This window comes from Neopelma chrysocephalum, unplaced genomic scaffold (assembly GCF_003984885.1).
Source record: "Neopelma chrysocephalum unplaced genomic scaffold, ASM398488v2 Primary Assembly neopelma1_117, whole genome shotgun sequence".
In the NCBI taxonomy this organism is placed as follows: domain Eukaryota; kingdom Metazoa; phylum Chordata; class Aves; order Passeriformes; family Pipridae; genus Neopelma; species Neopelma chrysocephalum.
In genome coordinates this window covers 482,501-620,526 of record NW_020897779.1, presented here as the reverse complement: position 1 = coordinate 620,526, position 138,026 = coordinate 482,501, and the positions used below count along the sequence as shown (strand labels likewise).

The window sequence follows — 138,026 nt, the reverse complement described above, 5'->3', positions numbered from 1 at the left end:
TTTGCTGTTGGAATCACAGTGGGGTGATAGCGTTTTTCTGCTGTGTTTGCTCCGTGGGGTAGGTGTCTAAAAGCTTGGGGTGAACTGAAGGCTAGCATTTCTGTTTATAAGCAGGGTTGACACACATGTCCAGCCAGGAAAATATTAAGAAATTAAGCTATACAGAAATTAACAAAATGGTAATTAGCATGTTCAGAACCCTGGACTTTGGGCTCTTACTTAGCTTTCATTTTCCGTGATTCCCGCCGCTTTTCTTGCTGCAGCTGCTCAATTTTCTGTTGCATTTCCTCCTGCTTGGCACTGATTTCTTCAATCATTGACTTGGCATCGCTGAGCTCCTCCTGAGAAACAGGCAAAAGCACAGCATTCCCAGGGTGCCCATCAGCCTTATGCTTTGAATGCTGGCTGGTGTGCACTGAAGACGCTTCAGGGTGCTGGGAAAGTGGCTGTGTGATTAGACACTCTTCCTTTGCAAGTCCAGTGTATGTCACACATGCCATGTACAACATGGCAGTCCTTAATTCTACAGGCAACTCACCTAAGCCAGCGTGATGTCACATGATTAGGGCACTGGGGGGAGATGGACACTTAGGACTTCATCCACCGCCAGCTGAAAGCACTGGGAGGACTCCCGCCTTTTACTGGCATTTGGAGGTGGACCTTAGGAAGCACACTTCCCTCTGCAGTTTTCCAGCATGGGTATTCACATGTTGCACTTGGTTCAGATCCCAGTGTGAGCACTCACATATATAAGCTTTTGCCAGTCAGGCCTTGGATCTGCATTTTTAGCCTGGTTTCCTAAGGAAATGAGGCTCTTTGTAACCTCCCTGTCAGCACGTCCTCCCTCAGGCAGTTTCAACCAAGCCTTACTTAGAGGTAGAGCTCTGATGCATGAAGTTCCTACAAGTTTCATGAATGTGAGCAGTAGGATGGAGGAGAGAGACTCAAGAGTTTCTTGTAAACCGAAGTATTTTCCCCAAGCAAGGAGATGGCTTCACTGGGAGCTCAGCATTTTAAGTCAATATGGGCATGAGGCAGAGGGAGAGTAGCCTTTGCCCCTCCTGTTTCTTGTGTAATTCCTTGTATCTGGATTTTAAATCCCCTTTTCCCCTATAATAATATCCTGGATAGCCCTGCCTCTGGTTGCTCTGAGACCTCTCCCATGTGTCCTTACACTTCTTGTTATCTCCCTTTCTCATCTGGCACCAAGGGTTCCTTTTCCCTGGTGCCATCTGTCTCCCTAGTCACAGGGTCAGTAATGGGCTTTTCCAGTAAGCAGCCCTCTTTAACTTCACAAAGTATTATTGACTCGGCAAAACCCCGTGGGGAAAATTTGCAGTTAAAATAATAAAAGAGTTCCTCTGCCTGCCTCCTCACACGCAATCATCCAGTCTCTGCATGGAGATGCTGGCTGGTTTAAAGTGTACATTAAGCCTTCTTGCTAGCCTTTCTCTCCAGTCCTTTGTCTTTATCCTTTTGGGCCAGATCAAACTAGGCAGCACTTCCTCCCAGCCATGTGGGAATGCAACTTCAAAAGGCTTTAGGGTTTTGTGTTAATTCGCTGCTCCCCATGGCATTGGTTCCTGCAGGAAATGCAGACCTGCCCCAGGGAGAGGTACGGGGCAGCCTGTGGACAGGCCATATGCCCATTGCATGTGCAGCCCAGAGCAAGGGTTGCTCGTGCCCAGGTAACTCACAGCACTGCCTTATGGACAATGAAGAAGGCTAAACAAGCCAGAGTATGGGCTACTTTTAGGTTGGAGCTGTCAGGGGAGACCCAAAGCCAAAGGAAGTACCCCAGCTATATCCAAAACAATTGCCTGCTCATTTTCTTTGCAAGCAGGAAGTATTGATGGAGGCAGGGGAATGCTTCCCTGTGCCACACAAGCTAATGTGACACGTGTGCAGCCTCCCCACAGGTCACACTCCTACCTTGAATGTGTTGAGGGAATTCTTCATCTCAGCCACTTTCTCCTCCATGGCACAGCGGCAGCTCTTGACCTTCTCTTCCAGGGCATACTCGCCATGCTGGATTCGTGACAGCTCCTGCATTGCTTCTGTGAAACCCGCCTTCAACTCAGAGGCCAATGCCTGCAACTAGAGCAACCACAAACACGGTGGGTTCAGTCCCTCCTCCCAGGTGCAGGTGGTCGTGTCCCCAAGGGTCACCTGTGGCTCAGAGTGGCACGAAGGCTGGGTGTAACCCATCCTGTAAGGTGCTGTCCTCTTTCTCCTCCTCCTGTCATGGCTGGGAAACATGGGGGGAGGTTTGGCCCCTGCTGCAGCCTCAGTACAGCGTAGGAGGTGTTTGTATTGGGCAGTCAATGTGCCTGGTTTAGGCTACGAGTTTTTTCAGGGTTCCTGGTGGTTTGCAGCCTGTCATCCTATAGAAGGAGAGGACAGCCTGAAACATGCCAAGAAGGTTTGCAATAACAGCAGCCAGATTATTAGTCTCCAAAGCAGCTGAGAAATCAAGAATGTGTCTGGTTTTGAGCAAGTCCTCCTCCCCCACATGCTCGTGGGGCTGGTACTCTCCCCAGACAGGTCTAACCCCTTGGTCTCCATGGGCTGTGGAGAAGCTCTGTCCTTTGTCAGCAGGCCCTTTCCATGGAAGGAGGCAGCTCTAACTCATGCCGGGGAGGGAATGGGAGGTTTTCCCCTGGCATACAGTGACGCTGTGCCCACTCTCCCTGTTTTCTGTCCCTAGAGGTCCTAGCACTGCTGAAAGAGCTCACCACCTAAGCTGGAGGCAGCCAGTTGATAGCTGGGTGAAGCAGATGGAGCAGGGCAAGCCAGGCTGGCATAGCAAGCAGACAAGGCAGGTGTGGAGGTGGGCAGTGAGGGGAGGAAGGCAGCTTGCAGAGGGCTAAGCGGGGACACCCTCTGTGGGAGCAGCTCGGGCTGGTGACCCTGAACTCTGCCCCCACTGCTGTGAGAGAGGTGCTCGCTCTGCCTGCACAAAGCCCACAGCGAGATCACAGCCCAAGGCGCTTCGGTGCCAGTAGTTTTTACCTTTACAACAGAAACTCGGCCTAACATCTGGTTATAAACTGAGTCCAAAACTGGAGCACTGGTGGTAAGCGGACAGCCACCCCGGGGAACTCAGGCGCTTGAGTCCTGTAAATGGAGCAGAGATGGCTTCCGATACCTCGGGGCAATGGCATGCACCATCCTCCTCTGATCAAGACTGGCAGTGTCTTTACAGAGGATGTCTACCTGACATCCCCATTTCTACCCCGTCGCTTACCCCACAGTTCCCAGTCTGATCTGGCTGGACACATGTTTCCAGAGCTGCCTGGGTGGAAGGAGCGGGACTGAGAGTAACTGGAACAGGGGAGAGGGGACCAGGAGGCTGAGGAAATCTTCCCTCCTCAGGCTGACAACCCTGACTCCCAAAGCCAGCTGGAGCTCTAGACCACTTGGTTCAACCCCTTCCCCCACCCCTCCTGGCCACAGTGACACCCTATGACCTCTGAGTGTAGCCTGAAGCCCCCCTGCTTGGGGCCATGGCTGCTAGGGCAGGCAGTGACCGTACCGCTTCTAATGTCTCAGTCCAGATGGTCATGGCATCGTCAGACATCCTAACATACATGCCTGGAAAAGCAGGGAGGGGGATGTAAAGTACTGCAGCTGTGCAAAATGTTAATATTCCCATCCCCTGCTCACAGGTGCTTGATACACTTCCACCCTGAGCTGACATGGCCAAGGCACAGTCTGTCTGCCTCGCCTGCATTAGGGCTGGGCATCTCATGCTGTGCTCCAAGTGAAAAGGGCTGATTCGTCAGATCTATCCTTTCCAACTGAAATATGCTATTCCATTCTATCCTATGCTATCCATTTTAGAGATCTCCTTCAGGATGGAGATGTCACAGCCTCAAGTCTTGCTAGCAGTGGACCAGTCCTGGAGCTGGCCCTGGAGATAACAATGTCTGGGGAGAATAAGCCCAAAATGAAATGTTTTTGCCGACAAGCCTTGCCATCTCCTCCTCAGATGCTTCCAGAAAGGGGGTAGACTAGACAGATCCTTTGTGAAGGGTATGGTGATGGCATTCATTGCTGATCTAGAGGTTTCAGAGTAAAAAACTGCAAGGCATCAGCAAAAGTCAGCAAAATTGGACCACTGCAGAGACTTTGGTGTCCATGTGCACAGAAATGCTCTATGAAAGCAGAGTTCACCCAACAGGATGAAAGATTTGGACTAGAGGCTGGACAAAATATCCTCTGCTCCTAAGACAGCTGTTAGTTTGGGATTCACTGTTGGACAATCTCTGCTTTTGCAGTCACAGTGCTAGCTTAGTTTCTTTGTGTATCCTTCTCAGTGCTCCAGACCCCAGCCTGGGTCTGTCCTGCCCGATATATCCTTTCTCAGCCCTATGCAGCTTGCAGTGGCTATTTCAGACACTGAAATGCATTCCTTTTGTTGCCACTTGATGAATGAATGCAGCCAACAAAACCAATCAGCCACAGGCCTTGTATGACTGAACATGAAGTGCTGAAACCCTGAGAACTCCCTGCTCAGAGCACAGAAAGGAAACACAAACAGTCTTGTGGCATTGGATGCAGGGTTGATCCAAAATGAAGTGGAGTGGTATATGAACAGCATGTTATCTTTGAACTCTTGCCAAGCGCAGTGTAGCTGTGGATTTTAGTTTGAGTTCATTTCTGAAAACAAACTGTAGAAAGCCATCCTTTAAATCCCATAAGCTGCTACAACAGATGGAAGCCACTGAAGTATCAGCTCATGCTTATGTCTTGCCCAAGTGATAATGCCTACAGGACCTGGGAGATATTTCACAGGTTTGTGACCCTCTGGAAAGTCAAGACAATTCTGTGTTTCTAAAGTTTCTAAGTGCAACACATTGCAAAAAAGACAGATTTTGTAATACAGCAACAATTTAACTGTACTGTGTTGCCCTGGCTCACCTATTCATGGCAATAAATACCCACCTTAACACTTAAGTTGTGGAATTTACGGAACACACCTTAACAACTTATGTTGAACTAACTAATGCCTAGAGGATGAATGAATCTGCATAGGGATTGCTTAGAAACCATCCAAGAACTGTTCAAAAAAAGCATTTAGGCATCTAGATAATTTAGTATCAGATACACATTTCAGCTTCCATCTGCCTTTGGAGTGCAGCCCTCAAACCTCACAAAGCAATGCAGTGAGACATTATAAAATTTATATCTATAAAATGGCTGTGAAATCTCCTTTGCTGAGCCTCAGCCTTTGTCTCATGTGCTGTACTGTGCACAAAGGGTGGACAGAACTGATGCTGCTTCCAGGACCAAAGGCAGCAAAGATGCAGAGCCTGCCCCTTCTCTCTTGGTGAGTGCCAGCAATTTGAGACATTTGCAAAAGGTAGTGACCATCCTTGCAGCCTAAAACTGTGTTCAGTCTTTGAGGCAGCCCAGGGAAGATGGTTGTGGCCAGGAGATGGGGATGGCTTATGGAAGGAAGGACTGCAATGGAAAGAAGGCAGCAGAGCCTTGGTGAGCTGGGTTCACTGCCCTGGCTGCCACTGAGAAGATGAGAGGGAACCCTTGCTTCCATGAGTAGCTGTGTCCCCACAGATCTCCCCCAGCACTAACCAGGCTGTCCAGGACTCTGTCCCCAAAGGGGTGGCTATTTGCATCTGCCAACCTTGGCAGCTGCCTGAGGTCCTTAGACTAGAAAAAGGGCCTGCTGTCAGGGACCTTGAGCTGAAGCCTGTCAAAACCAGTAGAAAACAGACTCGTGATAAAGAAATACTGTACAGGGATAATTCTGCTATTATAAATATATCCTTGAAAAGAGCAAAGCCTTCTGTGGTCATGAAGGAGTACTCTCTGTTACTTCCCCCAGCTTATCTACTGCCCATCCCTTCGCACATCTGCTGAGGCTGATCTGAAGGAGTAAATACACATTGTGTCACTCAAAAGAGTGACTGCCTGAGGACACTGCTTGAAACCAGTCTGGCACAAAATCCAACGTTTCCCACAAACCCTGGATCTGATTTTTCTGAGTTGTATGATGCATTCTTTTACCAGGGAACAACCAATTTCTAGAACAGCTACTAACTCCTGTGTTTAAGGGCAGCACTTCTACAGCCAAGCATCAGGAAGGCTTGCAATGCCTCATCGCAGGAAAGCAGTGATTTACAGTGGTAAAGAACCAGCCTTAGGAGTATATCTAGTATTTATATTCCTAGGCAAGGATGTTAGGAATATAGGCAGAGCAGCAAGGTAAGGACAGAAGAGAACGATGAAGGTGCTTAAAGGGAGCTGCAAGCACTTATCAGCTCTTGTTCCGCATCTGCCCATTGTCCATAGGGCCTTTGCTGAATCAGAAGGGAAGAATTAGCTGGTAACTTTCATTTCAGGATTCATCAGGGTATCCACATGTCAGCTGGAAACCAACATGTGTGCGTGATGTTTCCAGCACACTGTTCCACATGCATTGGATCCACTGTGCTGGGCCCTTCAGCAACCCAGTCACAGCTCCTGCTTGGAGCTGCCTGGATGGGAAAAGAGGAAGGAGATGAGAGAAGCACTGGTTCATGGAAAGCAGTTTCTTCTCCACTTGCCATACTGCACTTACAAGCAGTTACAGGCATTAGTGTTGCAGTGGTGACAAGGGAGGTCTCAAATAGCCTGGATTTCCAGTTCAGGGATGTGTTTCCTCTTTCATATTTCAGTTCCATATTGAACCAGACCAGGGATTTAAAGTGCTTAAAACTCTGTTGCATTTCCTGCAGACTGGAAATGCATAGGAAACATTTCATGTGGAAACGCTGAAACTGTGTCTTACAGGAAGGACACTCCCTGGGCTGTGGTGCACACAACCTTGTTGCATCCGTGGTGTCTCATTGCAGCAAGAATGTCAACACAAAGAGCGGCCACAGAGCTTTGGAGGACCTGATCACCCTGAGCCAATGTTGACTCCAAGACAGGGTTTCCAAGCTCCTGGCTGGGAAGCCGGACAAAGACATGCAGAAAGACTCAACACTCTGGCTGATCTGGATTATCAGGCAAGAGCACCCCATGGTCTGAGACACTGTGAGGCTGCCGGGATAACCCAAAGCCCCATAGAAGACTTGGGCCCCTTCTGCAGAAGACACCCCTGCCCCATGTCAATCAACAGATCCTTGTTCCTAGGACAGTTCATCAGGTTTGCTGAAAGCTAAAAGCTCAGCCATGAAATCTCCCTCCAGCCCAGTGAATTGATATTCTCTAATTGATGCTAATGATGCCAGCTGGTTAATTATCTGAGCTCACAAATCACCTGTCTAAACACAACTGGTTATGAGCAGAGAAATTTCACTGAAGGGTCTTTCAAGATGTGGCCCAAGATGTGATATGTATGATATTTACTCATGCAGTGTGCACATTTGAGTTGCCATGTTCCTCATAAGTGCCTATATTTTTTCCTTCCACTTAATTTAGCTTTTTAACTACTGTTTATATATTAGTAACTCTTTAAACTCATGGAGTTATTTAGGGCATTTTGCTCAACTTTACCTGGGAAATCTGTGTTGCAGGGGTAGTCACAGGCACACTTTCAGTCCCCCCTGTGGGAATAAAGAACTTTAGTCAATTAAAATGACTTATAATGGTTGCTATAAATAACCGGAAAAGAGGGTTTGAAGTCCCTCTTGAGGAACAAATCAGTTTTAAAGGACTCAAGTCTCACTTTAGGAGATCTGAACACCATATCATTTGTAAAATAAACTGCAATTATAAACCAGGAATAACTCACCTAAATCAGACATTAAATTCACCTTATTTGCTGTCCTGTCTGGCCAAAGCTGATCCATGCAAAGAAGCGAGAAAGCCTGTATGTGCGATCAGGACTAAAGTGCTCCCTGTGAAGTTTAGTTCTGTGGACCAACCTTAAGTAACATGTTTTTTGTCCTCAACCATTACTGATACGTTTCTCTTCTGAAATAGTAAATTTTATCCTCTACTATATTTTTACGTATTTCTATTATCTCCACAAAAGGCTGACCTGATCTGTATCTTTTAAGCCCTAAGTTATATTTTGTCACAATGCATTCCGAGCAGTAATCATGTCTCTTCTAACACCAAAAAATTACACCTTTTCATCAGCTTCGTCATTCCTGGGGTTTTGTGGCATTGTGATCTCACCTGATCTTGTACTATGGACATAGACTTAACATTTCTGAAACAGACTTAGCTCATGGAGGAGATTATATCTATTTTGCTGAAGTATTTTGGAGACTGCAGAGACATTATCTCTAGGCATTAAAGATAGAATCATAGAATCGTTTGAGTTGAAAGGGTCCTTTTAAAGGTCATCCAGTCCAACCATCTTGATTGAAACCAAAATGTCTGTTTATTGTTTCCTCTTCTAATATTGTCTCTTCTGTGAAGAAACCTTTGGTTGTCCAACAGAAATTACTGCTGGTTGTGCTGCCACTGCACTTTGAGGGAAATGCAGTCCAATGGCCATCAGTTCCCATGTTATTCCCTACATCAGGGTCCCGGGCTGGCCCTCACTCCCAGAAAATACCATGCCACTTAGTTCCTGGTCTAGATCACCTCTCTTTGGCAATGCCACTTCATGAGGTGGGTTTTCTCTTGCTTCCAAGAATTTGCTTCACCTGTCTCAGCTGTCAGTCACAGACATGACCATTAACCCCATGCCCAATCTAGGGGAAGCCAAGCTCCCTCTTTCCATGCTGGCTGCAGGTGCTCGGTGTCTGACCCACCTGGGCCTTTAAGACCACAGAAATTCAGTCCTGCAGAGGCTGGAAAAGTGTGCAGGGAAGACTCTATGCAGTCAGCCAGAGGAGAGCTGGAGCCTGGAAGTCAGAGCTATACAAGGCATAACTACATTCTGATTTCTTTACCCCTGAGGTAGAATATGGGTTACCACCAAGGGCACCTATGAATTGGCCCTGTTCTGGTCTCTAGAATTTGTCCTGATTCAGAGGAACTTGAGCAAATTCCCCAGTGACTTGCAGAAGGGAGAGGAAGAGAGGCCATGTGCTCCTCTCTGTCCATGTGCCACTTCCTGCCTGTGCAAGGGGCTCTCTTGGCTGTGGGGTTGGGTAGCTGGGTCAGACACTGACCCTCTGGGGAATATCCTCCCATGTTTCCTCCTGGGAAACAAGGGGCAGGGGGCTGACTGGCAAAAGTAACTATGATTCCAGACTGCCAACTGTTTGGGGTCAGAACTCATCAGCCAGCCTGCACCAAGTCCCACATTTCAAGTTTTAAATGACAGGTTGTTTTCATTTTCAGCTTTGGCCCTTCTGGGTCTTTTTTTACAGATTTTCTCTGCAACCCTGTGAACTAGAAACCAACTTTTGGCCTGAAGCTTTCTCATGATGCCTGGAACTGAGGCTTGAGAAGGCAGCAGTGTGTACAGTGATCCTCCTCAATCATGAAAACTGGGGCCCATGCCTGTTCTGATGTATATGTTACTGCTGGACTCTTACTGTGGAATGGTAAGGACTGACCCAAAAAGAGCAAGAGGACATGTCTCTGAATTAATAGTACAATACAAACCAGATGCTGGGAGGACAGGGAGATGCTGCTTTTACAAAATGGTGGGTGTATTGAATGCTGAACTTTGTGAAGGGCTAGAGGTGTCAGGTAGAAGCATAACACAGCAAGAAAGAGCCTTGGTCTCTCCTCACATTTTCTTTGGGCATCTTTCAATCTGACATATAACACAGAGGGTCAGACCCCTGCAGAAGTCTATAGGGATCTTTCATTTGGGTTTGGTTACGGATGAGTCTGTAATGTTCTTGGATATACTCAAAGCAAGGAACCGCTCCTGAGCAAGACCAGAAATGGGAAAAAGGTCACTCCTGCGGTGACTTTACCTCCCACCTTTGCCATGAGCACTCTCTGCATGTACCCAGTCAAACCCCAGATCATCTCTATAAAGTCACAGCTAAGAGCTGGAGCAGAGGAGGCTCCTCACAGTTGCACTGTGGGAAGCAAGGGGCTTTGGGGTTATCTCCCAATTTCTGCAGTAAACATCTGCCGCCCGTGAGGGCACACCAATTAATTGGAAAAAATCCCTGAGTTAATTTCCTTTTCAGCCTGCTGTAGTGTAGGGGCCTAGGTACACAGACCTAATTTAATCCAATTAGAACAATAATAATAGAGAAATTAACTTTTCCGTTACCCATGCCATGAATATTGGCACCACCAAGCATCTTTGAAGAGGGAAAGAGATGGTCCAGTCTCTCTCCTGAGCTGACACTTGTGGGCACTCCTAAAGCTGCTTCCACTGCTCATAGTTTCAAGAGTTCCTCAGCATATGGACACAGTACCTCTGAGGTGGCAAGGCAGAGCACAGTGCAAAGATTTTGGGGTGGAAAGCAAATACCATCAGCCCCACATTCTTCTGAAAGAAGTTGATAACCACTAAAACCCTGGATTTGAAACCCCTGAGCTTTGCAGACTTTCTAGAAGTGCTGCTGACTGTAGCAAGGACTGGTTGCATGAAAGCAATGTGGCCTGGATACATCTTGGTGCTTGCAAGACTGGGACTGGTGCAGATGTCTGGGTTATGGCACTAACACAAACAAGAACACCTTGCTACAAAGCATGTGGGGAAGAGAAGCAGATCCTCATCACAATGCCCTCATGTATGACACAGCTTTGTACATCCTAAGGCAGAGTTGGGGTCCAAGGCAAGAAAAGGAATGACTTCCCACGTTGGACATTACATATGCCACAGGATTATTTTCCAGAGGGAGGAGGGAGGTGGTTCTAAAATAAGAGATAAAAACTTAAACCCCCAAGTATTTCTATGAAACTAAAAGTACTGAACATTTGCGCACAGCTGCCATGGTTAAGAGGTGCTCTCAGGGGGCTGGATGGGGGCCAACAGACAGGTCATATGAGAGCACATTTCTTCCTCACAGTCTTTCATACTATCAATAAGTGAAATAAGAGGGTGCTTTACCTTCGTGTTTGTTTGTGTCCATGGCTGCTATAGGGTGTGCGTCCTCGCAGGGACTCCTGTCCTCACTCTGGAGGGCTCTGGCTGGTCACTGGGAACATCCCATGGCTTAGAGCTGCCCACATATGAGCCCTGCAGTGGGTCAGCTGATCTGAACCCTGAGTGCAGAAAGATGCAAAAAGGGTTTATTGAGCAAAGATGCTCGAAGTTCAGAAAACAGAGGAAGGAGGAGGGATTTGAGAGGGAATGGAGCATCCTAAAGGTCTGTTTGGGTTCACAGTGCCTCCACAGACATAGTGGGCGCTGGTACAAACACTTCCCTCCCAGCCCAGGGCCACTTGTGCTTACATGCACAGGTGACTAAGAGGTACTATGTAATCCCACAGAGACTATTTGCTCAGCAAGGTACTTTTTGTATGAACACTCAATCAAAATACGATGTAGTTTGAACAGCACATGAACAACTTGCATGAGTGCTCTGCATCAAAGAACCAACCTTTTCCTATGCAACTAATCACCCAAAATGTCTTTCAAGCCTGTGTTTGGGTCACAGAGAATATTGCCTTCAGAATGCTTCTACACAATTCTGCCAGCACTTTCGGAGGCACTTATACTGCCATGCCTGCTTTCTCTGTTTGTCTCTCTGACTTGGAGACGTATATAGGAGTGCTGCAAGGCACCTCGAAGTGTAATGTAGCCTCTCCAGGAACCAGGGACAACAGAGCATGATGCCATGCCCAAGCCAGTCCCTTGGCAAAGCACCTTATCAGTCTGGTATTGGGGTTAGGACGTTGAGAACAGTCTTAAGATAATGCCTGATTAATGACATGGGCAGAGACACAGAAAAATGGATTGCACCAGCTCTTATCAGCATGGGCCCTGCCCCACATCCACACTTCCCCTCCCCAGGATTTAATTCAAGTCTACTTCTGTCCAGCCTTACTAGTAAACTAGATTCAGGACTCTAGAATAACCTCCTACCTCCATTCCTGTTGGACATGGATATGCTGGAGGCTGATGTGAGTCATCATTAGCTTTGCTAATGGGACTGGAGTGGCCAGTGTAATTATGGCAGAGATCTCTGCTGACTCAGCTCTGCCAAGAGGACTGTGGTGATTCAGAGAAGTCTGGGGTGATGTTTTCAGGGAAGTAGGCACAGAGAAAGGCACATAGCATTAAATAGATGGGAGACGTACAAAATATGCAAGAACCCTAGGTGGCTACAGGAAATCAGGGCAGAAGCAGTTGCTTCTGTAGCAGTCAGCAGTGTAGCTTGGGGGTCCCACACTTTCAACCTGAGAGCTTTTGAGTGTGGAATTCCCAGGGGAGGAACATGGTGACAGTGCCCATCCGACCTCTTGCTGAGGGTATGATGTGGACTGAAAGGCTTCCAGCCCAGTGCTGGAGGGAATTGGGGTTGAGCATCTTCTTAAGATTGAGGGTTAATGAAAGGATAAATTTATTTGTAAGAGAGCTGCTTATGAGATCACTTGCTAAGAAAATCCACTGACATATCAGGACAGAGGATCTTTTGGTGAGGCAGGTGGAAAAACTGAGCAAAGGTGGAGGGACCTTTGATGTGGGCTAACCCCAAAGCTAGACCAGGTTGCTCAGGGCCACATCTAGTCAAGATCCGAGTATGTCCCAGGCTAGAGGATTCTCAGTCTTTCTGGGCCTTTCCTAGGGCTGCACTGCTCCCATGAGGAAGACTTTTTTCCTTATGGCCAATCAAGCTTTCTCTTGTTGGAGCTTGTGCCCCTGGCCATTTATCCTTTCTTTCATTGTGTCAGTGAGAAGAGCCTGACTGACTGGACTAACACCCCTGTTAAGTAGTTGCAGGTGGCTGTAGAACTCCCTCAGCCTTCCCTTCCCAAAGCTGGACAAACACAACTCGCTCAGCCTCCCTATGCTCCTGTGCTCCAGCCCTCTTCAGCAGAAAAAGAAAAAGTTATTTCTTTTTCTGATAGGTATTGCAGAGAATGGCAAGAATGTTATTTGCTTCCAAAACACATTAAAATGGAGTTGTTTTTGAAGTAGTTAAACCTCCTCTCTCGTAGTTCTGTTAAGTTTGTGTCTCTCAGTGAAACAGACCTTTAAATTCAACTTCAGAAGCAGCTTGTTGAGTAGCAAAGTCGCTAAAACTTTGCTCCCAATTTAAACTAGTCAGTGCCATGAGGCTGAGGCTCTTGTTATTGGGCTGTTGAACTGGGACTAGTGTGTTTAACAGAGAACTAGTTTCAAAATTCAGAATTGTTTTTGCAATGTTGAGAGAAAAGGAACAAATAGGAAAGACAAAACAGATATGAGAAAAACATGAACTTGCTCTGTTTTCACTGAAAACAATGAAAACAGCTTTTTGCTGGAAATTCATTAATTTTTTTCTCTTCAGAACATTTTTACCCATTCTGCTATTAATAGTTTACCATGCCAGTTATAGCAATATAGCAGTATATAATTGTTAACTATTCATAATTAATAATAACAATAATAATAAGCAAACATCAATTAGTATGAAATTAGTTGTATTAATATACCATGAAATACACTAACTGCACAGCCTGTCTTAAAGATTTTATAATTTTATTACCCACTTGCCGAATTATTATGAATTATCACTAAGTCTCCAGTGACAATGTGACATTTATACCTCTGGCCCTCGCAAGTCAGGATGACCATACCCTGCCAGACCCAAGAACACTGATTGTGGGGGCATGCAAAAATGAGAGCATCTCACCTGTACTGCTGCACATTCTTAAATGGGGGAGTCAAGAGGCTGTAACGCATGAGCAAACAACGTATGGACAGGTTGCAATGGCAGGCATCCAGAATTAAAGGCATCCAAAAGCCAGAATTAAAGCATAATTCCGTTCCACCAAGTGCTCTCCACTTCCACTCTTAGGCCAGCTCCCTTAAGATACGTGTCTCTGTCCCACTGTGGCCCAGCACATCACCAGGCCTATGGCCACCTGTGAAAGGTGGTGATTGAGAGTGAAGGATGCATCTGTGGCACCCTCCCTAACACATGGACACCTGCAGTTGTCATGGAAGGTGATGCACCTGAGAGGAGAAGCTCACGGGAGGGCATTCACCTCTCTTCACAAAGGAAGAGGTTTGTCTGATGAAAAAACCTACATGAGATTTAAATAAGAGAGAAGTAATACTTGTAGAAGAATCTTCATATGAGTATGTGTCATTGCCCAGTTACTTATGTTCTGTTCTCATACACTTTCAACTCAGGGCCACACAGGGCTGGTGTAGCCCTTTGGCATTGATCTTGTCTCTCGGGTTGTTAAAACTCTGTGGGTTCCTGGTATCAGAAGTAAGTTTTTCCTTATAGAGGGAACTCAATACCTGTACAGCATGAAGGTTTAACTCAGGAGCTTCCCCATTACACTTGTACAGACAAGGACAATGTTTAAGCACAGTCTGCGTCCTCTGTGGAGCTCAGGAGTGAGGCTTTGAAACTGGGACACCGGGGATGCCACCATCCCCTCCTGCTCCAGGCATACCAGGAGCTCTGCTATGACTGCACTGCAAAGTAGGTTGACCTTGGTTAAGTGGGTCCAGAAAATCTTACCTGTTTTACCAGAGTAACTATCTTTGTGTGTCCTCTACCTGCAGCCTGCAATTTCCAGAATCACCCCTTAGTTCTTTGTTACATTAAATAATGGCATTACATTGTCTATTTTCCAGCATTTAGGACTCTCTGAATATGTATATATTGCCTCCTTCTGCCTGGTTCTTCTGAACTGCTTAATATAAGACCAAAACCAATCAGTCCTTCCTCATCACTAACACAAACAGGACATGAACCTCTCCATGGTTTGAAGTGAATGCTTGTCCTCTGTTCCCTCTGACTGCTGGGTGGGGAAGCTGTTAACACTGTCCTCACCACTGACCAGGGTTTTGGTCAGCCTGAGCTGGCTGAACAGTGTCTGGCTTGTGCCTAAAGGGTGCAATAAGGGGTTGGAAAATAGGGTTGACATTTGGCCCTAAGACCCTGGATGTGGGCTGCTTGGTCAAATCCTGCCTCTGCTGGCACTGGATAAGTCCTAAGCTCGCAGCAGAGTCCAGGTGAGCCTTGCATGGCTCTAGTTCAACTTCCTGCTCGAATCAAGACTAATGTCAAACTAGATCAGGTTCCTCAGGACTCTGTCCAGCTGGATATTTCTTCAGCTGGAGTCTTCACAGTCACCCTAGGCCTTCCAGTACCGAGGAAGAATACTTTTCTTTACATCCAGTTGGGGTTTCCCTTAGCTGTAGCTTGTGCCCATTGCCTTTCACTGTGCACCTTTGGGAGGATTCTGGACTCCGTCTGCTTTACAGCCCCCTTGAGGCAGTTAAAAGCTGGAGAGGATTTGCCCCTCCATCTTTTTGTCTCAGTACTAAGCAAGTCGCACACCATTAATCCCTTCCTGTATGCACATACATGAACGCATGTGCACATCAGCAGCAAGTACAAGCCCTCCATGAAGCTGCTTTCCTAAACCACTACCAGACCTCCACTCATGGCAAATCCAAAGTTTGCCTGATATGCCAGCCCACCACAAGGGTAGTTCCCACATCAACAAGGAGATGTTATCGTTCCTCTGCAAGCTCCCCACTGGACAGGCTCAATACCCAGTCACATGGAGCCATCAGCAGACTGTCTTGGCCTGCCATTAAAGCCCATGGTCCCCTGCTTTAGGGACAAGAAATGGCAAAGACGTGCTTGTTTCTTCAGAGTTGAGTATTAAAACTCATTTACACTCTTGCAGCTTCTATCAAGCCAGAATAACATCTTCGGAGCAAAGCCCGGAGAATAATTTCAAGATGTTAAAGCCACCACATTCCTCCATCATGGCAAAAGGATGTTTTTTCCCCTTTTGTTTTTATCTTCCCTCCAGCAGCCAAATCTGCTGAGCCTAAGAACCAAAGCTGAGTGCCACCTCTGCTGTTGGTGATTGCCATGCTGGCCACTGGTGACCAGCAAAGAACCCTGCCCTGGTGCCTTGCACGGGCAGCTGGTGCTGCACCCCCTCCCGCCAAGCAGAGCAGGCAACCAGCGAGCACTAACTGAGCCTGAGCCAGCACCCACTTCCCATGAGATCCCCCAGGGAGAAGGTGTGGATGGAGGGATGGGGAGGTCCCAGTGAGTTGCCTTCTTTAGCTATCCCCCAGGCACGGGGTTGAAGGCTGGAGCGATGCGCTGCTGAGGCAACACAGGGGTGGGTTTTTTTTGCACAAAGCTGTGTGTGTTGGAGAGAGGGGAGCCAGGTCCTGCAGCCTGCACTGCATTTATGTGACCATGCTCACCCTTCCAGTGCTCCCCCCACATGGAAACAATCAGCTGTGCAGAGGATCACATATTGAAAAGACAGACAGACAACACCAAGCATCAGCATGCAAACAGGCAAAGTTCAGTAAAGCATTTACAGCCTAGCCTTGGTGGACAACAGCTACTATTTGACTTTCTGAGCCATTCTGCTTCTTATGAAATCGTGACATGGGCAACAGTGCAGGGAAATCCATATGCACTTTTGCTACTTCAGTTGTTAAGCATTCACTGTTTCCCTAAATAAATGTTTGGGATCTTCCTGGTGACTGTCTCAGTCCTGCTGGCTGAAATTGCTGCTGTTTTAAATATCCCACTTGGAAAGCAACCCCCTGTCCTCTAAAGAGAACAAAAAAATCTGTTATTTCCTTTCATCACTCTTACATTTTGTCTCCAACTAACTCTAATGTGGTTGTCATTCAAATACTTCAATTCAGCACGATACTTCAATTTAGCTCTTAGCTGGTGAGAGCAAAGAAAAAGGTCTTTTTAACTGACATTTTAGAGACCTCACTATAAATGCAGCCTCACAAAATTTTTCTGCACACTAAGGAGCTCCATCTCCACACAGAATTTTAGAAGAAATCAGCTGAAAATAACTGTAGGCATTGAAAATGCAAAGTACTTTAAATACTTTAAGTCCTTTATGTGCTGCACACACGATATCAAATTGTTACAACTCTCGCTTTTTCCAGTAATATGAAAAATTGTATAATTAATCTCACTCTTCATCCCATTCCGAGTACATTTTAAACTTACCCCAGGCTAGTTGAAGATCCTTCGGCACCGGCGGTTGCTAGAGTTGGGAATTAGCACTGTGCAAGACAGGAGAGAGAGAGTAGAGCAATGGTGGCTCCCAGGATGGGACTGTCACATGCTAATCACTGATTTGAAACGCTAGCATAACAAATGCCTTCTAATTATATAATCTTCAGGTCACATCCTCGCATGCCCATGCAAAAATCAGGACTGTGCACTTGGAAGAAGATGATACAGACTTTCTTCCTTTTTAATTAGAATTGCACACTGCTGCGGAGGGAGGGTGAGAAGCCCTGTGAAGTGACGGCAGAGGGGGCCATGTGGTGAGAGCCAGGTGCTGATGTGGTCTGTGCTACTTTGCCAAGCTCAGAGGATCTTAAGTACCTCCTGTGGCACCCAAACAAGACAACTTCCAGTTGACGGGGACAGGGAAATGGGATCAGCTCCTCCCTACTTTCTCTGACACCATCTCTTACCAGGCATGGCCTCGCTGGGGATGCCAGGGCCAAGAGGGCTCAGGAGCCAAGAGCAAGACTGCCAAAGTAGCCAGGGCAGGGGAGCAGGAATCACCAGCACTTGAGTATTTTCTGTTTCTTGTTAGATCATGACAAATTTTCTTTGAGTAAAAATAAATAAGGTCTTGGAGGGTGGGGAGCAACAGCCCTCCACACCTGCTCCATTTCTTCACTTAGGAGGATCAGCCCTTTACTGGAGGGCTTTTTGCTCCAAAGGGCATCAGGAAAGCATGTGGATAATGCAAGTAATCCAAGGCCAGGTGACAGGAAAATGTGTCAAGGAAATGTTTGAGCCATTCCAGTGAGCTGCTCTGAAGGGTAAGAACATGGAGACATAAAGGAGGAGGCACAGTAACAAAGGGCAAAGTAATTTCTCCCTGAAAGACAAAGATCTACTTCAAATATACCCTTCAGGCAGAAAACCTGAAATGTAAAACTGCACAGACTAAATCAGTATAATTGCTGCGCAGCACAGATAAATGTGGAGCCTTAGCAAATGAGCTGAAAGGACAAGCTCCTAAATTAACAGAAGCTCTGTGGAAGATGCTGCTACCTCTGAAGTCAAGGACTAGGGACAGAGGACACAGTATTTCTTTTTTTGGAGCTGGCTATTTCAGAAGCAAAACACAACAAAATTGAACAAAATAAAATTATAATTCTGAAGGAGTTTGCCGGAAAGTGCATTTTTTGTTGGGTCAAAGATACCCATGAATTCAACAAACAGTTCAAGCTAGGAAGGGTTTGTTTCTTAATAAATAAGACCATTTAGACAAATCTATGAACAAAACATTTCAAATATGGATTTTCCTACAGGCAATTTAAGAAGAAAGGCTGTAAGGCATTATATTGCCAAGTGATCCATGAGCTGCTTTGTTTCAGATGGCCCAGTATGTCTATTTGTTGATAATGTGCTGGTTTTTCATTTTGCTAATAAACCACAAAGACTCAACACATTTTTTTCCTGACAGCACTGGTATGTTGTGTTTTGGTTTGTTTTGTTTTTTTAACTAGAAAGCAGCTTTTCTCTTTTATAAAGCAAAATACTTAGATTCATAGTGTAGAGACATTGATGACCAAATGCAAACAAAAACACAAATAGATTTTTCTACTTAGATTGCTTAAGACTTTCCAATAGGAAATTCTAGTCAGCAACTGCTGCACTTATGAATTCACCCTACCCAACTTCATTTCTTTAAAGACTTAAGAGACTTCAGTTGATCGGTCTGAAAAGAAAATAATTTTATCTGCTATTAACGTGCATGCTCAGAGGTCATTTTTAATTAAGACACAAAGAAATCAATGCCTGTTGAAAACTGGTCACAGCTGTTGAGCCCAGAGACTTGCCTTTAACCCATGGTGCTGTCTGTACCAAACAGCTGCATTTTCAACTTCTGCTTCAGTCCCACTGCTGCCGAGCCATGAAATGTGCCACTCCACTCCATTTTCATCTTAAAATTCTCCTTCACCTTCCATACTGTATTGACAGAAATCCAGCCTGTTGAGGATGCAGTCAGCTCTGGCAGCTGATGTGGCCAGGAATCAGAAGCTTCCCAGTGTAGTGTAAGTACCTGCCTTAACTTTCTCCAACATTGTAGCCTGTAAAAGTTTTGGCCTACGAAGCATGCTGGTTATTCATCCAAGGAACATATTCCCTTCTTTGCAAAACTGGATGTATACTAACGTCTTCTCAGCATGCATCCTCTGCAGGAAAAAAACAGTCATGATTTGAAGGGTTAAGTCCTATTAAGTTTATCCTGACTTTGATGTATGGCTGATGTATGCAGCCAGTTACTGTATGATCTTCCTGTAAAAATCCATCCTCTCATTCTTTTCCCATCCTGCTATGCACTGTTTTGGTAAGGTGCAAGGATTTACAGCCTCCTGTGGGGAAAAAGGTAACTGCCATGTGATGTCAGTCCTCACAAACCACATATTTCTGCTGATCTTTGGAAGCTGCGATCAAGCTCATCATTATACCTGGAAAACTGGTATAAAGCAGAATTGTCTATACATCAGCATCCCTTGCAAATGAGGGGAAAATAACTTTTAAAATCAATTACCGGAGACTTGTTTGCCTTAAAAAATGAAGGCATCTGGCAGTCGCAACAAGTTGCTGTGGTTCTCTCATGAAAGCCACAGTGAACTGGTGAACTGGCACCTATCTCGTGTAAGTGGAAACTAGCAATCCTGAAACTTGGCAAAATAGTTTGCATTAGGCTGTCAGGGACTCGTGTTTGTGACACCTATTAACAGTCACAAACCAGTGTCAAAAGGAGAAGTTTTCATTCCCTGGTGAAAACAGAAGGGGCTGGCAAAGATTGGATCTCTGTTGCCAAGGGTGTGCCTACATCAGCATCTTAGTTACTTGAAATCAGAAGTTCAAATCAGAACCAGATGGTTTTCTCTACAGATCAGCTACTAGTGACAAGCACTGTGCTGGCCTCTCACAGGAGAGTACTGGTATCACCCTAAGATTTTTGAGAGAAAATGCCTGTGAAGCTCCATGTGTGATCTACTGCTGAAGTGATGAGAACTTACAGATTTAACTTCGCACAGAATCCATGTCTGTCATTTCATACATAAGGAAAAGACAGACACTCTGAGCAGGTTTTAACATGCCATTTTAATAGAGGTATAAATTAACTCAATATGTTCTAAAGTATTGAAATAAATTTTTTCCCCAAACATTGGAGTTTGCCATACAAGTTTCTATTTTGTATCCAGGTACATTCTATAACACATATTTCATTTAGAGTTTGACAACTTAAAAATAGAATTGGTCATCATGATATTACTATTGTGACTATTATTTTTGGTCAGGAGGGTAAGACAGAGCTTTGTTGGGGTTTTTTTTGAGGAAAGGCCAAATATTAACAAATACACATTTTAGATTTATTTCAGATACTAGATTGGGGGAAGTACTTAAAGAAAAATTGAACTTAAACCTAGCAAATTTGACAGGCAGATAATGCAAACAGCTTGAAACAACAGCTCTGAAAGAGGTCTGAACTGTTCTATTTCTTTGAACTCTGCCTGAGCCCAGAGACCTGGTAACAAAAAGTGGGTGGGTGAAATAGCCAACTTGAAAACTTGTGACTGGGAATGAAATACATACTTTGGACTGATCTCATGAAATGGACACAACTGGGATAAGCAATCTCAGGTACTCAGTGCAAGTTTCACTGGTAGCAAAAGAAACCTACTCCCACATGGGGTGAATTTTATTTGGACATTACAACTTATAAAATCAAAACTAGTAGAAAAGTTTACACAACTCTTCCATTTCAAACATACTTGTTTTCATTGAACAATCCAAGGTACTTTGCTCCACTTGGAAATGTGCAGGTTCCAGCCCTGTGAAATGTCTGAATTCCCCTTTGTAAACTGCTCCAGAAGGATGTTCTAGCCTTTCAGCACCATTAATCTGCATTTGAGAGATGAAGAAAATGGTTAATATTTATGCTTACATTATTTTTTCCTTTCATTACAATTTCTCTTCTCACTGCTGCCTTGGAGTCTGCAGTCACACTCAGATATGATAAAGCAGGGGAAAGTGACTTTGACAGATATACCTGTTTCTGCTTTTACAAGGAATTTAGGTAAGAGGTAAGAGTTTAGAAGTTTTGGGCTGGCCATAGTGTCCAATAAACCCCTCCTCTGCTGGTAGTCTCATGGGATCTTAACAATCTATGCAGCATGGAACTGCATATAACTCCTTTAACCTGACAGCCTGAGGGGTTAATTAAATTTTTCAGAATTTCTTTCTGTGGATCAAGGCAGAGCAAACCTTTCATTTGTCAGCCTAGGCCACTAAGACATGCCTGGGGATTTGAATCTGTGCTGCGAAGCACTTCTATGCCATAATTTTAATTCTCACCATTGCACCAATATTTTCGTAAGAGACTGAAAAAAAGGCCAGACTACATCCAATAAAGTCACAGACCACTATTTGTATCGTTTCAAGGACTGTTTCCTCTACAGTGTCAACAAAATAAGCAATTTTCCTGTTCTTCCTCAGTAATTCCTGGGGAACTCAGTAACCAAGGGCAGCCACACAAGAGTGTAGCTGTTGATGACCAGAGCTCCCATTTCCTTGTGGGATATGTGTGTGGTGTTCATACACACCCAGGAGAGCCCACTCTGTGTGCACAGCCCACACAGGCAGGGCTTTCACAGTAGGTGTATGTGTTGGGCACCACCACCACCACAATGCCCAGGTGTTTCATTGGGACCTGCCTCCCAGCAATGACTGGTGTGTTTGCAGGAGCCTCGGGAGGCTGGAGGACACCTGAAGACTCCAGATGTGTCAAGTCTTCAGACTGGGCTGTGACAAGATGCCCGGGTGGAAAAAGAGCCTGCAGCATTCATCTGATCCTTTTTGGGTTATGACTTTCATTTCTGTGCCTTTTTAAGGGTGGATACACTGATATTCCAAACACAGAGGAACTTTAAAATGAAGGAATACTTAAAACTACCTTGTCATTTTTCCAGCTGCTGATATACATAGTTGCATTTGAGGCCCCCTTGTGAGGCGTCGAGCGCACACTCAGGTGTCCTTTCGCAGTTCCCCTCTAGAAAACGAGAGTGGTGGAAGACAAGTATTTTCACTTCAAGACAGAGAGCATCTGAGAGGCAAAAACCCAGGAGATCATGCAATGCATTTCTTCTGTTGCACAGAGCTGTTTCTCAGATCTGACTCTCCATCTCCTGTGGACAGGATGTTCCCAGAGATGGGCCCATGGAACAGGCACCTTTGGGTGGCACAGAGTGTGAACCAGCAGCAGTTTTATGAACCATTTTTCCACCGCTGAGCCCCGTTGTGGAGGTGGTGGGGAGCTGGCCTAGGGCAGAGCAGATCCCAGTGGACCCTCAGGGCAGTGGCTGTGGCCATCTGTAGGTGGACCCTGAGGAAACAACCTCAGGGCAGCTGCTGTGTGTCTGGGTTGCGAGGTGTGGTGGTTCTTATACAGCCAAACCAGTGCAGAATTTTTCTTTCCTGGTAGGATTTTTTACTTTAGACTCCAACTTGGTACAGGTTGCCTGGAGTAGTTGTGGATTCTCCTTCCATGGAGTTATTACTCAAGACCCGACGGGATGTGCTGCAGAGCAGCTATCATGGGTTACCCTGTGTGTGTAGGGGATCTGCAGAGGGGCCTCCCGGCCTCAGCAACACAGCTTTGGAGTCTCTTGTCACTTACATCACCCTCACTCTGAAACTGGTGTAGCCTTCCTCCCTTTTGATCCCACACACTCAGTTTTGGAGTTAAGGTTGGAGAAGACCACCAAGATCACTGAGTCCAGCCATTAACTCAACACTGCCAGGCCCACCACTAACCCATGTCCTGAAAGTGCCACATCTACATGGTTTTTGAACACCTCCAGAGATGGTGATTCCACCACTTCCCTGGGTAGCCTGTTCCAAAGCCTGACCACCCTTTCCGTGAAGAAATGTTTTCTAATACCCAATCTAAGCCTTCCCTGTCACAACTTCAGGCCATTTCCTCTGGTCCTGTCACTTGTTACCTGGGGAAATAGACCAACCTCCACCTGGCTACAACCTCCTTTCAAGGGAGTCTTAGAGATTGATGAGGTCTCCCCTGAGCCTCCTTTTCTCCAGGCTGAACATCCCCAGCTCCCTCAGCCGCTCCTCGTAGGACTTGTGGGTTGGTGCAATGAGCACCTGCCAAGATTGTTATATTTCAATATTTGTCTTTATTGGAAATATGAAAGATACTTTAAAAAGCCACTACAGTCTGTTGAGAAACAAACAGCCAGTGTCACTGTTACAGCTGCTGGCCGAAATTCAAACATACATATACATACATACATATATGTATACATATATATACATATACAAACTGATGCCTCAGAGCTTTTTGGATTTTTTAACTTTTGTAGATTTTAGAAGTAGTAAATGTAGATTTTAATGTAGCTGTATTACATCCCTTACCCTGTAGCATAATATTTAAACATACCCAACCCTGTTACCCCATTTCATATCAATCCCTCTAAATTCCGTTAGCGTGTTTAGTCTTCTTTTCAAGCTAGAATTGTAGAAAAGCCTGGATCAGAAGGTATCACACAGACACAGCGACCTTCAAGCCCAGAACTTTGGAGGAACTCCAAGGACTGTGCACGCTGCGAAGATGAAGATGAGGAAGAAGGGATCCCACACACCCACAGACCCAATTCCCGGAGGGGCGTGTCGGCGGGCAGAACGGGGCAGTGGATAAATCTGGGATTGGATGGACCTTATTATAAAGTCACAGAACCATTGTCTGGGCGGGTGCGCATCATGTGTATTCCCTGGGCCTCAGGCCTGAGATTAAAGGGCCTACTCTCTTTATCTTATCTCATACACTAAACTGGCCTGGAGTTTTTTTCTCCGCGCTCTCTTAAGGCAACAAAACGCACAGCAGCCTAAAGTCGCACATACTCTCAGTGTTGCGCTTGAGTGCTCGTTCTTTCCTAGGGAGCCCTCGGCCCTGCCCACGGGGAGGAGCGGGGCGGCGGCGGCCGCGGCCTGGAAGGGAAACGCGGCGGATCCGGGTCAGGGATCGCTGCGGGTGCCGGTGCCGGGCGGGGAGGTGAGAACGGGGCGGGGAAGGGGGCGGTGGAGCCCCCGGAGGGAGTCACGGCTCCGCGGGGAGCGGGGGAGGAGAGGAAGGGGGTGCGCGGCGGGTCTGCGAGAGAGGCTGAGGGGAGGCGGGTGCGTGGGTGAGTGGGCAGGGGATGGGTCCTGGGGAGAGGGAAGCAGACCCCGTGTGACGGCGGCCCCGGGAGCGCCTGCCGTGCTCGCCCTCTTCGCCTCCCTCACTTACTGCGGGCTGCTCCCAGCGGGGTCGGCTTGTCTGTGAGCTCCTGTCCGGCCCCGGCGGAGCTGCAGTGAGGAGAGCGGCCACAAAAAGGGGAGTTTGCTGCTTTCGAAGCCCAAACCGCTGCCGCTGCTCCAAGCCCTCGTTTGGGCTGTTACCTGGGCATGGCCGTTCTTGTCCTGACTCTGGAGGTGCCCGTGCAAAGATCCAGCTGATAAGCTCCTGACAGCCTGCCCGCGGCTGCTCACCTGCCCTGCAATGGCTTTCCATTAGCAGGAATGTGCAGTTGGAGCATAATGTTGGGCCATTCTGTCCATGACAGCTGCTCAGTGCTAATGGGCTTGTGTGAGCGCTGGAAAGGTCCTGCTGTGAGAAGAGGAGGGGTTCTGTTTTCCAAGACAAGTGCCTAATCACTCCCCTGACCAGGCTTCACAGAGCGCTCAGCGGTCTGGGCTGCTCTCTGCAGGAGGAGATGGGTCAGGAGTTTGATGTGAGTTAACATGAAAAAACATTGTATCTTCGGCGTTAGCTCCCCTTCCCCCTTTTGCTCTCAACCCTGCAAACTCCTGAGTTGAAAACTGACAGCGCAAAGGCTGCTTTCTTCCCTGAAAATTCCCCTTAAGGTTTTTCCTGTGGGCTTCAGTGTCCATGAAAACTCCATCAGAGTGGTAGAACTGGAGCCCCCAGGCTAGGCAGCACTGCTGGTAGGCTAATCCAGGGGGTCTGAGGCCAGGCAGTTTTGTCAAACCTGCAGGCTTTGGCTGAATAGCTGTGAGGAATATTACTTTTGTTTTCTAAAGCCACAGAACTTACTAAACAATGTTCTAGAGTAGTGTTCCTTGCTCCAGGTGCATACAGACACACCCACATTAACTGTGGGTTAATGAGAGGGTGTCTTCTCTTGTCACATAGACAAACAAATAATATATGCTTGGACATATGCAATGTGCTAAATCGTCCTCATAACTTAGAGCTATTTTTCCCCTTCTTCAGCAAGAGAACATGAGTTCAGCAGTGAGGAAGAGAGGAAAGCCCAACAGAGGAGGAGGAAGAGGGAGAGGAGGAGGAGGGAGAGGAGGCAGTGGAAGAGGAGGAGGCGGTGGAAGAGGAGGAGGCAGCAGTGGCCGTTCAAACAAGCCTCAGCTCGGTGGAAATAGGAAATGTTCAGCCAAAATTTGGGACGATGGAGATGATTTTTGTCTCTTCGAGGAACCAAGGCTGGAATCCAGGTATTTCTTTTAATTTGGGGGGGGGATTGGCATAGAGATGTCTAGGATACTTCAGGATGGTTTGGGATACTTTGGGACATTTCGGATACTTTTTTGGATGGTGGGACACATAGACATTTGGGGGTGGTTTTTGGACATCTTTGAATATAGAGAAGAGTGAAAGGGTGATGAAGTTGTTTCAGTATGAAGCACTTTTTACATGTCTTTTTTTGATTAACACCTTATAAATCTTATAGCTAGGAAACTGTTTTACTTTTTAAAGATGAGAACCTCTGATTTTCTTCTTAGGTCATAATTTCAGAACACTTTTCCTCAGAAAACACTAATAAACACAGGATATTCATTGTCGTGTATACAAAGCAGAAGCTGGGCCATAGAAAATAAGCAGTTTGGAATTAGTTTAGTATCCTGTATGTGTTCTGACCAATCTGTCTTAGAAACATGTCAGAAATATGTTGTATTGTAGTCTGAGAACAGCTTTACCTAGCAAAGTATTTAGTAAATCACTTTGGATTTGACATAGGTTACAATATGTCTGTGTCTGTGCAGATACAGACACATAAATCCTGGTCGTGTAAGAGTCAACCTGGCTGAATAATCCTTAGGTGATGGACTTGCCTTATTTTGGTTTTCCTGTTTTGAATCACAGGGTTGGGCCCTAACACATCCCAATTCAGTCAGAATCATTTGAGCCAGGCAAATAACTCATGGTTGTGTCCTATTTTAATTTTTAGATCAAGTGCCCCTGCCAGAAGAGGAGGGCAAATGAAACAGAGACCTGAAGCAAGAATGCCTCTGCAGACCATACACATGACATCAGAGAATCAGAGAAGAGTGAAAGAACTTCTTCAAGAGCTTCAAGGGCAGGAGCTGGCTCCTGAATCAGAGTTAGTTTAAATGGAAGCACTACTTCCAGCTCTTGTAGATGAACATGCTTTAACAGGCATACTGTTAGAAACAAAGAGTATTTTTTACCTTAGCTTTTAATTTTATCTCAAATCCTACAGTTTTGAGTCTGCTTTGTTTTTCTACAATATTAACTCTGGGGAAGGGGTAGCCAAATCTTCCATTTAAATGAAGGATTTAAAACTGCAGAGGCAGAGTTTTGTGCCTATTTAACAGTATAATTTTGTTTCATTTTAATTTGATAACTCTTTTTATCAGTGTAGCTGGTGAAGATGATGATGAACCTGATTACCTCGATGATGAGCAGTGCTGGTCAACAGAACAGGAACTTTCTGAAGTAATACCAAGGTTGTCTGCTGAGCCATCTGAGCACAGAATTGTAGAAAATGAAGTGTCTTCATTTGCTGTGCACAAACTCTCCAGGTGATGCTTTTTAGTGAGTAATTTGTATCCCAAAGAGTTAAATCACTAGTCTCAATACTGTAAACCCTCAGTCTTGGGCTTCCTCTTGACTCTGGGGAGGTCTATGTGCAGAACTGGTGAGTTTGTATCTCCTGCGAATCTAACCCTCAACTAGGTGAATTTAACATAATGATTTTATGCAAATAATCATTCCAGCCTTTTTCAGTGATGTTTTCAATTCTTTCTCCGAGGCAATGAAACAGATATTAGGAAAGCTCAGAGAGCATTGCTTTTATATGTATGTTTCTCCCAGGTAGGGGGAAACCTTGTGAGTGTTCTTCATCCATTTCGCTCAGACATGAGTATTTATTTTTGCTTTGTTTGAGAGTATTTATGCGTGGCAGCTTTTTCTGAAGGGTTTAATTTATATAGTTCAATGGGGAAATCTAATCCTGTAACTATTATGTGCTACATTCTGAGGTGTGAGATAGTTGCCACATAAACTAATTTGTCATCTTACAAACCACAGACTGGCATTCACAGACACCAAATTGCTGCCTACCACTGTCATTTAAAAGAGCATAAATATTTTGGTGTGTTTTTTCCCCTAATGGTAGTAATAGTATCTCATGCCATACATGCTTCCTTACTTTCAGCCTGATCAAGCAGATGTGTAGTTATTTTGCTTCATGAGAGTTTCTCACTTGTTGCCATGTTGTCTCTGTTTTGGTGCAGGTATGGTTTTGACTGCGAGCGTTGTAGGACGGTGCTGAGATCCTGCAATGGTAATATTGGGGCATCGTTGGAGTATTTGCTATTGCAGTGCTTTACCGAAAGATATGGAGAGAAGATGCAGGTTTCTGCAGCAGCTGCTGAAGCCAGTCAAGAAGAATGTTTGGAACAGAGACAAGAAGAAGCTTTTGCCCTCCGGTCAATCTATGGAGAAAAATTTGTAGAAAGAATTAAAAATCATGTTTGGACTTTTAGTTTGGAATTGGAGTACCTAGCAAACAGACTCAGCAAATCTAAACAAAAGGGTGGTTGTAGTAGGGACACAGCAAAACCGACTTCAAAGGAAATATGTAAATTTTATCTCCAAGGAGGCTGCAGGTTTGGTTCAAAATGCAGATTTGCACATGAATTCCCTCCAAACCATCCACTAAACCCATCCAAGAACTCTGTAGATGATGCTCATCTCAGACATCATGATGGTCCCATATATGAACTTGAAGTAAGATTTCCTGAAGAAAACAAATATCCACTTCAAGCACCTCTTGTGGCATTTTATTCCACTGATGAGAATCTGCCTCTTGCTTGTCGTTTACACATTGCTGAATTCCTCTTTGGAAAGGCCTTGGTAGCTGCAGAGTCTCATGAACCAGTGGTATATACCTTAGTGACTTGCTTAGAAGATGAACATGAAATAAGTGAGTTACTTGGCAATACTCAGCACAAGTACAGTGTTCCTCTTGTGTCCCTGCTGGCAACACCTCCTGTAAAACTACAGACAGAGAGTACACCTGGTTCAGATCAACTGTCTGAAGGTACACCAAATCTCCTTCTGTGGTTTCTGGGCTAAGAACAGTCAGAAAGATTTAAAAGGAAAAAAAAAAAGAGAGAGACAGGGCAGAGCCCCCAATTTATCCATCTGTTCCAAATCTACTTCTGAAGATTAAAGTCATTTGGTGAGCCAGATCCATGATCTTTCTGTGCCTCAGGAAGTCCCTTCCATAATCAAGCTGCAGCAAAGGGGTTTTGTGCTGTCCAGAACTGAGTTAAAGGAGCACAGAGCTAATGAGTTTGGTTTGGCAGAGTGCGTGATGTCCATTCCCACACAATCCATGAAATGGCATGGAGAGATACGGTGTGAGCTCACCAAAATGGGCCAGAGACTTGAAAGGGAAGGGGGAAGGTTGTTTGCAAAACTTTGGTGCATTTGCTACTCATCAATTCAGAAACTTTTTTTTTTAAATTACTTAAAATTGCCTCCTCAAAATTAACTTTATAAAGGTGGATTTAAGGCTAAGTGAATGTTGAAAGTGGTTCTAGAATGTCGCACAAGGCATCGACCCTTTTTATGTATGCAAGAGCAACTATGTTGATTTCACAGGGGGAGAGCTGAGGCTGTCACTTGTGGCAGGGTGACTTTCAAGCTCTCAATTCCAAAACTGTTTTATCTAAGCCAAGCTTTCTTCAACAGAGTTTTCTAGAACAACTGCATCACATTTTAGAACACTTAAGTAGTGAAAGCTTATGTTTTTGTTACAGTAAAACAAATTATTCCGTTTCTTTAACAGCTCTGCAGAACGACAGCTGTGTTCCAGAAACTGAAATCAGGGATTCCAAATAATTTTGTTAGTTACAAAATCTTCCTTATGCTATAAAATAACTTGTTTAAATAAATGTAGCCTTAAAATTTTAAGGGCTGGCTGACAGTCTGAGCAAATTCCACTTCGGTTCATAGGCACTGGGCACCAAAGTGCCTAGTTCAGTTTCAGCTTTGGTTTAGAAGTACTTGGCAGTGATTTTTACGCTGGTGCTGCCATCAAAGTCTTGTGCTCCATAGGAGTGGTTGTGGGGTGAATTGAAGAGGTGAGCTGAGACACATGAAAAACGTTCAGGAAGGCAAACCATTGTGGTTCACTGTGTGGCCATCCAGACCATGGTGTTGACAGCACAGCTGATGCAGAGGTAGTGACAAGTGGGATGGGGCTGGAGAAGTTGTGGTTTGATGAGGTGAGGGGAGGTTTGCTGGTAGCGTTGAACTAAGTGCTTGTCAAAAACAGTCCTGCAGGCCCTCAGGTCCAGTCTACCAAGGTTCTTTGTTGAGAATGCTGATGGAACATGTGTCTCTTCTCTGCATTGCTGATGAGGTCCTGTTTCTTAGTAATAAGAATACTTAACTGTACACTCTCTGTCTCAAGCCTCAACAATGCCAGAGCCTCAAGAAGAAGAGACAGTGGCGGAGGAGGAGGAGGAGGAGGAAGAAGAGCCTGAACAAGTTGTTGTGGAGAATGAGAGTTATGTGAACCTCAAGAAAAAGCTTTCCAAAAAGTATGATGTGCAGACGAAGTCTCTGTATAATGAAAATGTTAAACTCTGCGCACAGTTTCGGCAGAGAAAGGTATAACGTGCAGAACATAAGGTCTTTTTTTTCTTGCTTACTTTAGAGAAATGAATATTTAAGGCATAAGCTGCTATTTCAAATGCTTCTATTCCACTCCAGTGGTGTTCTTACTGCTGTGCTGTCTGTTTCTGTGCATCAGTCTTCTAGGCACTTCCAGTCCATGCTGTATGAAAGACAGAAGCTCCCTGCATGGCAAGAGAGAGAAAACATTCTGGATTTGCTGAAGAACCACCAAGTTCTTGTTGTGAGTGGCATGACAGGGTAAGAGTGTGATGGCACATACAGATTTTATGTATCAAAACACAAACAGAAGAATGTGAAATACATATCTATGTCCTGGAAAGGTTAGAGTGGTGGTCCATCTGTGATCAGCGACAGCAGTCCTAGGTGAACTTCATGTGAAGGATCACACTAGTGAAGCAAAGCAAATATCAAGTGGAACGCAGTCGCCTTAATTTACATGGATAAAGGTGTTGGATTTGTGAGGTTTTTAATTCCTGATTTTGTCGTGCAGATGTGGTAAAACCACTCAGATTCCTCAGTTTATTTTGGATGCTTCGTTGCAAGGATCTCCAAGCAGAGTTGCAAACATCATCTGCACTCAGCCTCGCAGGATCTCTGCTATTTCTGTGGCTGAACGTGTAGCCAAAGAAAGAACAGAAAGGATTGGACTCACTGTTGGATATCAGATCCGTCTAGAAAGTGTAAAGGTATGTATGCATTGCTTGTTGCTTTTCATTTAGTTCTATTAAAATGTACTCTAGTGTCCAGAATCTCTGCCCTATACCTGCCACGTACTGAGATAAGCAAGTTTGTATCATCTACATTTTACACTATATTATGAACCACATTCTATATTTATTTCATCTCAAGTTGCACAGTTCACTTTGCAGAATGAGAGTGCAGTCCTATGTCTTCTGGTTTTACTTTCTGTTGAGAGAGGTGATGGGGTTTGACAGTATGAGTAATACTGCTGTCCTTAGGAAGGCTACTGGCTTCTGCCTGTTGTCGTTTCCATTTGTCTCCCGAGGGTACAGCTACAGTCAGCCAGAAGGGGTGCTTGAATTCAAACTTTTGTCTTGGAAGAAGTTTTGTCTGCATTGCAGCTGATTCTTTTTCCAAGAAGTATGCTAAAAAAGAGATTCACTGGATATTTCTAGGACCAGAGATCTGATTGTTTATCAGAAAACAAAATCCACAGGAAAAACGGTTCAGATTTTTTGGTAGTTAGCAATGCCCCTTGGTAAGAAGCAGGTGTTCTCAGTTTCAGTCAAGAACCTAAAATCCATCAGCCCATTTCCAGCAGGGATTGCTTGTTCCCTTTCTGTCAAACCTGGCACTCAGCTGAAACCAAATGCTTTACAGCAACACACATTCTTTTTGCACTATGTTGATTTGCCTGGAGTCAACTGAATGCTTTGTCTTACCCTTCAAGTCCTCAGCTACCAGACTCTTGTACTGCACTACTGGTGTGCTGTTGAGAAGGCTGGAAGGAGATCTGACTTTGCAGGGAGTCACACATGTTATTGTTGATGAAGTTCACGAAAGAACAGAAGAAAGGTAAATAATCTCTTATCCTGTAAGCAAAACAAAGAAAGGAAGGATAAAGGTGACTAAGGTGCAAGTAGCTGATCCTGTGGCAGTAATGTGGGATGGTGGAAGGAGTCTGGTTTTAGGTTCCTGTGCTTGGGCAGTAGGAAATTATGTTGCACAGCTTGCAAGAAAGCATATCTCTCTCAAATTGCTATGCCTTCAATGTGCTGCTACATTGCAATGGTGTTGAAAAGACATTTTGGATGGGCCTGGAGGGTTAAGTGACTTTTTAACCAGAGCTGTCTGTTTCTTATACTTCCCTTGTTTTGGCTTTTGTCAAATACCATAATTCTTCACATGCCCTGCGGGGAATTTTTTGTCCTGATGTAGGCTTCAGCAGAGCACCTGCAAGCAACAAGTGCTCACATTTTCTTCCAGTCTATGGGTTTTACTGGTTCTAGATAGTCTCTTCCTATCCTGCTCTAGGCTCCTGCAGTTTTACCCTGCTTACCTGCTGGTGGCAGGCAAAAGATAACGTCTGTCAGTATCTCTGTAAATTAAGTGGCAAGGATCCTTTTCTTTGACATTTTCCTTGAGAAACATTGCAGTGCAGTGGGTTTCCAGGAGGCTTTGTCTGTGACTTGTTACTCTACAGCTCAGATGATATTGTAGCCTCATAAAAAACCTTGTGTCTCTCAAGAATTCTTTCCTTGTCATCTAAAATCACTATAAGCCAGTCTTCCAGGAATGCCACAAAAGCTATAAATGTATAGGGAAGAATACAGTGAGTAGGGAAGAGTGGGTAAGTTTGAATAACTCTTCCAGTGAAGAAGAGGAGCAAAAAGGACTCATCTGTTCTTATCTAATGTTCCTGCACTGTCGTTAATGTAAGTAATTTATAAGGCTTTTTGTTGCTTAAATGAATTTGCTAAGTAATCCTGACACTCTAGGAAGGGACAACCAAAAAGAGTCAGATTGAGATTGCCTTCCCTTCTGAGAAGCTTATGCTTCTGTGATGGTATTGCTGTGCTATTGAAAACACCAGGAAGGTGGACAAAATGGGGAGAAAAATAGAGACTCTGAAAGTTAGCACTGAAGAAATTTATATGTATTTTTGCTTGTTTTCTGCAGTGACTTCTTGCTGCTGGTTTTGAAGGATATAATGGTTCAGAGGCCAGACCTGCGCATTATACTCATGAGTGCCACCCTGAATGCAGAGCTTTTTTCTCAGTACTTTCACTCCTGTCCAATTATTAACATACCAGGTGAAAACCATTCATTTTTATTATCTTATCACATTCATTGTTTTAGAAATTTGTTTTCAGTGTTTCTCAGCTCAAATGCAAGGGGCTAGTTTGCAAAGTGGCAAGATGAGGATGTACACAAGAAATATGATTCCAAGGGCTTAGGAGGAAAGACTGATGATATTTAGGAGAGAAAGGATTTGGAAATGGAGATATTTTTGTGTTGTCTGTATACCAGCGGAATTTCCCTCCCCAAAAGACAAGAACCATGGTTCCCTGGGCTAGTTTCACCACAGCTGAAGACTCTTCTGTATCCTTGTGAAAATAGGATCAGTGAGAGGATCCAGCTGGATGTATACACATTTAGCCAAATATGCCTTTTAAATTGCTAAGTTACTACGTGGACCAAGACAGGAACCTGTAGCCTCATGGATGTATTCCCATAAGTGTATCAGCCCTTCTGTCTGTGTAAGTGCATTATGCATGTTGCCATAGAAACCTGGAGTGGTTTGGGATGGAAGGGACTTGGAAGGTTTCACCCTCCTGCCATGGGCAGGGACACCCTTTCACTAGACCAGGTTGCTTCAAACCCCATCCAACCTGGCCTTGAACAATTCCAGGGATGGGACACTCAGGGCTACTCTGGGCAAACTCTTGTGTCTCACCAACCTCACAAGAAAGAGTTTCATCCTAATATCCAATCTAAAGCTTCTTTCTTACAGTTTAAAGCCATTACGTCTTGTTCTATCACTACATGCCCTTGTCAAAAGTCCCTCTCCAGTTCTCTTGTGGGCCCCCTTTAGGTACTGAAAGGCCACCCTGGAGACTTCTTTTCGCCAGGATGAACAATCCCTATTCTCTCAGCCTTTCCTCACAGAAGAGGTGTTGCATCCCTCTAGTCCCCTTCATGGCCTCCTCTGGACCTATTCCAACAGGTCAATGTTGTTCCTGTGATGGGGAACCCCAGAGCTGAGTGCAGCACTCCAGGTGGGGTCTCACAAGGGCAGAGCAGAGGGACAGAATCACCTCCCTCATCCTGCTGGCCACGCTGCTTTTGATGTCCATAAGAACTCCAAACCATGCTTGGAAGACACCCACTGTTTGTCCTGATCAGAAATTGTGTTGAAGGGTGCAGTGTAGGTGAGAGCTGTGAAGCCAGTGTATGTCATAATAACCTGTATAAAATGATATAATAATCTTTGGTCTTTTTCCTCTTTTCTGTATATTGTGTGGTGTGTAGATAGATTTATTCTCATGTTTCCTTTCAGGTCGAACGTTTCCTGTGGATCAGTTTTTTCTGGAAGATGTGATTGCAATGACAAGGTATGAAATTCGTACATTCTCAGGTGTATTTGGCCTTTGAGGTTGCACTATTGACCTTGAGACTGAGTAGTTCTGTGCATATATTTAAAAAGCAAATCCTCTCAAGTCTCCCCCATCACCTGCAGTCTTAGAGTTCTACTAAAGCACTGACTTTAAGCCATACCTTTTGTACTGCAGTGGGGTCTAGGATCTCATGCAAAAACAAGCCTTTCTGCGTTAGATACCGCATTAGTACTCAAGAAAACGTGAGCTTTGCTAAGAATACTTTGTTGGTGCTTGTGCTCTACTTGTTTCAGTGGTGATTAGATATTGACAAGCAAAAGAAATTTGAATGTAGATTTAAGCACTGAAGGTGAAAAATGTAGGATACCAAACAATTACCTTTTGTAAGCCCTACCTTGCAACTCAGGTTGCAGATGCCTTTTACCATTTATAGTTTCTGGAGAGTCACAGCAGTTCAGATATTCCAGATAAATTGATCAGCTGTTCTGTTGCTCTGAGCAACACTAAGCCCACCTAGCTGTCACGATCAAGTTTGTAGCCCTGGTCTTTCACATCACAGCTTTTAATAGACTAACATTGCCATATAAAAGGACACCTTGACCTTCATATTATCTATGGTTTTGCAACCTGCTTATACAAAGTTCCTCTCAGACTTATAAATAAATATTTTTGATACCCTATCTCTGTAGTTAATTATTAGAATGAGACTGTTAGGCTTCTTTCCACACCACCAAATGTTCTCCTGCTGTCCAGGTATGTTTTAGAGGACTGTAGTCCCTACAGGCGGAAGGCAAAGCAAGAAAGCAAACAGAATGGGAGACACAAAAGGACGGCATTTGAAGAAGTAGAGGAGGACCTGAGACGTGCTGGCCTTCTGGAAGGCACAGACACCATTGTCAGAGATTCAGACCCAGACCAAAAATTAACTCTGAAGCAGCTCCTTACACGATATAAAGGTGAGCTGCTTCTTATATTTAATGAATTGGCACAATAACGTTTGCTAGACAACGTGGTATGCTAGCATATAACACTGTAAGTTGAATGCTTATATATAATTCAGAGTTTTGTACTTGTGAAGTTCTAGATGAGAAACTTCCTGCCACTTTAAAAAAATAAAAGAGAACTCATTGTTCTCTTAAACTAGAGCAAGCATCTTGACTAAAACCAGTTCTTAGCATCTGAAAATGGACAATTTTCAGATGCTGTCTCTTTCCATCCCTTTTCAGATTCCTTGTTAATTCCACTTTCTCCTCTGTATCTGTTCTTGCTGAAGCAGTTTTACTTAGAGCACGGCATGTATCTGCCCACTTCAAGGAGGTCACTTCATCATGGCAAGCCTTCTTTGAGAAATTCAGTCACCCTGTGAATGACTTAATCAGACAGGCAGATATTTCCATGAACTGTGTACTCTGCCATCATCAAAATCCTCCTCATGCTTAGTCCTGAAGAGTTCATCCCTGCACACCCTTATGGTGAGCTCCACAGTGGTACTGAGGGAGAACCATTACTTAAAAGCTTCAGCTTCCTGCCAGGCAGTTACCATCTCAGAAGAGTAAGGGCATTTGGGTGTTGTTTTGAGTGGGTGTAAGAAACATTGGAAGGGAGAAGAGAGAGCTGGAGAAGGTAGTCCTGGAGGTATCTTGTCTGTAAGCAGACATATGAAGTGCTTTGGCTCCTCTTACCCCTGGTACGTGTGTATGTCATTCTGGTGGTAGATGAATCCTGGTCTAGGCTGTGCCCAGGACAGATCTGAGCCCCAGTAAGCATGAGGAAAGAAATAAGGGCTGAAACAGAGGAAAGCATGGAAAGGAAAACGTGACACAATGAGTCACTGTGGAGCTACCTCTGTCTGGTCTAAGCCAGGTGCTGTTTAAACTGAGTTGTGCCTGGTTGTGCAGCCACACTGGTTCAATGCATCTTGTTTTTTACAAGAGATAGATTTACTGGGTGTTTTATTTCTTTTTCCCCAGGGGTTAACAAGGCAGTGTTGAAAACAATGTCTCTCATGGACTTGGACAAAGTTAATCTGGAGTTAATTGAAGCCTTGCTGGAATGGATAGTTGCCGGCAGACATTCATACCCACCAGGTAATTTCATTGTCCCTGGGAGATAAACAAAAGGAGATTCTTGGAAACTGTGCACTTACAGACAGCCCAAAGCTAATGATTTGCACACAGAGTTTCTGTAGCTACTGATTATTTTTGAAAAAAAAATAAATTTCTAGTTGAGTAACAAAGGTCCTGCTATACATGGGATGGGGAAAGTGAGAGAATTGTCTACTTTGGAAAGTCTTTTGTGAGGGACTGTTACGGCCTGTGTGCTTTTTTTGGTACAATAATTGCAAAACAGAGCTGGAGTTTTTACTTGGGCCTTCTGCACATTAATAAAATATCATGCTGTCCTTTCTGTTTAGTGATTTTTTTTTTTTAATCTACATATACAGGTGCTGTTTTGATATTTTTGCCTGGTCTAGCAGAAATCAAGATGCTTTATGAGCAGCTTCAGACAAATGCTCTTTTTAATAACAGGCACAGCAAGAGGTAAGGCAGAAAAGCTCCAAAACTATCAGTTTTTACCCGTAAATAAAGAGTCATTTCCTGCACAAAGCCTGCCTTTATCCAGGGATAAATAAAGGTTATTAAATGTGTGTCAGTTGAGTCCAGTCAGGGTAATTCCTTTTCTACTATCTTATTGGCTTGCTTCTTTTGTTTTTCGTCCTCAGCTCAGGAAGGTTAGTTGTTGAAATACTTGGAGACTCTAGTGATGAGTGTCTTCCATTTTGTGCTCTGCCTGATCCAGTGGGCTGTTGAAACTTCATCTCAGCCCTTGTTCTGTTTCAGAATGTTTACTGGGATACATTCAGTTGTGGTTTTATTTGGCCTCAGATTGTTACATGGAGAAGTAATTATATATCCTTGACTAAATGGTTTCTACACAGGTGTCCATGGCCAGGTTAGCTGGACTGACTTCTTCCAGTCTGGCATTAAAAATGGCAGATTTTAGACTCTTCAAAAGAGACAGAATATTTGCTCAACTCTACAGAAGTGACAGGTCTCAGAATAAACTCCACATTCTCTTAGAAAATGTGTCACCAATAGCGTGGCCAGCAGGACCAGGGCAGTGATCAGCACTAGTGAGGCCTCACCTCAAATCCTGGCTTCAGTTTTGGGCCCCTCACTACAAGAACAACATTGAGGTCCTGGAGCATGTCCAGAGAACAGCAACAGAACTGGTGAAGGGTTTGGAGCATAACTCTGATGAGGAGCAGCTGAGGGGGTGTTTAGCCTGGAGAAAAGGAGGCTCAGGGGAGACCTTAATCACTCTCTACAACTACCTGAAGGGAGGTTGTAGCCAGGTGGGGGTTGGCTTCTTCTCTCAGGTAACAAGTGACAGGACCAGAGGAAATGGCTTCAAGTTGTGCCGGGGAAGGTTTAGATTGGAACATTTGTTCATGGAAAGGATGGTCAGGCCTTGGAACAAACAGCCCAGGGATTCACCATCCCTAGATATATTTAAAAGCTATGTAGATGTGGCACTGAGGGACATGGTTTAGTGGTGGACTTGGCAGTGTTGCATTAATGATTGGATGATTTTAAGCGTCTTTTCCAACCTCAGTGATTCTATGATTCTGTGTTTTAAAGGTGCTATGGCAGAGAGGTTTGTGAATTTATATTGCTTTGAATGGCTGTGGGCAGTGTCTAGTGAGGCAATAGTGTGTGCAGGCAAATTGTTCCCAAGAGGGAAAAGGCTGGAGACAAAGGCACTGACCATGTTGTCATATTGTCCTTCCAGGTGTGTTGTTTATCCGCTTCACTCTTCACTGTCTAGTGAAGAACAGCAATCTGTGTTCCTCAGGCCTCCTGCGGGGGTCACCAAAATCATCATCTCTACAAACATTGCAGAAACATCTGTCACCATTGATGACGTGGTCTATGTGATTGATTCTGGAAAAATGAAAGAGAAAAGGTACTGGAATCCATTCCTCAGTGTTTTGTGAGCTGGGAAACTGTTACATGCCTTGAGCTGTATACTTTAGTTTTCCAAAGAGCTGGGAAAAACTTAAAGGAAACTTGGTCTGCAGAAAGCTGCTACAAAGTGGAGAAAACCAGTCTAAACTCAGATCCAAGTGCAGGGGTGGAAATTTTATCCGTAGAGAAGTTGGCAGCATCTGCCTGCTTAACCTCCAGCCTGTTCACTCTGCACTCATGAATACTCACTTTTTACAAGGGCAGGTTGTGATAGGACAAGGGGTAATGACTTCAAATTGAAAGAGGGCAGGTTTAGATTGGATATTAGGAAGAAATTCTTTACTGTAGTGAGGCGCAGGAACAAGTTTCCCAGAGAAGTTGTGGCTGCCCCATTTCTGGAAGTGTTCAAGGCCAGGTTGGACAGGGCTCTGAGCAACCTGATCTGGTGGAAAGTGTCTCTGCACAGGGCAGGTGGGGTTGGAATTGGATAATCTTTAAGGTCCCTTCAAACCCAAACCATTCTATGGTTCTATGAATATAAATCTGTTTCTTGCTGTCCTGCAGATATGACCCAGGCAAAGGAATGGAAAGTCTGGAAGATACATTTGTGTCCAAGGCCAATGCCCTGCAGAGGAAAGGGCGAGCAGGCCGTGTAGCCTCAGGCGTCTGCTTTCATCTTTTCAGTAGCCACCACTACAACCATCAGCTTGTAAAACAACAGCTACCAGAAATACAAAGAGTGCCCTTGGAGCAGCTCTGTCTAAGGTGAGCTGTTGTCCCTGTATTTCTTGAAAAAGCCAGTGTGAAAAATGTCCTTACTTTACTGCAGGGAGCACTTGGAATGACATTATCGAGGTGTTTTGACTCCTCAGTGTTTTCTCACATCACAAAACCCAGAAACGTGCTCTGTAGATCTGAGTCCCTGTTGAGTGGTTGCTTTGATCCTACTGTCACACTGCCTCTGCATCCAGAGCCCCGCTCTAATTGCACCCTCCACCAATTGTCCCCATTCTCCAAGTCCCCTATCTCTCACCTTATCCTAGGAAAAAATAACATCTCTTCGATCTCTCATCACAGAGAAGACAGTTGCATTCCTGTACCCCAGACCTACCACAGATGTTTCTGCCTTTCTGCTGTGAACTCTTGCAGTGTTTCTGTGCAGCACAGTGCAGTAAAGCTACAACCTGCATCAAGCACCATCATCATGCAGATATTAAATGAAGAGGCCTCCCTATCCCCTTAGTACTAAAAGGAAACAAAACAGCACAAATTATATTTTAACAGTAAAATTTTATTTTAAACCTTAGTATGCTACATAGAAATCTCTTCTTATGTACTCATATTCCACATCGCTCCCTGACTTCAAATATGTGTTACAGGCCCTCTTCTAGGGAGCATGTGCTTCAAAGCACGTTTTTTGGGTTTTTTTTTTTGTTTTGTTTTTACAAAAGCTTGCTTTTTTATCCTGTATATGGAACTAAGCTGCTTTTTTTGTTTTTTCTTTTCAATTCCCCCCCTCCTTAAGAATTAAGATCCTGGAGATGTTTTCTGCACAGAGTCTTCACTCTGTCTTATCACGACTAATCGAGCCCCCTAGAACCGAGTCTCTGCAAGCATCAAAGGTGCGACTGCAAGACTTGGGAGCGTTAACTCCAGATGAAAAGCTCACCCCTCTGGGATATCACTTAGCTTCGCTGCCTGTTGATGTCAGGATTGGGAAGCTGATGCTGTTTGGCACCATCTTCCGCTGCCTGGATCCCGCACTAACGATCGCTGCCAGCCTGGCCTTTAAGTCCCCTTTTGTAAGTATTCTTAACCAAAGTGCTGTGGTTTTGTGCAGCAGCAAAATGCAGTTGTAACTTGCAGCATACTACACTGCAGTGAGTATTTTAGTTCTTCTTTTTAGCCTGCATTGTCTGTGTGCTAATATAGTGCTTGTTAAAACGGTCCAGAAGAAGTTCAAAACCATGCGGTAGCACCAAGAATGGTATTTATGCTGTGAGTGTACAGTAGAAACAGAGTGAATATTAGTTTTCATTTTTAACTTAGAAGTGCAGACATTTTGTCAAAATTTGGTGTAAACATTGAAAATTAGTGGTAATATAAGTTAGGAAACAGTGATGATAATGATGGAGCTGACATGTCTGAGCTGTGAATGCAGAGTTCAGTTTGGATCTCAGTTCCTGTGCTCACTGTCACTTTGGCTTTTTGAATGCCTCATATTTCCTGTTTTCCATGGAGGAAAATTTGCATTCTGACCCTTGAGCTGCTGTGAAAATACCAAAGATAATGTGCCATGTAGCTCTAGAGTGGTGTGTCTAAGTGATGAGGGGAAGAACACACACAGTTTGTTACTGCCTGTCTAGGTGTCACCATGGGATAAAAGGGAAGAAGCAAACAAAAAGAAGTTGGAGTTTGCAGTAGGAAACAGCGACTACCTGGCTCTTCTCCAGGCCTATAAGGTGAGATAAAATTCTGTAGCCTCTCTTGGGGGTTTGATATGTTTGAAATTCGAGTGGAAATATTTTATTAACGGTTTCCTCTCATCCTCTCAATTAGGGATGGCGTTTAAGTATCAAAGAGGGCTCTCAAGCAAGCTACAACTACTGCAGGGAGAACTTTTTGTCAGGAAGAGTTCTTCAGGTAAGGCCTTTCACAGGGACTGGCTGAGACTGGCAGAGTTCTAGTGACAGAAGTGATAGGGCAGACTCTCCCTGCTCGGTGTGGCAGCCACCACACATCAGCCCTTTGTCTGTTTGTAGGAAATTGCCAGTCTGAAGCGGCAGTTTGCAGAGCTGCTTTCTGACATTGGGTTTGTGAAGGAGGGATTAAGAGCCAGGGACATTGAGAAGAAGTGGTCCCAAGGAGGTGATGGTGTGTTGGATGCCACAGGAGAAGAGGTAATTCACAGCATTTCAGTGCAGTTTTTCATGTGGACAGTCTTCAGAAAGTGCTACCTCTGGGGCCAGAGATGTCCTGGGGGTACATGATGATCAGGGTGATATGGGTTTGGTAGCTGTAGAATATCACTGTGCATTGGGACAACCTGTGCTTGCTTTCTCTTGGCTGCAAGCTGCTTTGTAGCCAGATGGCAGAGAGCAGTTCGGTTCAGCACTAACTGCATCAGGTTAGTGGTGGCCAGTTTGCTCCATTGATAGTGGGGGGAACACAGCCCAGGTAAAAGTCAACCAGGTTTCAGGAATTCAGTCATTCCTGGAGCAGGGTTTTATCTTTATACATTGAACTGAAGAATACCTACTGCCTGCATTGATTTCACAGGCAAATTCAAATGCAGAGAACTTCAAGCTGATCTCAGCTATGTTGTGTGCTGCTCTGTATCCCAACGTTGTCCAGGTAAGAGAATGCTTTTTCATTTTTCCTTCTGCTCTCATATCCACATGGCCTGCTTTCAATCTAGACTCATTGTGGTAGTTTTGAGCCTGGCTTAGGTTGCCAAAGCTTGCTGCTTGTAGTGTTAGAGACAGGCAGCAGAGCCCCAGTTTGTATTGTTTGAGACCTGCTGTTCCCACAGGCTGATTGTAGTGTCTCACAGAAGCCAGCAGCAAATGTTAAGAAGATATGTTAAATTACAGCTTTTTAGAAGGCTGAGGTCACAAACAAACAGTCAGGGTTAGACAGCACCTGGAGTGTAGTGACTTGGCATGTTACTACTACAGAATTTCTATTTTTGAAAAATGTAAAACATAAGCTTAAAAGGCTTTCTGCTGCAGCAGATTTTTATAACTTTTTTTCTTACCATACAGGTGAAAAAGCCAGAGGGTAAATACCAGAAGACCAGTACAGGAGCAGTCAAAATGCAACCAAAAGCAGAAGAGCTGAAGTTTGTTACCAAAAATGATGGTTATGTTCACATTCATCCTTCATCTGTGAATTATCAGGTCAGGATTCTTTTTTTCTGCAAAGCATACTCTTTTTCTTAATAAAAGGAATCATCTTTGCTTGAGTATTTAAGATTGCATTGAGGATCCCTATTGATGTTTAAAATAAAAGATCTTAATGATTGAACAGTCCTGTGTTAGGATTGCAAATAATGTTGTGCTCCTGAGTTAAGAGTGTCTTCTTGGGCACAAAGTTAAACTCCAGCCTCTGGAGTGGAACTAGGGATGCAGCAGACCCCCGTTCAGCTTTTCTAAAGCTGCATCTGCAGAGCTGAATGCAAAAAAGTTTCAGCTGCAATGCTGCCCTGGCTTCTCCTCAGTAGTGATTATCTATTGTTAAATAATTCAGGGACATACTCTGGTTTCTTTCTTTGAGTCCTCAAGTTCTGAAGTTAATTTAATTTCCAGCTTAATAGCTAATACTTAGATAAAAGCTCTCTTTGCCGTGACGTGGTAATATTTGTCTCTTGGAGTCTGTCTCCATGTTTGATGATTCATTGCTTTTCCAGGATATAAGTTACTTGCCTTAAAAAAAGTGGGGTTTCAGTCATTATTGGGTTATAAAGGCTTTGAACTGTTTGTCACTTTTGCTGTGAAAGAGCATAACAGATGCACACATGAGAATTTCCTTAGAATGAAGTGGAGAACTTGGGGCTTTGAGGCAACACTGGTGAATTAGCTGATTTCTCATGTGCTCGCTGCAAGGAGCATGGGGTAACTGCTGAAGTTATTGGCAGCTCTTACGGGACAGAGAGTCATGCAGGTGCATTTTAGGCACATTTGTTGCTCTTTGCAGCTGTAGGAGAGGCAGGACCTGAGCAGGCAGGAAGAGATGCATCCCTTTAATGAGGCTGTGGGGTGTGTGTGTTCCAGACCAGGCACTTTGAGAGCCCCTACCTGGTGTACCACGAGAAGATCAAGACGAGCCGCGTGTTCATCCGGGACTGCAGCATGGTGTCCGTGTACCCGCTGGTGCTGCTCGGGGGCGGGCAGGTGCACATGCAGCTGCAGAAGGGGGAGTTTGTCATTTCCCTCGATGACGGGTGGATACGGTTTGTGGCTGCCTCTCACCAGGTAAGGAAAAGAGAGGATAATCCTGGGAGTGCTGCAGAGCTGTGCTGGTGTTTGGAATGTCCTGAGTCTTACAGTTCCCTCTGTGTTTTACTGTGTCAGGTGGCTGAGCTGGTGAAAGAGCTGCGCTGTGAACTAGACCAGCTGCTGCAGGATAAAATCAAGAATCCCAGCATGGATTTGTGCATGTGCCCCCGTGGATCTCGGATCATCGGGATGATTGTAAAGCTTGTGACCACACAGTGACATCAGAACAGCTTTCTCTAAAGACTGTTACAGGCCAAGTAACATCCGTGTCCTGATATATTTATTGGTCCAAAACATGGCAATCATCTCTGGAAAAACAGGATGGCAACTGTACTGTTGACAGTTTTTTCAGTTCCTTTTTTTTTCCCCTTTGCTCGCTTGTTGGAAGTAAGGTGGCTTACAGTACACTCTGGGAAATGGGAAAACAGCAAATCTCCCAGGAGTAGAAACCTCCAAGTAAGAAAATGTTTTCTCCTGGGACTATACCCTGGCAGTAGTGTTTTCTGGTCACAAAAATACCTGCTATCCAGCTGTTTCTTTTAATGGCAGGAGGCAGCATGTGACATAATAAGCTACTCCCAAATTGGTTTAAACTCACTCCTACATTTTAACCATGACTTTACTGTCAGTTTGGGCTGACCAGGGTTCATTTGCTTATGGTTCAACCCAAAGCCATCATACAAATGAGCACCTTTTGATTTGTGTCAAGAGGTTCTGAAATTTAGACGGTGTCCTCTGATGAGAGACTGCAGTGGATCAGTTGGAGTGCAGTGCTGGATCAGTGCAGGCTGTTCTGGTGACAAGGTAAAACTGCAGGAGAGTGTGGACATTTTCCCTGAAAGGCTGTTCCAGCCCCTCCTCCACTGGGAAGAACTAAAACAGCTGAGAAGGGACTGCTGTACTGCATTAAAAATGAATTCTTGGATGGATGACACTGCTAATTTGTTAACCTGCTCTGGTATGTGGTGGTCCTTCTGCCACCCTACACAGCTGGAATAAAGTCCCACTTTTGGAAACTTTTATCCAAACTCACACTCTGGGGAATGGAATGCTAGTGTGGCAAAATGCTGCAGTAATAATGCACTATTATTTCTTCCCCTTAGCATTGCTGCAGCCAAGCTGCTCAGTGTATAGCGACTGCAAATAATAGCAAGTGCCTTAAGTGCCAGGACTTGGCTGTCATCTCTAATAGTAAAACCAGAGTGAGCATTATCTACCACCAGCCCTACCCAGCAGTAACCCTCAGGCCGAGGAATGAGCTGAGGGAAGCACATTGTTTGGGGAATAGGTGGATGTTTTGAAAAAACAAACTTGAATGTTTGTAGAAGCAGTTTCACACCAACACACCCTCACATGAGGAAGATGACAGGAGTGCCAAGACCAACATCCCTGTTCAGCAGAAGGGCCTCTGCAGCTGAACTGCTGCTGCAGTTTAGCCTCAGCCAGCTAAGCACCAGAGGGCCACTCCCTCCCCCGCATCCCATCTCCATGACCTGGCAGTGGGAAAGGGGAGTGAAGCAGATGGGAGAAGATTCATGGGCTGAGATACAGTTTAATAGGTAAAGCAAAAGCTGCACACACAAGCAAAGCAAAACAAGGAATTCATTCACTACCTCCTATGGGCAGGCAGGTGTTTCACAAGCTCCTGGAGCACAGTGTAATCGTGCCCAACAGTGACTTGGGAAGACAAGCATTGTCCCTCTGGCCATCTCCTTCCCCCAGCTGTATATGGTGAACATTCCATATGGTCTGGAACATCCCCTTGGGCAGTTGGGGTCAGCTGTCCCAGCTGTGTCCCCTCCCATTACAGGAGGGGATTATTAGAGGAGTTTTAGTCTACAGGCTTGGTGTGGACTCAGCTTTGCTTCAGCAGTCCAGAGAGGAAAAATAGAAAAAAAGCTACTACCTCCTTGTAAAGCACTGTTACATGGGGCAATTTCACCATTGATGCTGCACCCTGCAGCAGGGCAGGGACCCCAATAAATGCTGTACCCCAGCTGTGTTTAACAAGGGCTTTAAGGGCACCCTTCTTTAATGCTGTTGCTTCCAGCTCCCTCTGCTGCAGCTTATAATGGAGTATGGTTACAGCAAAGCAGTAACTGCAGCATCATCAGGCAGGGAAGTCACCCTCCCCTAAGCCCCAGGGCACTGAAATGTACAAACATGGGGGAGAGGAGGGGTAAGACAGAGAGGAAAAGTATTTATAAAGTCATATGTATAGGGACTCATTATCATTCTTTTAATTCCTGGACATCTTATAAAGCAACAATGATTAAAGTTTATCCAAAGCCCTGGGGGGGTGTCCATGCACAGCTGCAGTGCTCCACTGCACAGCAGGGTATCCACCCACAGCTGCCCATACAGAAGCCCCGGAAGATTGACTGTTCCGCCCACACTGGTAAGACACAGCAGTAGGGCAGAACACAGTAAAAGAAAGACTTTTAAGTTAAAATTATCTGGCACTCAGATTTCCTCACTACTCTGTTAATAGCCATTACCAGCTGCAAAGATAAATCAAATTGGAAAATATCTTGCACTTGTTTACCAGACTTCTATAAAATCTCTTAGTAACCTATCCCTGGCCAGATGGGGACCATCCCTATACAGGCAGCTATAGTCTGGCTTCCCAAAGCTACCTCTGATCAGGACAGCATCAAGGCCCTTGGATACACTTCACTGCCAAAAACGTAACCAGACAGATCAGGTCAGACAGGTGTTCTCGGTTCCCCACATATACTGCTACTGAAACATTACTTGCAGGTTCTGCTTATGACATGTCAACTATAAGAGAAACCTTAAATTTCCTAAAAATAGTATCTAAATGTATTATCTTCTGCATCAGAACTGCCACTTTATCTTAAGTATCACAAAGAAGCAGTATTATTTGGATGACCAGGACAAAGAAAAAAAAGATTTCTAAAAATATTTACTTCAACAGTTTACATTCCAGAACTACTTCAAATACCTTCAGGTAAGAACATGACTGGTCCTTTAATCATCAGGACAGACCAACCAGCATTCACACATTCCTTGTTTTTTCCAATCTGTTAATGTCCTTCCTAGACGTTTTTTAAAGTCAAATTACTGAGCACATGAACACCCCCACAACAGGTTTTCCGCTTCACCGAGCTCTGAAGTGGTGCAAGGAATACCACGAGGATCCAGCCCAACCAGCAGGAATAACAGTTGGTACTGGTAACTTTCCACTCTAACTGGTGCCGGGCAGGGATGAAGGCACACACCTGCAGCACAGCCACTGCACTACACCCCGCTCACACAAGTGACTGTCACTTCTACTTTTCACCTCACAGGCACACGACCTGCTTCCCCATGCCACACATTAACAGAAACAGTAGGGTTACCACAGTCTATTTCTTAGTTAGAAATGCACAGTTTATTTTAATGCAACAATTAAAAAAAAAAAAAGGCCCAACATTTCCAGATCACAGAACATGAACATAACAAGAGTTTTGTATTAGTCTGCTAGTAAGACTTTTAAAAGATATAGTATTCATGCCAATTGCTAGTCAACAGAAACAGCCTTCTAGGACTAAGCCCTTACATCACAAAATCCCTTACAATGTAAACAAAATAAATTTTTTCTTAAACTTCTGAAATTTGAATTTGTTCTTTCAGGACTTTCATTCCTTCAAGGGCTTCCTGATGGTGAGTGACTGAAAGAGAAAGAAAAGATTAAAAACCACTCCTATAGCAAAACCGACAGAAACCTTCCATGCTACCTCAGGCTTCCACTGCTCTGTCCCAGCCCCATTTTCATATACAGTTCACAAATAATGAGGGAAGTGTTATATTTTACATTTTTGTATAAAAAACTGCTTTAAGCTTAAGAGATCAGCTGCAGGTGAGACATGAATACTGCTCAGAAATCTCAACTGCAGCACATACTTCTCTGGTTACATAGAAAAACTTCTTACTTCATGGTGCATAGCACAACTTGGCAGCTGTGCAGCTGAGCCAGCAGGAGTCACCAGCAGGAATTTAATCCTACAGCATATTTCATGGTTTCCTCCACACCTTGCATTACTCACTTCTTCCCCAGATTCTAAATTCCTCAAGAACTTAGGGATACTTGATTCTCATTTGTCCACACTTTGTTGTCCTTTAACATTTCATTGAAGTAGATTCCCTTAGAACTATTATCATGACATCCTGACTACCAGCAGCAGGAAGTACCCATAACAATTCATCTTTTTATAGTTCACATATTTGGACTAGTAAAAAAACTAAGCTTTTATCCTTGCCCAAGTTAAATTCCACAGGAACCACTCCAACTTTAGTGCTATTTAACCATATGGCACAGTCTAGTTTTAAAGATATTCCTACCTTCTCTTTGGAGATGGAGATCTGGACTTTGAGCGACTGTCAAAAAAAACAAACAAACAAACAAAACAATCAACACTGTACACTTGGATAGTCTCAGTAACCACTTCTGACCATTTAAACCCAGAACAGTTTGGTGTTGTTTAAATGCATTAAAAGACATCATGGTTAAGACTGCCAATAGCAAGTGTACTGATTACTTTAAGCAAGAAGCTGCAGGTGAGAAGGAAAAATGCTGAAAGCTGGAGCCCTTGGAAAAGAGCAACACAACTTCAAACCAGCTACAAAGTCATGATGGTAACCCTGCAAAGCAGGAGCACTGAATTGAGGAGTTAGGAAGAGGGAGAACTATAGTCAGTTGAGAACAAAGGCAGGAAAAGGGATGCCCCAAATCCTGTCACAAATACCTTCTTTGTCACAATGTTGAGTGAAACAAAAACCTGTATGCACAATTGTTCTGAATTGCCTACTGTCCCACAAAAATCAGCTATTAAAAAAATACATTAAAATAATGTATGGAAAATGTTTTTGAAATCAGCTATTAAAAGAACAACAACAAAAAAACCACAACACAACAAAAACCCTCTTCCACATGCAACTGAAATATTGCTCCAAACAGATTTTGAATAATGAGGAAAAAAACCCCATAAAACAAAACAAAAAACCACAAAAAACCACCAGCCGAAACAAAAACCAACTGAGTGCTACTTGTATTTAAACGCTCACCTTTTAGCAGGTAAGCCAGACTTAGATCTACCATGAGACTCAGACCTACAACAGGAGAAAAATAAAGCTCAGCAAAGCAGCCAGTAGCATGCATATACAATGAAAGTTAGCTACAGCAACAGCAAATTCTTATTACATAGCATCAAAAACCAGAGAGAAAGAAGGCTCTGGTGCTCCAGGCTTTCCTTGTGACTTTTCAGGAGAATCCTTTAGCTCTTATTGCAGAGACCTTGTTTATCAGAAGACAGGAGTGCAAGCACATGAAGCTCCTCAGCAAAGCTTCAGCTACCACTTTCACAAAACAGAAGACCAGACTGACAGACTTTCTTCCTACCTGTAAGTATCCCTTCCATAAAGGGAATAACAATTTCAAGTTTCATCTTAGAAAATATAACAGCACATTAAGAGTGTGGAATCTGCCACAAGTGAAAGTGTGCTGAAAAACTGATCATTCTTCAGGTCAAGTTCCAATGCCTATTTTATTCAAATTATTATAATACAGATTTTTCATCAGTTTTGCCAATGAAAACATTTCAGTTTTCTCTTCAGTACCTGGCTACTGATGTGTAAACTATTCCCAGTTCATCTTGTGAATTAAAATCTACTCAAACAGCAACAACTTCCTCCCACATTTATCATGTTACTTATCAACTCAAATATTTGCTGTTACTTAGAAAATATTTGTCTTCCTAGACTGTCAGAATTCAGGCACATGCTATTACTCAACATCAAAATGCCCAGTTCGATAGACTTGGCCAATTTTTATTCTATTTCCGCTAAGAACTGTTTTTAAAGGGCAATCAAGATTCACCTTTACCTGGTCTATTAACTTACAGAAATACTGTATGGACACTCTTGGTGTAAGTTAAACAAAACATTACATGCCAAAGAGCTTTGAAACCTTCCTGGTCACTGTGCTGAGCCACCATCCTTTCCAATTCCTACCATTATAACCAGCAGCCTTTTCACTGGATCACAATTAAGAGAATGGGGTTACTCACAACCACCCAGAACTGGTACTTTGTAACACAAGTATGACTTCTGTTGGTAAATAAGGCAGAACACACCACCATCATCATGTTACTACATCCGTAAGCATTAACTAGTGCTCAAAAATTCTCTCCACAGATCTCAAATCCCACATATGCTTTCTTATGGCCATGTATACACAGATTATATATAGTAGCCACAAACCAAAACAAACTCATGTTTATTAAAAGAAATCTGATCACTACTTCAGTCTGTGAAAAGGCACAAATTAAGTGTTGCTATGCTACACAGCCTTCTAACTCCTGCCAGCCAAATTTCCCTAGGAAGAAAAACAAGCAACAAAACACAACCACAGTGAAACAACACGCCAGAACTATTATGAGTTTGAACTAAAGCAAGTATCTCACCTGCTTCGAGGCCACACAACAGACCGGGACCGTGAGCGTGACCTGGACCGAGATCTAGGAAAAAAAGCAGTGGAAGCTCTAATACTGCAGGACTCATACAGCTAGGATAGGGATCAGTTATTGTAAAAGACACACAATGCTTTGCTGGACTGTTGGCTTTGCAGGAGTAACTTTTACTATTACAAAGCTGTAGTACATTTGGTCAGTACTGCCATCCACGTAAAAAATATCCCACTGTCCTAGGTGACTAAGCAATGACACCCTGTATCCTTGAAGCTGAACAAGAAAACCTTTATCATAGATCAAACCTGTAACTTTGGTACAATATTAACAAAAAAAGCTTGGAAACACGAGTTCCAAAATCATATGTTTAGACTTTTAACATAAAGAAAGCATTCAGACTAGTTCTGAGAGATGCTACACCATAAAGGTTCCTAGAAAGATACAGATTGCAAAAGAGAAACTTAATGTTTATATTAAATATGTCTTATATATAAATACTTAAGGTTCCAACTTCAAGTTATGCTCCCTTTGACAATGTTGTGGGTTTAAAAAAAAAAAACACATACCTTGACCTTCTTAGAGAGCCAGACCGGGATCTGCGAGGTGAAAATGATCTATATCTACGAGGAGAGATTGACCTGGACCTGCGGTAGGAAGCTGACCTTGATCTACAAAATAAAGTGAAAAAACAACCAAATCACTGCAAGGTACTTTTCAAAAGAGAAGGAAAAGAAGGGGCAAGGGGAGGAGTAAGAAAAAGAAGGAAAACACAACAGCCAGACCCCTACCTCCTACCACGGCTCCGACTGCGTGACCGAGAATATCTCCTTCCTCGGGACCTTGAGCGCGATCTAGACCGGGACCTGGGTTTAGGTTAGAGAAAACAGGTATCAGCAAACAGCTGCAGCAAACAGTGCATGTGAGGCCCTGCTGAAGTCAAAACTTATTTCAGACAACTAAAAAAGAGAGCAATAAAAAAAAAAAAACAAAACACAAATGAAACAAAACAAAACAACAAAAACACACCACTAGCATCTGTCATTTGGAAAAACTCTCTGGGCCTACTCGTCTTGAGCATTTTTACTACCTAGAAAAATGTTAAAAGCTGAATTACATTTGCAGAATTACATTAGAATAGAAAACACTGTAATGCGTATTTAAAATAAACCTTGCAAGTTTGCAGGTCGACCCTCTTTGGCCCAAGGTCTAGCAGATCTAGACGATCTAGAAGTATCTATAGCCGATCGCTGCATCTAGGTGTTCTCTTCAATCTAACGACGATCAAACTGACAGCCCAATGAGCCAGGGTGAGGCTTGATTGACGCAAGAAGATTTTTCTAGGTGGGAATGTGGTCAATCTGGTGTTCCTCTTTCTAAACCGGAGGGGGGCCCCAATTGAAAGCCAAATTTACTGTTACGGCGGTCACCGTCTCAAATTTTCTGCCCTTAAAGAATAAGGTGAAGCTACGTGTAGATGGCTCGAGGGGATCTGGCCTCTTATGCTGATCACCTCAAGGTCTAGGAGGATCTTAAGTGTCGGATTTGCAAGGCGCCTCAGCATGAAATCTTAAGGCTCGTGACATTCTGAATCAAGGCGACTGACTCAAACGAAGAAACCTGAAAGGTTTTGACCAGGTTGATTATTAAGATATTAACATTTTGTATGTATTAGCAAAAAATAAAACCGTGATATACACCTGTTGACTTACAACATTAAAGAGTTAAAACTGGTGTAACATTCTGTTCTTTGCTAACAAGAACTACACAAAAGCGAAACTGGCGAAGCAACGCGGCCGCCCCGGCCCCGCACGTACCTGCTCCTCCTGCGGCGGCTGTAGCGGTGACAGTCATAGGCATAGTGGCCTTTCTCACCACACTCGTAGCATCTGTCGTTGGGGTCAAAGGGGCGCCGGGCAGGGGGCCTGTCGTAACGGGAGCGCCGCGGCATTCCCGTGGACACTTCCACTCTCACCCTCGAGCCACATATTATCCTGCAAGACATAGTATGTTAACCACAGGATTAACTGCGCTCATACAACGAGCACGAGAAATCAACGGTTGGTGTGGGGTAGGGGGATCACAGACTGCGGCCATAGTAGTCCAGGAGGTTCCAGGCATATACGTACTTCCCATCGAGGCCAAGCACGGCATCTTCAGCGTCCCGGGGGTCCTCGAACTCCACAAAGGCGAACCCCGGCGGGTTCCTCGCGATCCACACGGTTCTCAGTGGGCCGTAGTAGCTGAAGGCTCTCTCCAGCTCGCCTTTGCCCGCGCCCGTGCCCAGGTTGCCCACGTACACCTTGGTCTCTGCGGACGGACGGAGAGACGAACGGACGCCATGTCAGGGCCGCGCCAGGCACGCGGCCGCCCCTCCCCCCACCGCCATCTTTGACTCCGCGTCCATCTTAGAGCGCTCCCGCCGGGCCGCGCCCCCCCCCCGCCCGGACCCGGGCCCCACAGGGTTCGCGGCCCTGCGGGTGTCCCCCGCGCCCCCCTCCTCGCCGCCGCCTCTCTCAGCGGCCACCTGAGGCGACGGACGCTTTCTCCCACTCTCAGCGCGGCGCGAACGCCGCCGCTCTACCCTCCGCTCTTGTCCTCCCCCAGCAGCAGCAGCTCCCACACGATATCCACCCCCCTCCCTCTTTCCCGCCGCCCATACCGTAACGCCCATATCGCGACATGGTCCCGACTTCCCGACCACAGCCCGGGCTCTCTCCGGCGCGACCTTTTATATAGAGGAGCTGCCGCTGCGCCTGCGCATCGAGCTGGGGGAGGGGCGGGGCGGTGCAGGCGCGCGCCTTGTCACTCGCGGGTCTCGCGAGAGCGGAGCGGCCTGAGCGCGCGCGCGCGTTGAATCCCGCAGGGATGGGCCTTTCCCGCCTTTCACTCCTCCAGGCGGGAGGGCGGCGCTGGATGTGGTCGCCTCGTAGCGGCAGCCCCTAAGCCATGGGCCTCCCCGGGGGCTCCTCCTGGGCACGGGCTGCTGGCCCCCCACCAGCCCCACGTAAGCGCTCCCGCCTTGGCGGTGCCAAGAGGGAACAGAGGGGACCAGAGCCCCTTGTTCTGCCTCACACCCCTCATGCGTGACCCACATGGGCTTCTGGCCCTGCTGAGGCTGGGGGCGAAGGTGCTGAGACCACAGTCCTTATTCCACGGCATGGAGGCAGGAGCATTTCCTTCCTCGTAACAAGGCATTCCCAAATAACATGGCATTCCCAAACTGTTCCAAACCTGTTGTGCGGAGTTTGACCCAACTCTGGCTCACACATCAGATCCATCCCAACCACCCCTTGGGTGCTGCAGAGTTCAGGCACTGCTTTATCTCCTCAGGCAGCTGAAGCTTTCAGGTGTCACCCTTTCCAGGGAGACATGTACAAGAGTGCATGTGCAGTAGACATTTTTTAAGACAAACTGACACAAACCTGACAGATTCAAAGTAATTTTAGATAAATCCCAGCAGGAATGAGGAGAGCCTTTTATTAATGAGAGTCAGACAGACTTTTGAGCTGCATGTGAGCACAGCAATGTCTTTTGGTGCTGGATCCTAATAAGGCAAAACAAAACACTGAGATAAATGAGGGCTCTAAAGGCTCCTCACTGGATTAATAATCCCAGGAATAATCACAATGATTCCTGCATTGTGTGTTGTCATAAACTAGAAAAAAGCAAAAGAAACCACAAACTTACTGAATTGCAAGACATTCTCGTTTTACAGAACACTGATTTTCCAATTGCTGCTGCTCTAAAATAACAAATATAGATAGGGAATGCTTTTAAGTGGTTTTAAAACTTGCAATTTGCCTACTAACCTTCCCTAATAATTTTACAAATTTGGGCAACATTATAATTCATGTTCTAAACCAGGAGAACAGTTGCGAGGAAAACAAACAACAATTAACCAACTACAACAACCAAACAAAACAAAACAGCTTTCTGAACTAACTTTTTAAAATCCGGTTTGGAAGTCCAAATGTCACAATTCTCTTTCTAAAAAAAAGAAAAAAATTGTAGACTATTTGCAGGAAAATGGACATATTCTGAACAATCCATATTTTTGAGAAACGCTAGGCCTTGCTTGTCATAACTTTAGAGGCTGCAAGCTGTGTGAAAAACTCTTGTGTTTATACTTACAAACTGTGAAACTATGCAATGTTTATACTTGTTAGCTGTGTGTTTATAGTTAGAAGCTAGGAGAAAATAGTGTGTTTATAGTTGAAAGGTGTGGGAAAACTAGAGATAAAGAGACACCTGGAAAATCTCGGAAAGCCCCTAAAGGCGGATGGATAGGAGGGACTTTGGGTGGCAGGAATGATCTCAGACCGCGTGGACAGAGCTTTGGAACCAGTGAACTGAAGGCATGAGACGCGTGCACAGACTGAGCTATCCAATCACCTTGTTGTAAGCACATACCTGGAAAAAACTAAACTGTATAAAAGTTAATTCAAATAATAAATGGGACATCGCTTTGATCACATTGGTCGTCTGCGTGTGTTTCCTGAACTCCTGCCGTCCATAGGTGCCGTCCGACAGGGACCCTCAGAGCGTTCCCGGAGAACAGCTTCGGCAACGGGAAGAGGGGGCAGGAAAGCCAGCCGTGACGGCGTTGCCCCGACACCGGGAAAGAGCTCGAGCCACAGTCGACTTGGAATCTCACCCTAATCAGGTGAGCGGCTGAGGAGGAGATGGGGTCAGCACTGGGCAAGGAGGAAGAGGCAGTGCTTACACTCCTCCAACATATTCTCTCTAAGAGAGGGTTATCCTATGATTCAGGTACCCTCAAAGGGCTGTTAAATTGGGCCCGAGATAAGGGGTGTATCCCCACAGTAAACGCTGCCTTTGAAATCCCGGTATGGGAAAATATAGGGAAGCAGCTGTGGGAAGAGATGAGCAAAGGATCTAAAGAGGCAGCTCGCTACCCAACGTTGTGGCGGCTGTTAACCGATACGCTGCAATCCATGAGAACTGAGAGGCAAGTTACAGCCTCAGCCTATAATGCATTAGCGAGCAGTGAAACTGAAATCAAAGAGGGCGGGTCAGCTTCCCAGTTTTTATTCACCATTCCTCCGATCCCGATGCCGGCTAATTCCAAAGCACAGGCTTCTGCCCGACCGTCAGCCAGCGGCCCCGGCAGTTCGTCCTCAGCCCCGGAGAGCTCTAGCTCTGTGCGGGACGCCGGGGACCCCACTGCCAGCAGCGCCTCCCCCCGCGGCGAGTCCAGCGACGCTGGCTCTGCTCTGCCGAGCTGCAGCGTCGTCAGCTCCATCGCTCCCCCCGCCACCGCCGCTTCTCCCGCCGCGCCTTCCGAGGCTGCGGCCGTGCCGCCGCGAGGAGCCGCTGCCCCCGCCGCTCCTGCGCCCGCGCCGAGTCCCGGCCGGAGGTCCCGGCCGGAGGGAGCCCCCCCAGCCCCGCTTCGGCCAAGAGCCGCTGCCGCCCCGCCGCCCCCGCCCGCGCCCGCTGCTGCCGTGGACCCCGCGCCGCCGAGCGCCGCTCCCCCGACTGCGACTGCTGCTCACTCTGCCACTGCCGCGACCGCACCTGCGCCCTCCTCCGCCATGGCTCGCGCCGAGCGACTGCCGCCGCCGTCGCGCCCTGCTACGTCATCGCTTCGCGACACCGACCCCGAACCGCCGGGAGCCGCCGCAGCCTCCGCCCCCCCGCCGAACCCGGCGAGACAGCCTCGGCAAGAAAACACGGGGGGGGCGAGGGGCCGCGAACCAGCCCACACTGCCGTGCCGCTCTATCCACCGCTGCCGCCGTCTGTGCCCTCGTCCCCGGATTCCGAAGAATCCGATTTCGAGGACAGACAGAGGGATTTAAAGGACCAGGCACAACTGCAGCAGCTCCTACAGAGATTAAAAGCTTTGGAAACATCTGTGGCAGAAAAAGAGCTGAAGCGACAAGACCCCTCTGCACCCCCTCTGCCATTGCCGGCTCCCCACATCCCCATACAGGGGCAGGCTCCCCCAAGCCCTTTCCTGTCGATTCCACCACCTCCGCAAAATCCATTCATGGAGGGGGCAGGGGGTGGGACCGTGCTGGGAGGATCTGTGAATCTGCCGTTTGGGGGTTCCGGGGCTGGCGCGAGTCGGGAGAGTCCGGTGCAGAGATGGAAGAGAATTCTGCGAGATGCTATGATAGAGGGTGAATTTGTGTCGCTGAGCCCTAACGCATTTCCAGATTTTGTAGAGGGGGGGAGAAATGGAAGCTATGAGGCCTTAGATTGGAAGATGCTAAAAGAAACTAAGTCTGCGATAACTCAGTATGAGTTAAAATCGGGTTGTACTACATTTGTGTTACAGCATTTGTTTTCTTCTACGTTGATGACACCCTATGACACAAAAATGATCGTTAGCACGTTTCTCTCTCCCCACCAGCAGCTACAGTTTTATCAGAGATGGCAAGCAGGGTGTGATGCAGCTGCTGCAATTCCTAGGCACCAGGGGAATCCTCTCTTTGGGGTAACAACTCAAATGCTTATGGGAACGGGTCCTTTTGAACGGGCAGACAGGCAGGTACAATTTGTCAACGAAGTATTACAGCTCAGTCAGGAGCTGGCACAAAAAGCAATACAGGCAGTGCATGATGATGAGACAGGTCCGTCTTTTACTACAGTACAGCAGGGGCCAACAGAGCCATTTGGCAAGTTTATTGATCGGTTGCATCATGCAATTAATACCCATCCCGACCTAGATGAGAACATGAAGGCCAAATTTTTGAACATGTTAGCCTATGCCAATGCCAATGAAAAAACTAAACGAGCTTTGAGTGTCCTGCCACGAGGTTCTACGACGGCTCAGTTATTAGAAGCTGCAGACAGAATGATTCAACAGGAAAAAGCTGCTGACGTGGCTACAGCGGTCGGAGCCGAAGTGAAGCCGTTGATGCAAAAGGGAAATAAACCAGGCAAAAGGAAGACAGAGAAAAAATGCTATAACTGGGGGAAAAAGGGACATTTTAAAGCTCAGTGTCCTGCAGGTCAGAAGGGTGGGCCTCAAGGAGCTGCTGTTCCAAAGTGGTGTGAAAATTGTCAGAAAGATAACCATAACACGCACGAGTGTAGGCGAAAGAGAAACAGGAGGCTGAGTGCGTGGACCCCTCGCGCGATGAACAGCAAGTCAGGGTGCCTGGACAGCTGCCGCGCAGCCACCACCGGCAGCGCCAGAGTGGACTTGGCAACAGCAGTAGATGTCACTCTCGAGACACAAGAGGTAGTGGTTGTAGATTCGGTCTTAAGGGGACCCTTAGGACGAGGTCTTAGTGCCTTATTAATAGGAAGATTTTCCGTGTCTCGACAAGGTATTTTGGTTGTTCCAGGATTGATTGATGCTGATTATTTGGGTGTTATCAAAATTATGGTACATACCCTGACACCACCAATTACCATTCCAGCCAAAAGCAAAATTGCTCAGCTCATTCCCTTTCATTCCCAGGTCCCGCATGTAACAGAAAAGGACCGTGGAGAAGGGAGTTTTGGTTCTACCGGAGCCCCGGAAGTGTTATTGGCTGTAGATATTAAAAGAGGAAAGCCAGAAAAAACAGTGGTAGTACAGCATCCTAGCAGACAGTCCATCCAGTTGACCATGCTTTTGGACACTGGTGCTGATGTCTCAATTATTCCTTGTCATAAGTGGCCACCAGCATGGCCTCTGACACCAGCCCCCACGGGAGTGGTGGGGGTGGGCAGGGTGCAACAGACATGGATCAGCCGTGACGTGGTAACCTTTTGCTTTAAGGATGGCAAGTCAGTAGGAACTAGGCCGTATGTTCTGGCATTACCTGTTCCATTGCTCGGAAGGGATGTGTTGGGTCAGCTAGGAGCAAGGCTAGTGACAGACCCTTTTTAGGGGCGGTCACTGAAAAGCGGCCAACCCTGAAACTGAGATGGAAGACAGACACCCCTGTCTGGGTAAATCAGTAGCCACTCAAAGGCAATAGGCTGCAGATTGTTCAGTTGGTCCAAGAGCAACTTGATGCAGGGCATATTGTACCATCCACTAGTCCCTGGAACACCCCTATTTTTACCATTCCCAAAAAGTCTGGAAAGTGGTGTCTTTTACATGATCTCCGAGCTATTAATGAGGTCATGGAGGACATGGGAACGCTACAACCAGGACTCCCATCCCCTGTCATGATTCCAAAAGATTGGGACATCGTAATTATTGACTTGAAAGATTGCTTTTTTACAACCTTTTTGCATCCTCAGGATGCAGAGAGGTTTGCTTTTACTGTGCCTTCCACCAGTAAGGCCGAACCTGCCAAATGTTATCACTGGGTGACTTTGCCCCAAGGCATGAAAAATTCCCCCACATTATGTCAAATGTACATTGCATGGGCATTGCAACCTTTCAGAAAGGAACATCCCCATTTGCTAGTGTATCACTATGTAGATTATATTCTGATTGCAGGAAAACAATTGGAGGCAAATCTGATTGTGGCTGAGTTGCAGGTACAGCTGGAGAAGCAAGGGTTAAAAATTGCCCCAGAAAAGGTACAAAAAAGTGATCCATGGAAGTATCTGGGATGGATCATCACCCAAGGAACAGTGCGCCCACAGAAAATTGATGTAAACACACAATTATCAACTTTAGCAGATGTGCAGCAACTAATGGGAGATATTCAGTGGGTTAGACCTGTGTGGAATCACCAACGACGACATACGTCCTCTTATGCCACTGCTGGGAAGATCTACTGATGCAGATGAACACAACGAACTCACTGCACTGCAAAAGAAAGCTTTACAAAAAATAGCAGACAAAGTAGCTTCAGGATATAGCAATTGCATAATAGCAGAGTGTGCAGTGACTGTGATGATCATTAACTCAGGAGGGGAAAAACAGCACCCCCTTGGGTTAATTTGTCAGTTAACAGATAATAAGAAACTGAATATCTTGGAATGGTTGTTTTTGCCGTATCAGCCAGCAAAGAGAGTTGTAACTAGGCCAGAATTGTTGGCTCAATTGATCATAAAAGGTTGAAGGAGTGTTATCGACCTTACAGGGAAAGAGCCACAGACCATTATTGTTCCAGTAGCTCAGGAATATTTGACGTGGTTACGAGAATGCTCTAATGCATTTCAAATAGCCACGGCAGATTTTCTGGGAAAAATCAGAACTCATTACCCTGCGGACAAGCTGCTGCCGTTGTTGTGGCATCAGAAAATTGAGCAACGGGTTATGAGATCTGAGGTACCAGTTAAGGGTGACACAGTGTTCACAGATGCTGGGAAGAAATCAAGGCGAGCAGCCATCACCTGGAAAACAGGTAGTAGCTGGCAGAGTCAGCTGCTCCCCTGTATTTCAGGGGCTCTTTACAAACATTAGAGCTCAGGGCTGTTGTGTGGGTTTTTCAGCGATGGCAGGATGCTCCAGTGAATATTGTGCCTGATTCCCTTTATGTGGTCAGAACAGTAATGAGAATTGAGGGTGCAATGGTCAAAACAGTGAAAAACGACAGGTTGCATTCCTTACTGCTACAGCTGTCACATCTTGCTAATCAGCAAACTCACCCCTATTTCATACCCCACATTTGCAGTCATCAGAAATGCGGTGGGTTAGCCATTGGCAATAATAAGGCAGACCAGTTGGTGGCTCCAGCCTGGGCTGGGCCTCCAGCTAACTTATTCCAGCAAGCAGTTTTGTCGCATGAATTTTTGCATCAATCAGCAAAGATGTTGGTTAGGCAATTCGGATTAACCTTTACAGATGTTCAGGGTATTGTTCAATCATGTCCATCTTGCCAAAAGGCTGGAGTAGGCATTGGGCTTGGGGTCAGTCCTCATGGCTTGCAGGCCCTACAATTGTGGCAAATGGATGTTACACATGTGGCAGAATTTGGGAGGTTGAAGTATGTTCATGTTACCATTGATACCTTTTCACACGCCATGTGGGCAACTGCTCAAATGGGCGAATCAAGCGAGCACATCATCAAGCATATGCACGTCTGCATTGCAGCATTAGGGGTACCAAAACAGCTGAAAACAGACAATGGCCCAGGTTACGTGTCACAACGTTTTCAGAGGTTTTGTCACAACTGGGGAATTCTGCACGTTACGGGTATCCCACACTCTCCTACCAGGAAATTTTTTAATATGTGGAGACCGTGCATGGAACAGTATTCCACGGCGACCAGCTGGGGGTCCATGTTACTTGGGGGCAAGTTAACAATGTTTGTCCCCTCAGTGCGCGATCTCCTTTCCTGGAAGGCGAACAAGGACTAAGAGAGAACTTCAATTCACAGAAGATTGTAATGATAAAATTGACTTTATCTTCCCTGCAGCCTTTTCAGCTCTTGCGTTCTTTCTACCAGGAGGAGCTGCACTGGGCAATTATGCTCGGATGAAGAAGTTTGCGTGCTGGAGTTTAAAGCAGGCCAACAGCACCTCTAGAATTTTATCAGAATTGTTAGTGGATGTAGATAGTGTACGGCATGCTCTGTTACAAAATAGGGCTGCTATTGACTTTTTGTTATTAGCACAAGGGCACAGGTGTCACGAATTCAAAAGGATGTGTTGCATGAATCTATCTGATCACTCAGAAAGCATCTCTAAACAGCTTTGAGAGATGAAGGAGCGCATGTCTCACATCACCTATGATGAGGACAAATTGTCCAATTGGCTAGGCAAGTTTGGCATCACTGGTTGGGTGAAAGAATTAGTAGTTCAGGGGTTGACACTTTTGATAGCTATAATTTGTTGTGTATTAATTGTTAGTTGTGCTTTACAATGTATAATGAAAATGATCCACAAAGTTTTCAAACAAATATGGATTGTTCAAAAACAAAACGGGGGATTTGTAGACTATTTGAGGAAAATGGACATATTCTGAACAATCCATATTTTTGAGAAACACTAGGCCTTGCTTGTCATAACTTTAGAGGCTGCAAGCTGTGTGAAAAGCTCTGGGTTTATACTTACAAACTGTGAAACTATGCAATGTTTATACTTGTTAGCTGTGTGTTTATAGTTAGAAGCTAGGAGAAAATAGTGTGTTTATAGTTGAAAGGTGTGGGAAAACTAGAGTTAAAGAGACACCTGGAAAATCTCGGAAAGCCCCTAAAGGCGGATGGATAGGAGGGACTTTGGGTGGCAGGTATGATCTCGCACCGCGTGGACAGAGCTTCAGAACTCCTGCTGTCCATAAAAAATAATCTGGTAAGCAGTTCAAATAAACATGCCTACACCACTAGATAATTAATCAAACTAATTTTAAAGGCAGAGGAAAACACTGTTTAAATTTCTTGTATATCACCTTTCACAATACTGTTACAAAAATAGTAAACTGATATATTAAGTGATAAATCAGTTTAATACAGCATCATTACCTAATGGCTTGCTTTTAATAAAAAATAGTGCATGAAAAATGCTTGTGCTTTTGATTTATACTGCTTGTTATATCCCTTTCTTTACATACAAAAAAAATCAGACAAAAGTATCTAAACCGAGCATTTTTGCAAACAGTGAATACTGATACCCAGCACAGTTCCTAAAACACGGCAGGTAGACCCTTCCCTAAAGACAAATGTTTTAAACAGCAGACATCACTGTTGTTTCTCCAGATAACCCTGTACCAAACCTTGAACCCGGGACAGGATGATCTCGTTGGAGCTGCTGCACTGCTCGGGGCCGTACGGGGGGTCAATTGTTAACACCCCTGCCACACACAGTGTCCTGCCCAACTCCCCTTGCTCTGTCACAGGGATGTGGTTTGTTTCCAGCCACGTCTTCAAGTCATTCTTCCTCTTCTCCAGTTCCTCTGGGCTGTAGGCTTTGCTTTCTTTGGGTGCAAATATGCGAGAAAGGCGTTGCTTCATTTCACTGTCCCCTTCTTTCAGTATTTCGACCTCTTGGACAGCATGGCCCATGACAACCGAAATGGACACCTTTTCATTCTCCGGGAATGCTGCAAGGACAATGCTGTCAAGGAAAGAAGGATGTGTAAGTCTCTGTTCTTAACTGAAGACTGAGAAACACAGGCCAAGATTCGTGGAAATCATGCTCATTGGCATCAGCCTAACCCAGGTATTTAAGCAATAGACATTACCCAGCATTTTTCTTTGAAAAGAATGCTGCTGTACCCTTTAAGTACTAAAAATGTGGGCTTTGCAGACAATTGGTGGTCTTGAATTTGAAACTACTCTAGACACTATCAAGCAGAACATTAAAGAAGCAAAGTGTACATTAAAATCAGGGCTCGGAATCTAAATAATTTTGTGCAGCTTTCCCAACCTTGCTGAAGAACCTGAAGTCTTCAGAAACAATGATACCTTCAACACATTTAGCATTTTGAATACTAAAGGCAATGGTGACAGCTAACACCACTAGAACCTTTTAATGAAAACTTATTAATATTTATTGATCATTACTAACAGAATTTTTTTTTAATTACTGTTGCTAGTTTCTTAAATGGAAATAATAGTTTGAGTGTTACAAGGGGACACATTTCAGCAGGTTCAGGCTCGTGTTATAGAAGCTTCGTCTTTTCCTAAAGACACTTGCACCCCAGAAGTCCTTAAATGCAGGTGGGAAGGCAGCTTGTTATATTTCTAGATCAATTCCTCATATATCAAACAACTGTCTTCCTCTTCTGGGAACCAAAATTCCAGAATTTGATGCCAGCGCTTCACTAATCTATTGTTACCACCATTAGTGGAAGTAATGACTTTTTGGGCTATGTCCAGTGAAATATGCCTTGATTTCACCAGAATCACTCACTGCTGCATGCACCTTTCCTACCAAAATGGTAAGAAACTCCAAGAGGAGATTATCAGAGCTACTCTAGAGTTGAAGCAACAACCAATTCTTCTGATACACATCAGAAGCTGAATCTTTACGTTTCCAGCCTTCATCTTGTGCTCATCTGGGACAAGCTCAAAACTAAAAAGGTATGAAAGAGCTCTGGCAGCAAAGAGACAAATTTCTGCCTATTCCCTGGTGCATTCTGCCTCTCAAACCCTGTTTTCAAGTTACTCACTTGAGATACTAGAGACCTGTGGTACCACTTTCTGTCCAATGCCCCTGCTAATTTTCCTTGCTTCCTCTCCAAAGAAGCCACTACACCTCCATGAGTGTCTGGCTAGAGGGGAAAGCAGGGCACTGATGTGAGAACTCTGGACAGAGGATAAGGATTTCAACACCTAAAGCATTAAAAACATTCCTGCATTCCTGCTCTCTTTGTAAAGTAGGGCTTGGTATATTATTAAAAGCAGTCCTAAAGATGTGGAATGTTGAGAAGTAATAGTTGTTTAGTTTCCTTTGTAAGTTTTAAATAAGAGTAAGTCAGAGTTGTAATATTGTGTGTTTTAGTATGCTGTTCCCTTAGCTTTTCCTGCTTAACATGAGCAGCTGGATTTGCTGAAGCCTTAGGCTGCAAGCAGTGAACTTTCAATTTGCAGATACGCATTTGGCTGGTGTAGAGTTAATTTTCTTAGCAATTTTCCTAGAAGCCAGTACAGTGCTGAGTTTTGAGTTTAGTATGAGAATAATGCCAATAGCACACTGATGTTTTGGTTGTTGCTAAGCAGAGCTTACTCTAAATCAAGGACTTTTTAGTTTCCCATGCTCAGCCAGTGAGGAGGTGCACAGGAAGTACAAACCAGACGATAAGAAGGCTGCAGCCATCAGCAGAAGCTGCAACTCAACAAGAACAGTCCCTGTCTGCAGGGACACAGAGAAAGAATCCAATAAGGTGTTTGAAGACCCCAGACCAGAAATCACCACTGGACCAAGAAGCACATGCAAAGTGCATGAGGAGCACATAAGCAATGGCCACATGGGCTGTAAGGGTATAAAAGCCCAAGGACTTCTTTGTTCTGAGTACCTCTCCAGAGGCACCCAGCTCATGGTGACCTCATGCTGTACCACTGTATTACATTATTTATTTTTATAAACTACAATGTTGCTTTCTCTTAGGCCTTGCCAATTAAATAAACCAGGATACACAGCCCCAGTGTGCAGTTTTTGCTCCAAATGAGTTTGCTTCAGTTTTGGGATCTTTTCTTCTCCAAAAAAACACCTTGTTTTCTATTAGTTTTACAGAAATAAAAGCTTTGGTACTCACCTGGCAGAAACTGGATCAACTGTTAAAACCCATCCTTCATATTCGTGTTTCTCAATTGCAACAACTTTCACTAATTTGTTAACATATGTTTCCCAGTCTAGAGGGCTCTTCTTCTGCCAGTCATTCATATTTCCTACATCCAGAACCTAGAAAACAACCAGAGCAATTAGCAGATGCAGTGAATCCTTTTGCTTTGCTTTTCACGTCAGAACTGAGTTTGCCTCCAGGATAAAGATTCGTCTTAAGTAAAATTTACCATTTTTTAAAAGCAGACGTTCACACAAGTGTTTTGCATACAGCTGCAGTTCTGTAATTTCCCACACAGTTCACCTGTTTTTAAAGGCACACCAGCAAAGCCTCAAAAATCACTGTTCTGGTAACTCGACGCTTTAAACATTCCATTTATTGCTCTTGCCCTCTTACAAAACCTTCGGGATCGCCGTCCCTTGAAGGTAAAATTTTACCGCCTCTGCTTCGTGTACTGGCACAGCACTTGGGTCCAAGCCCTTCCGCTGCCTGTGGATAAGCGTTATCCCCCCGGAGCCCGGCTCTATTCTCATCCTCTACGGCAGAGCAGCAGCAAGTGCGTTCCACTCTTTCCCCCTCCAACATCTGCACTACCGAGAGCAAAGCTACCCCTGGTCCAGCATTGGATTCCATCCCAGCGTCCCCCCGCCAAAGGGGCCGGAGGGAGATGTGGGCAGCGCGGTGCGGGGAGGAGCAAGGGCTGGGGGCAGCTCTGTTCCCCGAAGGCTCTCTGGCGATGCCAAGGGGAGCGCTTGCAGCATCCCAGTTTCACGGGAGCAGGAGGCGGGAGCGCTCCGAGCCCCCCCCCCGCTCCCAACCCGCTCTCCCGCTCACCTGCCCCGTTCCCGTTCCCGTCCCCGCCGAGGGCTCTTGGGAACTGCGCCCGGGCGGGATCTGCTTCCTGCCGCTGGCGAGCGCCTTTCCCCGCCACGGGCCGGGGGTTTGTGAGCACGAAATGGGCCGATACGGAGGGTTTTTAACTACGGGTGTACATATAAATTGCTTAAAGGTTTACATGTACGAGGCCCGATTGCAAAACGAGGAGGTGGAGCCGATAGTGCAGTGGGACTGCCAGCTTCAGCAAGCAAAACCTCAAGCCTTTTCAAGCAATCCCTGTGCGTAAACAGGGGTGGATGCACGCTAATCCCTGTGCATAACAGGGATGGATGCAGGTTGTGTGCATCTCGTACATAAAAATAGGGTATTTTTGCTCCCCAGTTTTGAGTTGCCTTTACAAATTTTCCTGTGCCGCTGTGAAGGTGTGAAGCTTGATTCCAACACCCACCCCTACCCACCCCGGCTGCTCTATTTCAACAGCATTAAGGAAAAGCTTCCTACGGATGAACCAAACAAGCTGCCAGTCATGTCAGTAATTTGTGAAAGCGAGCATGCAATGTTTTTTTGAGCATTAAAAAAAAAATCAATGCTATGAAATGAGATAGTCGTATTTTGCAGACTTGATGTGATTTCCGTTTTTAAGTCTCAATTCAACTTCTGCAGTACTACAGGGATTACTTATGAATGGCTTGTGTCACTGTATTCAGCTACTGCTTTCTTTCAGTTATAGTTTATTGGAAAGCAGGGATAGCAAATCTAACTGCTTTCATTCTAAGAGCAAGCAGCACAATGGGAAAGCAGCTCCCGTTTAAAACAGCAGCAGTGGGAAGAAGAAACATAATTTGTTTTTATCTATATATATGCATTTTAGTTGTTTAACTGGTTCCCTTCTGGATCAGAGACTGGAGAGTGGTTCGTTAAAAGTCCCTTTTGAGCAAAATACTCCAGAAGTCTTCAGTTTTAACCCCTACCGATCTTTTTTCTCCACTATGGTAAGTGTAGTTACCAGAGCTCTCCCATCCTGAATTTAGCAGTCGCCAGAGGTGACAATCAAGAGTCACAGAGAGGTGAGGCTCTCCCAACTCACATGACTTTACCACTGGAAGCTCCTGGTGCAGATCGAGCCATAAGCACTCGATTTGCGGGACAAACCCCGCTTTTCCTGCGGGAACAGCTCTGCTGGGATTGCTGCGCTGCGCTCCCAAGCTGCCGCGCCCCTTCGGAGGGGTCAGCACCAGCTCGGACCGCTTCCCCCTGCTCAGGAGCAGCCCGGAGAGGCCGTGGTTCCCGGGTGCCACTGGCTCCTGATTTGGATATCGCCTCCAATACTGGATATATCCAAGGACTGCTCCCACAGAGATGCCAGGACTGAAAGGTCTGCTGGCCTTACTTCCCTTGGGCAGATGATCCTGTGCAGCACCGACAGCAGGCCCAGGTACTTCCTTTCCCAAGGAAAGGTGCAATTCCCCTTCAGGCGCTCCGCCCCCCGCGCGTGCCGCCGCCACCGCCGCTCGCGCATGCGCGCCGCCGCCGGGCGGGGGCGGGAGCGCGGGGCAGGGGGCAGGCGCATGCGGTAGCGCGTGCGCGCGGGCGGCGGAGCCGTCGGGATGTCGCGTTACGGCCGCTATGGAGGCGGTGAGAGTGCCCGGGGCGCCGCGAGCAGCGGGGGGATGCGCGGGGGGCAGGGAGACAAGGGTCTGGGGAAGGGGCGATTACCGCGGGGAGCGGAGCGGCCGGCGGGCGCTGGCGGGGAAGGGAGGAAGGCGAGGCGGCCGCTGCTGCCGTTGTCGCCGCCGCCATTTTGCGTCAGCGGCCGTGGGGGGAGGGGGCGCGGCCGCGCGCGCCGCGCTCGCGGCGAAGGCGGGAACGGGCCGCGCGGACAAGATGGAGGCGAGGGGGGGGGACCTGAGCCCGGTCCCGGCGCTGACATCGCTTCGCTCCCGCAGAGACCAAGGTGTACGTGGGCAACCTGGGCACGGGCGCGGGCAAAGGCGAGCTGGAGAGAGCCTTCAGCTACTACGGCCCGCTGAGAACCGTGTGGATCGCGAGGAACCCGCCGGGGTTCGCCTTTGTGGAGTTCGAGGACCCCCGGGACGCTGAAGATGCCGTGCGTGGACTTGACGGGAAGTACGTGTAAATTTCGGATGCTTGCCGGTGTTAAGACCAGAGAGAGGTTCTCTGGTCCTTCTGCTTTTGTAGTCGTGTGGTAAACTGTAGCGTTTAACTGAGAGCCATCGCGGACTTTTGCAGGGTGATATGTGGCTCGAGGGTGAGAGTGGAAGTGTCCACGGGAATGCCGCGGCGCTCCCGTTACGACAGGCCCCCTGCCCGGCGCCCCTTTGACCCCAACGACAGATGCTACGAGTGTGGTGAGAAAGGCCACTATGCCTATGACTGTCACCGCTACAGCCGCCGCAGGAGGAGCAGGTACGTGCGGGGCCGGGGCGGCCGCGTTGCTTCGCCAGTTTCGCTTTTGTGTAGTTCTTGTTAGTAAAGAACAGAATGTTACAGCAGTTTTCTTTAAACTTTAACTCTAGAATAAATGTATAGGTGTATATTACAATTTGTTGCTATTTCTATCAAATGTTAATATCTTAATAATCAACCTGGTCAAAACCTTTCAGGTTTCTTCGTTTGAGTCAGTCGCCTTGATTCAGAATGTCACGAGCCTTAAGATTTCATGCTGAGGCGCCTTGCAAATCCGACACTTAAGATCCTCCTAGACCTTGAGGTGATCAGCATAAGAGGCCAGATCCCCTCGAGCCATCTACACGTAGCTTCACCTTATTCTTTAAGGGCAGAAAATTTGAGACGGTGACCGCCGTAACAGTAAATTTGGCTTTCAATTGGGGCCCCCCTCCGGTTTAGAAAGAGGAACACCAGATTGACCACATTCCCACCTAGAAAAATCTTCTTGCGTCAATCAAGCCTCACCCTGGCTCATTGGGCTGTCAGTTTGATCGTCGTTAGATTGAAGAGAACACCTAGATGCAGCGATCGGCTATAGATACTTCTAGATCGTCTAGATCTGCTAGACCTTGGGCCAAAGAGGGTCGACCTGCAAACTTGCAAGGTTTATTTTAAATACGCATTACAGTGTTTTCTATTCTAATGTAATTCTGCAAATGTAATTCAGCTTTTAACATTTTTCTAGGTAGTAAAAATGCTCAAGACGAGTAGGCCCAGAGAGTTTTTCCAAATGACAGATGCTAGTTCCTTAGTTGTCTGAAATAAGTTTTGACTTCAGCAGGGCCTCACATGCACTGTTTGCTGCAGCTGTTTGCTGATACCTGTTTTCTCTAACCTAAACCCAGGTCCCGGTCTAGATCGCGCTCAAGGTCCCGAGGAAGGAGATATTCTCGGTCACGCAGTCGGAGCCGTGGTAGGAGGTGTGCTTCAGTTTGTATTTTATTCCTGTTTTCTTCTTCTTGTTAGAGAAAGCTGCACTTGTACAACTCTTTAATTGATTTCTTTGCAGGTCCAGGTCAGCTTCCTATCGTAGGTCCCGGTCTGTTTCTCCTCGTAGGTCTAGGTCGGTGTCTCCTCGCCGGTCCCGATCGGCTTCCTTGAAGAGATCAAGGTAATTAGTAGAAATTTTTAAAAGACTGTGTGCTTTACTTAGGTTGGAATTTTTTGTTTTAATTAGGTATTGGATAGCAGACTTCAAAAACTGTTGAGCTCTAGAAGTCAGCTTCTTAAAAAGTTTCTGATAATCCTAGTTAAATTCCCTGGCGTGGTAATTCGATGAGTTTTGAGACCTTACACAGCAGCATCTCCCATAATGAATTTCTATGTGTAAAATGTCTAGGAATCGTGTAGGTTTTAAGTTCAACACGTGACATTAATTTATGTAGTGCTGTAATTGTCATCTCTTCTGGTTGAGTTGACTCCTTTTTCATTTATCTTAATTTTTTATTTCAGGTCTAGATCAAGATCCAGATCTAGGTCAAGATCTGTTACATGGCCCCGAAGCAGGTAAGAACTCTTCTGTGACTGCAGATACTTGGTTAGAGTTGCTTAAAAGTCTGTTTAGGCTCTCTAACAACTGTTAACATTTTGAGAAAAAGATGTGTTTTCTCTCGACTAACTTAGACATTTGTAGTTTTAAAAAGCAATGCAGAAGATTGTTCTTTTTCTTTTTATTGTTTGCATGCCACTGACATCCAGGTCCCCATAGTCATCACAACTGTTGGTTTGATCAGGTTGCATTAACAGCTAACAGAGCAAACATTTATCTTAAAAGTTTATTTTTCTTTTTGTAGCACACACAAGATTGTGGATTCTTCCCATTATTTTTTCAGAGAAATCAGTATGCCCTTCTGGCAGTGTATTAATGCATTAATGCATGCAGCCAGGCAAGTCCTGAAGGACTTGGTAATCCCCTGAGTGCTGCAGATGTAGCTCCAGCTCTGTTGAATAACAAAGTGTTTGTCTGCAGGAGCTGACTTCAATTTTGAGATAAACACCTATCAGAATTACTCTATACCAATAAATATGTCATAAGAGTAATGACCAAATTGTAAAGGAACACAAGATGTCATCTGTTCTCTTAAATTCTAGTTCATAGTAAGTAAATGCAGCTGGTGTTTCATGGAGCCTTGTCCAGGCAGTGTGATTGACAGGCTGGATGTGCTGGATGGACTGTCAGGAGAGCAAGAGTAAATTGAAGTTTTGCTCTGGAGATGGTTCTGCTATGCCTCAGCCCATCCCCGTGCCTGCTGTCCTGGTTTGATGGCTACTCTTTGAAAAAAGTAACATAATGGTTAACCACGAAGAAACACAGAAAAATAAAGAGAACCTTTTATCTGAAGGGAGGAAGTAGAAAAGCCTAAAGCTGAAGGCGGCATTTTCTGGCAGTGGAACAGCAAGCAATCATGGGAGTTTTGAGGAAAAGGAGAGGTGAAGACCAGAAGATGGCTTAATTAAGAGCAGACACTCACACAGAGTAGTCCAGAAGCTAATAAAGAGAGAAGGAAGTTCCCCAAGGCAGTAGATCAGGTACACTTTTCTACCTGTTGAATCTTAATACCAGTTGTTTCAACATGACTTAATCATGGCTCATCAATGTTCACTCTTGGTGATGAGCAGAAAACAGCTACAGTCAGCAGATTCTCAAAGGAAAAAACATCTTGATTTTACCACCATTGTTTTCTCTTTTTCAGTACCAGGGTGGTTTTCTGTAGGGTAAAAGATACATTTTGTGACATTTCTGGACTATTGTGTGACATCTTTAATTGTAAGTAGAAATTAGGTGACTGAGGCAGAGGAAGTTTCAGATGTACAAGTGTAAAGAAGTGGCAAAATAATGGTGCTTAACTCCAATGAAGTCACTGCTACACTTCACATGAGGCAGTTGAAAGATGGTTTCTTTACAGAAGAGTCCAAGGAATGTGTCACACCCAGAGAAAAGCTCTGGATTCATGAGGAGGACAGACTAAACAAGTACATGATGTTTGCTGGTCTGACAGCATCATATCTGGAAGTTGTTGTGGAAAGCCTCGGATATGGAATATAGAACGCTTCCTTTGGGAATCTAAAAATTTCAGTTAGGCTTTCAGGCAGTGTTAGTGTTTCTTATGGTGCAGCAGTCTTATCTCAAAGACTGACATTTAGGACAGTTTTTTTCACAAGGATTAAGTTCAGACATTTCAAAAAATATTTGAAGCAAGTGCATGTGTAAGATGAACTTCACAGAGGAGAAAGACACTTGAGGAATGTGCTGTCTGCAGCCAGTTTAACTGTAGTGGTAGATGTCTCTCAAGCCTAATAAAACTTGCAAGTTTAGAGCATGGCTTTATAATAACTGTGTGAAAATACTGGTCAGGATTTGGGTTGTTCATGTATTCCTGCCACCTGCATCAGCAAACACTGGTCATCAGCCAGGGACCAAAGTACAGAGCAACATGTGCAGCATCCATGTTTAAAGCTTTCTTCCGAAACTTAGCAGGCAAAGCCCTGGAAAGTTGCAGAATTCTTTGTGTTCAGCATGACAGTTCTCATACATTGAGTGTGACTGCTGCTGTCTCAAACATGGGAACACGTGTGCTATCAGCTTCCCTGCTGAGCTGTGTTTTTTCTCCTTGTTGTAGGTCTAGGTCTCATGGCAGATCAAAGTCTGGCTCTCCAGCTAAGAGGTGAGCATGCACAGATAGAGCCTGCAGTAGTGTCTCAAATTCAGTGCTAGGTTTGCATGATTGCCTGGTCCTTTAGAAAAAAATCTCCCAACATGGGCCCCCACCTAATCTGTTTGTGATATGACAGAGATTATAAAGTTTTCTCTGTAACTCTTGGGAATATGTTCCCAAAGCTGTCCATTTGTTTTCATTAACTCTTTGTAGTTTCCAACATATTACTAATTTTTTATGGGTTTGTGCTCAGTTGTTATATTTTTCTATCCATAAGAAGAAGGGCTTGAGCTTTGTTAATGCTGTTGATAAAACAGCAGGAACCTGTGGTGATGTGTCTCTTTTCAAAGCCTCACGTCTGTACTACCCCTTGCTTTTCTGTTCTATCTGCTGAAGACAGTTGCTTAAAATTAATCTCCACGCTAAATGAATAGAGAGTCCCTGTCAGAGTAAAAGTTGATTTGAAAACTTTGACGTTGGAAGGACCTTCTGGCTAGATCCCATAATAATTCCATTGCTTTCCGATATGCTTTTTTTTTAATATAAAAGTTTTGAATATAAAAGTATTTGATCTTTAAGCTGCATTGCTGATATTCTGTTTTGACAGTCGGTCAAAGTCCCGATCACCATCTCCAAAGAGAAGGTATGTTGATCTCCCTCCTAGTAACATAGACTCTGTAGAGCTGGCATTTTAGTATCTGCATTGATTTCTGCTGAGGAGTTTGACTGCTGCTTGTAGGAAAATACTGGAAAGGTGTTTTGCTGAGATCTCTTTGACAGAAATAACGTCATGGTTGTGGGCTTATATATGGTAATATGTATACATGGTAGTAATTCCTCAGAGTACTGGTTATGTAGCAGTGTTACGTCCCATCTTTGTCTGCTCCCCTGTTCCTTTCAGTTCACTAACAGTTTCATTGCATAGAGACTGATAAGCTTAAAACACAGAATAAATGTGGAAATCAGCTTTCAGTCTCATTAAAAGCTACATGGAGGTTGGGGAAGGTGAAATAACCTGGCACAGCAGTCAGGAATGGAAGATCAAGCCTGTGACTTTTACTGCTGTTACACAGATTATTTGTTCTATCCCAATAACTCAGTAAACAGTTTTCTCTCTGTATGTATGCATTATGTGTAATGACAGAACCAGCAGCATTTTTTCCCTAATTTGAATTCTTTTAATAGTTCATTTTTACAATTTCAGTGTCAAACAATCACAAGAGTATGAGTAGGTGGTCACAAATGCTGAATGATCACAATAGGTTTTGACAAGCTGCTGTTTCAGAACAGTGAAGAGGTATCCTACCTCTCTGAAGGTCACTTTTAGTAATTAGATAGCCTTACAGTAATCACTTGTAAATTGTATTATAAAAATAACAGGAAAGAAATGCAAAAATTTGAAAGAAAAAAAAGTATTATGTGTAAATCATCAACCTATTACCATTGTCCATACTGATTGGTTATTTTATTAAAAAACAGTGCTTAAAGGGTGCCAGAGTCTAGGTGTCATCCTGTTGCTTTTTCCTGTATTTGTGAATCCCAAAGGACTGCTGAAATGTTAATTGTGGATTCTTTTCCTTTCAGCCGCTCACCATCAGGAAGCCCGCAAAGAAGTGCAAGTCCTGAAAGAATGGATTAAAGTTATGAAGTTAATCTTTTAGGAAGAAAGTTATTTTGCTTACATTATTATAAGGGATTTTGTGGTGTCTTTGTAAATGTAAGAATGTAGATAGAAGAGTATATCAACTAAAATTTGGCATGATCTGGGTCTTCTGAGTTAGTCACACCAATAGACTAGCACAGGTCTCTTTTTATTGTATGAAATAACTTCCTGTGATATGAAAATGTGGGACTTTTTTATTGGCACATTGAAATAAAATGTGTATTTTTAACTAAAACCTCTCTGTAGTAACCCTGCTGCTTCTGTTAACATTTGGGTAATTTTAGCTGTGTGCCATGTAATGTGGATGAAAAATGTCTAAAATGGGAATGACTAACACTGGTCAGTGTCTTCTCAAGGCAGCCACTTTTCACATCTACTGTTGAATGGTCTTTGGTGAAAGGATCGGTTCCTGCTTTCTTTAAAATGGAATTTAAAATCCATTTATCCATTTACAGATGGATAAAAATTGGCATATGACCATTTCATTCCCTGATGATTATTTAGTGGGCATTCATTTTTTTCCCTAATTTGCTTATTCTGCCAAGCTTATTCCCTGGTGTTTGGTGATACCAGATGCTCGAAAATTTAAGGATAAACTTTTCTCCAAAACACATCTTTTAAGCAGATAACATCTGCAGAAACCTCTAAAGGTACTAGAAATCATTAATAACTTGACAATTGCTACTTTCATTTGTTTCATTTTTTAGTTCCTTAGGCTGTTAATATAAAGAAAACTTCTTAAAATATCTCAAGGCGGGTTTTCCTTTTTTGAGGGAAGATGTAAGGTCTTCTGAGCTACTTTCTGAAGGACCTTATGAAAATGTGTTTGAGAGGTGAAAGAAAGCTGTTGCCAGTCTTTCTGCAGCTCACTCAAACTCTCCTTTAAGATTCTCAACTGACCTCAGCAGTTCTAACCTGCTTCACAGAAACTGGTATGTTTTTAAAGCAGCCTCCATATCCTGGAGATGGTTTTGTTGAATTATGCTAATTTCTTACAGCAGATGTACAACCTGCAGGACTAACTATCTGTGTATAGGTGTGTCAAACTCTGTCCTCATTCTGTATAAAAGAATTGTATGATAAGGCACTTTGTTGACACAGATCACAGCAAAAGACTGGAAACAACGTTAGAAGACTGTTAACAAACAAACTGGTAGGCAGAGGGGAGAAAAGCAAACTTTGTTTTTTGCTAGGATGGGATATCTAGCAGATATCCCAGTTTCAGCAGTAAATAAGCACTGAAATGGAAAGCAAGGCCTGTTTGAGCTTCTAATGCAATCTGTCATAGCAGTTTGCTTCCAATGTGTAAACCACAGCAGAGCAGCTCACATGGAAACAAAGTTACAAGATGAACTTGGGTCACACCTTGGGTAGCCTGTGGTTTTCAAGAACCAGGCTTACTGTTAACATGAAGCTTTTCCAGTGTCAACAGTCCAGATTCTGAGTGTACTGACCTGCTGCCAGCATCATCTGGCCCTTGTGCCTGGTCCTCACTGCTGTGGTGCTTCCTGTGCCTGGATCCTCCCTGGTGCCCACGATGGGCGTTGGGTGTTCCCTGTGCCGGATGTGATGATCAGTATTCCGGCAATACCCATTAAATTCCGTTGTTGCCACAGTGGGAGAGCAGGGGGTGGCATGAATATTACCCTGCAGTGATTCAGCCCAAATGCTCAAAGCCTGTGATACGTGTTTGGAATATTTACTGGTTGTGCATTGCCTGCCCAGTTTATGGTGTGCCTGGTGAGAGGCACAGGTACACCACTGCTCTGGAATTTGATCACCTTTTCTTTTCTGTACTCCTACGGCAAACCTACTCCACAATAAACCTGCAGACTGACACGACAGCTATGCTGGTACCTGTTTTTCAGTACCCAGAGACACCGTGGAAGACTGAGCCGAGGAGCCCAGGGTTTCTGTAGGGGGTTGGGGTTCCTCTAAACCCAGGTGTAGCAGGGAGAACGTGAGCAAGGGGCAGGGCTATGCTGGGCAGGGACGGCCACTGCAAAGGACAGCAAGCACTTCAAGGTGCAGAGAGGGAGCAGTGACAAAGCTGGCATCCATGCTTCTGTGCAGCTGTGGTGTCCAAAACAGGGTGGCCGTGCTATCTCCCTTAATTCATCATCATCCTTGGAGGCTGTGCAACTCCAGCTCTCACCTGAGTTTGGGAGAATTTCACCACAAATTCCATACAGTGTGAGCAATTGGAAAAGATCCCCTGACGGGTGTGTTGTGTGACAGCTGCTGCTGTGACCCTGGGCCCTGCGCCTCTGAGCAGGGTGTGCACACCCCACACAGCCTGGGTCAGGGGCAAGGGGACACATATCCAAGGTCTCTGGTGCGATGGGCAAACCCCACTCTCATAACAAGATTCCCCTGGTTTGCAATCTGGCATTCCCTGCTACTGGGCTCTGCTCTCCAAGTGGGTGCCTGGCCCAAGAACTGCCTACCTGTTTCCCTGGGGAGAGGGTTGTCAACTCCCTAAAATGACAGTACGGCCATCCCCTGGCTTATGCTAATTTTTTATGAAACCTCAGAAACATGGAGGTTTTCATCAGGCAGGCCCCTGTTACAGGGGTTTTGAGATTACAGGTTTCATGTGGAAACACAACATTAAGATGATGGTTTTCCTCCTGCAGTTGTATATTCAGGACTAAATGGATGTGCCTGCTTCACTTCAGCAGCCAAGGCATTTTCCATACTATGCTCTTGTGCAGCTCTTGCTGGCTTCGAAATAGGAGTTGAACCAGAGGATCCAGGGCAGCCAAGTGGGATAATCCCAGCACACTGTCCTCCACAAAGCTATTCTGCATAGGCACTGTGCACTGTGTAAAGACAGCAGCAGCCAGCACAGCTCAGAGCACTTTGCAGATGTTGTAATGAACAACCACAACTGCCTCAGCCTTCCCACATGCTCTGCATGAATATCACAGATGTTCCCCTGCTGTAGTTGGAGCTGTGACATGCCATATCCCCAAACAAGGTGTTTTCAGTGCATTTTTTACTGCGAAACAAAACCTAGTGCGCAGGGTGAGGCTAGGCAGAGTGTGAGAGCTTTGCACAGAACAGATAGCAGCAGAGGTGGTGACAGGAGTTAAAGCCAGCAAGAAACCACGGGTGAAAACCACAGAGGAAGAAAACTGCTCCCAAGAGGGGTGCATCACCCAGGGTAGTTGGAGAGCTCTGTTCGGCACCTGGCAGGGTTTCTGGCTAAGCTGCTGGAGGCACTTACCCCTCTCACTGGTAGGAGTCAGCAGCCCTTCTCCTCAAGCAGTGTTGAACACGAGCCACGTGGTGGAGTTGTATTCCTCACCCGGATGGAGTAGGACGTTGGGGAAGTGGGGCTGGGGAGAGGCAGCAGCACATCAGTGACTGAGTGAATTCCGTGGGATCACAAAGAGTCATAAAAGCACGGCTGCATCCCTTTGGCCTTCCCAGGGCATCATCCTACAGCTCCCCCCAGCCATTTCCAGCAGCAGTGTGTAACCCCCTGTCACTTGCCAGCTGGCTGAGTGGGCGAGTCCTCCCGCTGGTTGAACTCAGGCCATGAGGAATAATTCAGATTTATGAGGACGTGGAAAGGCCCCAGTGGGGTCTTCTGCTCTAGACCCCATGCTTTGGGAAGCTGAGCTGCATAGGGCTAGTCCCTGCTGCGCTGGCTGACCCCTCCCTAAGGCCACAGTATGCTGTGACCTGTGCCTGCTTGTTCTGGTGTCTACAAAGCCTCTCCAAGACTCTATTTATATATTTAATGCCCCAGAGACATGGAGGGTGGTGGGGGTATGGTCCCCTTCCACAGGACCCAAGTAGCTCCTGTGGGGAAAACAGACAGTTCACCTTGTTGACGGCATCGGGCCAGTTCTGGGTTTCCAGGCAGAAAGCCGAGTGCTTGGGGTATGTGATGCCACCTTTGCCCTTCAGGGAGCCATCAAGGTTGTTCCCGGTGTAAAACTGGATGCCAGGCTGGGTGGTGTGAACCTCCATGGTCCTGCCGGTGGGTGGGTGGCGAACCCTGGGGAAATGCCAGTGGAAGATGCCAAGGGACCGGCTGAAGGGGCACCCCACAGCTTTAGGGGTTGGGGACCCCTTGCCAAGGTCCCAGCCTACCTGGCTACAAGGCGCGGAGACTGCACCTGCTGCAGGCAAAAGTTGTGGTCAAAGCCATCCAGGTGAAACTTCTGCAAGTGCTTTCCCAGCTCCACAGGCTGCCGGAGATCAAATCCGGTGCCCTGCACGGCAGCCACCTCCCCTAAGCAAGGAGAACAGCAGCGTCAGCCACTCCTCCACACACCAGCAAACCCCTGTGGGTCTGGTCCCTGGGCAGGATTGAGATCTGTTGGTTTGATGAGCTGAGGGGTTTTAGCCATTTGTGATCCTTGTCTCGGTGCAGTGTCCTGCTTCAAGCAAGCTCACCTTGTGGCCACTGTGACTTGGGCTGGGACATCACTACCTTGTCCCCAGCACAGCTGGCAGCCCCTGGGGGCGCTGCTGTTCTTAGCAGGGCCAAAGCACAGATAAGGAGCAAGAGAACACAAGGGAGGTTTGTATTGGTAACTGTACAAGCCAATTAATATAAACCCAAAACTTCTTAGCTATTAATGTTTGTGTATGCATAATATTTACATACAGACACTATCTCTCTCTGTATAAAGAAATTAATCCTCCCAGATCTCTGAATAAACACCTGTGAGATGGCCATGAAGGTGGTCCACCTATGGGATGGTGAATATGGGACCAGTGGGACCAGTCCCCTGCTGCTTCAGGGCATTGCTTCAGGAAAATGGTTCAAGACTATAAACCCAACATTTTCTCTTATCTTTTTTAAGGCCTGCTGTGGGAATGAAGTCCTGTGAAGCAAGAACAGCCCTAAGACATACTAAACACAGTGCAAAACACAGTCATGCCAACCCAAAGGTTTGGTATAGGAAAGGAGAGAGACAAAGGGAAGGGGAGGGATGTTTTCCTAGAGTCACATTTTTTCTACCCCTCTCTAAAGAGAGATGTTTCCAAAGGTCAACAGGCAGCTGCCAGCATTGGGGATGGTGGTGTGGGAACATCCCAGCCCATGAGCTGTGCAGGCCCCCTGAGCTGTGCTCTGCTCACTGCAGCCACGCATCCAGCTCGGCTGTGGCTCTGCACCAGGTGTGCCCTGCAAACCTTGGGAAGCATCAGTCTGCACCTGACAAGCAGCACATTTCAGTGGCTCCTGATCCTGTCTAAAAGAAACACATTTACTCAATTGAGCCGTGAGGTGGAAAAACACCTTTGAAAAAAATGAAACCATTCTGATTCAGTTACTCACATAAAATACAGCAGCCATTGCATGCCAGGGCTCTGTCTTTAATACTTGCACAAATCTTGTCTTCACCCCAGGACTAAGACTACACACAGAAGAGGGAACTGCAAAAAGCAGGGGTAGCAAGCTGGCCACAACTATGATGTGAAACATCTCCATGGTGAAAGAAGCAGGGAGAAGCAGGGCAGTGGTTTTAGTACGACCTTAAGCTTTTCCCCTGCTTGTGCACAGGCATGACATGCCAAAAGCCACATGAACCAGGGAATCCACTCCTCCAGGTGTCCCAGGTAGCTTGTCTTCTGTATGGACCCATGTTGCAGTCTCACATCACACATGCCTCTGGCCCCATTTCCTGCTGCTCCTGCCTGCACCCCCTAGGCAGACCTGGTCTCCAGGTCTGGGGCTGGTGATGTAACCAGCACGTGGCTCTGCCCACTCTGCTCAGGTGCAGTGGGACTGTGCCCATGGATGAGGGCCCCTGGGATCCCCTTGGTGCTGGTGCGTCCCCCTTGCTGGGCACTGCTGCTCCCAACACCCAATATGCCTCTGACAAACCGCTCCCCCCATGTGCCACACGTGCCGCACCACCCACCGGTAGGGATCTTGGTGTCATCCACAGGCAGGTAGGAATCTGCTTCAATGGAGATCTCGTGGTCATAGACATCCGGGGAGCCCTGCAGAAGGATGGGAAATGCTGGGATTCCTGCTGCAGCCCTTCCACTGCTCAAGCAGCCCTAAGCTCATTTGGGAAGTGACCGTCCACAGTGGTGCTACAGCTGATTTGGTAGTGCCTGGCCATCATCCTACCCTGACCTTGGGCACAGGACAAAGGTACTGGCACAGGCAAAAACCTGTGGGTCCTAAGAACTGTAAATCCCACGGGGCTTGTACCTCACCAAGCAGCACCACCCTGAAGACTGACTATCCAGCAAAGGGCAAAGGGGGAAGGAAGCAAGCAGGGGAGAATGAAACCCATCCTCCTGGCTCATCTCCTGCATTGCAGCAGGGGTGAGCTCCTCCTCCTCTTCCACAGCCTCAGAAATGCTGGCAGGCAACCTGCTGGGCTGGAAGGGGAGCAGGATCAAAGCTGAGCCTTCAGGTCACTATCTAATCTGAGGAGCAATTTCATGCCTAAAGGTCTCCTGTTCCTCTGGAACACACCCGAGTTGCACAATGCAGATGTTGATACTACTGTACCTCTGGGAGTACAAGCAGAGGGTACACTAACAACTGCACAGCCATTATCAACAGCAGCCTGAGCAGAGCTCCTGCACAGAGGAGCTGGCTTGTCTCTCACTAACACTTTTAAGCGTCTTTGTCTCACGTCCAAGGGTGACTGCACTGCACTATCCTATTACTCTGCCCAGCAACATTTTGTTTCTCAGATCCTTTTCCTCCTCAGTTATAAACAGGGTGAGACTAAAACACTGCTGCAATTAACAGCCTATTTGGTTGACAGGACCCAGAACAGGGTGTGGGAGCGCTCTGCACCTGTCTACTGCAACCTGGCTACTCTGCAGTTTTGGCTATCTCACATCCCGTCTCCGTGACGTTTCTCCTCCCACTTTTGATGTGGGTATTTCAGTGCTGGCATTAGAGGCCCCGAACTCAACTGCACCACCCAGTAGTGGACTGATTACAAGATGGAGTCTGATTACAAGATGGAGTCTGCTTCGCCATTGTCTCGAGCATGGAGTTAAAAACCCTTGATGCCACAGCTAGGCTGCTGCAGGAGCTGAGCTACTTGCAAAAGCTTCAGGAAGCACCTAGCAAGCCAGCAGAGGCAGGCAGAGGAACAAAAAACATAAAAGGTTGTTACAATCAAAAAACGAGGGAAGGACTTACTCTCCCAAATAAGGTATGCCAGGCAGATCTTACTTGGAGAAAGGGGAACCAGCCAATGGACACTCAGGGCCCATCTTGGTAGCAGGTGACCTTTGCTGGGATACTGGTGAACTGGACAATGGGCATCTGGGGGCTACCACAGCGAGGGTATTTAAGGCCATGCCCGGAGACTGCTGGGGGGGCTGTTTGAGGACTGCTGTGGGAGCTGCTGCCATTCTGTTACCCTGCCAGTTCAGCATTCCTCGGAGGATACAAGGTGACCAGGGAAGAAGCCCAGCAGAGATCTACCAGCTTGCAAGCCAGAAGAACTTCATGGTGATGGTAACTCCTGTCCTGTGCTTTTAACAGTTACCCTTAGCTTTTCCTACTTTTCTATCTTCCTTCTTTCTCTCTGCTCTCTTGTGCTACAAAATAAACTTGAATTATTGTTTTGGGATCCAGCATCTGGCCTCGTTTGTGCCTTAATCTCGCTTATGAGAATGTTTTAGGACATGGCTCCCCTCTGCATCTAAGCGGATTGGAACACACCCATTCAAGGGTTCAGCACGTTGTTTCAGAAGCGCCAAAAGAATACAGGTAAGAAATGTCAGCCCAGCACTAGGGCACACCAGGGCACCTCCTCTGTAATCTCCCCAAGGGACCAGGAGAGACTGAAGCTCCCCAGTTACACACAAAAGGAGAGCTAATATTCAAGAAGCACTGAGACAACATGTCCTCAGTTGAGGTCTATGCAATTCTGTCCTGTCCCTGCATGCAGCCCACAATGCATAGAGACAACCCCCAAAAACACGCTGTGTCTCCAGACCAGCATGTTGATCCCAATGATCCCATGGATCATCCCACAGGTCCCCAGGCTTTCTTCCCTTGCACAGTGTCTCTCCACGGAGTTCATCTCCCCACGCTTACCTGCCCTGCGAGGTTGAAGTACGCATGGTTTGTCAGGCTGATGGGTGTCGTCTTGCTGGTCTGGGCTCGATAGTTGATGGCCAGCTGCCTGCCACTAAGGGTGTAGGTCACCCAGACTTTCAGGTCTCCAGGGTACCCTTCCTCACCATCGGGGCTGAGCCGGAAGAAGCGGACGCCATCCGGGAGTACCTCAGGGCTCCAGAGAACCTGCAAGGAGCATGTTGTTGGTGGGACAGTGATGGGAAACATGGTATCCTTCTCTCATGCCCCAGCCTGGGCTAAACCCAGGGACAGAAGGCACCCAAGGGATGCTGCACTGAAACAAAGGCTTTCTCATTCACCTTTCCTGCCCTTACTCCCAGAAGGGAAAAAAGGAAAAAAAAAAAAAAGAGAGACCAATCAATCTTTTTCTCCCTGTGAAGGACTAAACCCAAGATCCTCTTCTTGGAAAAAAAAAAAAAAGGAAGAAAATGCAGGCACCAGCCTGCTGTTGGTCAGCCAGGACCAGCAGCAGGGAACAAGTTTTCCAACAAGCAGCCAAACAAACAAGGCAGTTTGGCTTGTCTGTTCCAGCCTGCGTTACTCCATGCCTAAGAGAGTCCACATGTTTGATTTTTGCCCTGCAGCTGGACTTATTCCCCTTTCCATGGATCTCGTGATGTACAACATCACTTCAATGAGCTGCCACCCTTCCCTCTGCTCACTAGGCTCTGGCTTCTAGGACAATGTAAGTACACACTGGGAGCTCTTGCTCAGGGGCTGAGGTTGGGTTAAATAGTACCAGATGTATTGCCAGACACATCCACAGGTCTCTCTCCAGAGAGCTGGCACCTCTCCCATTCTTGCCCCTGCCACAGACCAGGGCTCTGCTTGAAGCCAAACATGCCAGCGAGTGAAGCAAGGCAGCTCACCATACACAGATGCCCAGATAGCCTGTTTGACCCTGGCCTGATGCTAAGGATGGATGTGTGATAAGAGGTGAGGTCTCTGGGCTCTGGAGTTTTGCATCTACCTAAGGAATAGTTACCGTCTAATCAAAGAGAACAGATTTAGGAATGGGGGCCAGATAATGCTTTTGAGATGATCCTTCTCATGTCCTAAGCAGAGATCACAAACAATGTGGCACTGTCAAAAGCCAGCATTTTCACCAAACATAGGAACTGAGGGTGCCAAATATATCAAGTTGCAGAGCAGGTCCTACTGCACAGAGTGCAGGTCAGCTGCAGCTCCCACTGCTCTACAGATGCTACGGTTTCAAATACGAGTTTCTATTTAAGTTCTTTGAAGAAAAAGCTATTAAAGTCCAGGAAGCATAGAGATATCATTATTTTTTTTAAGATAAGAGGGTTATTTTCTGAAGTCCCCCAGCAGTGTGGTCATGTACTGCTGCCATGCAAGCACAGCTGCAAGACCCTCATCAGACCACACACTGACCGCAGCACTGAGATCTGCAAGATCAGGAAGAACTGACAAGATCTGTCAAGACAGTCACAGCCAAATGCCAGTGTGTCTTGTTTGTGTAAGGGTTATCTCTGAACAGTGATTATTTCCCGGCTGGAGGAGGTCTTGAGAGGGTGCCCACATGTGCCCTGTGGGCCAAAGGACACACAGCTCTGGCTGGGAGATGTCACTGCCTTGTCCCCAACAGGCTGGTGTGCCTTCAGCAAGCAAGGGGAAGAGATCACATCCCCCACCTGCAGAAGACAGCCCGGAAGCCTCAGGTGCAAAGGAGTGCATGTTTTCAGCTCCAGATCACAGGAGTCAGGGTGCATAAAGAAACCTTAAACCAAATTGTCCTCTTTGGGGTACAACAGCCAAGGCTCCCCTGTACTCCCTTTTTTCTGAGGCTGCTGAGGAGCATTTCATCCCAACCTGATGACAGTTCACACTGTACTGCCTAGAAGTGATTTTTCTAGACACTCTGACTTTTGTCCCATCAGCCTGGATATCCTTTCATGAAATAAAACATTAACCCAGGAAAGCAGGTGCACCATTCACATGTGTTCCTCTGGGGAAATGGTGGATCAGCTACTTTGTGGTCACAAATACATTTGATCTGACAAAGCCCAAGAAAGCAGAGACTTCTGAGCCTGCTCTGCAATGAAGCAAGGTTATCAGCAAGGCTTTCAAGAGAGGAATGCTCTGTTGCTCTTACCATCTGTAGTGCAGGGACAGTATCTGACTTCAGCAACAGCTCTTGGGAGAAGATGGAAAAGATTTAGTGCCTGGGGGCTAGGGAAAGGTTATTTTAACTCATGAGGTCATAGGGGAGGTTTGAGAAGGAGACAGTGGTCCTGGATCCTGGGATTTCAGGCCTGATCTAGTTCCCCACTGCTGTGAGTCAGAGTGAGAGCCAGGTGGGTGGAAGGAAGGGTGCATGCAATGACTGCACTGAACCTGTAGCACCACCCTGCTCTCCCCTTACTTGGAAGTGCTGTTACAAGCAAGCAGCAATGACAGTTTCTGCAAACCCAGGTCCTTCTGACTCTGGGAGGAGGTATGGGCAGGTACCAGCCTTTAAACTGCAAGTGGAAATCAGCCTGTGTGGATCCCTGTTCCCCAGGACACTTTCTTTGGGCACTGGCATAACCACAGTATCCACTCCAGGGTGGTACAGCTGGCACCCGGGGAGCCTCCATTGCACTTGAGGTTGGTTCTCACCTTTGTGTCCCAAGCCAGGCTCTGCAGGAGCAGCACCTTGCCCAGGACAACCCTGTCAGAACTGGGCTCATGAGGCCCCAGGGCTGCAGTCACACAGAGGAAGCATAGCACCCCTCAGCATGGCATCAAGGAAGATATAAGCGAGCCCTGCAAACTCAGGCAAAGACAAGCCAACCCAGCAGCTCACAGGATCTGTCTCATTTCCCCCCGTTCCTGCACTCACAGCACTTTCTGAGCTGATTCAACTCAATAACCACCAGAAAATGCTACAGGGTCGGGAGGGAAGACATCATATCCTCTTGCCACAACCCCACAGGTTGTGTGCTGGGAGGACACTGGGACCACCAGCCTGATTTTCACCTTGTCAAATCCCTTAGCTCCTCCGTGCAGACTGTTGGGCCCATTGTTGAGGAACAGCTGATACTCCTTCCCATCCAAGGTGAACCTCCCCTTCGCAATCCTGTTGGCAACACGCCCCACGACAGCACCGAAGAAGGGGTGCTTCCTTGTGTAACCTGTCCAGAAAAACAGCACACGGTTAAAAAGAAGGACTGGGACAGGATAGGTGGTCTCCGGGTGTGCTTATGGACTCAGAGCTGTCTCTCTGTTTCCCTCCAGGACTAAATACATGACTGCAGTCCCAGTGTTTCACAGGACACACAGCTCACCATTAACTAAAACAGCCTGATGGGATCTTGTATTCTTTGCAGATTTGCAGAAAAGGGCTCTTGCAGTCAAGGTGTGACTCACAGCTGCCCCATCAGAGGGGCACACTGCAAGCTGGAGCCACCAGTGTCTCAGTTCCACATCCACCACATCCCGCCAGGACAGGCAGCAGGAAGTGTATCTGTTCAGCCCATGATTTGGAGGGGACCCTTAGAAGCAGATCACGCTGTAAACGCTGGTTAAATTGCTAAATTGCCTGATTGTGGGGGATTAATTTTATTTTTTTTTTAAAGAAACGGATTTAGACCCACCTTCCAAAGTGTCAAATCCCAGGACAATATCTGAAAACTTCCCATCCCTGTCTTTAGTCTCCAGAGAGGCGATGATGCACCCTAAGGACAGGATCTCCACTTTCACGCTGTCCGACTGTAAGACGAACTTCTCCACCTCTCCTCCTCCCTGCTCCGCGGGCATCCGCCCGAACGCCTCTCTCCGCACCGTTGTCATCGCTCCCCAAAAGCCGGCCACCGACCCTTCCGGGGAGCCGCAGCGCTGCCCGGGAAGGACGCTCGTGAGGAGGAAGAAACAATGGCGGCCGGGATGGGAGCGCACAAGGCTCCAAAGGGCGGCCAGAACACCGGCCCGGCCGCCTCCCGGCGCGGGGAGGAGCCGCGCCGCGCCCGGGGCAGGGAGCGCTGGGCTCCCTGGGCTGGCACCGAGGGGCAGAAGCCGCCGGGTCCGGGCGGCGGGAGGTGGCCGAGGGGAGCGGCAAGGATGCGGAAAGCAGGGAGCGAGGCTGCGGTGCTCAGGCGGGCGCTGCCAAGCCGGGCAGTGCAGCCTCTAGCTCGCAAGTCCGGGGGACAGACCATCGCCGCTACCCTCTCCTGTGCCCCACTTGCATCACACCGACACGACTTGCACGGCCCTTGCAAAGCGTGGCACGACAAAATGCTGTTTTCTCCCTTTGTCCTCCCCCCACTTAGCCCCTCCACGAGAGGCGCAAGGCAGTGCCTGCTGATGGAGCTGTAAATCAGGCTCAGGGTATTTGCTGGCCAGGGTGGTGTTATTCTCCAAGTTGTGGCTCTGACCCAGACTCCATTAAAAATCATTGTCTTTCGAAATATTGACCTCTGCCTGTCTCCGGTCTTTGCAGGCAATTTCAGTCTGCAGGAAAAACCCTGGCAACATGTAAGTAATGTGTGTGCATATTTTTGACCTCTCTTGGCAAGGCTCAAGTGCAAGGCTAGAGAATCTCACTACAATTTGATATGGTTGTATTTCTATGAGGGCCCATTTTCAGAACTTGTTCAAAGAATCAATAATTCCTAGAACTGCCACCAAAAAGCCACAGTCAATCAACCAGTAGTTGCTAAATCTTAATTTCCAACACAGACATCATCCTTTGACAAGACAAACTACAAATTCCAATCCAACACAGAAACAAAACCTCCCACCCAGGGCTGAGCAGAGATGGTTTGGAAACCCACGCTTCTTTGTTGGTGACGGCCTCATATTTGCTGTGTAACACAAATGCCTGTTCCTGTGTTTTCTTCTGCACCTTCACAACCAGTGTTCTCTATCCAAAAACAACATTGCAAGTAAACATGCTTTTTACTGCTCATCTATACCACCTCCCATTTGAGATGCGGCAGGGAGCAGCACAAACCTTGGAGTGAGGAAGGCTCCTGATGGATGGAAGAGAGGACAACCTCATTTATAACCGATTCATGAAGTGTTTTCACATGCAGAGTGTTCCCAGAAGCTCACTCCTTAGCACCTTGACTCCCTCAACACCTCTCCCTTAACGTGCTTCTCCAGACATAGGAAGCATTTCTGCTTTGCAAAGACCCGATTTCATTAACCTGTTAGGTTTTTTAACATGACAGCGTTGCCATTTTGATTTACTTCTCTGATTTGCAGCAGAGAAGGCCCAGATCAAACTCTTTGTCTGATGTAATAGTCATGGACACCCTGATTTTCTCACCTACCTTCACAGATGCAAGACCACTCAAGCCCCGGTGACATCTAAGGCTGTTCAAGTGCAAAAGCAATACCACAGACAAATCTGTTCATGAACTAGCCACTCAATTTTCAAGCTAGCAGATAAACTAGAAAAGAAACCAGCTTGCACAAGCCTGAATCTTGCAGGAAACAGTAAGAAGCAATGTCAGCTTCAGCATCTGAGCAAGGTATTCCAAGAGTCCTGCTTCATTACCTTGAGGATTTCTATTTTTAAGGAAGAGTTTGCTTTGGGCCTTATTCACTGTGGCACTGAGATTTGCTTACAGTGATGGTCAAATGCAAGCTCCTTGCATTTTTCTCTTCTTTCTTCGCAGAAGAAAACCGCAGTATTGGGCCTGGACCCACCTGGCATTGGTAGCAGGGCACTTCCACAGCTGGTGAGTGTTCAAAAGAGCTTGCTGTTCATCTCTGAGACTTTGGTTTCACTTCTCTGCCGTGCAGCTCTGCATGAGCAGCCAGGCAGTGCAATAGCTCTCTTACTCTGTATCTTCCCTTGCTCTCACTGAAAAGGCACTGTAGCAGCCTTTTCCGACCCAAACCACAAAATGTTTGTGAGGAACAAGGATTTATCTGCTCTACTGCAGCCAGTGACCCTGCAGGAATAGCAGAGGTGTGGCATGAAGGCAGGTTACATGCTGCCCAGAAGCCTCATCCCACTGGTCCCAGCTCCTCTAAACTAAGCAAGATATATTCCTGTTTAATAGCAAAGGCGAACTGGGAAGTCACCATGTGAGTGAGTGGTCCTGTCTTTCCCCAACCAAAGAACTTTCAAAAAGGCACACTGTGATAAAGAACTGTTTTGTTGGTTTTTGGTTTGGTTTTTTTTTGAGAGGGAGCTATTTTAAAAAAAATTTTTGGAGAGGGAGCTACTATGAAAAAACAAACTTATCATGAGAAAAATTACAGAGGAGAATTTACTTCCCTGGGATCGGCAGTTTGGAAATTCCTGGTGCTTACAGGGCAGCTACCATTTTGCAAGACAGAAGTGAGTCCTTGGATTTTATATATGTTTGTGCTATTTTCTTAGGAATTCTTTATTTTTGTGCTTTTCTCAGATGTTTTTCTTTAATCCAAAATAAAGTGACTTTGCTTAAAAGGCTACAGTCAACCAAAACTCTGTCGTGCAGAACCTGCTATGCCAAGATCCTTTTTCTTGGTTGTAAGGCACTTCTGTAATAAATTACATCACTACATTTCCTTCCTTAATTTTGTCTTTATGTTAAATCCAGCTGTAATTTTCAGTTTATTCTGGGCCCAGAGCAAGACTTTAGGACTCAACTGATTAAAAGATAATTTTAAAAGGCAGTTCAGATTTGGGAAGGGATATGTTGTGCTCCCTTACAGTATCTAACTCTGTAACAGAGATCTCTGTTATCTATCTCTGTTACCCAGATCCATAACCGCCATTTTCATCAGAGCTGCCTTGTGCAATGGAGCAGGAGTGTGATGTTAATGCTACTCACCACCCTTGAGACAGGTGACATGTGTGTATGTGTCCTGTGGGGAAATTTCGGACAATACTCCTGGGCCAGATTGCTTGGACCAGATCTCGTTTTGGGGATCTAAGCTGTCTGTCTCAGCACCATGAAGTGGTGCTGCTTTGCAGGCAGGTACCAGAAACTATCGAGCTGTTATTACACCAGTGGCATTTTGATTTGAAGGTGACAGAGACACTCCAAACGCTGTACTACTTAAGCAATGGCCAATGATTACAGTTTGCTGTTGCTCAAGAAGCTTCCTTATTCAGTAATAGCAACAGTGATGTACCCAGCACTGCAGCTGGAGATGGGGTCTGTGGGGGTTGGTTGCTGCACAGACACAGAAAAGAATGCAGACATGACTTCTTACACCCTCCAGCATTACAAGGCTGTAATTAAATCCCTTTTCCTGACAAACTCTGTATAAGCCCAAGGGATGAGCTGGCACTTGAAGCCTGCTGGGAGTTTGCATCAGTACGGAGAACAAAAGGGGAGACGTTTCCCCACCATTTTACTGTCTGCTTATTGAATGTATCTTCAGCTCAGCTGGGTACTTCCCGGCACACAGGCTTAAAATGGAGCCTGCAGTTTTTTTGCTTCATCTCTTCAGGGGCAAATATACTGAGCCATTGATTAGGTTATTTTGGGATCATGGCATGGTACAATTGCTTGCTGTTATTCTGGCAGTCATTTCTCAGAAGACTGTTATGCACGTTTTATAAAGCTCTGCAGAAAGCAGAGCTCCCCGAGAACGTTTTACACAGCACGTTTCTGATGTGCCTTTGTGCGCAAGTTGTTTGTATCTCGGTAGCAGCCAAAGAGCCATTCAGATGTGTTGGTTGCTATAGTAATTACTTTCCTTGGGAACTAAAATAATAGCTTACAGCTCCTGCAGCTCGCTGCTGTGTAGGCTGCCTTGAACCAGAGACACTTCCATGTTGTTTTGGAGGGGGCTGGGGACTATAATGTATGCCAAGAGACAGACTTTCCTCTTTCCTTTCTACGCTTGTGCAGCTAATTTCAAATTTAACCTTTGTAGAGGATGTGCTACAGGTCTAAAGGTTCAAAAATAAAAGCAGCTTATGCAACAGTAGGACAGCTTTGCAGCTGCGGTTTCTGACGGGGCGAAGACTTGGATTTGCTTTCCATTTCTGTTACTGAAAGCTTGTGGGAGAGGGACTGAGGCTCACACTGAGACTGATGCGCAGTGCTGAGGACCCTACAAAACAGTGGGTGCGGGGCTCAGAGGAGTTTCAAAAATGCCTCAGCAAGTCAAGCAGGAACATGACAAGTAGGACAGCTCTGCTTCATTCAATATTTTTTCCGCTGGTGAAGTAACTACTGTAAGGACCTGCATCTCTGGAGAGGGCTCTGCACTGTCGTGGAGGAGGCACCAAACAGGAAGGCCTGTAAGTTGCTTTGGGCTACTGGACTGACAGAACTGCAGCTCACAGCCAGATGGGCTGGCATGGCATGGCACTTCTGGATCTGCCAAGGAAGTAGAAGAAGAAAGGCAAGGGCAAGTGGCACAAGAAATTATAAGCCCGATTACCCTTCTGCATCATGAAGCAGCTGCAGGTCAACTGCAGACCACACTCATGACTCACAGGGGTTGACCTACATAAGGGTCCCAGCACCAGGAACAAGTATCAATTTGGTTTTGCACTCAGAGTACAGCAAAAGGGGAGGAGGATATAAAAAAAGGCTTGGGGGAGGAGGGCAGGAGGAGATAAGATGAAAGGACAGAGAAAACAAATAGGGAAAGCATTTTGCCTCATGGTGCTGTCCTAGAAAATTTCCTCTCAGATGTATACATGGCTGCACTGGCAGCTGGCAGGGAGATGCCAAAGGGAGATTAGAGCATCACCTGCTAAAGGCTGTGAATGCACAGCAGTTCCTGTTTGAGCAACAGCAAGAAACAGAGTCAAAGGGAAGGAGGGTGTTTGTGGAAACCACAGGGCAAAACTGGGGCCTTCATGTGTGAGGGGGATGAGCTTGGCTTGCAGGCAGCTGGTGATAAGAACTTACTTCACACATGTAGATGTGCAGATCCATTTCCCTACTCCCCAATTTAGGCATAGCATACACACAGGTTTTGTGTCTACACAGGTTTGCTGCTGAAGTACAGTGCTTTTCCAACAGAGCTAAAGCAACAGGGAGTTGTATGAGCATCCCCATTCTCCCCAGGCAATGCTGCATAAAGCACCCTTTGGCATGCCCACAATGTTTCTATATGAGGCAACAACAACAACACTGGTATAACTAAAGCTAGGTGACTTTTTTTATGGAGGGATAGCCCTGGAAAGCCAAGGGTGATGCTGTTGTTGCAGTAAGTGGCAGTTCAGGACTGCTCTGGTGCCCCAGAGCCTCGTGGAGGCAGAGAGAGCCTATGGATGCTGGGCATGGGGGGTTCAACCTGCCTTGCCTGCCTGTCCCTACAGCCTGGGACAGGCTTGTTGTACCCTGCCTTCAGCTGACACCAGCCTGGTTGGGATTCAAGAGGACATGGTTTTGGTGTTCCCAAGCCCTCTTCCCCTCCCAGTGTGGATGTAGCCAAAATTACATGGGTAGTGTCTCTAAGGATAGTGCTTAAAGATCATGGAAATCCCAGGGTAAGACAGGATGATAGACCTTGTCAAGGAAATCCCTGAAGAAAAATGATACAGGAAATCTGGAAGTGCTTCACTGCAAGGACTTATGGCTCTCTATTGTATTTTTAAATTTCTTTTTATGATTAGAGAGCCAAACCTTTAACTCACAACTGTCCCATTGTGCAGGCTTCAACTATGAGAACATGTAAAGTGTCTGTTCTACATTAAACTTGTTGTGATGTTTCTTTTTTTTCTTATCTGGGAATTTCCTATGGCCTTTTTATAAAGCCCTTGGGCTAAGTTTTCTGCTTTTGTATCAGAAAATTTGGCTGCATTTTTAGTCCTGGTGGATTGTGGCATACCAAAAACTTAAAATTGTCCCTGAAGCACACCAGTAGAAACAATATTTAAGATGCAAAATCCTAAATGCAGAGGGGGAAAAAAAAAGTATTTATGTGTCAAGATGCTCTAAGAACCAAAAAAGTAAATCAAAGGTATGTGAAGATAAAATTTCACAATCAGTCCAGTGTATTACTTGATTCCATAGAATGTCATCTGTCTTTGAAACAGCTGTATTCATGGTGGCCAACACCTGCACTTTTAGCAGAGTAACAAAATTTGTTTCTTTAACCACAGTGGCCTCAGATGTAGGAGAATCTTGGCTTTTTTTAAACAGGAGATCTGCAGTTGTTATGGGGACTTTAAAGCATAATTAAAAACATGATCCAAGGATGAGATACAGTCTCAAGTTACCACAAGGAGAACAAAATAGTTCAGATTGATTTAACCACAAAAATGTGACTTCTGATCTTTAAACCACGGTTTAGGTGGGGAGCAGGTGTAATTCATGACTTTTGATTTCTAGGATTGGCAGTACTGGTCTAAAGAATGACTAATGAGAGTATTTCTGGACCACTAGATTTTTCATTGGGTTAATTTGGGAGTCAATTTTGTTATTAATTATTTTATATTTGACATTTGCAATGACTCAGAACCTGCACTTTAGGAAGCCTTGTTATATTAAAAGCAAAAACTGCAGCTATATTAAAAATTCGGAGAGGCTACAAAAACCTTTCTCTACTGGAGAAATAGTTTGTGCTAGGTAAGTATTCTTGCTGGGATAACAATGATTTCTTCTCAGCAGCAACTCTTCTCCCAGAAAGACATCATAAGATGAAAAAAATCTCCAAAGTTTGCTCTCACATGTCATTAAAATGACTTATCTCTGTCATACATCACTGTATGGTAGGTAGCCTGTCTAAATGTGTGGCAACAGCTGGACAATGCCTGAATGCTCCTGTGGAGTGTGAAAAGCTGAATTGTGCCACCCAAGAAAGAGTGTCAATGGCACCCTAAGGACATGCTTCATCAAGTGCAACTTCCTAGTCAACTCATGGGAGCTCTAGAGGGGTAGCTCCATAGACCTTATCTGTATAAACAGCATTTCCTCAAGCAGGGAGGTTGTGCCAGACAAATGAATAAAAATGGAGTAGCTCAGGTGGTAATATGCATTGCAATTGCATAAGAGATAACTGACTGCACACAGATACCTACCACGCATTCACTGAGCCCGATTCCTCCACCCCCACACAATGTTGTCACCTGTGCTGCCAGCAGCAGCAGCAGCCATGTCATTGTCATAGGTTTAGATGCTGTCAGTTAGGGCAAAGTGCAAGTGAGAATTACTTAATTTAATTTTATTTTGCTTTTCTTTCTTGTGAAGCAATACTTGGTTAACTCACCCGCTTTGTTATAGTCAAAATCCTTGTGCTAGTGTCATGCTTGGGGAGTCCAGGAAGGTGGCAAAAGTAATGCTGTAGGGAAATCACAAGGGATTTACCTCAAGGTCATTGCAGCTAACTAGGTGAAATGGTACAAAATGTTTTTTATGGCTTTAGCCAGCAGAACCTTCTTTGGAATAGGTGAAAATAAGCGTAGACAACATTTTAATGATAATCAATAGAACTAGTCCTGATGTACCACATACAGCACAAGGACATTAGTAAGCAGAACTGCTTTTTTCTTACAAAGTATCTGTGCTGTATAACGTGCATTAAACCACTGCCCAAGCAAAGACATGTATAAGAGGTTGGTTTGTGCTCTGGGGTTGTAGCATCTCCCACCTGCATGAGGATAGGGAAACATCTGTTCTGCACCCAGTCTCATGCTTTAGACATTTTTTCTTACCAGTCAGATCAAAATCCATCACCAGTTTGCATTCCTGCCACAGCAAGCAAAGCAGTCCAGTGGTGCTGCACCATCTTGAATGGAAAGAGACAAAGGAGATCAAGGTTAGGAATAGAACACAATAACTCATAGGAAAGCACCTGGCTCTCAGACATTCTCTCACCTAGATACTGAACCTTATGCTCCATATAAGTTTTCACCATCAGAGCAAAATGCAAACCACAGAACTTCAATTAAACTACTATATTAGCAAATCATATCCTTTCTGGTAGCTCTTCTTCACAGGTTCTTACCAAGTGGTGATTCTGAGAAGCAACCCCTGCTTCACAAATTAAGCACTGATCATTTCTAGGAAGTGTTGCCTAATATAAATCCAGAACTGTGAGCCATTCCTCCTTTGGGGATGCAACACTCAGGAACAAAAAAATGCTTCCAAGATCTCTGCCTTTAAAACAGAGCAGCTATTTTAAGACAGGGAGGACAGTCCTGGTATCTGGATACAACTTTCCCCACAGATGGCAGTTCAGGTTGTAAGCAAAGATCAGACCTGGCTAAGGGCATGATTTGTGTCCACAGAACAGGAAAGCTTTCGACCTCCTCAGCAGGACAGGCTGCCCCAGGATTGGAGCATTACACTGACAGGTAGCCAGGGCCTCTTACCTTTGCAGGCCATGTTGGTCAGCCCTCTTTTCTCTCCACACACCCCAGTGTCCTGCTCACTCCTCATTATTCTGAGTCCACATTTCCTGAGCCAGGCAGGACAAGGAAGTTGCCTGGGTTTCTTTCAGAGCACTTGACTACGCACAGGGCACAGCCAATGTGTGTAGCACATCCACGTCTCCGGGACATGCCAACAATCCAGCAACCTGCCAGCAAAAGGAAGAAATTTTGGAACTGCAGTTATTTAATGCTACAGCCACAAAGAAGCAAAGCCATCCCTCGATGGGGATGTGAATATTCTGTTACAGTGTCTTAAAGAACAAATGGTGTCTACTATTTATGCAGAAAAAAGTGATCTGAACCAGAGAGAGGAAGTACTGGCTAGACAGACACGTTACACTGTCCACCCAATGCTGGTAACCAAACAAACCATAAAGGTAAAAAACCACCACCCACATAGGGGCCCTATACCTGGGGAAGAGCCGTGACACTGGGACTTTTATCTTTCCTGAGGCTGAACAGTGCAAACAAGTGTAGTGGCTCTTGTCTGCTGGTGTATCTCTGCTGTATTCAAGTCTGAAAGATCCCACAGGATGACCTGTCAGGTTGCCTTTTTATCCTTTTAACAGAGGGTAATCACACAAGCTGCATATAACAAAGAAAAAGAATAAAGCATGCAAAGTCAAAAACATACATAATGGAAAATGCCAAGATGAAAGTTTCAAATGCAAGCTGATTTTGTCCCCTCATGCCTAACTTGTTGTGATAAGTACTTTTATTTTACAGTCATTGATTCATTTGCTCATGGGGCCTCAGCCTCACTTGGTGTACTGAGCAGGCTGTGCCTAGGTAGCTCAGTTTTTGCTTTCCTCCCACTCAGACAGGGAGCCCAGAGCTCCTCAGCTCTTCGCTGGTAAAGCTGACTTGTTTTCTTTTGAGTATTTTTCACTGCTGTAGGGAAGTGCATCACTGCCATGTGAGCGAGCAGCTGCTGCAGTCTGCTGCAGGGGTAGAAGACTGATATGTAGACAGATTTTGGCCAGATGTGTTCTGGCCACACACTTTTCAAGGAACCATTTGAAATGCTTAAGGCCTGATTTCACAGATAATGCAATTTTATTTTACGCTTGGTTCTGAAAACCAATTCTGAGGTTGCCAGCTCACGTGTAAGAAGATGAGCTAAAAACAGGGACTGATGGTAAGCAACTGGTTTAAGTAACTTACCTGTATTACATTGTCTGAAGAGAAAGCAGTGTCATCACTTTAAGCTCCTTGTGTATGTGTGCATCTGTGTGCGCAATGACTCTATATATAGACAGAAACATAGTGGTAATGAACAAAAACATCTGAAAACTTTGTGTCAGGTGATCCAAAAGAAAACCTGAGCTCTGCTTTTGTGATTTTATGGATTGTGTACTTGAACTGACTACTGCTGGGTTGCCCCTGGCATGGAAGCATTTAAAAATCATGCTTTTCAGGTGCAATCAAAGGAATTAATTTTTTTTTTTCAGAAGTACTCATTAGACAGAGATAAACTTCTCTAAGTTTACTTAGAGAACTAAAACTTGGAGTTATTTGGAGTCTGATGCCTTAAGAAACAATAAATATCCCAGTATTTGTGATCCTTTTGGAAGTGCTGGCAACAATGCAAGGCTTGGTGATTCTGCCATGTAAGGCAATGTAAGTCCTTACTGGTCAGTGGATCTGACCTCTACCACAGCTGTTTATCAACCCAAGCACACACCAATTTAGGTATTCAAGCCAGTGTCAAATATGCTGAGCAGTCACAGTTTCTCTTGACAACAACTAGTGTATCACATGCTTAGTACTACCAAGCTTTGGTTTCAGAAGTCTTACAATGAGTACCCAGACACAGGGGTCTCTAGGCTGCTGGTGGATTGAAAAGAGTAGCAAGCAGCAAGGAGAAGCAAGCGCTGTCCGGCCCAGAGGAGAGCACGGACAAATCAGAAAGAAAACAATAAAATAATTAAAACTGAGAAGAAATTCCCAGTTTGGTTTGCCCAGGTATATTGGTGTTTTCACCATCCCTCTGCAACTGAGGCAAAGGCAACTTCCAGCTGGAGGGTGGTCAGAGCACTCATTTCTTAAACTGCTGAGACTAAACTCCCAAGAAGGAACAAAACCCCTGAAAGTGTAATGCTTTAGCATTGTAGGACACATTCCTTGCTACAGTGAGCTAATAGCTTAATGTAATGTAAATTACAGTAAAGGATGTAAGAAAGGCAGGACACAAAAGGAAGAGGAGAGAAAATTGTACTGGTAACAACATGTAATTCCAAACTATGAGTGTAATTATGCAATTTAAATTTCTGCAGGGTTTGGGGATTTTTCTTCATATCATTGTTCTGCTCTTTCTGTAATTATGTGGTTATACTCGACTGCACAGTGGTAAGCAAATAACACTAATTGCTGTTCTTATTGGAGGGTAGCGGACTGAAACCATGACTTCTGTTTATCACCTCCAGGTAACAAAAATTGTATGAAAAGAACTCTTTCAGGCAGCATTAGCATCTTTCTTCTCTCTCTCTCTTTTATACAAAAGCAGCAGGTCTGACGAGCAACATAACAGTGAAATCTGTCTGCTGAGTCAGATGCTCAGTTACAAACTTACATAATTGGAGTGTATTTCCATATTCCCTCCCTCCTTTCCTACCCACGAGGCACAGGCAGAAAAAAGGACTGCTCCAAGGATGCTCAAAGTAGTGAGTGAGGAAGCCTCAATGTCACAAGTTAAAAAAGTAAAACATCTTAACATCTCCACAGTGGAATAATTAAATACTGTACTAAGTCAGCAAAGCAGGGTCTGCTACCCAGTGGCGCTAGAACCCATATACTGCACAGAGGCATCCTGAAACTCTGCTGTTTCTTGGAACACTCAGTAAATAAGAATTTGGTTAAACAGTACGTCACAGGATCACACAGGATGGTTTTGGGTTGGAAGGGACCTTAAAGATCATCTCGTTCCAAACCTTTATGGAGAACATGGCAGGGCCTGGTGTCATTTCTCCATTTTCAGAAAAGTACTTCTAAGTACATGGAGGAAATTATTAAAGAAAATCTAATTATTGCAGCATTTCAATGCCATTTTCTGACTCTGGTACATTCTGTGATTTCTCAGGCTGTTACTTTTTGCAATGTTATGGTGTAAATGTCTGCTAAAATCCCAGAGCTCTACCACATAAAACTAATTTACTAGAAACTTCATCTGGCAAGTAAGCAGAAATATCAGTAGTGTATTTGGAAATAAGTGCTTTAATGTTCATAGATGGCATGTTCCTCATTGACTGTTTCAACCTACAACAGATGTTTGCACAGCTTCAACCCTGTGGACTGTATGCTCTCAAAGTTGCAATGTTCTTTGTTAAAAAATAGGTACAAGTATAAGAAATACTGAAAGAAAAACATAAACTAAGAAACAAAGACCAAAGAGAAAATGAGAAGGTGAGAAACACAGCAAGTTCAGTTAAATCAAGTGTATGTGCTTGAAGATAAGGTGATTAGATGAGCTGAGAGATGCAGATTCAAATCATGCCAGGCAGAATGGGAAACTGAACCTCCTCCTACTTCTTGGAGGAGTGCCTATACTACTGGGTTTCAGGATAACAGAAAATGTGTAAACAACGCATTATCTGCTTTCTTTTCTAGCTTTCAACGCCCACAAGTACCATTTCAGATTGAACAACATGTTTTATTTGATAGGTATGGGGTTTTTGGTTTTTCTCCCCCCACCAAAAGAAGAATAAAATAATAGCATTTACTTTGGCTGTCTTCTGAATCATTTCCCTCCCTCCTATTTGGCTGCTCAAGTGAAAAAGCAATCATATATCCATTCTCCAGTGATCTACCTCAAGCAAGGTTTCACTTCACATCCATCTCGGTTTGGCAGTCACAGCTGCAGAAACTAATTCAGCTAAAAAGTCCTGTAAGCCATTTATAACATTGGGAGTCTTCTTGCCATGCCTCCATTCACAAGGAAGTCTTCTCCTGGACAAACTGGCAAGACACAGATTGGATAGGTGGTCTGCAAGATGGGTAGAAAATTGGCTAACAGGCTGCACTCAGAGGGTGGTGATTAATGTTTTTAACTTGGGTTGGCAACCTCTCACAAGTGCCCCCCTCCCGGATTGACACTGGGCTGCATGCTGTCCATCTTCTCAATGATTTGGATGATGGAGGCTGAAAGCACCTTCATCAAGTTTACTGATGACACTAAACTGGGTGGTGAGGACAACGTGCCCTATGAGGAAAGACTGAAGGAGTTAGGTCTCATCTCTCTGGAGGAGAGAAGGCTTGGGGCCGGAGGGCTAATCTCAATATACCTCAATATATCTCAATCTCTCTTCACAAAGAGCCACATGAAGAAGACAAGGAGCAACATGAACTTTTTTACAGTGAGAACAACCAGTGACTGGAACCCAGGGATGTGATGGTAGAGTCCCTGTCCTGGGAGGTTTCCATGCTGCTACTGGACAGGGTGCTAGATAACCTCATCTAGGCTCCCTCCCATAAAAGTTGGACCAATGATTTTTCCAGCTCCCTTCTAGCCTGGGCTGATGGATAGTTGTATGATTCTCTGCACACAGGCAGAGAATGGGCTCCCAGAGCCACCTTCGGCAACATCGCCCTGAAGAAGGAACCTGAGCAGACCTGCGTGCAGCACAGTGCGAGGTGCGCAAGCAGCTCTAATCACCGGGCTCGCAGGGATCGCACAAAGTGCGCTGCTCTTTCTCACTGGTGGACACTGGACCCCATCGGCCCACTTGAACTTCTTGCAAGGGGCCGAGGGCCAGGTGTGGGTGCTCAGCAGCGGCCTCACGGCTCCCCGAAGCCTCCGTGACCTTGGCAACTCGTGGCTGCCGTGGCCCTCGCAGCCGGGACACACCGGCCGCGCCGGGGCCCGCGTCCTCCGCCGCCCATTCAGCTCGGCGGCTCCGGGAAGCAGACAAAGGCGGCGGGGCCTGCAAGAGGCGGCGGTGGGCAAGGAAAAGGCCGCCGATCCGGGGGCACTGTGCGGGCGTCCGGGGCCCCTCCGGCCGTCCCCGCTGCCGCCGCCTTCCCCCGCCCGACCCTGAGGCACCGCGGGGGGCGGGGTCGGGGCCGGCTCACCGCGCGCTGACGGGCTCGCTCCCCGCCCAATCGCCGCCGCTCTGGCTCCTGATGGACATTCCCTCTGGCCTATCGCCGCGGCGCGCTCGCTCCCTCCCCGGCTGGGAGCCAATCGCGGCACCGGTGGCGGGCGGGAGGCGGGGCCCGGCGCGGGGCGGGCCGTGTGTGGGGCCGGGGCGCAGAGCATCGCTCGGGGTCGGCGGTGCCGCCGGCTCTGTCCCTGCTCCCGCGTCTCCCTCACCGCCCGCCGCCCCTTCCCTTCTCTTCCCTCCCCTCCCGCGGCCATGTCGTCGCCGTCGTCCGGGGAGCGGTACGAGGAGGAAGAGGAGGAGGAGGAGGACGGCGCCTACGAGAGCCAGGCCAAGCGGCTGAAGCCCAGCGCCGCCGCCGAGGAGGGCGAGATCGAGTACAGCGGCGCGGAGGAGAGCGAGGGTCGGCGGGACAAGCCCCCCGCGCCGCGCGGTGGCGGCGGCGGCTTCTCCGGCGGGGTGAGGCGGGACGCGGGGCCGGCGGGCGGGGGGCGTCTCCCCTCAGGATGCGGGCGGGGGGAGGGGGCCCGTCCCGCCCCTCCCGCGGGCGAGGCCGCGCCCGCCCCCGGCGCTACTGCTCCGGCGAGGGGGCCCTGCCCGCGAGGGGGGGCCGGGGGGCTTCGCGAAGCTTTCCCGGGGTCGAGGCCACCCAGGATATGGAGGCGCTCCGGGCCGGGAATGGCGGGGGGTGCCTGGATGGGTCCTCTGCTCCGCAGGCGTGAGCTTGTTCCTCGCCGGAGCTGCCCGCGTGAAGGGGCTGAGCCTGCGGATGGATGGATGGATGGATGGAAAGATGGATGGATGGGTGCGAGGGATTTAGGGTTTGAGACTCAGGGATTGCCAGTGTTCCCGTGGGCAGCTGGGTTGCCTTTAGGGGGGTATCGCCATTGCAAATGTTGTGCCTGCCCTGTTGCTGATCGTAACTATAGAAACGTGGGGGGATGTGCTGAAACCAAGGCAGAGGGTACCTTTCATCCTTCCGCTTTACCTTTGTGTCTGGCAGCGTACAGTGATAAGGCTGCTCATAAACGATTGCCTCCCTTTTAAATTCATTTGTATTTCTACTTTCTTCCTCCCCCACGAGCGCTGCTATAAGCATGCTGGTTCACTATATTTTGGTTTTTGCGACGTACCTTTTCTTCTTCATGAATATGCACTTAAGTATCAAGATAGTCCTCGACCCATGAATTTGGGCTAACAACACTTTTGTGTCTGCTGTTTGATTCCTTAACTAACTGTCCGTCTGATTGTGACCATTTTTCTTCTTGATGACTCTTTCTGTTTCTTACTTGAACAAACCAGATCAAGAAAACATTGGTTTAATGGCAAACCTCGACATTTAGAATACCTGTTTTATGGTTTGTTAAAATGAACTTGCTTAGCGCTGGGATAAGTTAGTGAGAGAGCATTTGCTGATACCATTTCTCCATCAGTTAAATCTTTTGATGGAGAGGGTACCTGCTCAATTTGTTGTCGTGGTTTAACCCTTGCCTTATAACCAAGCACCACGCAGCCTCTCACTCCCTCCCCCCACCCCGGTCTGACGGGGGAGAGAATCGGAAGGGTACAAGTGAGAAAACTCAGAATGTCCCCTCTTCCTTCTTCTTCCCTCACTTTATATGCTGAGCATGATGTCATACAGTCTGGGATATCCCTTAGGTCAGCTGAGGTCACCTCTCTCGGCTGTGCTCACTGGTGGAGCTGTAGAAGCAGCAGAGAAAGCCTTGAATTCTGTGCAGTAAGCACTGATCAGCTGTAAGGAAAACATGTCTGTATTTAATCAACACTGTTTCCAGCACAAATCCAAAATATAGCTCATACTACTATGCAGAAAATTAATTTTGCCCCAGCCAAAACTAGCACGTTATTACAAAAGCTCTCCGATAAACTGCAACAAAATACATCTCTGGAGAGAACTATTTTAATTCTCCAGTTTCTTGTGATGCAGCATCGTCTCTGTTGCAGTCAAAACTTAGCAATGTCCTCTGTCTTTCCTCTTTTCTGAATTACTTTATGAAATCAACTAGTTCTTACCTTTCTCTTTTTCCTTCTTTCTGGGTTCTGGCTTGGAGTGTCTTCATGATGTATCAGTATCTCAGTTTATCTGAGTTAATGTGCAGTAATGCTGCCCTGTCCCTTTAGGTAATGAGAGTATGGAGTATATAACTTTACATTTAGGCTCCCAAGAATGGCATGTGCTGAGTCTTGTGAGTAAAGAAACTGAAAAAAATGTGTAGCAGGTCAAGAACATGAGGGTTTTTAGGCAGCTTGTTGTGTCAGTTGTACTGTACCTCAAGGAGGTACGTGGTCTTTGGGGATTTATTGGCAAAGCTGTGTTCCCAGATTCACTATTGGAGAGGCAGAAGTTGTCTTGATAGTAGAGATCAAACTAGTTTTTTAAAAATAAGCTATAACACCAAGTGGATATATGAAAAATGAATGACTGAGTGCTTGTTAGGAAGTTTTTGTGAAGCATTTAATAGTAAAATGCCAGCATCTATTAAGTAGAGTTGGTTAATACAAATTTTCATTATTTTTTTTCTCTAATAGATACAAAACTATACAGGAAACTTACTTATTCTGTGACATATCTTATTAATTTTTCTGCAAGGAAATGTTCTCAGCTTATAAAAGTTGTATGTGGTTCAGACATACAAGATGAAGGCAGGCTGAGAGGAACGAAGAGGTGAAACTATCCTGGATTGCTCAGAAGAGAGCAGAAAAAGAATAAGTAGGAGGAACTATAGAGAATGGGGAACTAGGAGGAGAAATGGGAAAATGGATGACCAGGGTAAAAAGAGTGGTAGTCTGGTAGCCTCACTGTTTGATTTTTTATTTTTTTTTTAATTTTTCCCTGACATATGGCCTGGAGTATCAGTGAACTGTACACTCATATGGATTATATGCACCTGTTGTATAAAAGCTCTTTTGTGGTAGGACCCTGCTAAGCAGGTTGGTGGGGTCTCCTTCCTGGGCTATATTTATTTTTGTGGCAGTTTCCTGTTCTGGGATTGTTTCGTTTGGCTGAATAAGACTTTCATGTGGACAGTTCTCATAACCCAGACGTGTACCCTCTTCTTCATGGCTCATCTCCAGGCTGAGGAGCACAGAGAGCCAGGAACAGACCAGAATGTTGATCAGGGAAAGAGCAGGATGTGTTCTTGCAGAAATATTCAGTGGGGGAGAGTACGATTTGGAAGAAGGACCTTTATAGAGGCAGTGTTGAATGGTAGTGAGGCTTTGGCAGAGGAATCACAATTGCAGTGTAGCAGAGCGTCAGGACACTGGGAAAATGTGGGCTAAGAGCTGTATTTAAGGGAGTTGAGGGGGCCTTTCAGCTCCATCCCCTCTCCTTCCCTTAAATTTCAGTTTTATTGATTAATGTTTTATTTATACAACCTGTAGCATCCACTTCATACCTAGTCTAACATACCTATTCTTAAACGTTTCTGTGAAGTAGGGAAGATCTATTATACCTGTTTTTACAGTTGGGGAAGTGAGATGTGGTATCTAAATACACAAACATAACTATGAGCTACCGCAAGGTAAGATAGGGACGTAAATGTGCAGCTTCTCATCTGCTCTGTTGAAACTTCCTGGGCAGTGTTCTTGCCTGGTGGTAAGTGGAAGGCAGCTCTCTTTGCAGCTCAGTTGCTTAGTGTCTGTCACAGACAGTGTGGTAACAGCAGCTGGATGCAATGAATTCAGATCTTGACCTATTTTCCAGTGGCTTGTTCAAGTATCTGTTTCTTAAATGAAGTACATCCTAGAAATCGGTTTTGGAGTAAGTGTAAATCATCTTCCCTCCGTTGTCCTCTCTCTCAAAAAAAGTAACCATTACCTTCAGGCTAGTTCTTCTTCCAGTATCTCAGGTTGAATCTCCTCATGACACTGTGTTGTGTGGGGTTTTGTTTTAGGGTGGTGTTTGCTTGGCTTTTGTTTTTTGTTGTTTTTTTTTTTTTGAAGGATGTTCAGATTGTGCTGAGCAGAGAGGAAAATATAATAGACTATTTCATTTGGAAGGGACTTGCATCAATCATCTCGTCCAACTCCCTGACCACTTCAGGGCAAATTCAGAATTGGCAGAGAGCTGATATTCTGTTCTGTAGCAGCTGAAATCGTTAAAAGGCTAGAATGCTAGGAGGAAGTATGCATTAAACAAGAGAAATGATGCCCAAACTCGTCATCCAAAATGAAACTAAACTGTCAGGTAGCCTTCCAGAGGAGGGGTCATCAGACCACCCCCCGTGGGCAGTGCTGAGATTATCGGGAAATGTGTTGTGTACCTTCTCTTTGCCTTTTTAGTGCAATAATTTTAGCTACCTGTGTCATTCTGCGAGGTAGTTGGATGCAGATCAGTCCATAATTAGGCATTAATGAAGTTTTGGGCACTTATATACTTACTAAGCAACTTTTTAGGGCTTCCCCCCTCAGCCTCCAGTTCTGTCGTATTTATATAAGAAATTTCAAAGCAATTAAGAGGCATGCAGAGAGAGGAAAAAAGTTGAGAGTGAATAAGATAATCTGAATGGTGAGAAATTAAATAACAATATATTTAGGTACCTGGGGGAGAGAGTATGAGAGAGGAGTGCCATCCTTGTGGAGTAAGGAAAAAAAGAGAGATGGAGGAGGTAAGCAGTGAAAAGGTAAAGAAGCAGATGCTCAAAAAGGGTATTACAAATTAGTAGGACTAATGTGAGTATATTGACTGGAAAGCGTCTGGAGAAAGGGCAAAGGACGCATTTTTGTGCAAACAGTTGGTGAAAAAATTCCAATCTAGAATTGATGAGCAAGAGAGACATCATCCTAGAGCCCATGATGACTTTCTTCTTTTTTGGAATGGCAGATCATAATTAGTTGTCGAGAAACCATTGATATATTTCAAATGTTGTCTAGAGCTATGTAAGTCACAACAAATGGATGTTAAAATGCTACAGCCGTTCTTTGAAGCTGCTTCTGTTACAGTCTTACCTATATGAAGTCACTTGTTTGTACTTCATCTGCTTGGTTATGTCAGTGCTTCCCTTTGTGCCTCAGCTCTGTTTCAAGGTTAAGCATTTTTATGTTCTTAGCTTCCTTCTTGAGGGAGACCTTTTCTGTCCTTGTTACTGCTCCTGAGCACACAGACAGGATCTGTTTCTGTTATCTATTTAAATAATTGCATTTTCTGTCCAGCTGATGATCTTCAAGAAATCGTTATTGAGCTTTCAAAACCCCCTAAGCTATATATATATATATATATATATATAAATGTATAAATGGTGCAGCAATAGCATCAGCTACTCTGTTCTCCTGGATTTGGGGGAGTGCAAGGGTCGTGGTGGAGTTTTGGGTGAGGCTTTTGTGCCATCGTGGGAGTTGAGTGACTGAAAGACTCCTTTGTAGGCAAAGAAATACTGGTGGTGATTTAGTCTGTACGGGAGCAGATGCTTTGATGTGACCTTTGCCTATGTGCCAGCTTGTGTCATTTTCAAGGTACAGTGACTGTGAGATCTTGGTCAAAATCCTGTATTTTTCATCTCTGGGAAGAAATTACAGCAGCAGTTGGATGAGTTGTGTACATTCTGACCTCAGCTATAGATGCACTTTACACTCTGCAGACACGTTTGATTTTTTCATGTGGTCTACTGGTTTTATTTCTCCTTCTAGAGGAAATCAAGGATCATTTTAGATTTGCTTGATACTGCAGCTTTGTAGCTGCAAAACCTGTTTGACAATAACAGCCAGTATGCTCTGTGAATGTTAGTTTGAGGCTTCCTGGCTCAAAGGACTGACTTATGCTCAGTTCCTGTGCTGCTGGCTAAAAACTATTTTAAGTAAAGCAGAGACCCTCTGATTTGGCCACCTCAGCGGTTTTATCTGTATAAATGAAGTTCTGAAATGCTATGTAGGTAAGTCCTTAAGTTCATGGCAAGATTTCCCTGTTTTGTTCTTTTTTTTGGGGGGGGAGATTGTTGTTGTTTGGGGGGGGTGTTGTTTGTTTGTTTGTTTGTTTTTTATTCCATGCTTCTTGAGCTTCTGAACAGGTTACTGCAGTAGCAGCAGCTTTTGATTCCTGCTAAATCTCTTACTAAACCTTCCTAAAAGAATGCTTTTCTATGTGATGTTAGGGGAGAGAGAAATTCGGCTTGGAAAGCCAAATGTTGCTTTAACCACAAAAGGTAGCAAAATTTGAATTTGTTGGTGGTACTGAGAATAATTCAAGTTGCAGAAGTGGGAACACCTGTATATGTGGATATAACTCCTGTATAACAGATCTGAAGATGCGAGTATGAAAGTCTTAATTTTTGAGAGAGTTAGAAAGATTTGTATCCACTAATACAAACATGAACTGAAACTGTAACAGAAGTTTGAACTGGGAAGGGGAGGAAGAGTAAAATACTATTCCTTTATGATCTATTTTCTGAAAAGCTTTGTAGGGAATTAGCTCGTGTGAACTTCTTGCCTTAGCTCGTGTGAAACTCTGAGACGCAGGGCCATGAGAAAGCAACAGTGTCTTTGATGTGCTAAAGCTGGGTGATAAACAAGAGGTTGCATTACCAAAACAAAGGCAACTGATTAGCCACCTGTGTAAACAAGGCAAGGCAGTTGAGATGATATCACCTATTAGTAAAGTACCAATTAGGAGCCTAATCTCTGTAATATGTATGAGCCTATTATACAGTGTATATTAAGTTGCTTTCAATCTTCAATAAACGGAGTTTTTGGATCCTTACATTAAGTGTTCAGAGTTCCCCGTCGCGACAAAGCTTGACTTGATTTCTGGAGGTACTAGTTCAGTAAGGTAGCGAGTAGCAAGTACTAAGCTGCTAGTACCTGCTAGTAACTCTTTCTAGCGAGTCTTTGCTTCAGTGAGCAAATCATTGTTTATATTTACCATCTGATTAGACAGAAATATTATTGGGTGAGATTTCTTTAATGCATTAAAAAACCCTAATAGAAAATGCATAGCCCTAGTGCTGACTGGGATCTTAATATAGTAGCAGTTATGCAGGGCAATGAATAATCAGTTTAATAACTTTTGATTTCTCTGTAGACTGTAAGTAAAGTAAAAGTGCCTGCTATCTTAACACTTTAGAGCAATAGGCTTTGCAGGAAAAAGTGGTAATTATTGTTTGTTTTCTTTTGAAGGTTTCCTTAGGTGCTTCTTTCAGCTTTGAAAAGTATGAATGTAGTTTAAGAATATATAAGCTGAAAATAAAACCTCTCTGTAGTTTTGTTCCTTCTGCAGTTGCCTAAGCATTTGGAGTTCAAAGTATTAACCTTTCATGACTACTTTGATCACTGCTGCTGCTGTAGACCTGAGCTGATTGATTCAGGATATAAATATCCTATGCCAGTATCACTGGTGGTGTTTTACCAGCATTGCCAGAGTTCTTATCCAAAGAAATGTGTTGCCACTTAAAATGCTTTCATACTGCAAACAAATAAAATGTAAGCTAAGCTTAAAAAGTTACACAGCAGATTGTTCTGACATCTGAGGAAGTCTGAAGTGCTGGCTTTTGGCTCAAACAGAATGGTCAAATCCTTGACTTAAAGAAAAAAATGTGTAATTTTTTAGTGAGAACTGCATATGGAACACAGGAGTTAAACACACGACTCAATTTGTAATTATCTGGAATGTGTTTTTTTCCTTGAATCTGTTGTTCAAGTGGACAGGGAAGAGAGGAATGTCTAGCAGTAGTAGCAATCATTGTGGTTACTTTATTACTGGAGCTTAATGGTCCTTTGTGCTACAGATGAGAATCTCTCTGCCACACTACTGTTCATGAGAAAGTGAAAAATCAACAAGACTTGATCTGCTAGATTGGACATATTGATGTAGTTGCTAAATTAGAATACATCAACTTTACACTGCTGTTACACGTACGAAATTTGAGTGCTGCATATTTGCAGTATATTTTAACGTGCCTTTTATTATCTCTAATCTTTTTTTATTCTCTCTCATTATTAGCGTACATAATTTCTTCTTTTTTTTTTACCCTCCATGTCTTAAAATATATAAGGTAAATTTCAGCCTTACTTACGGCTTTGCATGAAAAGATTAGCTAATTCCAGCCCAAATTCTTCAGTCACATGGAACACTAAGACTGTCTGAAGTCATGGCGGTAGCTCTGAAAAATGTTCATGGTGGGAATTCTGTATGCTAATGTACAATCTCTGGATCTGTTAATGGTATTCAACCTTGGGGTGAAAGGAGAGAGCATTGCGAGTCTTTAAAAACATGTATTAGAAGAATGTTCAGAATTATTTCAAGTATAGTCCAGAAATGGCATTTTCTTGCATTGTGGAGCACAGCTCTACATACATTAGAAAAAGAGGCAATTTTCATTCAGTTTACTGATGGCCCTTGTTTGTTCTTGCTTTTTTTGTTCCCCCAACCTGTCTCAAACAAATACTGGTAGCAACAAACAGGAAGAGTGTCAGAAATATTTTAGCTATTGGGCACGTCCTATTTTTTTTTTTATGCTCTTAATGAATAGGGTGTAAGACCTCCTGCAATTCAACCAGTGTTAAATAGGCTGCTTTTTTTATATTAGAAAAATCTTGTTTGTGCAAACAGATTAATTAAATCTGAAAAGCTTTTTATTTTAAGTAGACTTCAGCAACGGAACTTGGCAATCTGTTTGGAAAGAAAAGTTAAATTATTTAACATGTGCTTAGGCTGTGCGTTTAGGTGGCTGCTTCTGGACCTAGTGTGGTGTCTACCAAATTTAATTTTAGTTAATGATAACAGTATTTCTTGTTCTGTGTTGAATTTTAAAATGTCATTTTGTTGCTAGGATGCCGGGGGAAGTCATCACAAAGTCTCTGTTTCTCCTGTCGTCCATGTCCGAGGGCTGTGTGAGTCAGTTGTGGAAGCGGATCTTGTGGAAGCTCTGGAAAAGTTTGGAACCATATGGTATGTCTTTGTGATGATTCATTTAGAAAAAAACATGTCATATGTGACCATTGTGGGGCTTGGGAGTTGTTTTGAGTAAGCGTGTAGGGAAACTTACTGTGATGTTTCTCTCACCAGCTATGTCATGATGATGCCGTTTAAACGCCAGGCTCTGGTGGAGTTTGAAAACGTAGAAAGTGCAAAGAAATGTGTAACATTTGCAGCAGATGAACCTGTGTATATTGCTGGGCAGCAGGCCTTCTTCAACTACTCCACAAGTAAGAGGATTACTCGGCCAGGGAACACTGATGACCCATCTGGTGGAAATAAAGTTCTCCTGTTGTCAATTCAGAATCCTCTCTACCCAATTACAGTGGTATGTTTCTTCTTTTATTTGATGTTTTTTAATAAAATAATACAAAGCAGAGAGCAGCAATCTCTGTTATATTATTTTCATTGTGTATTATCTGTTAATTTGAGTCAGAAATTAACTTCACCTACCAAAGCTTTATAGCATCTTCACATAGGTAACATGAATGTTTTAAAGGGAAGGTTTTTTGAGATGATTCAGTCTTGTACGGATATTTCACAATACATTTGAAGGCTTCTGAGGTCAGGATTTTGAAATGTTTTAAGTTGCTGCATGCTTTTGAAATACTTCCAAATGTGTTGCCACAACATCAAGATTGTTCTTTAGCCTTTAGGCTCTGAGTAGTGTATGTTTAAAGAGCAAGTAATTTTTCCAGTAGGAAGGGTTATTTTATTCCAGTGCTTCTTAGGTATTTCCTTTGTGGAAACTTGAAACCTTCATCTATTGATAATCAACTCCAGTTTGATGGAAGCTTCCTATTTTTATTTGGGCCAATACATTTTCCTTTTCAGTATTTCAAGTCATACCATATATACAGTTGCATGCTAATTTATTGCCATTTATTTATGGCACATGTACATGGATTTTTTTAAGATACAGATTTTTTTTTTGCTAGTATTTAAGAGTGTATGTTGTATCATGCATTGAATGCTTATATTTTTCATAGAGATTTTATAGTACATGTTGAATTGCACAGAAATATCTCAGGAAAAAAATAAAAATTGTGTTCTATGATACAAACATGAATTACTTAAGGAAGTGTGTAGGACAGTATGGATCAATCAAAGTGTTTGGGTTGTGTGGAACCATGTAACTTAATGCAAGTATTAAGTTTTGTTTAATGTGCTGTATATTATGCTAGCAAAATGATTGCAACTTAGTATTCCTGAAATTACCTCAAGTAGTTAGTTACATGTCGTGCTTTGTGCTTCAGTGTTTTCTGAATATCGAGTTTTTTGCCTGTTGATTCATTAGTGGATGATGAATTTTCTTCTGCCAGTTTTCTTTATAGAAAAGCATGTCAAGGTATGAGTTGCTTTTTAGTGTTTAAAAACGAACCTACTTGGAGCTGTGTCAACAAATCCACTAAGTTAAAGTGTTCTTTGCATGTGACCGTGATCAAAATTTTGGAAACTCTGTTTCACTCGTGCGTTTTAAATTTGCCTTGCATAAGCAGCTGAGTTGAACGTAGATGCTTGAAGGCACTGGTAGCAGCAGCGTGGTTCTGGGCTGGGAGACTTCATGGAAATTCTGAGGATGAAGCCTCGAGCAGAGTAGCTCCTTTTTCAAAACAAACACCTGCCTCCCAACCTCTTCCTTCCCACTGCACCCAGCTGTTTGCTTATCATATACCAATGAGTGCTAGAAGCAGGCAGATTTCCAGAATTTCTGGCAAGCATCAGAGCTCATTGAAGACAGTGTAGTCTAGTAGAGTCACAGGAGCTGGGAAAGAGCAGCTGTACCTGTAACAGATTAAGAATGTGACGAGAAAAACACAAATTTTGGACTTGGCCAATGGGCCAAAATTATGAAAGAAAGTCGTATGCCTGAAAATGAATGTCACTTGGGACTGGAAAATTTCTGGGAATCTTTTCTCCCAAACAAGAGGAGATGGAGGGCAGCTGTTTGTGCTGTGGAGCGTGCATAGAAAATATACCTATAAATGATCTCATAGATCCTACTGTTTATGGGTTCAGGATGCTTGAATCCTTTCCAAAAATGTCTGTCCATCTTCTAAAAATCTTAAGGTTGACAATCTCCTCTGTGTGCTTCATTTAGCTATGCAAAGCACTCAGCAGAGTGTCTGGAGCAAGGCCCCTGAGTATGGCCAATGTTTTTGGTTTGTTGTGTGCGTTGGGGTTGATTTGTTTTTATTTAGAGATAATATATTAAAGCTTATGGTGCTTTATAAGAGCCAGAAGTTACACCACTGCAGCTCTAGCCAGCAATAATACATACTCTTTTTCTAGTTTCTTCTTGTGTTTGTGGGGGGGGTATGTGGGCTGTGTTTGTTTTAGTTTTAAGAAATCCAGCATGTCCCCTGCCCCTGTGCCTCCCAATTGCTCCTCTATTCTGCAAAACATAATAATAAATACTATACCTGCTTGCTTCCCCCTTCTCCCTCATGTCAACCAAATAAACCTGAGGATATACCCCAAGATCCTGGAATGAGCATTTCAGAGGTATTTGGTTTAGACATAAAAAAAAGAAGGAAAAAATGGATTGCGGTAGAGTGTTTCACCAAGATGTAGTGCCTTTGCCTGCTAGGCGTAGTTATGAAACTGCCTGTCCAGTAAAGCTTATGTGCTTTCAGCTGTTTGAATATGGTCTAATGGGTGAATTGTTCTCAGAAATCACAATTCCTGTTTGTTTGGGTTCTCAAGCCTGAGTCCTGGGAATTCTGAGTGTGGGTGTATAATCACTCTAAAATAAACTTATTTTTCTTGGCAAGATAAATGCTGGAGACTGGTTTCTGTTACGTGTAATCGACTGTAGTTTGAGTTACTCCCAGCACCACATCCTGGGCTGACCTGGTGTGCAGTAAGGCGAGCTTTACCCCTTACTGCTTGGTTCCCCTGCAGCACTGAGGATGGTCTTGAATTTTATTGGTTCCTTGTAATACAGACAAATGCTGCTGAAAGCAGAGCGTTAACAATGGGTTTGCATGAATCCAGTCATGGATTCATGATCCATGTCAGAACTTTTCTCTGCCTTAAGTGAAGAAGCATAGCACCTGGACACTTGGACTATCTTTGATTCAGGTGAAAACGATTGAAATTCTCTTTTTGATAAGCTACCTAAGTTTACATCTTGGACTATCCCCGGTTGCTCTGAAAATGAACATAAACTCAGCTGCTAGTCTCCTGAAATGAAATGTGCTGTAACTACAGTGTCACTTTGTTTCTCTTTGCTTTGGTAGACCAGCTGCAGTGCACACTTCAAAGCTATCAGAGCTTGAGACATGGATGCAAGTATTGTCTTAACGCAGTTGAAGATACTTGTTAAACTAATGTTTGCATGAGTACTTCATATAGAAGTTTTTTCTTGGTTTTCAGATTTGATTGCCTGTATTACATTAATCCATAAAAAACGCTAATCATGAATGTAAAAATTGTATAGAGGAAAATAAGAAATGAAAAGTTAACAAGCCTTTCCTTTGCCCTTTGGCATTTAAATGCCAATGTTCTGTGGACCAAAAGTATTCGGAATTTCACATCTGACTAAAATATTTTTTTCTTCTTCCTTAGGATGTTTTGTATACAGTGTGCAACCCTGTTGGAAAGGTTCAGCGCATTGTTATATTCAAGAGAAATGGAATACAAGCCATGGTTGAATATCCTTTTTGAGTGCAATTTTTTTTTTCTGTAGGTTCTTGGCTCCAGATGGGTTTAACATGAGAATGTCAGAAAAATACCATGTAATTTTGAGACCAAATTATTTTTTAATTTCTGTCTAAGACGTGGTAATTTCTAATTTCTGTATGTCTGTAAAACAAAGTAGCACTTACACATCATCTTTGTGGGAAAATGCCATTGTCAACTGTGGTCTTGATAGCCATGTTTATAGCCCCTAAGGCTAATAAGTGCAGACACAAAATATGTCATAGATTTGACAACCCCTTGTACATAAAAGTTTCGTGGCTTCTGCCTGTGTTGATACTCAAGAAGTGGGTAAGGGACTTCAGACTCTTCTAAATTAGTTCCAGCATGTACTGCTTGTCTTACTATTCTGACTTCAGTAAAGCACAAGACCAACTTAGGCCTCCTTTACCCCGTTCATCATGTGTTGAAGAAGTTCCCTGCTCTGTTATCCTACTCTTTACTCTGTGGCATTAAGTTGTACATGGATTGAGTTGAATGTTGAGGGTTGTGTGTTACTGGCATTCGCAAAGTCTTAAAGTCTGATGTGATTATATGCCTTCACTTATAAAACTCTGATAGCCATCTTTCTAAAGGCTGATTACTCTCCATTTTTGAGCTGTTATCTGGACAAAATTTACCAAAATCGCAGGCACTCCTTTGTGATTTCAGATGCTACTAATTGGGCAAGCTTTATTAGTGAGTCTCTTTTGTAAAACAGGACTTAACCAGTGGCTGCATTGGTGATTTCCCAGGCAAAGACAGCTACCCTAACTTCCATGAAAGCAAACTAATTGCTATTTATGTAGAAGACTTAAACAAACTATGTGTCCTAACAGACAGTAGTTTGACTTACTGTATTTGTTAAGTTTGTGGTAAGTGGTGGTGTCTGGATCAGATGACTTGTACAGTCAGTGGTTATTCTGTGTCTTATGAAAGATTAGGGAAGTTGTGGGGAGGATCCTGCACACACTTGGAACTTGCCATACTTATGTCCTTTGAATTAAATTCTGTAACATGCCTTTTATTAAAAACAAAAACAACCAGCAGTTGAAAGAAAACTCACAAATACAAGTGAGTAATGCAGCAGCATTGCAAAAGTAAACAGTTGGGGGGAAGAGGAAAGTAAGCTTCAAGACAAGCCTTATGTGAAAAGTTCAAAAATTTACTAAAAATTAAATACTAATTGCAGTACCCATTACTTCTGCAAATGTGCTCCCACAGTTCTAGCCAGTGTCACTTTCTTATAGGTCTGGGAAGCTTAAAAGCTCACTTTTAAATTCCACCTGCATCACCTTGGAAGAAGTTGGGCTGCAGGAATGTGGTAAAACTCAAGGCATATGCTATTGTTACAGACTACTTCCAAAATTTCACTAAATGATATCAAAGCATGGTGCAAAAGGTCTGTTCTGCTGCAAATTTCAGGCTTTCTGACACCATATGTTATTGAGTGTGTACGAGATGATGGGTTGTGATGTGCCAAGGCTCAGGTACATTTTTCTGCTAATCATAGAACTAATCTTGGAGTACGTAGAGCTTGTGAAATAACTTATGTGTTGGAGCCTGATACATGCATCTACCTGTTGTATTTCTTTTGGTGCAAAATGATGATTTCTTCATTCAAAGTTCTCTTAGTTACGTGGTTTTATTTGGCTAACAAGCCAAAAGGATGTACACTTTCTTAGTTCTTTTTGCTGTAAAGTAATTACTCTGAGTTCATGTTCTCTCTGCCCACAAGTCTCTAGCCAATGATGTGAGAAGGGAAGTGTTGTCTTAAATCACACCTTCTCACACCAGAAGTCTGGCTCCTTCCCAAATGATGCAGCTTGAACTTTCTTGTCAAATATTCTCTAGACTTGCTGGTAACTCTCTGCGTCTTCTGATGAAGATTACTGACTGCACCAGAATCCCCTTCTAAATGGCATAAGGTCAGAGCATAAACAAAGCTTTCATCCATATAATCCACTGAGGAATTTACTAATTTATGAATGGTCTCATCATTTGCTGAGCACATCTTTTCACATAAGTTGAACCCAAATGTACTTTTTGGTCATTTTTTATAAGTCTGTATGGAGTTCCTGTAGTGTATATGAAAGTGAAATATCTGCAGGCTACAAAAATAAAGCCGTATCAGATAAAAGGGACATGACTGAGACACCTGAGGGAAAAAAATCCTTAACATGATGTGTATGTTTGAATCAGTGTTTTGTGCCCAGAAGGCGAAGGCTGCACTCAATGGAGCAGATATCTATGCAGGATGCTGCACACTAAAAATTGAATATGCAAGGGTAATGCTTGGACTTTTTCTTTTAATTTTACTAGAAAAATGTATATAGTCAAGACTTAACCTTTTTCACTTTTTACTTTATTTGAACAGCCAACTCGACTTAATGTCATTAGAAACGACAACGATAGTTGGGACTACACTAAGCCATATCTGGGCCGACGAGGTAGGTTTTCATATGTTATCCCTGTAGATGTTTGACTGTACTAATGACAATCCTTCACACTTGGTCAGGCTGTATGGCAATAGTCATTCCAAAGCAGGCCAGTGCTGCTGAAGGCTGTGTCACCAGCCAGGGAATTAACCCTGAGCCCTAGTGCCCCCTACTGCCGTGTGCTTGAGCCACTTAGTTCAACAAGGAGCCCACACCTGCAAGCACCTTCGCAGTTCTCAAGGACTTGCATTTCTCCAAGCAGCTCTCTCTCTTTGGAGGAGAGGAAACCTGGCACAGACTATTCCTTATAAACTACAAACTTGCACACTGCTTCTCCTTCGAAAGGACTCTTTTCCCCTATGTTGGACAAGGCATTAAGAAGGATAGAGGACTTCAGCAGGCTGACTCTACACTTCATCATGCACCACATCGGCATCAGCAAAAAAAAACCCCAAACAAACAAACCCTCTGAAAAAAACTCAGACTTGCAGTTCACCTTGTCTGCATACTGCATGCACCACCACCACAAGTTTTTAAAGGAGGACATTTTCAGTACTTCAGATTTGTATGGGATGAATAACATGATAGACTGTACCCATTCTGTTAAAGCTTGTATGTATGCTGGTCTTATTTCCCTTAAAATTACCACTGAAAAATTGAGAACATCCAAAATTAAGAAACTCTTGTTGATATCATTGACATTGTAATCTTTTTATTACTTGCTGTATGTGAGAGTTGCATTCAGACTTAACAGTGTAAATATTGTCTAGTAGTAGGGAAATTTAATTCTTATATGTAGATAGTTGGAACTGAGCAGTGCAATATCAATAGGCCCCCTCAGCTATACAAAAGTAATAAAGCAGGGAGATTCATAATTGGTACTGTCTCTTAAGTACTCATCTGTAAAAATTACCAGAGCTTAATTCATGTCAGTGGAATCTATGATTATATATGTACAGTCAAACTGCTGTGTAGCCTGACTCCTGTAAAGTGTTTATTTAAAAAAAGAAAACAAAAATCTGTAACTATTGAGTGCAGTGTTCAGTTATCTATGTACAATAATGTGTTCAATGTAAAGTTAGAAGAGTGAAGATAATGTGACCAAGATAGAGTTATCTACTTACCAAAGGCTATATGAGAACCAGGGCTTCGCTGTCTCAAGAGATATGCACTTTCAAAGTAACTCTGCAGAGACACTGGGCTTGTAAAACTGTTGTACAACTAAAAACCTAGGGCTTGGATTTTCAAAATGAAGTTCTTGTAAAAAGTTAACAAGGGAGCTACAGTATTGGCTGCAGCTTGTGGACTATGACTATTTGTATTGGGATTCAATTTTTTTTCTCAAATTCTTGAGTTAAAAATAAAGGGATTCTGAAGAAACTCAAAACTCAAGGGCAAGAAAAAAATCTGAAAAATTTGAAGGATTAATTTGACCCTCATATCTTTTGGTTATTGCAGTGTTTGGAGACTGACTTGTAAGATTGTCCATCTAATTACATTATGTAATTGGTCTGCAGATAAGTATGGCTGTATGAACTAAAGGTTCCCCCAACTAGAGCAAACAGTGGAAAATGAAAAACTTAGGATAGGAATGGCTTGCTCTTTCTCAAGAACTCTCACTCTACTCTTTTCCTTTTGTTACTGTCTCTATTCTCTATACATCACCCTGCAACACATAAGAGGAAAAAAATTAGCCTTATATATATCTCATTATATATTGTATATAGCATGAGTTTTCATTTACTGTGGTTCACATCCACTTATCTAGAAAATGGGAATATAAATTGTTGAATGAACACTGAAATGTACTTGAGAAAGCAGACATCTAGAGCAATTTTGCCCATAAAGTAATTCAGGAGTTGGGGTTTTGGTTGAGAGAGATAGAGAGTGTTTTTGTATCTGTGCTTCAACTTACTCTTGCAACATCATTGTCTGGGTTTTGAACTTCATGTGTCCGAACTGTAGGGCTCTCACTGCAGGAAGATCTTAGCCCAAAGGAATTTCATTCCAGGGACAGACGTGCTGATAAATCCTTTCAGATTTTCACATCTCCCCCTCAAGTGTTAGGAAGGAAATGCATTTTGCTAATGACTTCCTTTTTTTTTTTTTTTTTAAGAACTGGTTTTAGTGCTTTATGGTAACAAATTACAGACTTGCACATAATATTTCTCCACTGAAGTAAAATTTCTTACAAGTGCCTGCTGCTATGAACCCATATTGGATTAGATTACACCAAAACCACACCTGACTTAGTATTATACTTGCCTTTAGCCAGAACATTCAAACTATAATTTGGAGCTTTTTTTTTTGGTGGTAATACCAACACAATGAGTGACTCAAGGACCTGATTTAAAAACAAACCCCAAAATCAACAAAACCAAACTTAAACAAGATTATAAAGAACCTTTCCTTTCAGAATTATTTTTAACACAGAATCAGTTCTTATGTTTCTGTGCTTGTTTACACAAGTATTTGTACTGGCACAATCAAGGGACTTTGTTCAAGGAAGGAGGAACAAGTGGAGGGCAAGGAGAGAACAGTGGAGTACACCACTACAAGGAGGAAATATTTGTCAGACTGTTCTCCCAGAATTCTTTATTTGAAAAATGTGATCCTTTACTGGATTTTACTGGGGGCAGTTTCAAAGGATTTAGCTCCACAGACTGGAATTACAGAACTGATTTTTCTGAAAGATGGTTACTGCATACAGTTTAAATGCTCAAAATATGACACCCCTTTGCTTTCTAGAGCCATGAACCACAGCTGTTACCTTGAAAAAGGAATGGAAAAGCAAAACTTGACAACAGTAATCTCTCTTCTATATAGTTGAAAGTGTTCAGGACTGTTCTCTCTTCAGTTTTTTTTGTCAATGTAAATATCTGACTTGGAACCTGTCCTCAAAATCCTGAGCAGAAAGGGCACATGTGTTTTCATCTCCCACTGTTGTATAATGCGAATAGTTCCTGTTTTTCAGGGGAAATACCTCCATCTGCATTGGGCTGGATTTACTATTTTCAGCAGTCATACTTAAATTTCCTGGGAACTGTTGTAAACTGATAAATGTCTTGCCCCATCTTTTCAATGTGGCTTTTTTAATTGTAAGAAAACAATTGTTGCTTACCACAAAGAAGTCTGGAAGTTTAGATTTTCTTTGTTGTGCAGCATGGATCTGATTAGAAAATACAGCTTTGGCTGTGATGCATTGGTTTCCTCCATTAATGTAGATCCCTTGCTTAACTTTATGTCCTAGAGAACTGGGTTTTCTTAAAGGATTGACTGTTTAAGTGCATTATTCAGTGATATTTTTCTTCAATTGAACTGTTACGTGCTGCTGATAATGCCATAATGTACAATCCTTTCAGCACGCCCATAAATCAGTAGGTGTTCTGTAAATATATATGTACACATATGTAATGCTCTCTGTTTACTGATTATGAAACCATGTAATACAGGTTGTTGTTGGCTTATGCTGAAACTTCTTGAAAGAAGCCCACTTTGAAAATGTGTTGCTGTTGAAGCTAATATTATGATTCAGGTACTGTCTTTCAAAAGTACTGCATTTCAAATTTGTTTTAAGAGACACATAGGTAAATCTTGCTGTATGGTGTTTTCTATACTAATGTGTGGTGTCTGTTTAGGAAAACTATTGGGTATTTCCATAAACTTTAAATGTCTGCATCTCCTTATTGGCCACTGCCCCCAATCAACTTAAGTGCAATTTTGTTACACAGATGGCAGTCTTTTAATTTTGGTGTCCCAGGGCTACAGCTTGTGGTTTTAGACAAACAGTGAATGAGAAATCATTTATAAAATTAACAAGGACTCAAATTACTGTTTTGCTTCTTAACTAGAAGCTTTGTGTCTTAACTGGAGATGTCAAGTGCATAGTTGTGATTACTAAACTGTTTTCTTTCCCTTCCCACATGTTAGACAGAGGGAAGGGCCGGCAGAGGCAAGCTATTTTGGGAGAGCACCCATCATCCTTTAGACATGATGGTTATGGTAAGTAACATAAGATGAAAGGTGGTTATGATTTCTTTACATGTTGCGTGGAATTCTGTATATTCAATCAATGCTTGAAGGTGGATCCCTTCAGCATGAGCAGTTCACCTGCGGTGCTGTCAGTCCTACGTCCTGAAAAACACTGTTGGTTCACTGAAATCCATGTGCATTCATTGCCTTCCCTCTTCCTTTCGTGGAGAGCATCCAGCTCTACGTATTTATTGCTTGGAAGAATGTTTCCTTTCAGTTGTAGAAAACAGCAACATAGCTTGATCAATGGTTTGATGCAACACAGAGCTCTGACGTTCTTGCATGCAAAGCTATGAATTGTGGGTGCTGTGCTTCTTCTAATTCAGCTAATTCTGAAAAGGTATAGCTGTGTGACTGTATAGGAATGATGGTCTGGAATTACTGCTGCAGTTGTTACCAGTGCTCTCTGTAGATGAAGGTCTGTCTGGACCAAGACCTCAGGGTTGAGAAACAAATGTCCCCACCTAGACATAATTTTTCTAGTTATTTTCTCTCTCAGCTGTCAGATTCAATGTGATGTGTCTTGCCTCTTTCTTTGCAAAGGTGTTTATGATATTTTACAATGTAGGTTGACATCCTATCTACTCTTTCTAAAAGGCTCTTCAAACCTCCAGATTTTCCAAGTTCCACCTTGATTCATTGATGTTCTTTTTTCATTCTTCTGATATATCCTTTTGCCTTAAGTAATGTGTCTGTCTCCTCCTATATCACTGTCTCCTTGTCATTACTGCTTTCTGCTGGGCAAAAAAGAACAAAAGGTTCCTTTTATACTTAGCTCATGTGAATTTCACATTATTTTTATCTCAGAAAAACAGGGATCCTCCTCTTGGTCTGTAATTCTGATGTTTTCTGTAAATAGAGGTATTGCTTACTAGTAGTGTCTCATCATTTAAACAAAAAAAAGAAATTGTCTCTTTCAATTAAACTTGTCACTTTACCTGTAGTGGAAAATTGGGCTGCTTCTTTTTGCATTAATGTAGGGGGTTTAAGTGTTCCTGTTTCTTCTGAATGAGCATTTTGTAGGAAAGCAGTCTTCTGACTTAATCTCATGTCTCTGGAAAAAAGAGCTGTGTCATCTCTCCTGATCTCTGGCTAAAAGTTCACTCCTTTTGGTTAGTTTTCCCTGCTCTGTAATATTCTTTCTTGGTGTCATGTAGCTCTATAAATAGACATGGGAATATTTATGAACATTGATTTTAAATATTTCTTCCAATATGTTTGTGTTCAAATATTTTGTATGGTGCAGGGAAGATACTGTTTTTGTAATTACTGAAATACCTGTTTTTGCTTGCATATGTCTTACCTGGTAGTGTAAGAGGAGACTTGGAACATTAAAGTGAATAGAAGGGGGTTTCTTTGTTTGGTGGTTTGGGCTTTTTTTGTTATTGTTATTGGTTTTGCTTTGTTTTGTTGTCTTTAAAAGGGAAAAAGCATTAATGGGAACTACTGTAACCTTCTACTTCTCCTTTAAATATGCATTATGTATGTGGGCTTTAATGCCTGATTAAGTAGTGAAACTTACTTCAGACAATATGAAAACATGGTCTTTCATCTCCTTAGGATCACATGGTCCTTTGTTGCCCTTGCCAAGCCGGTACCGAATGGGATCTCGGGACACTCCAGAACTTGTTGCTTATCCATTGCCCCAGGCATCCTCTTCTTACATGCATGGTGGAAATCCTTCTGGGTCGGTTGTCATGGTCAGTGGGTTGCATCAGCTCAAGATGAACTGTTCAAGGGTATTCAACCTGTTCTGCTTGTATGGAAACATTGAGAAGGTAAGGCATCATTTATTAGAAACTTGGAAACTACTACTTTTAAATGCTTTGAAAAAGCCTGTCTGAGATGGTCTAAAAATATTACCTACTAATTTATAAAACTATTGGTTGAGCTGTTTGTTGCAATGTCATTTTTTTTACCTTATCTATCTCAGGTGAAATTTATGAAGACTATTCCAGGCACAGCACTGGTGGAAATGGGCGATGAGTATGCTGTAGAAAGAGCAGTCACACATCTCAATAACGTCAAGTTATTTGGAAAGAGACTTAATGTCTGGTAAATATGTTTTATCAGATTAATAGTCTACTAGTGGGCAGATGGAATGAGATTTCAGACAATGTCTCATTTTTCTGTTGTCATTGTTAGAGCTATGATTTCCAATTTTCAGCTGTTTGTTTTGGCTTTCAGCTGAAGGAGGGTGGATTTAGATTCGATGTTAGGAAGAAATTCTTTACTGTGGGGGTGGTGAGGCACTGGCACAGGTTTCCTGGAGAAGCTGTGGATGCCCCATCCCTAGAAGTGTTCGAGGCCAGGTTGGATGGGGCTTAGAGCAACCTGGTCTAGTGGAAGGTGTCCCTGCCTATGGCACGGGGGTTGGAACTGGATTGTCCTTAAGGTCCCTTCCAACCTCAACCATTCTAAGATTGATTTATTACGATTTATAATTTTATTTATTTACATTAATAACGCATATTGGCATTACATGGATTGGCCTTTAGTAAACTGTATTCCCTAGTGTGTCTTATCCATCTTTTCTGCATTTTTTAAGCAAAGTGTCAAATCCAACCCATCTTGTTCTTACTGTATTTCAAATTGTTTCAAAGAAATGTCGACTCTGTTCTGGTTAGATCAATAATCTGCAATTATTTAAGAATCTTAATTATTTAAGAAAATTTATCTATTTCTATCTATCCTTAAATTCCAGCGTTTCCAAGCAGCATTCAGTAGTTCCAAGCCAGATATTTGAACTGGAGGATGGCACGAGTAGTTACAAGGATTTTGCAATGAGTAAGAACAATCGCTTCACCAGTGCTGGCCAGGCATCTAAGAACATCATCCAACCACCCTCCTGTGTGCTGCATTATTATAATGTTCCCCTGTGTGTAACTGAAGAAACATTTGTAAAGGTAGGCAGTTGGAATGATTGGCATACAGTGCTTTTGGGCTCTATCCCAGCTTTACATGGTGCTACTTTTAAAAAGAAATAACTGGGGTGGTTATAGCATAGCCACTGGAGGAGAATCTGTTCTTTAAAATACATTTGTAGCCCCTCTCTATAGAAGATGCGATATTTTCACAATGCTGGAGTTACTCTTTCAATTTTATTTATTTTTTAATTTATTTTTTTTAATGTGAGAAACAAAATCCTGGAAATAAAGTTGAAGAGCTTAATGTGGGGTTTTTTTTTTGTGGAGGAAGGGAAAGAGACACACGAAGCCAAATACTTGAAAGTTAGGACTACAATTCACAAAAGATTTACTGATTCCCTGAGATGGTTACTGTAACGACTTCTAGGATGTTTTGGAATGGAGAGAAGCGTGCACCTGGAACACTTTCCACAGTTGAGTCCTAAATGAATTCTGGATGCTTAAAACGTGCAATACTGGGCCTCTTAGCTGGAGGCAGTGGTAAAATTGCTGACAGTTCAGTGAGTTCTTTTTCAGTTCAATAAAAATATTTTTTTTCCCGACTCTGTCTGAAAGTTAACTCTGGGTCACAAGTGGTGTCCTTGTGTGTACAACGTCTGAGCTACTGTATTGAAGTAGGAATGTCAAAAAGTAGAACTTACTATTTAAATATGTTCTTTGAGATAGTAGTGATATCACAGATATAGGAGCCTTGTTTTGTGTACTAAAGAATGGTATTCTAAAGAATAATTTAAATAAGAATAATCTAAACATTTTTAAAATAATAATTTGCCATAAATTCTTGTAAACTCGTTGAAAGAGTCAGTATTTTTGTGTGCCTCTTCTAGGAACTTGAAATTTTTGCTAATGTATTTATATGCATTTTTAATGGAGTTTTACGTCTTATTTTATTTTTGTGACAGTTATGTGAGGATCATGAAGTTCTCAGCTTTATTAAATACAAAGTGTTTGATCCAAAACGTAAGTAAAATTTGACCTGTTGGGGGAATTATTTGAATTCCAATTTTGATCCAAGCATATGCTGGCAGGAAACGTTACTGATCCCCTATTTCCCTTTTTTATTTCTCATTTGGACAGCTTCTGCCAAAACATTGTCTGGTCTGTTGGAATGGGAATGTAAGACAGACGCAGTGGAAGCTCTCACTGTACTTAATCACTACCAGATAAGAGTCCCAAGTAAGTAAATTTTCCTATTCTTACTGCTAGAAATTTTTTTCCGTGGAGAAGGACTTGGTGGATGAAAAGCTGGACATGACCCAGCAATGTGCACTCACAGCCCAGAAAGCCAATGACACCCTGGGCTGCATCAAAAGCAACACGTCCAGCAGGTCGAGGGGAGGTGATTCTGCCCCTTTGCTCTGCTCTGGTGAGACCCCACCTGGAGTGCTGCACCCACCTGTGGAATCCTTGCACAGGAAGGATTTGTTAGAGCAAATCCAGAGGAGGGACACAAAGATGATTAGACGGCTGAATCACCTCTCCTCTGAGGAAAGACTGACACAATTAGGATTGTTCAGCCTGGGGAAGAGGAGGCTCCTATTGTGGCCTTTCAGTACCTTAAAAGGGGCCTATAGAAAAAGAGAGAGCGAGTGACTTTTGACATGGGCAAATAGCGATAGGACAAGGAGTAATGGTTTTAAACTAAAAGAGGAGAGATTTAAACTTTAGATGTTAGGAAGATACTCTTGACTGTGAGGATGGTGAAGCACTGAACATGTTGCTCAGAGAAGTTGTGGATGCCCTGTCCCTGACAGTGTTCAAGGCCAGGTTGGATGGGGCTCTGAGCAACATAATCTGGTGTGTAACATCCCTGCCCATGCCAAGGGGTGGAACTAGATGATCTTTAAGGACCCTTCCAACACAAATCATTATATGATTCTATGATTCTTTCACAGTAAATACAGAAAAATCTTGAATGTCTTGGACAGAAGATTCTTTAAGTTACTCAGCTTATTACTTGGAATTTACTGCTTCTGTACTGGATTCTCTTTGAAACCAGAAATTGTGAGGCCCAGCTGAATTTAGCTCCAAACTAAGAAGAATAGAGCAGGTGGAGTTCACTGCCAAACAAGTACACAGTAGGCCAGGTCTGCACTGGACAATTAAGATAGTTTACTGGATTAAATGGAATTTTTCCAGGTGTTCACAGACAAAACTTTGAATCCAGCCAGTGTCTAATACTATTTTAAACTACCTTCTCCAAAGTATTATGAGTTTGTTTCCCTGTGAAGTATATCTTTCCTATTCTCACACATCTTTGGTCCACCATCTTAATAATAGACTGAGATTACTTTGGGGCAGAATATTTTTGAAGATATTATTGATATTACTGTTCACAATTTCAGTTTTATCTCAGTTTGAAGAGGTGATAACAGCAAAAGAGCATTCTCTTTCAACATGAAAAAGGGAAACCTTAATGCATAATCCAAAATACAGCTATCACAGGGAAAAGCAGTGTTTTAAAGCAAGAACTGCTGGTCCAGACTTGCTGTAATAAGACGGCTGAACCAGGAGGGCTTAGCTTCCACTACCCGAGAGGCAGATGTGTGCTGCCATCTGTGGATCCTGACACCTTTTTCAAATAGAGAGGAGTTGTTTTATGCTTTGCTTTCTGGAGAGGCCTGAAAGGTGTGCTGCACATCCTGCTGTTCTTTTCTCAGTCAAACACATGTAAACACTGTGCAGTGCCACTCTGGTAGAGAGCTCTGCCTCATTTTAAGTCTTGACTTTCTTAAATATCTGTGCTTTTTGTCTTTGAACTCTTTTGCCTATTGAATACTACTTTTATAAATAGTTCAGCGAGGAAGAGGGGCAGTGATGATGGTAAATTCTTTCTTGTGTATAGTACAGCATTTGGAGTTCAATCTACATTACCTTGCAGCCAGATCCATCACTTCATTTTTATGTCTGAAAATGCTGGTAGAGTATCAGTAACAACTACTAACAGGTCACCTGGTGTCCATGGGACACTGGTGGGGGTAGGCAGGGAGGTGTGAGTCTTAAATATACAGAGTTGGTGAACTTGTCAGGTTACGGAAGGTGATGTTGATCAGCAGGAGAGCCGGGCTCCGCAAGATGCCCACAGTCTGTTCTGTGTTGTCTCCTCACAGATGGCTCCAACCCGTATACCTTGAAGCTTTGCTTCTCTACTTCATCCCATTTATAGAGAAGAGGACAGCATGTTAAGAGCTACGTTCACCTCGATTTGCAAGTTTAAAACTACACTTCGTTCACAGAGCTCTAAAGTGGTTGTTCTAATGTTGCCTTGTTTCAACTTAATTCTAATATCTTTTATCTTGTTTTATAATAAATGGATGTTCCTTCATAAATACAAACCAGATTTTTTTCTTTTTGCCTCTGAGAAGTACATGTTGTAAGCTTACTACAAAGTTTGTATTTTGTTAGTGTAGTATTTTCAAATGTCTAAAGAAGCACCAGTAGTATAACCAAGATTGTTTCTTTTCAAAATCGAAATATATTTGCATTTTCAAAATGTTAAAGATTAGCAAGTATTTTTCCATTTTTAGTCTTAATTGGCAGATAGAACTATTACATCAGAATTTTAAATGTAGGACTTGTTTTTCAGTATGTTAAGTAGTGAAGTATGTTGCAATACTAAAAAGCTTGTATTTATAAAATGCTTTGATCGGGGTAATGTTGCACATACTGAACTTTTAGTAGTATAGACTTGATTTATATTTCAAACAAAGCTGACATAGAAAATTATTAAGTATGTACACATGTAAGGTATGATTCATACTTATTTAAAGTGGTTTTGTTTTTTTTTTTTTAAACTATTTTCCATTTGCATTAGCATGATGCCATCTATAGCTAGTTCCACCGTAGGGGCCTTTTAAAAATTAAAGTTACAAGCCTGTATCAATGTGTTCATCCTCATTTTCCATAATTTAAACTTGAATCTTTGGTGTTTAACATATCCTTTTGACTCTTTTTTTAAAGCGGTGTTTATGACATACTAAATGGTAAAAGTTGGGTATGTGACAAGAAACCAAGGTGGTAGAAATAGTTAAAACAAAAAGCAAGCCCCACCATACTCTCTCATACCTGGACAGTTAATTCAAGGTTTTCTTTTGTCTGATTTATCTTAAACATCTGTTATGACCATGAAAGAATTCTTGGCTAGGCTGTATCTTAAACTGAGGTAATCTCAGTGGGATTCAGACAATGATAACATGATGTAAAATTAACGAGGCGAGAAATCTTTCACTTTGGGGAAGATTATTTGTTTTGTCCCAGTACTTTGAAAGATCTCTTCTGGAACTGGAGTTGTATCTCATTTGGGCTAAACCCCCAGAAATGGGAATCCAAGCAGGGAAGCCTGGGAGCTGTTGTCCTAGGCTCTGTGTTTGTCCCCTTTCTGAATTTGTAGCAAAGTGTTTAGGGCTATTTCAGTTCTGCTCTTAGTTATGAGAGGGAAGTTACTTTATCAGCTATTTTATACTTTATCATACAAGTTCTTTGTTCTATCTTTACACATTTTATCTATATCCATCTTTTAGGCAAGATGGTTTGTGCAGTGTGCTTGTCCTTGACAGGTTATGTTGCAGCATATTTATAGGCTGTGGCCACTGCATGTCTTTCAATACAGACTGGATTTTCCCTATTCTTAATTTCAAGGCAAATACTCCTTATCACACAAGGGAAAATGTGTCAGATGTCCTTCAGGTTTTCTCGTCAACAGTGATTCATTTTTGTCCTGTCTACCTCCATTTTGTTCATGCTTAGGTAATGAGTATTTCAGGTATTCACATCAGGCTTCTAATAGGTCCAACCTGGGAACTGAAGCACAGCTGCTCTTTAGCAGCTCTTCCAGCACAGAGTTTGGAGTAATACTGTCCTCCTGTCTGGGAGGTGGTAAACTGAATTGCATTTTAGGGGCACTGCTAATACTCTTTCAGCTGCAGTGCTCTTCCCCCAGAAATTGCTTCCAGACACTTCCACTTGTGTGCCATATGTTGCTACTTGCCCCAGAAATGCTGGGTACTATTGAAATGCTCTGTGCTGCTTAGTGTTTTAACTGTAAAAGGTCTCTCCCAATCTTTCATTGCTCCTCCATAACTTGAATGTTCTGTGGAAACCTGTTTCTTCTGTCCTAACTTGCATTGCTATTTGTATTAATGTAGTTTCAGAAGTCAAGTTGTTTGTAGTTGAGCATTAAAAATAGCATGTTTTCTGTTGGTCCAGTTTGCAATGTGGGATGAGTGACCCTTAAAACATTCAGGTTTTACAAAAAAAAAAAAAAAAAAAGAAAAAAGAAAAAAAAAGAAATGCACTTTAATGTTTTGATGTCCTCAGTGGATCACAGCATTCAGTGCCTAAGATGTTCAGGTGAAAGGCATCTTTCCTGTGGCTTCCCAGATGAATGAAGCATAGTTCTGGGTATGTCTTAGAGGACTTGATAGCAACTGCAAGTCCCATATGCAAAATGAGTAGCCTGTGCCATGTGGGGCAGAAAAGAGAGGAGACTGAAAAGTTGTGCAAGCTACTTTCTCCATAAAAGAATCATCTTACTCATGTATTCATGAGAACAGGAAAGATTCCTTGTTGGTGTTTTGCTGTTAAAGGAAATAATGTCTTCTCTTGGGCCTGCAAGGATGGATGCTTGTCCTCAGGAGGGAATGAGGTTGGTCTCCTTCCACACACGACATCTGTGTTCACTTTTAATCTTGCTCTTTGGAATAGAGACAAAACAGTGGGGCAGCTGGGGAGTTAGTTGCTCCAGGGCAAGTGAAGTTTGTCTCATTTGGCAGCAGCATTACTGTAATTGTTAGATTAAAATTAAACTTTTAAGGTCTCTTAATGCAGTTTTTTCCTGTCTCTTTTGCATAAGCCATACAAGCAAAACAGTGAACATTGCTATGCACATTCCCTGCTTGTAAGCAGCTGGCATTCACTCTGTAATATCTTCATGTCTGTCCCACTGTTTGTTTCTTGGGTTTCCTTTGTTTGTAAAGTTTTGTTTGTTTTTCTAATGAGTCACCTTTCATTGGAGGTATATGATATATTGAGATGGAAATCTGTTCCTCTTCTCTCATGATACTCTAATCCTTGTTTATATTTATTTTTCCGTATATGCAAGAAGTGGGAAGAGTTGTTTTTTGACTTTCTATACCACCACAGTAAGATAGAGTGTATTGCCAGGTGATATAAGAGAAGATTTAAAAGAAACAATGGAGAAGGTGTTTGGGTGTCCTGCTTTATGAAAGGAATGATACAACTTAATGTGGTGTCTGTCTTTTAGTAAGGGATAATCTTTGGGGTAAGCTGGCTTGTTACTGGCTGAACCCCTTTTGTTGTAATTAAATGCAACTTGCTCCTTTTCCTGCTGTGTGTTTTCTTGTGAACAGTGCTTGAACTTGTTTGAATATGGTGGTGGCTCAGCAGGAGACGTTCAGTATCTTCTGTTAAATAATACATGGAAGTCTGGGAACATGAACATGCTTGCTCAATAATTATTTTTTCACTTCAGGGACGTGTTTAAACATCTTTTTTTTTGTGCCCTTCTTTAAAAATACCTTGCATTCTCATGTCTGTAGCTACTAGTGGGTTTTTAGCCATTCCAGGGTTTTGTGTGTATTTTATGTCTATTTTTATGTCTAACCAGTGCGTTGGTTAGGATGACAACAGAGAGAAGTATGCTGTGTGACTGATTTGTTGTGAAATTCAAGGGTGAGTGGAGAATCCTATCTAAGCAAGGGACAAGTGGTGCTGGAAGGAAGTCACTAAGGAGCAAAGGGTGAGCACAGTTCACTAGACCTGTGTTTCTCTCTCCCAGGCTGTGGGGCTGACAGGGGTGAGAGGTGCGTGTTAAACTGTAGCCACATGAAGTGATCTGATACACAAGATATCACCTGAGGAGTCAGGTGTGTTTTATACTTCCTTCATTTCTACCTTGATGGCATTTTTGTTCCTAATTGTTAAGACCATGTGTTTTAAGTTAATCTTGGCTCTTCCCAGCCTACCTTTGCTTCTCTACAGAATGGTCTGGCAGTGGACTGAGATGTGAGAAATGTTAATAGTATTCACCAGGGAACTCTTGAGTTGAGAAATACTTGCTGTCATTCTTCACTTGTAAAACAAGAGTTTTCCATTTGTTTTCCTTGCCTGTTAAACTTTATGCATGCTGAGGGAGTAGCAAGGCAGTATCTTCTCTGTTGCACCATTAATACTGATACTTGTGGAGAGGAGTGATCAGATGGGCTCCCATGATAATGTGATGTTTCTAGCATGCCAGTGGGGTTCCTTAAAACCATAGTCTGAGATAAAAATAACCTGAAACAAGTAGCTGTTCAGGTTTTGGGATGATGAGGCCCCCAAGTTCTACTGCTAATGCATCTGATTTGATAAAGGGTGAAGGGCTTCCATTTCTAGACAGCTGTATTATCAAGTTAAAAGAGCAAAATATTTGTGTGCTGTTAAGTCTCCTAATGCATAATACTCTTTCCCTGTTAAAAATAGAAGATTTCTTTCTCCAGGAGTTGTAATTCCCACAGGATGTGGAGGAACCTAATGCAGCCAGATTACTTGTGCTGTGCTTTTGACCATGGCTCTCTAAAGGAAGTAACCTTAGTCCCTTTTCTTGTGTTGAGAAGGCTTTGTTATCTGTCCTACACCAAGCCTTCCTGTCTTGACCTTTCCCAGCCAGCTCCCTGGGCTAGAGCCATGCATTAATTCCATGCTCTTGTGACTGTTGCAGCTGCCGATGCATGGTCTTAATTTCTGGCACGATTTATTTAACTTTTCCTTCTCTGGTGTTCATGGAGCAGCTGCAGACTGAGTGGGTCTTCATGCAAGGGAATGAGTCCTGCAGGAATGTGCCAGGGAGACAGCAGCTATGGCAAGATAATTAACACTCTTTTCCAAAGCATCTGGGATCCAGGAAAACAAATTAGTCCTGGCAGGGGCAGTATAGCAGTATTCAGAAGGAAACACTGAAATGAGCTTGTAGCATGGGGGGTGGCTGAGGTTGGCAGTTGCAGCAGAATACAGGATGTAATTACTCAATTTCATATAGGGCATTATCTGTTTGTTTATTTTCTCTTGCCACCTTTTCCTTCCATTTGTGGTCTCATCCTTCTTCAAAAAACTAAGAGAATTAAATTGTTTATGCTCCACTCAAATTCAGCTGGGTAGTAGTCAAATAAGCCCCCAGAAGTTATTAGTTGGAGTGCTTCTTACTGAAACTCTCTCCTAAATCTTTTTGTCTTTTGGGCTGTTAATACAACAGACTTTGGATGTTTCGGGAAGCACAATTTGTATTAGTTGATGCTTTCTCTATCATCAAAGTGTAAACTTCTGGCCATTTTAAACTTAATGGCATGGATGCAGGGATTTGCATGTTATATAGATTATGCTTCTATTTTCTCTTCTGTTAACCACAGCACTATAACTCCTAAATCAGATTCAGTCAGTGGGCTTTAGATGAGCATCCTGTCAAAAGGCTTCAGAAGTGTCCAAGAAATAGTCTGGTCAGGAAGTGACCTGGGTAATCTTTTTTTGAAGTTACTGCATGGCTTCTGTCTGAACCATGGTAACCTAAAACTTCAGTGCTTTAAGGTGGGAATCCCACTTACTGACCTTTTTTCTTGAGGTGGCGCTTTAAATCCAAGACAAACTCCTGAATTCTGAGGAGAGAGCTCAAACTGGAATATTTTAGTTACACTTAAATATGTTCCTCTTGCCCAAGACTTCTGCGGACATTTTTCATCTTTTTGTTGCCCTATAGGCAAAGACTTGTATGTGCCTTTTTAAGGATCCTTTATATGCCTCTAACTCTTCCTTTTCATATCCTTTTAACGTGAAGCAATGAGAACTAACTACAGGATTTCAGACCAGGACTGAGCTATTGACTTATTTCAAAGCATTTCAGAGTAACATGCTCTCTAGTCTTGCTTTTTGCAGCTCCACCTCCTTTTATCTAATAATGATAAAAACAACCCTACCCTAAGTAGTCTAAAGGACACAATTCTCTCCATGAAGAGAAATTCTTCACCATGTCTTTAAGGATATGGACCCCGACCCCAAGTTCACAGCCAGCTGCAACCCTGCACTTCTTGGTTTCTTTATCATAGGCAATAACAAATCATTTATGTTTGAGTGCTGCTTCAATCTGCCCCTGCTATTACCTCCAGTAATGATGACCCTGGCATTGCAAAAAAAGAAAGGGAGCTTCTCCTTTTTATCTCTCAAAGCTTCCAAGCGAAGCTGGTTCATCTATCTGTCTTCTGTACATTTTGAAACTTCCTAAGAAATAGGGCAGGGATATTCAGGGATGCAGGGACAACAGAAGCTAATCTTCCTCTTTGAGACTGGCAGGAAGGAAAGAGCTGTAGCTCCTGCCCTGAGACTGCCAGCACAACCTCCATTTTCTTATTGCTGAAAGCAGACTCAGCTTTCCAGGAACTCTGCTTTGTAGACCCTTCCTGGGAACATCCGGCCAAGGATAAACCTCCTTTCATGGGGAGGACAGAGCAGTTCAGAGACAGTGATGGCATGCGCTCATCTGCGCTATGTGTGTGGGGTGAGGCTTTCTGTTCCAAGGGGATACTTGTTTCTTTCTCGTGGCGTGCTGCCATCCTGACAGCCTTGGCAGGAGACCTGCCTCCGCTAAGCTGCTCATAGCTGACCAATGTTTGAGAGGGGCTAGTCTTTAAATTGCTTAAGCAGCAGTCACTTTCCATGTGAAGCTGCTCTTAAGCCATTTTGCCAGCACTTAAGCTGCTTCTATAATTTAGTCCTTCTTGAAGTGCTGATATTCCCTATTTCCCCAGTCACTGTGTGACTGCCTGTACCTCGTATTGGTCTGGTTCCTATTGAAGACCACGCAGATCGGTGTTCCCAACAGTGTCATCCACTTAAGTGCCTGGTTTGAGTTGTGTAGGTGGTTTGAGCTTAGGCCTGCCAGCCATGAGGTTAATTCCTGCGCCAAGGAGGGTGGGAGTCAGCCCAGTGCTCCTAGTTTCAGTGGTAGCTCAGAAACTTGTCCACACTTGTCCTGCAGCTTGGCCAGGAGTCTGTTTACCTTTTGCAAAACACCCTGCCAGTAACCCTGAATCAGCTTTGTACCTAGGGCTGTGCAACACAGAAGCCAAGCTGATAACCACTGCCTTTTGCTTTGTGTCCTTTCCAAGTACAGACCAAGTTTCACTGATGAGATCTGAGGAAAGGTGGGGTAAAGAGGCTGACGCTGTGTTCACCTGGGAGATACTGTTCTTATCTGCTCTGCTAATGGGGAGCTGACCAAAGGAGCAAAGGAAACATGAACACACCTTTGGCTCCTGGCTGTGGGACCAGCACAGAACAGTCACAAATGTCTGTGCTGCTGGTCTGTAAAGCAGAGAAGCTTTCAGAGCCAGGCTTGTCAAGTTTTTGCAGACAGGTGTCTGGTAGATTGATTGTTGTAAAATGGATTTTATTTAGATAGCTTTGGGTTTGGTACAAGGTAGCTCTGTGCACCTGGCTTGCACATGATGAATACATGAGACCCAAAATCTTTGACTTCCCTGTTTCCTTGGCAATTCTTCCTGGTTTACTAGTGAAATGGAGCAGCTTGCCCTTGCAGCATGCCCATGCAGTTTGCTTGACCTTAGGGATCGCATTGGTCCTCACAGGCACAGCCAACACGCCTCTCCTTGTCCTCCCACAAATCCACACTTTGCAGGGGAATGTTACTGGACTGGTTGTTGCATTGTGTGGAGCCCAGACTGTGAATAACCTGCCTGTGCATGGGTTTTGCCTGCTGGGCTTTGAGGGGCCAGGAGGTACTGGTTCCTGCCAGGAATCTGGGGAGAGTGAGGAGATGGGTACAGTGAGCTATAAGGCAGCTATTGTCACAAAGACATTTATCAACTACTTCTCTAAGGACCTTTTGCAACAGACTTTGCCTCTCCTCCCTATCCTGGTTCCTTTCAGGGCCTGTGGTTCTGTCTGTAGATAAATAATACAATATTTAATAAAGAGGATGGAAAAATGGCTTTAGATGGTGTATAGTCCCAAATTCCCTTTGTGTGCCTGGCACAGCTCAGGTGATGCAATCCTGTTTATCTGAAATACAGAAGGCTCCCATGAAGGAATGGGCAGGGGCTTTGAGTGGGATCCTCTTCAGGACCAAACACTTGCAGCTCTGCTGTTGTCAGGCTTCTGCAGGATTTTACCTGATCTGCATCTCTGGACCAGACACCTGATCATCTGAAATGCTTCCTGGCATTCCCCACTCAACTTACTTTTCTGTCAGTTGAAGCAGGAAACTTACTGTCTCAAAGTAGCAGGCATAGATTTTTTTTTTAATTATTATTTCTTCTGTGTCTGCAGCTCTTGCCTTCCCTCTCCCTGTGATGGGCTGAGTTAGCAGGGAGGAGGCTCCTCTGTGGGCCTGTCCTGGCCCAAAGGTGGGCCATTGTTCCCCAGGGCTGTCACGTGCTGCAAGGAGAGTGGCTGACACTGTTGTCTTGTTCACACGGAGGGATATGCAAGGATACTGCTAGAGCAAGGAGAGCCCTGCATCCACAAGTGCTTGGCATGGGATTGAGCTTTGGCAATGACTGGATGGAATTCACTGAAGCGAAGACAGCTTGACCTGGAGATTGTCAGGCAAATCTTGAACAATGATGTCAGCCTGCAAGGATCAGTCCTTGGTAAGTGTCCACCTGCGTGTGTATCTGGATACTGTCTCTGAATTACTTCCCATCTCCAACGTCCTCTGAGGCCTGGCAAATGAATTGGAGGCCTCTGTCTGCCTGCAGCGTGATCCTCCAGTGCCCTGCACCTGGCCAAGGCTGGCTTAGCCACAACTTAGAGTAGGGTAAAATAAGGACCTCTTCTGCACAGAGGCTAGCATGGAGTTAATTTGAATTACATTAAAGCACTGCTATAAAGTGGACTGGTGAAACTGCATTAAACCCCCTTGTGGGCACAATTCCAGAATGAAGCAAGTGAAGTCAAATACAGGCCACTTGAGCCCTGTGTGTGAGTGGGGTGCTGTGCTCATTGGCAAATCCCCTTAAAATACCAAATTGAGTTTAACTTTCTTGAATGTCACAGAATATCCTACTGCTGATGTAAAAGACTAAGTTTTCTCCTAGAAAAAGCTACAGAGCAAATATGAGCAAGTGCCATCTTAGTGCCCGTGCAAATCAGAAGGGCAAGTTTAGCTAGTAATAAAGCTGCTGCCTGCATTGCTCAAACTGCTTTTGTGGCCACATGGATCCTTCTGTGTTATCTGCTCCTCATTTCTTCCCAACAGTGCACATGCTGTATCTCCTTGACCTCTGCTGCTCAGGGAATTGCAAATAAAATGCCTCTTTTGGCTCCTTGCTGCTTTTGTGCCAATCTCACCTTGGCTCGTGCTGCAGTGCACTGGGACTTACATGGCCTTTCCCACTTGTCCTTGGAGCTATTTACTGCACCAGTTGCAGCCTACCTTGTCCCCCTGGGATGTTTCTCGGGGGCTTCTACTCGAGCCTCTCTTGGGCTGTGGATGGAAGAACCACAAAGCAACCTGTGGGTTTGCCAGTGGGAGCCAACAGCCCCGTCTTGCGGCAACTGGGTATCAGTGGCTTCCTCCTTCCAGGTAGGAAATCAGGTGCAACTGTACTTTCAGAGCTTGTAACCAGGAAAAGTAGGACACAGAAGCCACTACTTTTGTTTCTCTGTTAGCATCCAGGCTTTGGGTCTGTCTGGTGCTTCACAGGGGGCAGGGGCTGGGTCCTGCTGTTTCCTCCCCTGGATCCAGGCTGGGAGCTTCAGGGCAGTGCTGGCAGGGAGCAGGGCAGGGAGCAGGGCTGCCCTGCTGGCAGGGGACAGCAGGTGGCAGCAAGAAATTGAGGCCCTTGGATCTGAGTTCAGCGCCAGTGACTGCATGTGTTGACTTCTGTAGCTCAAGGGTGCTGAACTGGGGACAGTGAAATCTTACTCAAACTCTCTTAAGTAGATTTGACACTGCTTTTGGTTTGTGCTTGTGGGCTGTTCGAGGTCATGGGGTGCTGTCTTGCAGCATCTGCACTGTATCACCAGCAAGGACCTGCAAAGCCAGACATGCAGAAGGACTCTCAGGTGCTTGAGTTTGGACTCTTTTATTCACCAGAATGCCCACTCCAGCTCGTATAGGAGAATTTGCTGAGACATGTGAGTGAAGAGAGAGACTGTGTAGGGTGCAGCCAAGGGCAGCAAGCACATATGTTGCTGAACACAACTACGTTTTGGAGAGGGCAGCATGTAAACTTGTTTCTGCAGAAACTCATCCTCGCCTTGGGAATCCTCTCTGGGTTAACCAGAAACATCCAAGTTGGAAAACTTGATGTCTGAATCTCTCCTGCAGTCTTGCCAGCTCTGGGGTGTGACCTAAGACATCTCTGCAACCCTTTTCCTAAGAGCAGCATTGCAAAAGAGCCCCAGTGGATAACTCAGAAACCTGGATTTAATTCCACTTGTGTAAGCAATTTAATCTACCAGGCAAGAGGTGATATTTCATCCCTCTTCCTTGAGGGACCTGATGTGCTTCTAAACATGTGCAAATGCCTTGGATACTTCAATAATAATGGATAAATGGCAGCCTGGCTTAGGAAGAACAGATCTTGCAAGACAAGTGTAATTGCTTCCACTGGGGACAGATGAGCGATGCCTAAAATGGCCCTGGAGCCCTGAGGAGTATTAGTTAAATAAATGCAGTGAGGCGATGAGAGGCATGAGAAACTGACTGCCACAGTGGCACAGGCGGAGCTCAGAAGAGATGAGGGTCCCCCGTGGGCCAAGACATCTGCCTCAAAGGGCTCACAAAAGGGATGCAGGAAGTCTGCACGTTTACCTGGAGGAGGTCGGACTGGGTCCCATTCTCTTTCCTCCTGGTTTTCCTCCGGGCTCTGCTCGTCCCACTTCTCATGATGGAGGCACCGGAGAAATAATGGCAGAGGTGGAGCTGTGTCTGCTTCCCTGGCTCCTGCCTGGCTGTTGGATGGTGCCGCTCCTGAGCCGTGCCCTGTGGGCTCTGTCTGGAGCTCACCCCCGCGCAGGGAGCAGCGAGCCCTGCCTGCCTGATGAGGTCTGGTGGCTTTTTTCAAGGAGGAGCCTGTTTTCAGACAGTCACGAGGGACAGACACCCCCTTGCACCACGCACAAAGCAGGAGATGAGAGCTTGGTTGGAAAGATACAGAGACTGGAGGGGGGGAAGGGGCCATCTTCAGGGACTTTTTTGCCACTGACACATTGGCAGAACAAGTGGGAGATTCAAAAGGAAGACTGGGATGGGATGGGATGGAGAGGCCATAGGCACATTTTCCCATAATGATGGGCTGCAGAAGGAAGACAGGTGAAGGAGAAGCACTAATACTGGTGGAGACTGCCTTGGGCCAAAGCAGGAGCCTGGCAAAGTCTCGATCCTGCCAGCCATGTGGTGTCAAGCTCTGGCTGTTCTCTGGACTCCCTGGTGTTATCTTTACTCCTGGAGAGCATGAGGCCAGCTTCAAACTTGGAGACAGATCACTTATACCCAAAGCACAGGAGCTGTTTTAAAACCACATTAACCATGTTGGTAATTTGGGGAGTTTTCCACCTTCTTTTTGTTTCCCGTCCTCACTACATGTAACAAAATTGGCTTTAAACAAGGTTTCAGAACAGCAGTGGTGCCACAGTTGTTCAGCAGCTGTGTAGTGCCTGTTGGAAAGCTGTTCTTTGCCTTCCCTTCTTGGCTTCAGCTGGGCTTGTTCCTGCTCTGCTTTCCTTCTGGGTTTGTTCCTTTTGGGTTTTCCTTATGTTTGAGCTCCCTTCTTTCAGGCTGGGGCACATGTTTTCCAAGGGTCAGCCTAGAGCCAGAGGTCACAGTCCCTTTGGTGTTTAAACTTAGCCACCAATTTTGTAACTCTTGGGGGAAAAGAAGAACCAAACTTGGTTTGGCATTTCTTACAGCCCTCTGTCTCTCATCTGTGAGAGCCCCTCGCTCTGTGTTTTGCACAAGCTGCCTGAGTGCTCTGGGCCCCTTGCTGGGCTGTCCCTGCTGTCCTGTTGGGGACAGGAGTAAACTGAAAGCGTGGGGCAGCTTCTGGCATTCCCATTCCCACAGCTGTGTCAGCCAGTGAACACCATGTCCCACTGGCCTGAGTGAGGCCCAGGGTCTCAGCCTGTTCCATGCCAGGACACCTGAAATACTTGTGACCTGGTGAACACCCCTCCCATGCAGTGTGACAAGTCGTCCTTTGGCGCTAAAGTGCTGCTGGATCAGTGTGATCAGATGGAAAAACGCAACTGTGAGCTCCTGCCCTTTGAGCAGGGTAGAAACTCCAGCTCACAGACAGCTGGAGGAGCAGCCTGGTAAACACAGCCACGTGGATGTGTGATAAGGGAGCACTTGCACCCGGACATGTTCCCCGGGCAGACCCTTTGCCCAGAGCTGTTAACCACCCTGCCATATGGCAAGCCCCTCTCCACGCACTCCTGCACTGCAGCGTGACCCTGAGCTGCCAACCTGGCGTGTTTGCTGCCAGCTCGGGTTTGCTACTGAGGCAAAGTGCAAAGGCACCTCTTGCATCACTGGGGAGGGGGGGCAGGCTGGGCTGTCCCTGCCAGCAGCAGCACCGCAGGCCCCAGTGGCACAACTGGGTGCTGTGGCACTGGCAGGAGAACCCAGGCATAGCCATGGCAGCTTCAGCCACAGCAAGTGCATTCCTGCAGCGTTACTGTACTCGAACTGTGTCCTTGCTTAGCGTGGCTCTTTCAGAAGCTGATCAAAGCCCAAGCTTGCACCCCAGGAAGGCTGAGGAGCCCCCAGCAGCACACCAGGGTACAGTCCAAGCCTCCTTTGTGCTGCAAAGCACCAGGCATGCACAGGAGGCTTCTAACGTCCAAGGACCAGCTCCAATCCAATTTCCCATTGCCTGTAAATGAAGTAGACTAGCTTTGCAAAATCAAAATACTCCTAGCAAGCAGAAGCTGGTGCTTCCAGATGAGATTGGTCTCATCCAAGGGGAGAGTTTGCCTTTGAAACAACCAAAATCTTTCTGCATTAAAGGCCCAGCTCACCTCTCAGTGAAAGCACTGACATATCACCTGTTTATAAGGCAGCTTTGAAGTTAACTGTTTATGTAACTTATTAAAAATACATTCACACACCTTTTTATTATTTTCTTCCCTACCAAAGAAATTGGTAAGGCAGGGTTTCAGGTGAGCTCTGATAGCTGGTTGCTGCTGCAGGGTGCAGAGGGGTCAGACATGGTGGCAGCGTATGGACTCAGCGCCCCTCTGCACTGCTTGCTGGGCACTGCAGGAGCATCCCTGTGCCTTGCTGCACACACAGACCTCAGGCTCAGTAATGCAGTGCCCTGTTCTTCAGAGAGCATCACACCTTTTTAGCCCCCTGGTTAATGGTTAGACTTACATTGCAGCAGCTGGCTCCCCAGCCCAGCTGTGGAAAGAGTCACAGATTTTAAATATTGGATTTTCTAATCTTGCCCTTTGGACCTGTTTTTGCTGTGGCTGTTGGTAAACATTGTGCTCCTAAGGCTGCGGTGAAATCATGTGTGGGCTGCTGCATCCCCAAGCAGGTACATCTTTGTAAGTTGTACAAGAGCAGTGTAAGTTGGCACGTATGGCTCAATGCAGGAGACTGATGTCAGCTCAGTTTGGTGTAGATTTGCCACCCGGTGAAAGTCCTGGTGAGAAGGGGCCTGGGGAGGTCTCAGATTCAGCCAACCTTCAAAGCAGGACTGTTGCTAAAGCTGGATCAGAGCACCTAAGTCTGAAAAACTTGAAAGGATGGAAACGCCTCTTCTCTGGGTACATGTCCCAGGGCTGCTCCACCTTTCCAGGGAAAGAGTTTTTCCCAACACCCCATCTGAGTTGGCCAGGCTGTTAGATTGTCTTACCTACTGGAAAGACTGGCTCCATCCTCTCTGTAGCTGCCCTCCAAATCACTGTAGACTTCTGCTAAATTGCCCCAGTCTCCTCTCCTTCACAACTAACCAAGCCAGCCGCCTCCACTTCTCCCTGTGGGCAATGTTCCCTGACTTCAACCAGCCTGGTGCCCCTGCTGGTCCTGTCCAGCTTCCAGCAGATCCAGGCTCATCCTGGAGGGGCTGTTCACACCCACCAGGTCCTGCTGAAAGGGAATGCTTGGAACCAGGACATGCTGAATGCAAACTCAGAAACAAGCTCCTGGTGTCTACTCAAATGAGCCTTCAGGAGAACCTGGTTTTGGTGGATTTCTGAATTAGATGGGTCTGAGCCAGCTGGCAAGTGCCCAGCAGTAACAAGCAAGGCCTGCCCACACCTATCTCCTTGCAACACTGCAACATCCTTCTGACCACTGAGGGCTGCAGGACACTGCCCTGAACCATCTCCTCAGCCACATGAAGGAGCATCTTCCTGGGAGCAACACAGTTTAGAGACGTCACCAGCACGAGGCTGCTGTGTCCTGAGTCCTGGACTGTGTGGGGCTCTCCAGAGCAGCAGGCACCTCTCCACTGCCTCCTGGGGACTGCCCACCCCTTCTGAGGTAGGTCAGAGGGCTCAGCTGCTCCCAGATTCCAGAGGCAGTGTGGCTGGAACCCAGGGGAGCTGTCGGAGCTGGCTTGCTCTACCCAAGGCCAGCTCATCCGTCTTCACCTTGCTGGCACAGCTCACTGGCATGGAGAAGTGAGTGTTGTGCTTCATTTAGATGGATACCAGGGAGCAGGGGGACTTTGCAGGGTTGTCCTGGGCATTTCAGCAAGGTCTGGGCTCCAAACCTGAGCCCTTGTGGGGCATGAGGCTCCCTCCTCTTCTCCCTTCTGTGGGACTGAGATGTGCTGAGCAGCCCATTCCTGCTCAGAGTTACTTGGTCCCCACTGGTCACTCCTCTCTGAAGGATCGTGTCAGATGCCAAGGCTGTTCCTCTGAGGTCTGAAAGATTAGACTGGAAGTTTTATGGGTGGGAGATTTCCCAGGGCTGAGGTCAGAGACAGAAATGTAATGTCTGCCCAGCTCTGTTATACAATCTGCCGTTAAATAATCACTCAGGGTCACTGCGCCTGCCAGGCCACTGCAGCTGGTGGTGGGGCTGCATGGAAAACAGGCTGTGCTTTGTGGGATCACTGCCCACTGGACAAGAAGAAGAAGGAAAAGCAGCAATATGCTTTTGGGCAGTCCCACGCTCAGACCCTTTCCAGCCTTGGAGTTCCTCATTGCAAGGTACTTTTCAGGGACAGAGGCATTAATCTCGCAAGGGCACAAAAAAAAGCCTGATGTAAAGCCTGATGGTCGCAGTGTGGAGGTGGCTTTGGCCACTGTGAGGAAAGGCTGGTGTTTATCTGCGGGATGCTGTGACTAGAAGTGC

General features: G+C 44.7%; 10 protein-coding genes and 3 long non-coding RNA genes across 31 annotated transcripts in view; 7 read left to right on the top strand and 6 right to left on the bottom strand.

Moving 5' to 3' along the window:
* ARHGEF33 (Rho guanine nucleotide exchange factor 33) overlaps positions 1-17,337 on the bottom strand; it is a 32,886-nt gene extending 15,549 nt beyond the window's left edge. Inside the window, exons 1-6 of one of the 6 annotated variants that reach the window (XM_027696985.1) lie at positions 17,001-17,337; positions 7,504-7,553; positions 3,536-3,594; positions 3,013-3,117; positions 1,933-2,097; positions 220-341 (exon numbers count right to left, since the gene is read on the bottom strand). In XM_027696985.1, the coding sequence (XP_027552786.1) occupies positions 220-341; positions 1,933-2,097; positions 3,013-3,039 (314 nt within the window). In that variant the 5' untranslated portion in view covers positions 3,040-3,117; positions 3,536-3,594; positions 7,504-7,553; positions 17,001-17,337. Of the gene's footprint in view, positions 1-219; positions 342-1,932; positions 2,098-3,012; positions 3,118-3,535; positions 3,595-7,503; positions 7,554-10,930; positions 11,086-17,000 lie in introns of those variants that run through there. The other 5 variants (XM_027696983.1, XM_027696986.1, XM_027696987.1 and 2 more) reach the window with 5 other exon arrangements.
* On the top strand, positions 8,332-19,212 carry LOC113974135. The gene is made up of 3 exons (XR_003536457.1): positions 8,332-8,571; positions 9,279-9,455; positions 19,002-19,212. It is a non-coding gene; the product is annotated as an uncharacterized LOC113974135 (long non-coding RNA).
* On the bottom strand, positions 18,657-21,125 carry MORN2 (MORN repeat containing 2). The gene is given in 4 exon segments (XM_027696992.1): positions 18,657-18,961; positions 18,963-18,989; positions 20,810-20,879; positions 20,882-21,125. Coding segments are annotated over 4 exon segments (261 nt in total). The 5' UTR covers positions 20,946-21,125; the 3' UTR covers positions 18,657-18,861.
* A 2,891-nt stretch (positions 21,126-24,016) lies between these two features.
* DHX57 (DExH-box helicase 57) lies at positions 24,017-43,991 on the top strand. Of its 2 annotated transcripts, none has more exons than XM_027696977.1 (24): positions 24,017-24,102; positions 25,324-25,559; positions 26,294-26,446; positions 26,724-26,888; positions 27,603-28,411; positions 29,792-29,991; positions 30,134-30,255; positions 30,509-30,704; positions 31,430-31,554; positions 32,659-32,792; positions 34,040-34,094; positions 34,851-35,053; positions 36,068-36,184; positions 36,541-36,637; positions 37,890-38,063; positions 38,630-38,830; positions 39,591-39,867; positions 40,432-40,527; positions 40,625-40,708; positions 40,828-40,965; positions 41,345-41,419; positions 41,830-41,964; positions 42,838-43,038; positions 43,138-43,991. In XM_027696977.1, the coding sequence occupies exons 2-24, from the start codon at positions 25,333-25,335 to the stop codon at positions 43,279-43,281; spliced, it is 4,128 nt and encodes a 1,375-aa protein (XP_027552778.1). In that variant the 5' UTR covers positions 24,017-24,102; positions 25,324-25,332; the 3' UTR covers positions 43,282-43,991. The 2 variants fall into 2 exon arrangements, with proteins under 2 accessions (XP_027552778.1, XP_027552779.1); XM_027696978.1 differs by lacking the exon at positions 24,017-24,102 and adding an exon at positions 24,170-24,185.
* A 2,440-nt stretch (positions 43,992-46,431) lies between these two features.
* LOC113974132 (serine/arginine-rich splicing factor 7-like) lies at positions 46,432-52,325 on the bottom strand. 2 transcript variants are annotated; one of them, XM_027696990.1, is made up of 9 exons: positions 52,189-52,325; positions 51,656-51,836; positions 51,344-51,520; positions 50,318-50,392; positions 50,096-50,197; positions 49,527-49,580; positions 48,130-48,174; positions 47,407-47,442; positions 46,432-46,736 (listed from the first exon to the last, which is right to left on the bottom strand). In XM_027696990.1, the coding sequence occupies exons 1-9, from the start codon at positions 52,208-52,210 to the stop codon at positions 46,712-46,714; spliced, it is 717 nt and encodes a 238-aa protein (XP_027552791.1). In that variant the 5' UTR covers positions 52,211-52,325; the 3' UTR covers positions 46,432-46,711. The 2 variants fall into 2 exon arrangements, with proteins under 2 accessions (XP_027552791.1, XP_027552792.1); XM_027696991.1 differs by lacking the exon at positions 48,130-48,174.
* A 3,439-nt stretch (positions 52,326-55,764) lies between these two features.
* On the top strand, positions 55,765-56,865 carry LOC113974102. The gene is made up of 2 exons (XM_027696921.1): positions 55,765-56,737; positions 56,844-56,865. Exons 1-2 carry the CDS (start codon positions 55,850-55,852, stop codon positions 56,847-56,849), a joined length of 894 nt encoding a protein of 297 aa, XP_027552722.1. The 5' UTR covers positions 55,765-55,849; the 3' UTR covers positions 56,850-56,865.
* A 667-nt stretch (positions 56,866-57,532) lies between these two features.
* On the top strand, positions 57,533-60,473 carry LOC113974106. The gene is made up of 3 exons (XR_003536449.1): positions 57,533-58,425; positions 58,507-58,508; positions 60,031-60,473. It is a non-coding gene; the product is annotated as an uncharacterized LOC113974106 (long non-coding RNA).
* A 241-nt stretch (positions 60,474-60,714) lies between these two features.
* Positions 60,715-77,955, bottom strand: GEMIN6 (gem nuclear organelle associated protein 6). Of its 8 annotated transcripts, none has more exons than XM_027696931.1 (3): positions 77,951-77,955; positions 63,584-63,729; positions 60,715-61,440 (listed from the first exon to the last, which is right to left on the bottom strand). In XM_027696931.1, the coding sequence occupies exons 2-3, from the start codon at positions 63,709-63,711 to the stop codon at positions 61,065-61,067; spliced, it is 504 nt and encodes a 167-aa protein (XP_027552732.1). In that variant the 5' UTR covers positions 63,712-63,729; positions 77,951-77,955; the 3' UTR covers positions 60,715-61,064. The 8 variants fall into 8 exon arrangements, with proteins under 8 accessions (XP_027552732.1, XP_027552724.1, XP_027552727.1 ...); XM_027696923.1 differs by lacking the exon at positions 77,951-77,955 and adding an exon at positions 66,164-66,269; XM_027696926.1 differs by lacking the exon at positions 77,951-77,955 and adding an exon at positions 65,838-65,944.
* SRSF7 (serine and arginine rich splicing factor 7) lies at positions 65,983-72,470 on the top strand. 2 transcript variants are annotated; one of them, XM_027696922.1, is made up of 9 exons: positions 65,983-66,082; positions 66,394-66,574; positions 66,698-66,874; positions 67,762-67,836; positions 67,926-68,027; positions 68,369-68,422; positions 70,537-70,581; positions 71,180-71,215; positions 72,157-72,470. In XM_027696922.1, the coding sequence occupies exons 1-9, from the start codon at positions 66,055-66,057 to the stop codon at positions 72,209-72,211; spliced, it is 753 nt and encodes a 250-aa protein (XP_027552723.1). In that variant the 5' UTR covers positions 65,983-66,054; the 3' UTR covers positions 72,212-72,470. The 2 variants fall into 2 exon arrangements, 1 of the variants encoding a protein (XP_027552723.1); XR_003536448.1 differs by lacking the exons at positions 65,983-66,082; positions 66,394-66,574; positions 66,698-66,874 and adding an exon at positions 66,881-67,520.
* GALM (galactose mutarotase) lies at positions 71,728-84,264 on the bottom strand. The gene is made up of 8 exons (XM_027696920.1): positions 83,918-84,264; positions 83,301-83,455; positions 80,280-80,486; positions 78,121-78,202; positions 76,340-76,481; positions 76,070-76,244; positions 75,465-75,576; positions 71,728-72,194 (listed from the first exon to the last, which is right to left on the bottom strand). Exons 1-7 carry the CDS (start codon positions 84,111-84,113, stop codon positions 75,499-75,501), a joined length of 1,035 nt encoding a protein of 344 aa, XP_027552721.1. The 5' UTR covers positions 84,114-84,264; the 3' UTR covers positions 71,728-72,194; positions 75,465-75,498.
* Positions 84,265-88,602: 4,338 nt separating this feature from the next.
* LOC113974155 lies at positions 88,603-97,593 on the bottom strand. 2 transcript variants are annotated; one of them, XR_003536463.1, is made up of 5 exons: positions 97,256-97,593; positions 93,016-93,189; positions 92,545-92,750; positions 91,885-91,958; positions 88,603-91,511 (listed from the first exon to the last, which is right to left on the bottom strand). It is a non-coding gene; the product is annotated as an uncharacterized LOC113974155 (long non-coding RNA). The 2 variants fall into 2 exon arrangements; XR_003536462.1 differs by lacking the exon at positions 88,603-91,511 and having other exon boundaries at positions 91,545-91,958.
* A 241-nt stretch (positions 97,594-97,834) lies between these two features.
* On the top strand, positions 97,835-126,049 carry HNRNPLL (heterogeneous nuclear ribonucleoprotein L like). Of its 2 annotated transcripts, XM_027696974.1 has the most exons (13): positions 97,835-98,159; positions 106,484-106,602; positions 106,720-106,957; positions 110,200-110,285; positions 112,502-112,598; positions 112,688-112,760; positions 116,679-116,750; positions 118,341-118,558; positions 118,714-118,835; positions 119,485-119,686; positions 120,610-120,667; positions 120,785-120,883; positions 122,818-126,049. In XM_027696974.1, the coding sequence occupies exons 1-13, from the start codon at positions 97,956-97,958 to the stop codon at positions 122,871-122,873; spliced, it is 1,644 nt and encodes a 547-aa protein (XP_027552775.1). In that variant the 5' UTR covers positions 97,835-97,955; the 3' UTR covers positions 122,874-126,049. The 2 variants fall into 2 exon arrangements, with proteins under 2 accessions (XP_027552775.1, XP_027552777.1); XM_027696976.1 differs by lacking the exon at positions 116,679-116,750.
* An 11,758-nt stretch (positions 126,050-137,807) lies between these two features.
* The window catches only part of ATL2 (atlastin GTPase 2), a 53,054-nt gene continuing 52,835 nt past the window's right edge, over positions 137,808-138,026 (top strand). For both annotated transcript variants that reach the window (XM_027697033.1, XM_027697032.1), the window contains exon 1: positions 137,808-137,881. In XM_027697033.1, coding sequence (XP_027552834.1) covers positions 137,823-137,881 — 59 coding nt within the window. In that variant the 5' untranslated portion in view covers positions 137,808-137,822. The remainder of the gene's footprint in view (positions 137,882-138,026) is intronic.

Coding starts and splice junctions, on each gene's coding strand:
- HNRNPLL (XM_027696974.1), top strand. CDS start 97,956: ATGTCGTCGCCGTCGTCCGGGGAGCGGTACGAGGAGGAAGAGGAGGAG. Junction 98,160..106,483: donor GCGGCGGCTTCTCCGGCGGG/GTGAGGCGGGAC, acceptor TTTTGTTGCTAG/GATGCCGGGGGAAGTCATCA. Junction 118,836..119,484: donor GGAAAGAGACTTAATGTCTG/GTAAATATGTTT, acceptor CTTAAATTCCAG/CGTTTCCAAGCAGCATTCAG.
- DHX57 (XM_027696977.1), top strand. CDS start 25,333: ATGAGTTCAGCAGTGAGGAAGAGAGGAAAGCCCAACAGAGGAGGAGGA. Junction 28,412..29,791: donor TTCAGATCAACTGTCTGAAG/GTACACCAAATC, acceptor CTCTGTCTCAAG/CCTCAACAATGCCAGAGCCT. Junction 32,793..34,039: donor TCCAATTATTAACATACCAG/GTGAAAACCATT, acceptor GTTTCCTTTCAG/GTCGAACGTTTCCTGTGGAT.
- GALM (XM_027696920.1), bottom strand. CDS start 84,113: ATGACAACGGTGCGGAGAGAGGCGTTCGGGCGGATGCCCGCGGAGCAG. Junction 80,487..83,300: donor GAGCTAAGGGATTTGACAAG/GTGAAAATCAGG, acceptor TGCTCCTTGCAG/GTTCTCTGGAGCCCTGAGGT. Junction 76,482..78,120: donor TGACACCAAGATCCCTACCG/GTGGGTGGTGCG, acceptor CTCCTTGCTTAG/GGGAGGTGGCTGCCGTGCAG.
- SRSF7 (XM_027696922.1), top strand. CDS start 66,055: ATGTCGCGTTACGGCCGCTATGGAGGCG. Junction 66,575..66,697: donor GTGCGTGGACTTGACGGGAA/GTACGTGTAAAT, acceptor GGACTTTTGCAG/GGTGATATGTGGCTCGAGGG. Junction 68,423..70,536: donor GTTACATGGCCCCGAAGCAG/GTAAGAACTCTT, acceptor TCCTTGTTGTAG/GTCTAGGTCTCATGGCAGAT.
- GEMIN6 (XM_027696923.1), bottom strand. CDS start 66,247: ATGGCGGCGGCGACAACGGCAGCAGCGGCCGCCTCGCCTTCCTCCCTT. Junction 63,730..66,163: donor CGGCCGCTCCGCTCCCCGCG/GTAATCGCCCCT, acceptor GTTGTTTTCTAG/GTTCTGGATGTAGGAAATAT. Junction 61,441..63,583: donor GTTGATCCAGTTTCTGCCAG/GTGAGTACCAAA, acceptor TTTCCTTGACAG/CATTGTCCTTGCAGCATTCC.
- LOC113974102 (XM_027696921.1), top strand. CDS start 55,850: ATGACACCCTATGACACAAAAATGATCGTTAGCACGTTTCTCTCTCCC.
- LOC113974132 (XM_027696990.1), bottom strand. CDS start 52,210: ATGTCGCGATATGGGCGTTACG. Junction 51,837..52,188: donor GTCGCGATATGGGCGTTACG/GTATGGGCGGCG, acceptor GTCCGTCCGCAG/AGACCAAGGTGTACGTGGGC. Junction 48,175..49,526: donor GTTGTGTGGCCTCGAAGCAG/GTGAGATACTTG, acceptor CTCCTGTTGTAG/GTCTGAGTCTCATGGTAGAT.